Below are 133,542 nucleotides of genomic sequence, written 5' to 3'. Positions count from 1 at the left end.
CTTTAGTTCTTCACTTTCTGCCATGAGGGTGGTGTCATCTGCATATCTGAGGTTATTGATATTTCTCCCGGCAATGTTTATTCCAGCTTGTGCTTCTTCCAGCTCAGCATTTCTCATGATGTACTCTGCATGTAAGTTAAATAAGCAGGGTGACAATATACAGCCTTGATGTACTCCTTTTCATATTTGGAACCAGTCTGTTGTTCCACAATCACAGACAACTAGCCAGACTGATCACATGGACCACAGCCTTGTCTAACTCAGTGAAATGAAGCCATGCCATGTGGGGCCACCCAAGATGGATGGGTCACAGTGGAGAGGTCTGACAGAATGTGGTCCACTGGAGAAGGGAATGACAAACCACTTCAGTATTCTTGCCTTGAGAACCCCATGAACAGTATGAAAAGGCAAAAAGATAGGACACTGAAAGAACTCCCCAGGTTGGTAGGTGCCCAATATGCTACTGGAGATCAGTGGAGAAATAACTCCAGAAAGAATGAAGGGATGGAGCCAAAGCAAAAACAACACCCAGTTGTGGATGTGACTGGTGATAGAAGCAAGGTCCGATGCTGTAAAGAGCAATATCTCATAGGAACCTGGAATGTTAGGTCCACGAATCAAGGCAAGTTGGAAGTGGTCAAACAGGAGATGCCAAGAGTGAACGTCAACCTTCTAGGAATCAGCAAACTAAGATGGACTGGAATGGGTGAATTTAACTCAGATGACCATTATATCTACCACTGTGGGCAGGAATCCCTTAGAAGAAATGGAGTAGCCATCATAGTCAACAAAAGAGTCCGAAATGCAGTACTTGGATGCAATCTCAAAAATGACAGAATGATCTCTGTTCATTTCCAAGGCAAACCATTCAATATCATGGCAATCCAAGTCCATGCCCCGACCAGTAATGCTGAAGAAGCTGAAGTTGAACGGTTCTATGAAGACCTACAAGACTTTTTAGAGTAAGGGGTGAGTTAGGGATAAAACTTAATATTTTGTCAAACAGCTAGCCAATTGAACTAACAACCTTTATTACTTAATTCCTTCCTTTCAATTGTAATGAAATGCATGCATCCCAGGGTCTAATTTTGGACTCTGTTATATCTAACCTTATGCTGGTTTTAGAGTGATTTTTTTCCCCCCCACAGTGCATGGCATGCAGGGTCTTAGTTCCCTGATCAGGGATTGAACCTGTGGCCACTGCAGTGGAAGCGTGGAGTTGTAACCACTGGACCGGACATCCCAAGTTTTTATATTTAGAATATACTTGGAGATACAGATCCAAAAGTCTGAGCTGGAGATGTCAACTTGTTGACTTGGTAACTGAAGGTTAAGGAAGGGATGTACTCATTGAGGGCAGAGCATCAGCTGCGAGAGAAAGTGATCTTGGATTGAACTTCAAAGAATTTCTCCTCTTCACAGCCAGGGAGAGGGAGAGGACCAAGAAGAGCAGAAGGGAAGGTAGTGGCCATGAGACAGGGCAGTCAGGAGAAAGGGGGCGGTGTCCTTTGCAGGTTGTCTAGTTGTTATCCAGTTTTCCACTACACTGTCTTGTTTCTTATTAAATTTTATTTTATTGAAATGTAGTTGATTTAAAATGTTGTGTTACCTACTACGCTATCTTGATTTAAAATTTAGAATCTTACAATAACCCTGAGAGTTAGACAAAGCAAGTCCTACTCTTATTTTTCAGGTGAAGAAACTAAAGGATTGGATGACAGATGACATGCAAAAGCGGTTAATGAACCAGTGGCTGAGCTGAGTGCAGACTTGTCTTCTGATTCCCAAGTCTCGGACGTCTCTCCTTGGAAGATGACCCCTGAGCTGCCACAGGGGACATGTTGACAAACAGGTTTATTTTTTAAAGTAAATAATACTATTTTATGATAATGTATGGTATGAGTTGTTATTTTAAAAGTTGGATGATTTGGGAAAGCACATTCCAGGTAGAAAGCACAACTTCCTGGAATAACTTCATGCATCTCTGGATGAAGTACCTGGAATAACTTCATTCCTGCTGTCTACATGTAGATATGGTGTGCTTGCTCAGTCGTTCAGTCATGTCTGACTCTTTGTGACTCCATGGACTGTAGCCCACCAAGCTCCTCTGTCCATGGGATTTTCCAGGCAAGAATACTGGAGTGGGTTGCCATTTCCTCCTCCAGGGGATCTTCCTGACCCAGGGATGGAACCCATGTCTCCTGCAGTGGCACACATATCCTAAAGCTGTTCTTTTTGACATAGTCTCCTAGTGTACAATCCATTTTATATAACCTTTATGAAACTTAATATATTGTGATCCTTCCTCATGCCTTTAAATAATGAGTAACTGGTTTTGAGTGAGTTAGAAAAGCAAATAGAACAGTTTGGCAGAAGCAAACAAGCCTCGTTGGGTGGATGACCTTCAGTCCTACCCAGCTCCTATGATTTTTTATATACTTTCTATAGAACATACACATTCACTTTTTGGAATGAACAGCGGTTCTGGAACTAAAGTCTCCATGGCTCACATCAGTAATCCCCACCACTCTCATGCAATCCTGGAGGGCATATGTTCTGTGCCTGGGCCTGACCTGATGTTCCTGGCCCTGTGGGTCCACATGGGTTTCTAGTTTATGGGAACAGAATAAACACACTCTTTCCCTGGTCCCTAAGAGGAAGCCACACTGTATTTCAAGGACGAAACTTCAGAAATCCCTACGCTTAGTTGAAGGGAACAAAACAAATAGGTTCACATGGGTCATATGTGTCAGGATGGGTCCCAGGGAGGATCCAGTTTCAAACCTGACACCGATCCAGAAGGCATGCACAGGAAGCCAGAGCAGGAGGGGAACACATACCCTCAGGGTCAGTAGAAGCCCTGTTTGCCTGTTCGGGTCGGGGCTGCAGATCTAAGGCACGTTTTGCTTTGATCAGACACCACTTAGCGACTAAACAATGAACAACAACCTAGATCCTGAGACTGTCTCCTGCCTGACTTAGGAAGCGTCCCTGGTGCACGTTTTCTTAGGATGTGGTCTGTCCAGCTTTGAGATGCAGGGGCTGAGATGTCATGCTGGGGAGAGAGCCCAGAAGTCTGAACAGACCCAGGGTGTGTGGTCAGAAGTCAGGGCAGTTCCTCCTCGACCTCTGTCTGAATTTCTTCAGCCTGAACTTTCCCACCTTTGCCTTTGCTCCCATTTTACATTCACCTATGCTTTTTATCACCTTTGCTCTCCTTCAACTCTCATATTTACTGTCCCCATCTTAGCGTTGTCAGGGAGGAAGACATTTGGAAGCATCACTACGAACAAAGCTAGTGGAGGTGATGGAATTCAGTTGAGCTATTTCAAATCCTGAAAGATGATGCTGTGAAAGTGCTACACTTAATATGCCAGCAAATTTGGAAAACTCAGCAGTGGCCACAGGACTGGAAAAGGTTTGTTTTCATTCCAATCCCAAAGAAAGGCAATGCCAAAGAATGCTCAAACTACCACACAATTGCACTCATCTCATATGATAGCAAAATAATGCTCAAAATTCTCCAAGCCAGGCTTCAACAGTATGTGAACTGTGAACTTCCAATTGTTCAAGCTGGATTTAGAAAAGGCAGAGGAACCAGAGATCCAATTGCCAACATCCACTGGATCATCGAAAAAGCAAGAGAGTTCCAGAAAAACATCTACTTCTGCTTTATTGACTATGCCAAAACCTTTGACTGTGTGGATCAGAACAAACTGTGGAAAATTCTTCAAGAAATGGGAATACCAGACCACCTGACTTGCCTCCTGAGAAATCTGTATGTAGGTCAAAAAGCAACAGTTAGAACTGGACATAGAACAACAGACTGGTTCCAAATTGGGAAAGGAGTACATCAAGGTTGTATATTGTCACCCTGCTTATTTAACTTATATCCTGAGTACATCATGAGAAATGCTGGGCTGGATGAAGCACAAGCTGGAATCAAGATTGTCAGGAGAAATATCAATAACCTCGTATATGCAGACGATACCACCCTTATGGCAGAAAGCAAAGAACCAAAGAGCCTCTTGATAAAAGTGAAAGAGGAGAGTGAAAAAGTTGGCTTAAAACTCAACGTTCAGAAAACTAAGATCATGGCATCCGGTCCCATCACTTCCTGGCAAATAGATGGGAAAACAATGGAAACAGTGAGAGACTATTTTTTTGGGCTCCAAAATCACTGCAGATGGTGACTGCAGCCATGAAATTAAAAGATGCTTGCTCCTTGGAAGAAAAACTATGACCAACATAGACAGCATATTAAAAAGCAGAGACATTACTTTGCCAGCAAAGGTCTATCTAGTCAAATCAATGGTTTTTCCAGTAGTCACGTATGGATGTGAGAGTTGGACTATAAAGAAGTCTGAGTGCCAAAGAATTGATGCTTTTGAACTGTGGTGTTGGAGAAGACTCTTAAAAGTCCCTTGGACTGCAAGGAGATCCAACCAGTCCATCCTAAAGGAAATCAGCCCAGAGTATTCATTGGAAGGACTGATGCTGAAGCTGAAACTCCAATATCTTGGCCACCTGATGCAAAGAACTGACTCATTTGAAAAGACCCTGATGCTTGGAAAGATTGAGGGCAGGAGGAGAAGGGACAACAGAGGATGAGATTGGATGGCATCACCGACTCAATGGACATGAGTTTGAGTAAACTCCGGGAGTTGGTGGTGGACAGTGAAGCCTGGCATGCTGCAATCCATGGGATCGAAAAGAGTCAGACATGACTGAGTGACTGAACTGAACTGATCTGAGTTCTTCTGGCTGGTCTGAGAGTTAAATGAGACAGATTAACAGGAGGAGATCAAGTAAAAGTTTAATAACAACACGTGTACTTGGGAGACACCCAGGAAAACTGAGCAACTTTCCAAAATGGTCGAAACCCTCATTCTAAATACCATCTTCAACTCTGGTGGTTTAGACGGTAAAGATTCTGCCTGCAATGCAGGAGACCTGGGTTCAATCCCTGGATCAGGAAGACTCTCTGGAGAAGGGCTTGGCAACCCACTCCAGTATTCTTGCCTGGAAAATCCCAGGTCAGAGGAGCCTGGTGGGCTATAGCCCATGCAGTTGCAAAGAGTCAGACACATGAGCAACCAACACGTTTAAGTTAAAGACAAAAAGAGGATGTTGTGGGTAGTGGTTTGGGATTTCAGAGGGGAGGAGGTCAGTTTACAAAAAGATAGAAAAGCGAATGTTTGGTAAACAATTGTTTGCTGGGCCAGTGGAGTCAATGGGATGCTGAGTGGAATTCTAACAAACAGACTCGGCTGGATTCCTCCCTGTCTCCACACCTAGTTCTCACTGTAGTTATCTCTGGTGACAGCTCCCTTCCTGGAACAGGCCCTCGCTCTGCATTCTTTCAGACTGTTCAGGTGAGGTAAACAGATAGACTTCTTTTTTTAAAAAATTTTCTAAATTTTATTTTTGGCTGCTCTGGGTCTTTGCTGCTCTGCGAGAGCTTTCTCTAGTTGCGGCGAACAGGGGCCACTCTTTCTTGCGGTGTGAGCGCTTCTCTTGTTGCAGAGCATGCGCCCTAGGGCGTGTGGGTTTTAGTAGTAGCAGCTCACAGTTCAGTAGTTGTGGCTTGCGGGCCCTCGGGCGCGAGGGCTTCAGTAGTTGTGGCGTAGGGGCTTAGTTGCTCTGCGGTGTATCTGTGTCCCCTGCATTGGCAGGTGGGCTCCCATCCACTCTATACAAGGGAAGTCCCAGTAAGACTTCTTGGCCTGAAATACCTTTATGAAAGTGAACAGGGCTCCTTGGAATGTGTGGTGTCCCAGCCTGTTCTGACTGGGGGCTGTGCAGCTGTCCTGGGTCCAGGAAACTGGCCAAAGCTGCAGCTGTCCTGGGACCTCTGGGGTGAGCCACACTTGGAACCCATCTTCCATCCCTACGTGGGAGAGAGCATTTGTTTATATTTTAAAAGATTTGCTCATTTGGTCAGAATAGGTTGTTTGGCCATTTTATGCCTAAGCTGTAAAGGGGACTAGCGTTTAGTTTGTTTAGTTACTTTGGGTTTTCTCACATGGTTCTTAGAGTTGTTATATAGGTTGGACAGGGCACAGTTTAAGGAATGTGGTAGCCACCTGCCACATAAAACATCATGCTCTTGGGTCTGGAATGTATGAGGAATGATTGGAGCATGTGGCCTGGATCTTGGGCTCCCTGTTTCCAGGGCATTGAAAGCTCCCATGGGAGTTATTGGCAGGTCCAGCAGCTAATTATGGCGGTGGCTTGAGGACTGCCGATCAAGCGGTGCACCGTGACCACACCTCGTGGGCAAACAAGAGTGACCTGGAAACAGCCCAGGGCCAGACCTTCTGTGGATGAGGCAGGAAGTGACCCATGTGCTTCCTTAAGTTGGAGGAGGTCTGTCACTCAAGGCACAGTGGAAGCTGATTTCAGCCAGTTTTCTCTGTCCATCAGTGTGGGTTTTGTAGGCTCTGTGGTAGGTGCTCATGGGCAAAGCAGAGCACCCGGTCAGGTTCGCAGTCTTGTTTCTTGAACCAACATGTGTGTCCCCGGTCTTTGTGAAGAGCAAGCATGTGCAGCACCCCGGGACTGCCCCTCCTTCCCAAGTGGACCAGTCACTACCCCTCAAAGGGACCAGGGGCTTGGGGGTGAGGCCGGGGAGGGGCTGGGGTAGTCACAGCCCATCCGGCTCTGAGACTTAGAGCAAAGACCCTTTGAGTCTGTTCTCTTCTGCAGTTGGTTCTCTTAGTTTGCAAATTACCAGAATGATCTAAGAGGCTGTCTTTTCATCTTGAGAGAAAGGCAGGGCTGGGGACCAGTTTGCTGATGGTGACCATAGGCTGGAAAGTCCACTGTACCCACATCCCCAGGTGGCAGGAGAAGTCTGGGCTGGTGTCTGGAGGAGTGACGGTGCAGCTTCCACCTCTGTGGTTCTCAGACCCTGGGATTTCACCAGAAAAGCTGCAAAGTGAATTTGGAGGACTGGTGTAACTCTTCCAGATACCTCTACCCCACTGTTATCACCATGGTTTCATTAAAGATAAGACTGCCAGTTCCAGAAAAGGGGAAAGGACACAGCCTCAATTAAGTATTATCCCTAGAGATGGGTCAAACTCAGATGTATGATTATTATATTATTCTTATTTATCTCAGTCTGATGCCTGCTTTTTCTTAATTTCTTTTTAAAAATATTTATTTATTTAGCTGTGCCAGGTCTTAGTTGTGGTACACAGGATTTTCCATCTTTGCTGCAGTGGAATCTTTAGTTGGAACAGGTGAACTCTTAGTTGTGGCATGTGGGATCTAGTTCCTTGACCAGGGATTGAACCTGGACCCCTTGCATTGGGAATGTGGAGCTTTAGTCACTGGGCCACCAGGGAAGTCCCCTTTCTAATTTTTGACAGACAAGTATTAGCTAGGTTTATAAATCACAGCTCAGCAGACACAGATGAAAAATATTCAGTGAGTTTTTTTTTTTAAAGATGTATTTATTTACTTATTTTATTTTTGGCTGCACTGGGTCTTTGTTGCTGATTGCAGGCTTTCCCTAGTTGTAGTGATGGGGGCTACTCTCTAGTTTCGGTGTACGGGCATCTCACTGTGGTGGTTTCTCTTGTTGCAGAGCACAGGCTCTTGGGCACATGGGCTTCAGTAGTTGTGGTGCATGGGCTTAGTCTCCCTGAAGCATTTGGGATCTCCCCAGACCAGGGATTGAACCCCCGTCCTCTGTATTGGCAGGCAGGTTCTTAACCCCTGGACCACCTGGGAAGTCCTCAGTGAGAGTTTTGAAGCTATTTCCTTAGGAAAAAGGCTGAGAGGCTTCCTTATCCTGAAACTGCCAGACAAGAGTCTTCGGGTGGAGAAAGTTCCTCTTGAGCTCTTCCCTCAGGGGGGTGACCTTAAACCCATAACTGGGAAGGGGTGTGTTGGTGCCGCTGTTCATGTGGCCCTGAGGGAGAGTGTCAGGTTGTGGGGTTATTCATCACAGAGTCACCCATGAAAGATTAACCATTACCTACCTGCCGACTCATTTCCTACCACTGGAGCTCAATTTCTGGGCAGGAAACCTCCCTCAGTTCTGGAAAGGAAAACCAAGCTACAGCTTGGCCCTGAGGCCCCCAGTGGCAGATGTGATTCAGGGAAGAAGGAAATTATGTTTGTTCTGTGAAGAAGAAGATTAGTATCATGCGAGGCTGAACAATCAGAGGCTTGCCTGGAGGACAGGACAGGGTGGAGTTGTGGGGTTCCAGTTCAGTTCAGTTCAGTCGCTCAGTTCTGTCCAACTCTTTGAAACCCCATGAACCGCAAAACGCCAGGCCTCACTGTCCATCACCAACTCTCGGAGTTCACCCAAACCCATGTCCATTGAGTCGGTGATGCCATCCAACCGTCTCAAACTCTGTCGTCCCCTTCTCCTCCTGCTCTCAATCTTTCCCAGCATCAAGGTCTTTTCAAATGAGTCAGCTCTTCACATCAGGTGGCCAAAGTATTGGAGTTTCAGCTTCAGCATCAGTCCTTCCAATGAATACCCGGGACTGATCTCCTTTAGGATGGACTGGTTGGATCTCCTTACAGTCCAAGGGACTCTCAAGAGTTCTCCAATACCACAGTTCAAAAACATCAATTCTTCGGCGCTCAGCTTTCTTTATAGTCCCAACTCTCACATCCATACATGACCACTGGAAAAACCATAGCCTTGACTAGACGGACCTTTGTTGACAAAGTGATGTCTCTGCTTTTTAATATGCTGTATAGGTTGGTCATAACTTTCCTTCCAAGGAGTAAGCATCTTTTAATTTCATGGTTGCAGTCACCATCTGCAGTGATTTTGGAGCCCAGAAAAATATGTGGGGTTCCATCTGACATCAAAGGAGCAGGTGTGATGAGAGGGCTGGAGGGTGGTCTGGACGTTGTGATGGGGGACTTCCACCTCAGCCTGAGATATGGCAGGGGTCTGGGGAAGGGGTGGGGGGCAGCAGGAGAAACAGCACTTTTGGGAAAAGCCGAGCTTGGTAAAGAAACCGCCTACCAGTGTGGGAGACATGAGAGATGCAGGTTCGATCCCTGGGTCTGGAAGATCCCCTAGAGGTCGGCACGGCAATCCACTTCAGTATTGTTGCTTGGAGAATCCCATGGGCAGAGGAGTATGGAGGGCTACAGTCCATAGGGTCACAGAAAGTTGGTCACAGAAGAGGCTTAGCACGCATGAGCTTCAGTTAAAGCAGGGAAGTAGGAAACTGTGACTGAGAATATTGGGGCACCCGGAGCACAGGGGAGAGTGGGGGTGACTGTGGCACGCTGGGTCAGTAGGGAATTTAGGCTTAGGGGACACATGGGGCATTAGCCCCAATCTTGAGGTGCTGGAGCATTGCACCAGGGGGCCTGGGCCATGATGAGATGCCCTACAGCCCTGGGAGGTCAGGTTGGAGCTCAGGTAGCAGTGTTGTCTGGAAGAAGCTGCATCAGGCCTGGCAGTGGAAGGGACTTAGAAGTTGAGGTGGATTCCGTGGTCCTTAGAGAGTCAGGGGCCTCCAGATGGTCAGCGCTCTCCAGGCCCGAGCCCAGGCCAGACGTCCCGACTAGACCACAGTGCCCTTTCCCACAAGCTCGGGCAGATCTCAGGTACAGCATCACAGTTGCCCCAGGAGCCAAACCGGGAATGTGTTTACCGGCCTTGGCTTTGCCAGCCTGCCCACTTCATAGATGAGGAGACTGAGGCTGAGAGAGGACAAATGATTTTCCCAGGTCAGGCTGGCACAGGAATGTCAGGTTTCCTGTTCTCCATGCTGCTGTGGAGTGTCTGCTGGCTCAGGACTCCAATGGGCACCAAGCCCGCGGCTGCCCTCTGGGGTCAGCAGGAGAGAAGGGGCAGGCAGGGTGACCATTCGTGAAGGAGAGGCTGGCTCAGTGCCCTCTGATTGGTGCCCGAGGTTGTGGAACAGGTCAGGCCAGGCAGTTACCTCCCCTCCTCCTCCCCAGAAAGATCAGAGGCTCCTGGCATGTGAGTAGACCAGTTCAGTTTCCAGAACCAGGTCATCTAGAGAAAGAGAAAGGAAAGCAACCCTATTTGTTAAAATCCCAGGAATGGTCTGGACCAGGAGAAGTCATCTCCTTTCCCTCCCATCTGGAGATTTAAAGCCATGAAGTGGGGCTTCTGTGCTGGTCCAGTGGTGAGGAATCCACCTGCCAATGCAGGGGACTTGGATTCAATCCCTGATCCAGGAAGATCCCACATGCCACGTGGAGACTAAGTCCGTGTGTCACAACTACCGAACCTGTGCTCTGGAGCCCAGGAACCGCAACTACTGAAGCCCAAGTACCCTAGAACCTCTGCAACAAGAGAAGCCACTGCAATGAGAAGTCCGAGCATCGCAACTAGAGAGTAACCCCCACTCGCTGCAAGTAGAGAAATACCTGTGCAGCAGCGAAGACCCAGCACAGCCAAAAATAAATAAATAAGTAGAATGATGAGGGGAAAAAACATGGAATGAAATGCAGGGAAACCTCTTCTGGGGTGTCTTCAGCAGTCGAGAGGAGAGTCAGGTCGGGGAAACTTAAGAACCTTCATGTTGCTGAAAAGGACTGTGTCTAGGCCATCTTGAGATGCATGCTCTGTGCACGTAGACAAAAAACAGGGCTGTGCCTGACATAGATTTTTACTGCCTCCCTGCCCTCCTACACTAGGCAGGACTTCTTGGTTTATTTGCTTTTATCTGGATCCTGTAGAACTCACATGGGTGGAGAGCCATGGTGGGGGGAGCGGTGCCATGACCTGGACCCACCCCAACGCTAATCTCAGGGGCAAGCCAGATCATCCCCACCCCATTCTGTCTCTGTTCTATTAGTTTTCCAAATCTCTGGAGTGTATCTGGAGAAATCCTCGGGCAGGGGGAGGAGGGGGCTGTAGAACGGATACAGATGGGGGCCAGGTGCCTTGGAATATCCTGGTTCCATGATGCCCACCTGGCAGATGCTCCGTGTGCTGTCTATCCCCATCTTTCTCCTAAGGAGCTAAATGCTTACGTCTTATCCTCTGGCATCTATTACGTGGTGAATTGTGTCCCCTCCATTCATATGTTGTAGTCCTAACCTTCAGAATGTGACTTAATTTGGAGACTGGGCTTTTTCAAGAGGGAATTAAGGTCGGAGAGAGGTCATGAGGGTGCCCCTCATCCAAATCTGACTGCTGTCCTTCTAAACGGAGGCGATCTGGACACAGGTATGTACAGAGGGGAAGTCATGTGAGAACACGGGAAAAGAGGGCCATCTGCATGCCAAGGAGAGAGCCTCAGGAGAGACCGACTCTGCTCAGACTTTGATCTTGAACTTCTGGTCTCTAGGATTGGGAGAAGATAAGTTTCTGTTGCTTAAATCAGTCAATCTGTGTAGCTGGAGGAAAACCATCACCGCATCTTATTGTTTAGTCGCTCAGTCCTAGCCAACTCTGCGACCCCATGGACTGTAACCCACCAGGCTCCTCTGTCCATGGGATTCTCCAGGCAAGAATACTGAAGTGGGTAGCCATCTCCTTCTCCAGGGGATCTTCTCAAGGATCGAACCCATGTCTCCTGCATTAGCAGGTAGATTCTTTACCACTTAGACACATGGGAAGCCCTCACCATATCTAGGAAAACCTTAATAAGTGAGTAAAGAGACCAGCCATCTCTAGGAGCCCCTGGGCAGGTTGTGCAGCCTGAGAGGGCTGTCTTCTTACTTTTATGTGGAAAGAGACAAGTTCTTCCTGACCCTCCTGATCGCCACTAGACCCCCCTCCGAAGCTCTTCTCCTGGAATGGAGAAGGTCATATGCAAAAGGTCAGCGACATAGATCTTGTTCCCAACTGTGTCTCTCCTATTCTAAGAGGTGGGAAGGGATGAAGGGCTGCCCTATTGCTTAAGTCCTTACATTTTGGGTCCCTTTAAAAATTGAAAAGAGGGGACTACCCTGATGGCTTCCCAGGTGGCTCAGATGGTAAAGTGTCTGCCTGCAATTTGGGAGACCTGAGTTCGATCCCTGGGTTGGGAAAATCCCCTGGAGAAGGAAATGGCAACCCACTCCAGTATTCTTGTCTGGGAAATCCCGTGGACAGAGGAGCCTGGTGGGATATAGTCCATGGGGTTGCAAAGAGTCAGACACAACTTAGCGACTGAACACAAGCTGTGGCGTGGCCCCAGGAAAGAAAAAATTGAAGACAAAAACGTTGAACCTGTTGAGTTATATAAAGCAACATTGGCTGTGACTGCAGATCTCAGGAATTTCTGGTTCTTTCCAGACTGACCCGTCTTGGCTGAGATTATGGGGTGGGGGTGGGGGTGCGAATGATTCACAGAAGAATAGCTGTTTCGGTTCTGGGCTAGAGGAGAGGCCGGAGCCTGGGTCATTGAGCCCGAGGACCTGGGCTTCCTGGTGGCCATCACAGTTGGCTGTCCTCCCAGATCAGTGGAGTAATGAGCAACCGAGCTGCCTCTGGGGGAGGAAACAGTTAAAGTCCTACCGCAGCTGCAGTCCTCTGGGCGTGGTTCTACTGTCTGACTCGGGCTCCGGATCCTGGGCCCAGAGGCAGAGGAAGCCCAGCTCGGCAGCGGCAGACCGTCTACATGGCTGAATTGGATCTGATGGCTCCAGGCCTGCTGCACGGGGTCCCCGCTCACCCTCCGGCCACTCTCAGCCCAGACTCTGGCTCGGCCAGTCCTGCAGAGGAAGAGGACCCGGGCTCCCCGGGGAGCCCCCCAGGGGAAACTGGGGGACAGGGCTCTGAGTGGCAGGGGGCTCCCGAGGCAGAGGGCCTGGAGGAGGAGGAGGAGGTCCTGTGTGACTTCTGTCTCGGGGCCAGCAGGGTGAAGGCCGTCAAGTCCTGCCTGACCTGCATGGTGAACTACTGCCCGGAGCACCTGCGGCCGCACCAGGAGAACAGCAGGCTGCACGGCCACCAGCTGACCGAGCCCGCCAGGGACCGGGACCTGCGGCTGTGCCCCGCGCACCGCAGCCCACTGACCGCCTTCTGCGACCCCGATGGGCAGTGCATCTGCGAGGAGTGCAGCCAGGCCGAGCACAGGGGCCACGCCTTGGTCTCCCTGGACGCCGCCCGCAGGGACAAGGAGGCAAGTGCTGGGGTCTGGGGGAGAGGGAGGTGGGGAGGCCGTGTGCCCGGGAGGCTCCTGGGGCTGCGTTCTCTCAGCCTTGCTACCTGGTGGTACACCCAGCCTGAGTGTCTTTTGCACTTGGCTTTGGGACTCTGTCGTAGCTCACTCTGTCCCCGCTGGCCCCACTGTCCCTGAAACGCTCTCTGTCTGTCTGTCGCTCCTCTTGCTGGTTTCCTGCTGTTTCTCACTTAGCTTTCAATGCTGATCTGTGTCTGGGGGTGGGATATACAAGGTGTACGACTGAGGACAGGGTGTTCCCCTCTGGTCAGGTCTGAGTGGCAATGAATGAAATGTAAACCTTGGCAGAAATTCTGGAGAAAAGAGCCAAAATTTCCCCCTAATTTCTCTTCTTCCCTTTACCCCAAACGAGATATCGGGAGACAGAGCCCCTCAGGAGGTGCCAGCTGTGAAATTCAAGACCTTGAGATGGGCTGAGATAACTTAGAACTGGGAACGTCTTTCCTGGACAATGTCAAGGACCACTATCCTTAGGGAAAATAAACCTCCTCATCAGATAGAGGCATCAGGAGAGACAGAAACACTGTGTTCATAGCCTGTAATTTTATTCCCATCAGATAGGGAAACTGTTTCTGGAACAACTGGCTTTTCTCTGCCCTAAAGCTGAGAGCCTGGAGAACTCTTGGGAATGGACTTAAATGCTTTGTTTTCCTTACTTGGACTTCCAAGAGCACTTTTGTTATGAAGGTGGGGCGGGCGGGGAATGTGCAGTTGAACTTTGTCCCACATTTCTTTCTTTCTTTCTTTTTTTAAAATGTTTATTTATTTAGCTGTGTCGGACCTTTGTTGAAGCATGCCGGCTTAGTTGCATCTTAGTTCCTTGACCAGGGATCAAACCCTTGTCTCCTGTATTGAAAGGTGGATTCTTAGCCAGTGGACCACCAGGGAAGTTCTGTGCCACATTTCTTGTGTCCAGATGCTGGGCAGCTCCCTTGTTGGCACTGAGCACAGTGCCTTGGCCCAGGGCTCCAAGACAGCTGAGAAGGAGCTTCCTGGGAGGGGCAGGTTCCTAGCAGGGTCCACTTCCTCCCTTAAGTGTTTATCTGGTGTTAGTGGGAATAGTTCTGGAAAGTTCTGTATCCCAGATGTCAGTGAGTCACCAGCTCTAGAATCCACTTGTCAACTGTTCCCAGCATCTCTAGTGCCAGGAAATGTCTGGTCAGGAGAGCTGGTCATTTCCACCCACTCCTCACGTTCACGGCCACGAGGAGGCTCTTTATCAACGGACAGGTCAGAGGACAGAGCTCCAGGTAATTGAGGAAACTGGTCTTGGAGGGTTGCCATGTGCAACATGCTTCCCTGGGATTTCTCCATTCGGTCCTAGGATAACTCTACGAGGTGGCAGCTCTTCATCCCTACCATATTTGTCCAAGCTCATACAGAAGGCTAAGTCATGGAGTGAGGGATGGGACCTTCTGGAAGGCCACCCACTGGAGGACACAAGGAAGGACCCCAAGGTCACAATATTATAACCTTACTTTTTAAAAAAAATGCACCAAAAACCTGCCATACATGTAGTAAAGAGTTGAAGGCAGAGTGCATTTCCTTTGTTCAGGGTATAATATCTGAATTCTGTCATGTTTAACTGGAAAAGGAATGCATGTACATACACACAGAGGAACAATCACCAAATACTGCAATAGATTTTACCAGAAAAGGTCTCCCTCCCATCCTGGATCCACCCATCTCCTTCTTCAGAAGTATATATGCTCAGTCACTAAGTCGTGTCCATCTCTTTGCAACCCCATGGACTATAGCCCTGCCAGGCTCCTCTGTCTATGGGATTTTTTCAGGCAAGAGTACTGGAGTGGGTTGCCATTTTCTTCTCCACAGGAGCTTCCCGACCCAGGGGAGTAACTCTCCATAGGAATAACATTGATCCCCAGGGATCGAACTTGCACCTTTGCATTGCAGGCAAATTCTTTACCTTTGAGCCACCTGGAAAACCTCTCTTCAGAGGTAAACACCATCATATGCTCTTCCTTCTCGTTCTTTTCAGAAATTCTGTGCCTGTAGCAGCATAGATACAACATGAATTTTAAATGTAGTGTAAGCTGGTGCATTACAGAGACATTGAGTAGTTGTTATTCTGAGCAGGGAGAGTTGTTTAGTGCAGGGACCCCCAACCTCTGGGATCTAACCTGACAATCTGAGGTGGAGCTGACGTAATAATAGAAGTGTTAGTCGCTCAGTTGTGTGCAACTCTGCGACCCCGTGGACTACAGCCCTCCAGGCCCCTCTGTCCATGGGATTCTCCAGGCCAGAATACTGGAGTAGGTGGCCATTCCCTTCTCCAGGGGATCTTCCCAACCCAGGGATTGAACCTGGGTTTCCCTCATTGCAGGCAGATTCTTTACCATTAATAGAAATAAAGTACACAATAAATAATAGAAATAAGTAATGTGCTTGAATCATCCAGAAAACCACCCCCCATCCATGGAGGACTTTTCTTCCACGAAACCAGTTCCTGGTGCTAATAAAGTTGGGGACCGCTTGTGTAGTACATGTGCAGAACCCCAAATTCGGACACCCCAGGAGGGAGCTGTGTCAGTAACACAAAGACACCCAGGACAGTTTTTGGTGCTGAAAGCAGTAGCATTTATAGGAGCAGTGCAGTAGCCCCGGGCTCTGGCCTGTTCACCGCCTCTTACGGGTCTGCTTGTCTGAGTTTTCTGCTTTTCTGCTCTGCGTCCTTGCTTTCAATTCAGAGCAAGCGTGCCCAGTAAGTGCTCTCTCTCTCGGTAGTCCTTGCGGCTCAGGAACTGAAAGATTTCTTGCCAGGAGACCGGCTCAGAAGACACAGTTCCTCGAGGAGGCTGCAACCTCCACCAGGATTATTTGGACAGTCTTAGCAGACCTCAGTAAGGCTCCAGAAGTTTCATCTTTCCTTCAGCCAACCTGAAGTGGCTGGAGCTGAAGGTCACTGTGCTGAAGGTCACTTCACTTTGCTAAAGCTCACCTTGGATGGTGTTTAGGGCTGCTTGCTCAGGCAAGCCTGTCATGCAGAGGAAACTGAAAACGGCAGGGTCAGCCCCAGGGACAAAGGGCAGCCAGGACCCTGCACAGGGTCTGCAGAGCAACTGGTTTCTCAGTTCTCCGTCTGAGCCTCTTCTGCGGCTCCTACGCTCTCCAGCTATGCCTTTGGGCAGAAACTCTGAATTTGGGAAATCCAGGTGTTCTCTGATTATTTCTTCTGTGCTGCTGGGCTCCTGGGGCCCAGCCCTTTCCTGTGGGGACTCACCTCTTCCCCTTCCTGGGGCCAACTTCCCAGGGCCCCATAACTTAAATTTTCTTGTTTTTAGTTGAAGTATAGCTTGACTTACAATGCTGTGCCAATCTCCACTGTGCAGCAGAGTGACTCAGTTTTAACATATATACTTTCTTTTTTAAATATTCTTTTCCATTAGGGTTTATCTCAGGATACTGAATATGGTTTCCTGTGCTATACAGTAGGATTTTGTTGTTTATCCATCCTATATATAATTGACATAAATTCGAGCAAACCCTGGAAGATAGTGAGGGACAGGGAAGCCTGGTGAGCTGCAGTGCGTGGGGTGGCAAAGAGTTGGACACGACTGAGCGACTGAGCTGAACTGAATCCCAATCTCCCAGTCTGTCCCTCTCCCTTAGCTTTCAAGAGCAGCTGGTCTTAACTCCGCTCACCTTCTCAGAACTCAGGCTCCCTGCCAGGAAGTGAGGCTGCATGCTTGCCTGCCTGTGTGCGTATGTGCATGTTGTGAAATCTGTACCACTTCTGTGACTGCTTTTCTGTTCTTTTCTGTTCCTCGCTATGTTTATCAAACATTATTGAGAACTTTTTGTGGGCTCAGTGTGCTGCACCCTCCCAGGGAGTGTGGGCTGTAATCAGGAAGCCAAGGCAGGCCTGTGGCTCCCTGGACGTCCAAGGGCTGGGGCAGCACAAAAGCTCAGCCATGTGTTCCGAGGAGGCAGCCCCTGGCAGTGAGGGGCGGTGATCTTGGGAGGAGGGAAGGCCTGGGCTGGACCCCATCTTAGACCTTTAGGTCCATTCGTGGCAGGTCACTGCATCCAACCTCAGCACAGGTTCCAGAAAGCTAAGGACAGGGTAGGGACGTGGACACAGTCTCAAGGTGAAGCAAGAGCCAGGTTCTGAGAGCCACAAGTGTCCCCAGTTCTCTGGGGAGCAGTTAATCAGCGTTGTTCATGGCCGTCTGCTGCCAGAAGGCGGATGGCTTGAGGCTGTTCAGAAGAATTTCTTCTAGAACTTCTGAAGAGTGTGTTGGACTCAGTATTATCTAACTTGCTTTTTCTTAAACATTCTACTGCCTTTGAGAGCAGGGAGGCTGCCTTATGTAACTGGACTGACATGTAGTGGGCTCTGACCAGCTGCCCGAGGAGTGAAGTCAGGGCCCAGGTGGGACTCTTTGGTTCCCAGAGGGACACACAGCATGCCTGACACCATGTAGAATTTCTTTCATTCTCTCTCCTCACTCCCTCTGCTGTTCCAGCTTGCATCTCTAACCTGACCCTGGCCACCCAGCCGGGTGCGGCCTGTGCCCTGGAGGAAGAAGCAAGAAACAGTCTGTTAACATCTTCTTGAGGCGCCAGAGGAGATGCTAGAGGGTCTGACGGGGGCTGTGGAGCCCACCAGTGGCAGGTGTTGGATCACAGACACGGTGCCCTTTGCACAGCATCTGTCCTCTCCCCACCAAGGCAGGTGGGGCTCTCCGTGCCCCTGGATGTGGGGCATTTACGTTCACTGGCACTCCTGTCCTACTTTGGTGCAGAGCCTGCCCTGGCTTGCGATGTGTGTGCGGCTGACGTCTTGGGAAATCCTGGAGCCGGGGTCTGAGGTGCCCCGTCATTTTCTGGGAACAGGAATAGCTGGAGGTGCTGGTTGCCTGAGTGGTCCCACCTGTCATGGGTAAGCGGGAGTGCCCGCTGGTGGGGTGACTCAGAGGGCCCCATGAGGCACTATGGAGTCCTTTTCTCCTTTAATGGCAGTCTGCAGACAGCGGGGAGAAACCCCTCCCGATATACTCTGGGGGTCTCCTGGGTCCCTGGGTCATGCTGGGGCTGACCCCTTTAACATGTTCTCACGTCTGTGCTGTTGCCATTGTGTGTTCCGTTGTGTCTCCCACCACCTTTTAAATAAGTGCCTCATGTCCTTCCCGCTACCCAACCTGGAGCAGGTCGCTGGGTAAGCCTTTCTGATAGACCAGGATCCCACAGTCTCCCCCAAATAGGTCAGGTCCCTTCTTTCTCCCCCACTTCCCCCACTCCTGGACATCAGGTCTCAGGCGTGGGAAGTCAGTGGACTCCCATCGGCTCTGAGTCAGGACCCTGGAACCTGATCAGATGTTCCCGGCTTTTGGCAGATCGAGGCGGGTCCCCTGCCCGCCTGGGCTTCTGTCCCTGGGGCCTGGGATTACCGTGGGCTTTGGTGGGAGGAAGGGGAGACGCATCAGGTGCTCCCTGCCAGTCCAAGACCTGTTAGGGCAAGTGACTCAGAGCTCAGTGCTGACACACGCTGCTGTGAAAAGCAGCGAAAGCTGTCCTTTCTGCTGCTGCTGTCTCACACCCTTGTGGAGGCAGAAAGCGACGGGGGCCTTTGACGTTCACAAAGCCTCTGGTTTCCTGTCTTGTCAGGTTCTGGCAGAGAGTGCTTAGGGAAGCGGAGTGGGGCTGGGCGGGGGGTGGGGGTCAAAGCAGGCAAACCCAGAGTTCTCATGTGGGCACTCACCTCGGCGGGGAGGGGTTGCCCTGCCTGCGTCCGGGAGAGAAGATTCCATGATGGAAAGCAGCCAAAGAGGCACGGATAAAATGATGAAGGCAATGACGCCGCTGCCACCGATGGAGCACCCGCAAGGTGCCGGCTGCTGTGCAGACTTCCCGCTGCCTCCGTCCTTACGGGAGCCCTGTGAATTGGACACTAGCTCTCCCCACCTCACAGTGAAGAAATGCAAGTGTGGAAGCGTTAAGTCAACTTTGTCCCAAAGTCTTGGCTGCTAAGTAGAAACCCTGGGGTACCGTCCACCGCCAGCTCCAAGCCCCCGGTGATCCCTGTCAGCCTGTTCCAGGGCCAGATGGTCCTGTCAATTCCACTGCCAGCTGCGTGACCCTCGTGTCTCTGTTTTCTCACCTGTGTGATGGAGACGGCGTGTTTACCTGCTGTGGGCATGGTCACAATGACAGGAGGAGATTCAGCTGGTAATGCTGGTGCACGGTGGACCCTCTCTGCCTCCACAGAAGGTGCCCAGCCTGCTCCTGGGAGCAGCTTCCGAGGCAAACTCTCCTTTCTATGGAAGAAGGGCAGGTGGCGCTGTTGCTCCCGGGGACCTTCTGGGTGCCCTGGGCACCTTCCTCCCTAACACTGTTGACCTTTCCTCTTCTTAGGCTGAGCTTCGGAGCACCCAGTTAGACCTGGAGCAGAAACTCAAGTTGAATGAAAATGCCATCTCCAGGCTCCAGGCTAACCATAAATCTGTCCTGGTAAGTCTGGCTGGAGTCACCTGCCGGGCTTTGGCACACCTGGCTGGCTGCTGCTGCTGGTTCAGTCAGGCCCACCCGGAACTGTGGGACTTGGCTGCAGGCCCGGCCTCCACGTCCACAGGCCCCTTAGGTCTTATCATCTGGTAGAAACTGTGGGTACAGATCAGGTTGGCTACACCGTAGGGTGGTGTCACCTTGTCGCTGGGATTTGCCGTGAAATTAGTTCAAGGTTGAAACCTGGCAAGTGATTCACTTTTAACAGTGGAGAGTAGGAGCTCACTAGTCCTGTGATGTGTGTGCTAAGTCGCTTCAGTCCTGTCTGACTCTGCGGCCTTGTGAACTGTAGCCCGCCAGGCTCCTCTGTCCATGGGGTTCTCCAGGCAAGAATACTGGAGTGGGTTGCCATGCCCTCCTCCAGTCCTGTGATAGCTCTGGCTCATTTGTATATTTGCATATGCTTTTTTGACCAGGAGCAAATGGTATATGTGGGAATCGAGGGGGGTGGTTAGCTAGAGCTCCAGAAATTATGCATAATCTTGGCTTCTTCCACCATGAGAGGGTGTTCTGCAGGCGATTCTCACTTGTCCTAAATCCTGGCAGACAGAAAAGAGAGGTGAGAGCGGCTGGATTAGTGGATGGTACTGCGGGTTTGAATCCTTGGTCAGGAAGATCCCCTGGAGAAGGAAATGGCAACCCACTCCAGGATTCATGCCTGGGAAAGTCCATGGACATAGGAGCCTGGCGTGCCACAGTCCATGGGGTCGCAAAGAGTCGGACATGACTTAGTGACTAAACAACAACAACAGCCACTTGATAAGGCCAATGGTCTGTGTGCTCAGTCTGACTCTTTGCGACCCCGTGGACTTTAGCCCACCAGGTTCCTCTGTCAGTGGCACTTCCCAGGCAAGAATCCTGGAGTGGCTCTCCATGCCCTCCTTCAGGGGATCTTCTGGACCCAGGGATTATACTCAAGTCTCTTGCGTCTCCTGCATTGGTAGGCGGGTTCTTTACCACTGGGCCATCTGGGAAGTCCCATAATGGTATGCCAGGCTACTTAGTTTTAGTCTCTCTGGTTTCTGACCACTTTCCATAATAAACTCTAAGTGGACCCAGACAGTTTCACAAAAGCTTCTCATTAGTGGCAAGCCAATAACCAGAACTCAGGGGAGAATGCAAAATGTGCACCCTTTGGCAGTTAGGAGCAGCAGCATCTTTGCCTATGAAGAATGATTCTACCTCTCCGTCCATTCATCTGCCCATCTATCCACCCCTCCCCCATCCATCCATCCATCCATCCATCCACCCACTCACTTGTCAGCACCAGTACCTAAGAACTACCAAAGATAAAAGGAAACTGTTGAAAACAACATGGATTGAAGTTGTTAAATATGACCTTGACTAAGGCATTTACTAAAGATATGGAAGGACAGACTCCCACATACACAGGTGCCATCAGGCAAATCCCTACTATTCATCACATGGAGTTAGTTGCATATATTTTTGAACATGGCATTCCATTCCACACAGGTAGGCTTGTCCTGCAATGCTCAGGTGCTGTGGTCGCCTTCACATGCCCTAAACGTTTTGTGCCTGGCCCGGACACCAGAGGATGTGCTTTCAGCTCAGATGGATCCAGTTGGCAGTTTGTTGCTGTTTGGTCACTAAGTTGTATTTGACTCTTTGCAACCCCACGGATTGCAGCACACCAGGCTTCCCTGTCCTTCACGATCTCCTGAAGTTTGCTCCAACTCATGTCCATTAAGTCGGTGATGCCATCCAGCTATCTCACCCTTTGTTGTCCCCTTCTCTTCCTGCCCTCAATCTTTCCCAGCCTCAGGGTCTTTTCCAATGATTTGGCTCTTCACATCAGGTAGCCAAAGTATTGGAGTTTCAACTTCAGTATCAGTCCTTACAATGAATATTCAGTGTTGATTTCCTTTAGGATTGACTGGTTTGATCTCCTTGCTGGACAGTTTGATTTCCTTGGTGGGTAGTTTAGCTAGACATAATGAAGTGCTGAGAAAGCAAATTCATGCTACTGACTTGTACAAAGAAGCCAAATTATTAATTTACTGCAAGAAATATGACTATCAAGTACACTGAACAGGTCCATTGTCCAGACAGGAAGACTGATGTCACAGACTTGAAGAGGAACCTGACTGTCAGAGCTGGGCTCAGCAGACAATGCACAGTCTCGTCTGATGGATGAAAGACAAAGTTAATGAAGAGTAAATAAGGACTCACACCCCAGGGAGTCCTTGTTTTATGGAACCTGGGATTCAAATGAGAATAAAGGCTTTCTTTTATAATAGGAAATTGTTCCCTAATTTGAGGGTTTCTTGGGTGTATATTGGAGTTCTCAGGTGGCGCTAGTGGTTAAAAATTAACCTGCTAATGCAGGAGACTCAGAAGACACAAGTTTGGTCCCTGGGTGGGGAAGATCCCCTAGAGGAGGAAATGGCAACTCACTCCAGTATTCTTGCCTGGGAAACTTCATGGACAGAGGAGCCTGGCGGACTGCCATCTGTGGGATCACAGAGTCGAACATGACTGAGCATGCACGCATGGGTTTACATTTCTGTGTGTTGAGCTTTGATAAGGTTGCTGCTTCACTAATCACTAATGGGTTCTTCACTGGTTCTCCCCCACCCCCTCGCCACTAGGTATCAGTGTCGGAGGTGAAGGCCAGGGTGGAGGAGCAGTTCGGGGAGCTCCGTGCTGCCATGACAAAGGCCCAGGCCGACGTGATGCTCTTCCTGGAGGAGAAGGAGCAAGCTGCCCTGGGCCAGGCCAATGGCATCAAGACCCACCTGGAGTACAGGAGTGCAGAGATGGAGAAGGCCAGGCAGGAGCTGGACAGGATCGCTGCCATTGGCAGTCCCGTGCTGTTCCTGGAGGTATGGGTCACTGTGATGCCAGAGCCAGAGAGACCCTCACTCGGCTAGGTCCACAGTGGACGTGGCAAGGCAACCACCCTGTTGATAAATGAGGCAGAGAGCAGCAGAGAACAGGAGTAGGAGAGAGGGCTGCCCAGGGCGGAGAGGCTGGACCAGGTCATGGATGATGCCTTCTATGTGGTCAGGTGCTGAGCTGGACCCATTACATTTTGTGAAGTACATGTCCCTATCAGCCCATGTCACAGATGCAGAAGGTGCTGTATTGAGTAGGGCAGCCCTGTTTAGGAAGCACAAAAGCCATGGCAAGTTCTGCTGTGTTTCTTTTCCTGCAGGAGTACTGCAAGTTCAAGAACACGGAGGACAGCGCCTTCCCCAGCGTCTACATAGGGCTCAAGGACAAGCTCTCGGGCATCCACAAGGTCATCACGGACTCCACTGCCCACCTGATCCAGCTGCTGCAGAGCTATAAGGAGAAGCTCCAGGAGTTCTCCAAGGATGGTTAGACGCCAGGGCTTGTGACATCTCTGGAGGGGTTGACGGGGGAGGTGGGAGTCTGGGAGGGAGAACAGAACAGGGGTGGAGAGAATGTCCCATTTTCAGAGCCATCCTCTGGTTGGACTGTGCGGCTGTTGGACACGTACGTTGATGATGTTAACTTACAACTGAGATCAAAGAACATGGTCTCCGTATGCCCTGGGCCCACATCTCCACTCAAGTGCAGACTAACTTCTGAGGTCACTGATGCCTGTGCTTTCAAGTGAAACCGAGGTCAGGCTGGGATCTTTCCTCAGCAGGTTTTACTTCGATGTGGTCCATTGAGCAGGATTCTTTGAAGCATGATTAGTGTCTGGGCCCTACTTTCCCCAGGAGGCCCAGGGAAGAGCAATTAAAGTGGGGGATTCCTGTTCCTTAGGTTCTCTTGCCCACTGGGACAGGTGAGCATTCACAACTCTTGATTTTCTAGAGGAGTACGACATCAGAACCCAGGTGTGTGCTGTCATTGAGCACAGACATCGGACCTCAAAACCCGAGCCCTGCACCAGGCCGCAGTTCCTCCAGTGTAAGTCGTGAGCTGCCCTACTTTCCCTGGGTGTGGATGTGCATGTGATGCTTCAGAAGCAAGGACACCATCTTTCAGCAGGTTTCAGGTTCTTGCAACCGCAGGTCTATCCCCAAATGGCACATTTAAATTTTAAATAAGTTGAATTTAAAAAAAAATTAGAACTTTTAATTTTGAAACCATTTCAGAATTAAAAAAAAAAAAAACATTGCACAAAAGAGGACCAAGAATTCTGATACATTTTTCACCTAGCTTTTCCAAACGTGAGCACTTTACGTAACTATGGTCCATTGATCCAAATCAGGAAGTGAGCATTGCTGGCTGGAATTTATTCAGATTTCACCAGGGTTGCTCCCAGTGTCCTTTTTCTGGTCGGAAGTCCAGTCCAGAGTCACAGATGTTTTCTGACTCCTTAGCTTCCTCCAGTCTGTGTCCAGTCCTTTAGTCCTTCTGTGTTCTTCACAACCTTGGCCCCTTTGAAGATCCTGGCTGGTTACCAGGTGGCTCCCTTTTAAGTCTGACTTGACTGGAATTACTTAGCCCATTGTCCTGTCCTGACATGGAAGTGTCCTGGTCTGTTGGCATTTTTAGAAACACTTATTTTTAATCAATACTTGCTCATGGTTAACAAGACAGGGAGGTCTCGTCTCCCAGGAGAGGAAGGACGTGTCTGGGTAATCAAGGCTCATTTTTCCGACTTTAATCTCTTTGGAAGTCACTGTTCAACCCTGCTTCTGCTTGCTTTCTGGGGGTGAGCTCTGGCTGGCCGACTCCTGAACCCTGTTTGCTCTGGTCTTGACGTGGAGCCTCGGGTTTGATGACCCTGTTCTTGCCACAGCTCCTTGTCTCCCCCAAGACCTCTTGGTTTCCAGTTTCCTTTATTTATTCTTTCGTGCTTCCTGACAGCAGCATATGTATGTTTTACAAACAGATAATACAGTTAATATAGGGGCTTCCCAGCTGGCGAGATGGAAAAGAATCCTGCCATTGCAGGAGACATCAGTTCAGTTCAGTCGCTCAGTCATGTCCAACTCTTTGCGACCCCATGAATCGCAGCATGCCAGGCCTTCCTGTCCATCACCAACTCCCGGAGTTTACTCAAACTCATGTCCATCAAGTTGGTGATGCCATCCAGCCATCTCATCCTCTGTTGTCCCCTTTTCCTCCTGCCCCCAATCCCTCCCAGCATCAGGGTCTTTTCCAATGAGTCAACTCTTTGCATGAGGTGGCCAAAGTATTGGAGTTTCAGCTTCAGCATCAGTCCTTCCAATGAACACCCAGGATTGATCTCCTTTAGGATGGACTGGTTGGATCTCCTTGCAGTCCAAGGGACTCTCAAGACTCTAATACCACAGTTCAAAAGCATCAAATTTTCGGTGCTCAGCTTTCTTCACAGTCTAACTCTCACATCCATACATGACCACTGGAAAAACTATAGCCTTGACCAGATGGACCTTTGTTGGCAATGTAATGTCTCTGCTTTTTAATATACTATCTAGGTTGGTCATAACTTTCCTTCTAAGGAGTAAGCGTCTTTTAATTTCATGGCTGCAATCACCATCTGCAGTGATTTTGGAGCCCCCCCCCAAAAATAAAGTCTAACACTGTTTCGACTGTTTCCCCGTCTATTTGCAATGAAGTGATGGGACCCGATGCCATGATTTTAGTTTTCTGAATGTTGAGCTTTAAGCCGACTTTTTCACGCTCCTCTTTCACTTTCATCAAGCGGCTCTTTGGTTCTTCTTCACTTTCTGTGTGTCATCTGCATATCTGAGGTTACTGATATTTCTCCTGGCCATCTTGATTCCAGCTTGTGCTTCATTCACCCCAGCGTTTCTCATGATGTACTCTGCATATAAGTTAAACAAGCAGGGTGACAATATACAGCCTTGATGTACTCCTTTTCCTGTTTGGAACCAGTCTGTTATTCCATGTCCAGTTCTAACTGTTCCTTCCTGACCTGCATACAGGTTTCTCAAGAGGCAGGTCAGGTGGTCTGATATTCCCATCTCTTTCAGAATTTCCCACAGTTTATTGTGATCCACACAGTCAAAGGCTTTGGCATAGTCAATAAAACAGAAATAAATGTTTTTCTGGAACTCTCTTGCTTTTTCGATGAGCCAGCAGATGTTGGCAATTTGATCTCTGGTTCCTCTGCCTTTTCTAAAACCAGCTTGAACATCTGGAAGTTCACGGTTCACATATTGCTGAAGCCTGGCTTGGAGAATTTTGAGCATTACTTTGCTAGCGTGTGAGATGAGGGCAATTGTGCGGTAGTTTGAGCATTCTTTGGCATTGCCTTTCTTTGGGATTGGAATGAAAACTGACCTTTTCCAGTCCTGTGGCCACTGCTGAGTTTTCCAAATTTGCTGGCATATTGAGTACAGCACTTTCACAGCATCATCTTTCAGGATTTGAAATAGCTCAACTGGAATTCCATCCCCTCCACTAGCTTTGTTCATAGTGATGCTTTCTAAGGCCCACTTGACTTCACGTTCCAAGATGTCTGGCTCTAGGTGAGTGATCACACCATCGTGATTATCTGGGTCATGAAGATCTTTTTTGTTCAGTTCTTCTGTATATTCTTGCCACCTCTTCTTAATATCTTCTGCTTCCGTTAGGTCCATACCATTTCTGTCCTTTATCGAACCCATCTTTGCATGAAATGTTCCCTTGGTATCTCTAATTTTCTTGAAGAGATCTCTAATCTTTCCCATTCTATTGTTTTCCTCTATTTCTTTGCATTGATCGCTGAGGAAGAAGGCTTTCTTATCTCTCCTTGCTATTCTTTGGAACTCTGCATTCAAATGGGAATATCTTTCCTTTTCTCAGGAGACATAAGAGATGCAAATTTGATCTCTGAGTCAGGAAGATCCCCTGGAGAAGGGGATGGCAACCCACTCCAGTATTCTTGCCTGGAGAATGCCATGGACAGAGGAGTCTGGTGGGCTACAGTCCACGGGGGTTGCAAAGAGTAGGACATGACTGAAGTGACTTAGCATACACACACATAGTTGATACAAGAAGCCAACTGATGTGGAGCTGCTGCACGTGTTGGGGGAGATTCATGGGTGACTTAGATGGGGGTGAATGGGGCCTCTAGGTGGGACTTGGGGCTTCCAGTGTGAGTTGAGGGGCAAAATGACGGAGGATGGGGCCAAGAGAAATGTCAAAATAACCTGGAGTGTGACTTGAGCATTTGGGTGTGTGGTGGTGTCCTCTGGGGTCAGGAAGAGAATATCTGTGTACATGCGGGGGGACTGCTTGAGAATTCTCCTGCTAAATAGTGGCCAAATATTTTAACAAATGAGTGAATCAGATGTGAGTGTATGACCCTTACCAACACTGCATAGAAAAGCACCTGAATTTCAGGATGTGTTTGTCGAATGAATGAAAACATGGGCCCATCAGTAAATTTTATTTCTTGATTCAGTTCAACAAATAATACAGTAAATGGCAAGCAGTTTGAGCTTCAAGAAGGAAGGAAGGAAGTGGGGGTGACTTGTTAAAAGGTGTCTGGGACCACTTACCACCTGTGTGGGAGAGAGGCCCCCTCCCCCTGCCCCCCGCCTAGCAATTCCCCCAGACATGGCTGGGCGTCCCAGTATTTAACTCTGTCCTGATACTCTCTGCCTGGAGATGCTATCAGAGCCCACCAGACGGCCTTCACTTCAGATGCCAGTCACAATTATGGGACCCTCAGAGGACCCACAACTTCTGTCCGACTTGGCTACAATCTAAGGCTCCCAGGACCCTCCTTGGATTCGAGCATTTGCTAGAACAGCTCACAGAATTCAGGAAGACGCTTACGTTCACCAGTTCATGAAAGGATGTGACGAAGGACACAGATGAGCAGCCAGAGGAAGGGAGAGATGCTCAGAGCGAGGGCTCTGAGGGTCCCCATGGGGGTGGGATCAATTGCCTGATGTGGATGTTTGTCAGCCTGGAAGTGCTCAGAACCCCATACTACTGGGATTTTATGGGGCTTTTATCCCACAGGCGTGATGAACCACTTCCAGCCCATCTCTCTTCCCAAGAGAAGAGGAGTTAGGGCTGCGAGATCCAAGCAGAACTTGGTCATGACTTGGTCTTTTTGGTGACCAGCCAGCCCCACCCCACCATCCCCACACACAGAGTCACCTCATTAGAACAAAAGACACTCGGACTTCCCTGATGATCCAGTGGCTAAGACTCCGAGCTCCTAAGGCACCGGGCCCGGGCTCAATCCCTGGTCAGGGAACTAGATCCCACATGCCAAAACTGAGATCTAGTGTAGCCAAATAAATAAATAAATGAACACAAAACGAGACCCCCCAAACTCTACCTCTTAAGAAAAAAAAAAAGACACTTGTTTAACCCGGGAAATTACAAGGGTTTCAGGAGCTCTGTGTCAGGAACTGGTCTCAGCATGGGATTTTCCAGGCAAGAATACTGAAGTGGGTTGCCATTTCCTCTTCCAAGGGGATCTTCCTGACCCAGAGATTGAGCCTGTGTCTCCTGTGTCTCCTGCATTGCAGGCGGATTCTTTCTAGGCAAGAATATTGGAGTAGGTTGCCATTTCCTGCTCCAGGGGATCTTCCTGACCCAGGGATCAAAACTGAGTCTCTTGCATCTCCTGCATTGGCAGGCAGGTTCTTTACCTCTGAACTGATTGGGAAGCCTGTCAAAGACCAAACATTAGAACAAAAGATGGTGCTAGTGCTGTTACCACTCAGGAAATTACAGGGAACTCTGTGCCAGGAGCCAGGGGCAAAGACCAAGTCTACAATTACTACAAGTCACAGAGTCCCGCTTGTGTTCTGTTTCCTGGTTTTCACCCACCTCTTCTCTGGGAGGGGACGGGACCTGGGTAGACAGGGAACAGAGGGATGGATGTCTTCTCATCCCTTGGAGGCTGGCTAGGTATGAGTCAGTGGTCAGCCCCTGACCTTCTATGTCCCCCTCAGATGCCTGTGATGTTGTCTTCGACCCCGACACGGCACACAGGTACCTCCGGCTGCAAGATGACAACCGCAAGGTCACCAACACGGCGCCCTGGGAGCACCCGTATCCCGACCTGCCCAGCAGGTTCTCACACTGGCGGCAGGTTCTGGCCCAGCAGAGCCTGTACCTGCACAGGTACTACTTCGAGGTGGAGCTCTCGGGAGCGGGCGTCTATGTGGGCCTGACGTGCCAGGGCATCGACCGCAAGGGCGAGGAGCGCAACAGCTGCATCTCCGGGAACGACTTCTCCTGGAGCCTCCACTGGGATGGGAAGGGATTCAGGGCATGGCACAGCGATGCGGAGACCCTGCTCAGCGCCAACGCTTGCCGGAGGCTGGGGGTCTATGTGGACTTCCCCGGCGGGGGCCTCTCCTTCTACGGCGTCGAGCCTGAGACCCTGACGCTGCTGCATAGGTTCCAGTGTAAGTTTTCGGAGCCCGTCTACCCAGCCTTCTGGCTTTCCAAGAAGGACAGTGCCATCCGGATTGCGGATCTTGGAGAGGAACCTGAGAAGCCAGGGCCGGCCCTGGTGGAGTCTGCTGCCTAGATGCTGATCCAGGTCTCAGACCTGTGCTGACACACGGACAGGTGGCAGTTTTCATTGGAAGACTGACTGGGGGTCTCTGCCAGCACCTGCTGGCTTTAGAAATTGTGTGGGGATGAGGGGAAGGGTCTCTGGTCGCCGCCTGGGCGCCTCACTGCACTGGTCCCCGTGTTTGCAGTAATCCTCAAACCCTAGGTCCCCCTCACCATCTTCTTATGATCTTGTCCTGTCTGCTTGGGTGGACCGCACGCTGTGCCCAGAGTTGGTCACCAGGCAACCTTAGAGCGATCAGAAAGACTGCAGAGGAATCATAACCAATGGCTAACCTTGTCTTACTCCTGCGTCCCCTGTTCTGAGCGCCTCCTGGGCCTCAGCCCTTGTGACCCTCTCGGCAGCCCCATGGAGAGGTGCTCAACCACCCCCACTTGGCAGATGGACAGGCTGTGGTCCAGGGGGTTAGTGAACTCACTCAGGGTCACTGTGGTCACGTGGAGAGTGAGTGGCCAAGCTGGGATTCAAACCTGACATCGAACTTCTAACCACCACCCCGCACTGCCCTCGTCCTTAGATCACAGGTGTTGTGTGTAAGGGAATAAACTACAAGGTGAACTGCATTTGTGAGCATGGAGAGTCTGACAGCCTCAGTGGCTTTTTGTGCCCATGTCTGATGGGCCTTGCAGCTGTGCTGTGACGGAGAGCTCACTACCTCACAGGCAGCTCTCCTGGCTTGGGCACAGTGAGAACTCAGGACTGTCTTCATAGGGTCCACATCCTAGTCCCTGTGACCTCGGCAGATGGCCCTAGCACCTCTCTTCTGGAGCCACCTAGATGGTGAGGACGTGTCTAATTCCTTATCCAGCGGTCAGTTGTCTACACACTTAGGGGTAGCTCTCATGGGTCCCCCAGGAATATGTGTGTTTTCACATCTTATTTGCCAGTTGCTTTGTGGTTTCCAGATCTTTTACCCCTCTGGTCACTTTTTCTTCCTTTCGACAGATTGTTCCCTAAAATTAAAGGTTCCTTAGTCCTTATTCTTGCTCAATAGTGTCTGACTCTGCGACCCCATGGACTGTAGCCTGCCAGGCTCCTCTGTCTATGGGATTTCCCAGTCAAGAATACCAGAGTGGGTTGCCATTTTCTTCTCCAGGGGATCTCCCTGACTTGGGGATTGAATCTGCGTCTCATGTGTCTCCTGCACTGGCAGATGATTCTTTACCGACATCAAACCTTTAGGCAAATGACAAACTGTATCTCAATGGGTTTCTGAGGACATAACCTGAAGTCCCTTCTGGGACTCACTGGAAATATAACTTCTGGGTCTTTTCCATGACCTGTGTCAAGGCAAGCCTCTTCCTCCTTGCCCTGTCTGGTCATCCTGTCTCAAGAGCACATTATCTCAGCATCACTTGACTTGTTTCCGGAGACCCTGTCAGACATTTGAATCATAGGATTTACACAGTGTAGGGTTTTAATTTTCAAACTGAATTTAAAGTTTTTGAATTTTATTGACTTTTAAAAAATTTGAATTGTAAAACTCATCACATCACTGCTGCTTGTGGAGATAGATTTGTTTCATGATCCTATCAGGTTATAACAGCTCTCCTTCCTATCCTGCAGAAATTGGTGACCTTTTCTTAAATCTTACTCTTGTTGATACATAAATTTGTTAGAGTCTTGCAGTCGTCAGTCAATACCTTTTGGTTTTAGTTATTCAATAAGCCATGCATCAGTGTGGGACTTCCCTGGCAGTCCAGTGGTTAAGACTTCACCTTCCAATGCAGCGGGTGCAAGTTCAGTCACTGGTTGGAGAGCTAAGATCCCACATGCCTCGTGGCCAAAAATCCAAGACATAAAACAGAAGCAATATTGTAACATTCAATAAAAACTTAAAAAATGGTCCAAGTAAAAAAAAATCTTTTAAAAAAGTTATGCATGCGTAGAACTCTTTGATAATGTAGTCCACCTCTGCACCTTTATGCACTGGACACCATGAAGGACTTTTTCAACAGCAAAGGTCAAGATAAGCTATATCAGCACTTCCTTCTAACAGTGCTCTGAGCGGAGAAAAAGATCAGCTTGGCCACTGTGTTTTTTTTAAACCCCCGTAGGTTGTTGATGCTTCTTCCCTAAATGCTCACAAACTATTTGATAAAGCATTTTAGAATTCAGGTACAAATTCACATCTAGTCTGCTGTCTCTAGAATCTACCTCATTTTTTTTTTTAAAATCTAGACAATTTTGCCTGTCTCCATCCTCCAGCATTCTCCCTAGTTTCTCAAAATTTACTGCCTGGGTTTCAGTCACGTTGGTAAAATGTGTCAGTGTCATGAGATGTCATTTGTTTAGGCCATACTCAGACTCATAAAAGGAACCCTCTGGGTGTCTCCTCACCTGTCTTTAATACCAGCTTCTCTTTTTGTTCACTCGTTAAGGGCTTCCCTAGTGGTTCAGGGGTGAAGAATCTGCCTGCAATGCAGGAGACACAGGAGACGCAGGTTTGATCCTAGGGTCATGAAGATCCCCTGGAGGAGGAAATAACAACCGACTCCAGTATTCTTGCCTCCAGGCAATCTCATGGGCAGAGAAGCCTTGTGGGCTATATAGTCCATGGGGTTGCAAAGAGTTGGACACAACTGAGCGACTATCACTTTCTTTATCTTTCTTTTGGCTTGAAGACCTTTTTTCTTGATGTAGAAAAGTAGAAGTTGCTCAGTTGTGTGCAATTCTTTGCGACCCCATAGACTATACAATGGAATTCTCTAGGCCAGAATATTGGAGTGGGTAGCCTTTCCTTTCTCCAGGGGATCGTCCCAACCCAGGGATCAAATCAGGTCTCCCACATTGCAGACGGATTCTTTACCAGCTGAGCCACAAGGGAATCCCAAGAATATTAGAGTGGGTAGCCTATCCCTTCTCCAGGGGATCTTTCTGACCCAAGAATTGAACTGGGGTCTCCTGCATTGCAGGCAGATTCTTTACCAACTGAGCTATCAGGGAAGCCCTTTCTTAAATGTTAGTAACAGTTTTGCTGTGATCAAAATTGATTGATCATCACAGCAAAACTGGGTGTTGGGAACATTTAGTTTCTTTCTATCGTTGCCTCAAATGACAGTCATATCTTCTTTTCCTTGGTCCAAAACTGAAAATTACCTAAAACAAACAGATAAAGAATAGAAAGATAACAAAGGCCAGTGTTATGTTCTCTGTCATTTTCTCTAAGCTCGTCAGCATGTGCCATTCTTCTGTATGTCATATAGGAGCCTCCACTGTCTCTGGCAGCTCCTTAAGCACAGAACGGAATGTAGGCCTCACACTAGGACACCCCACCAGGCAGCGGTAGGCACGCGTCTTCTACGATGAGATTGGGGCCTGGAGGGGCTGTAGGGCTTGCCCACGGCCACAGCTCCAGTAAGAAAACTGGGGGATTCCAGCCCATCTCTAATTCCCAAGGTTGAGCCCTCAAGCATGAAGTCAAGGCCAAATTGGATTGTAAAACTGCTTCTTCGGTGTATGTCAGCCCCACAGATTAAAACCCTAATTTATTTAGGTCTTTAGGAACAAGCTGCTTCCAGTCTGTAGCATTTCTGGGGGATAACATGCCCCCTAAACAGGTGCTTTGGGCCTCTCTGCCCTGTCTGGGTTTCCTGGTGGACCAGAAGCTAATCCACTTTTACCTCTTCTCCAGGCTTGAGCTGTTAGCACTGATCTCCTTCCGGGCCTGATTCCTGTCTTCACCATAATCTTTTATAAGACCAGCCTGGCCATGACTTCCACCGCCTTTCTCTGGCGGTAGCTAGTCTCCAAATGTGGGTGTTAGAACTGCTCATGCCATTGCCTGCCTTTTGATGGTGTTATAGTTGCTAAGTCATGTCTGACTCTTCATGACACCATGGACTGGAGCCCGCCAGGCTCCTTTGTCCATGGGGTTCTCCAGGCAAGGATACTGGAGTGGGTTGCCATTCCCTTCTCCAGAGGATCTTCCTTCATTGGCAAGGGGATCCATTCCCCCCTCAGCCAGTGGGGAAGCCCTGCTTTGCATGTAATACCTCATTTAATCCTTACACTGACATCGAAATGACACTGACACAGAATGATCTCTGTTCATATCCAAGGCAAACCATTCAATATTACGGTAATCCAAGTCTATGCCCCGACCAGTAACGCTGAAGAAGCTGAAGTTGAATGGTTCTATGAAGACCTACAAGACCTTCTAGAACTAACACCCCCAAAAGATATCCTTTTCATTATAGAGAACTGGAATGCAAAAGTAGGAAGGCAAGAGATACTTAGAGTAACAGGCAAATTTTATCCTTGGGATACAGAATGAAGCAGGGCAAAGGCTAATAGAGTTCTGCCAAGAGAACGCATTGGTCATAGCAAACATCCCCAGATGGTCAACACCAAAATCAGATTGATTATATTCTTTGCAGCCAAAGATGGAGAAGCTGTATACAGTCAGCAAAAACAAGACCGGGAGCTGACTGTGGCTCAGATCATGAACTCCTTATTGCCAAATTCAGACTTAAATTGAAGAAAGTGGGGAAAACCACTAGACCATTCAGGTATGACCTAAATCAAATCCCTTAAGACTATACACTAGAAGTGAGAAATAGTTTTAAGGGACTAGATCTGATAGACAGAGTGCCTGAGGAACTACGGACACTGTACAGGAGACAGGAATCAAGACCATCCCCAAGAAAAAGAAATGCAAAAAAGCAAAATGGCTGTCTGAGGAGGCCTTACAAATAGCTGTGAAAAGAAGAGACATGAAAAGAAAAGGAGAAAAGGAAAGATATATCCATTTGAATGCAGAGTTCCAAAGAATAGCAAGGAGAGATAAGAAAGCCTTCCTCAGCGATCAATGCAAAGAAATAGAGGAAAACAGGCGGCGGGCGGTTTACGCCGCTTCTGGCAGCAGCTCCGCTGCCTGAAAGACTCCCGCGGCCGCTGTCGACGCCGACGCCGCCCCTTCCTCCTCCGTCCCCCCCGCCGCCGCCGCTTTCACCTTTTCGGGCCCCTCCGCCACCTCTCCACGACCTAGGCCCTCTGTTCCTGAGAGGAAGCCTTACTCGGGCCCCTTCGCGGGCCCGGCGCGCAGCCATGGCTGACGGCGGGGGCGGCGGGGGCACCGGCGCGGTGGGTGGTGGCCGCTCGGGACCGGCCTCGGCGGGGGCGGCGGCTGGCACCTGGGGTGCCGGCGGGAGCGGCGGCCCGATCAACCCGGCCTCACTGCCCCTGGGCGACCCGCAGCTCATCGCGCTCATCGTGGAGCAACTCAAGAGCCGGGGTCTCTTTGACAGCTTCCGCCGGGACTGCCTGGCCGACGTGGACACCAAGCCAGCTTATCAAAACCTGAGGCAAAAAGTGGATAATTTTGTGTCAACACATATGGACAAGCAGGAATGGAATCCCACGATGAACAAAAACCAATTGCGAAATGGTCTGAGGCAGAGTGTGGTTCGGTCAGGGATGTTGGAAGCTGGAGTGGACAGAATTATTTCCCAGGTGGTGGATCCCAAACTGAACCACATCTTCAGACCACAGATAGAACGAGCAATTCATGAGTTCCTGGCAGCCCAGAAAAAAGAAGCCGTGCCAGCACCACCTCCAGAGCCTGAAAGCCAGGACCCTGCTGCTCCATCCCAGGACACTTCCTAAAAATATGCCTGACATGTTTTGGAAGCTCCATTGAATTAACGATGAAGACCTGGATTCAGTTATGCAAGAGCACAACTTCCGAATGAAGACAGGCCGAAGTCCTCACTGACTTCAGAATTCAATGTCGACTGTGGGGCGGTGTCCAGAGGGAATAAGGAGCAAGTGGGGCTACAGAAAAGTTGGCCATGTGGGCCCCCACATTGTGCTGCCGTCCAGCTAGCCTGTCCGAGGGTGACACCCCATAGACACTACAGACATACTAAGAAACACTATATCACTTTGGGGTTTGTCCTGAAGCGAACCTTTGTACTTGAACCTAGAGACTGTGTATGGATTTTGGAGTTTGTGCTTGAGGATAATCAGAAGCTACAGTGAAGGAACATAACCAGTCCTAAAGATGCAGTTTCAAAGAATTGACAGTAAAAGTTAGCCAGGGGTGGTAGGGTTTTAACAATGCTTATTTGATACTATCAGTTTCTGAGAGTTGCAAATCAGAGTTTACAAGCCAATACCATCAAACAGCTGTAAGGTCACTGTGACCCCCTTGTAGGTGAGTCTTTAGCTTCCACTTCCTTTCCCCTGCAAGAGGTGTCAAGAGCAGGACCCTGGAATGTCTGAGGAGATGCAGACTTAAGTGCAAGGAGAAACATTGGCAGGCTCTCCATCTAGGGCTGCTTCCTGTCGTGCAAGGGCTAGTGAGTTGGGTGTGTTTATTTTATTCTCATGTTTGTGTTTAGAAAGTGAATAAAGGGACTTGAGTTTTGTAATTAAATCATTTGATACTCTGAAAAAAAAAAAAAAAAGAAATAGAGGAAAACAACAGAATGGGAAAGACTAGAGATCTCTTCAAGAAACTTAGAGATACCAAGGGAACATTTCATGCAAAGATGGGTTCAATAAAGGACAGAAATGGTATGGACCTAACAGAAGCAGAAGATATTAAGAAGAGGTGGCAAGAATATACAGAAGAACTGTACAAAAAAGATCTTCATGACCCAGATAACCACGATGGTGTGATCACTCACCTAGAGCCAGACATCCTGGAATGTGAAGTCAAGTGGGCCTTAGAAAGCATCACTACGAACAAAGCTAGTGGAGGGGATGGAATTCCAGTTGAGCTATTTCAAATCCTGAAAGATGATGCTGTGAAAGTGCTGCACTCAATATGCCAGCAAATTTGGAAAACTCAGCAGTGGCCACAGGACTGGAAAAGGTCAGTTCTCATTCCAATCCCAAAGAAAGGCAATGCCAAAGAATGCTCAAACTACCACACAATTGCCCTCATCTCACACGCTAGCAAAGTAATGCTCAAAATTCTCCAAGCCAGGCTTCAGCAATATGTGAACCGTGAACTTCCAGATGTTCAAGCTGGTTTTAGAAAAGGCAGAGGAACCAGAGATCAAATTGCCAACATCTGCTGGCTCATTGAAAAAGCAAGAGAGTTCCAGAAAAACATTTATTTCTGTTTTATTGACTATGCCAAAGCCTTTGACCGTGTGGATCACAATAAACTGTGGAAAGTTCTGAAAGAGATGGGAATATCAGACCACTTGACCTGCCTCTTGAGAAACCTGTACACAGGTCAGGAAGGAATAGTTAGAACTGGACGTGGAACAACAGACTGGTTCCAACTAGGAAAAGGAGTACATCAAGGCTGTATATTGTTACCCTGCTTATTTAACTTATATGCAGAGTACATCATGAGAAACGCTGGGGTGAATGAAGCACAAGCTGGAATCAAGATGGCCAGGAGAAATATCAGTCACCTCAGATATGCAGATGATACCACCCTTATGGCAGAAAGTGAAGAAGAACCAAAGAGCCTCTTGATGAAAGTGAAAGAGGAGAGTGAAAAAGTTGGCTTAAAGCTCAACATTCAGAAAACTAACATCATGGCATCTGGTCCCATCACTTCATTGCAAATAGATGGGGAAACAGTGGAAACAGAGGCTGACTTTATTTTTCTGGGCTCCAAAATCACTGCAGATGGTGATTGCAGCCATGAAATTAAAAGACGCTTACTCCTTGGAAGGAAAGTTATGACCAACCTAGACAGCATATTAAAAAGCAGAGACATTACTTTGTCAAGAAAAGTCTGTCTAGTCAAGGCTATGGTTTTTCCAGTGGTCATGTATGGATGTAAGAGTTGGACTATAAAGAAAGCTGAGCACTGAAGAATTGATGCTTTTGAACTGTGGTGTTGGAGAAGACTCTTGAGAGTCCCTTGGACTACAAGGAGATCCAACCAGTCCATCCTAAAGGAAATCAGTCCTGGGTGTTCATTGGAAGGACTGATGTTGAAGCTAAAACTCCAATACTTTGGCCACCTGATGTGAAGAACTGACTCATTGGAAAAGACCCTGATGCTGGGAAAGATTGAGGGCAGAAGAGGATAACAGAAGATGAGATGGTTGGATGGCCTCATGGACTCAATGGACTGGGTTTGGGTAGATCCCGGGAGTTGGTGATGGACAGGGAGGCCTGGCATGCTGTGGTTCATGGGGTTGCAGGGAGTCGGACACAACTGAGTGACTGAACTGAACAGTTGTCTCCCTTTTACAGATGAGGAGACTGAAGCATAAAGGGTTAAGTAATGCACCTGTGTTCACAGACCTTGTGACTAGCTGGGCTGGGGTCCAAACCCAGGAGTCTGACCCCAGACTCCCCAGTCTTCTCTGCTCAGCTGTGGTATCTCTAGACTCCAGGGGTTGGCATGTGATTGAGGCTTGAAGAGATCCCAAATATATGCTCAGGCCCAATGACATTTTTTTCACTAAGGAGTTTTACCTGCAGAGATTTCCAGTTAGAATTCTTTATTTTTTTAAAAAATTATTATTTATTTACTGTATTATTTGTATTTCCTTGGCTGTGGTTGGGTCTTTGTTGTTATTTATTTACTTTATTATTTGTATTTACTCGGCTGTGGTTGGGTCTTGGTTGCAGGCCTTAGGATCTTCCTTGTGTTATCAGGGATCTGTCGTTCCAGTTCACGGACTCTGTAGTTGTGGCACATGGGCTTAGTTGTTCCTCGACATGTGGGATTGTAGTTCCCGGACCAGGGATTGAACCCACACCCTCTGTATTGGACGGGCAGCATCTTAACCACTAGACAGCCAGGGAAGTCCCCTGGTTAGCATTCTGAAACACTTAAGTTACTTGAAAAGTGAAGTGAAACTGAAGTGAAAGTGTTAGTCACTTGGTCATGTCCGACTGTAGCCTACCAGGCAAACATATATTAAGCATTTGTGTTTTCACTTTGATGTTAAGAAGATAGCTATAAACACATACAAGATCGTTCTAACTAAACAACTATCCACAGAAGCCTCCATCTAATTTCATATTCATAAATATTTAAAATTCATTCACAACAACAATGGAAGCCTCAACACCAGGCTCCACCATATATTTTTCTCTTTAAAAGGGGTCCATCCACTATCTAGATTTGACCACCTCTCTTCCTGTTGTTCTAGAAATGAGATGACCAGCTCTTTCAGAATATACAGCAACTGCCTCCCTCTGAGCAGCGCCAGGCTTAGGAGATTTACGGTAAAGGCATGTTTCCTAGGAGGTCAGTACTGAAAGCCAGACTCAACGGGCAGTTTCTAGGAGAGAGAAGCTGTCCACCCTGTTGCAGCAGTGTACCTTTTCTTTGGGAGATGTTCGTATTGGAAAAGGCTCAACTGGGATACTCATCAGCATCTCCGGTCCTTCTGGGGTTTGGCGGCAGACAAGAATAAAATGAGCTGGTCCTCTCGGGGCCATGGAAAACCTGGAGTCCAGGCTCAAGAATGCCCCGTACTTTCGCTGTGAGAAGGGGAATGATTCTGTCCCTGTGTGCCAGAAGTGTGAGACGTGCGTCCTGGCCTGGAAGATCTTCTCCACGAGAGAGTGGTTCTGGAGGGTGGGTGCTGGGTTCCAGAGGAGGTTCCTGGTGAGTGTCCTGCAGCAACTGGACAGCTTGCACTTGTTACACTACTTCCTAACCCTCCTGCAGACCACGCAGGGCAAGGACCTGGTCTATCACAGGGCCCGGGTCGACCTGAGCAGGAAGGAGCGCAAGAGGATCCGGTCCTCCTGGAATCAGACGCTGGGCGAGACGGTGGAGCAGAAGATGCGGGAGGCTCTGCACTGGCTCCAGAACAGCAGCCAGCGGACGAAGGCCAACTACACGCTCCTGCTGCTGCAGATGTGTGACCCCGGCTTGCTGCTCACCGCCACTGACGTCGTCAGAGCCCTGTTTCTGAGAGAGTGGGGTGACGCCTCAGGTAAGCGAGGCCACAGGTAGAGAGATGCGGGGTCCCTGGAGACCAGGAGCCTGTGAAGGGATGGGGGGTGTGGATGAGCTCAGGTTGACGGGGCATTTCCAGATGGCAGGGGGTGGTGGGCTAGTTGCTCAGTCATGTCTGACTCTTGGCGACCTCATGGACTGTAGCCTGCCAGGATCCTCTGTCCATGGGACTCTCCAGGCAAGGATTCTGAAGTGGGTTGCCATTTCCTTCTCCACGGGAACTTCCCAGGATCGAACTCGGCTCTCGCCTGCATTGCAGGCAGATTCTTTACCGACTGAGCCACCATCCTGGTGCCTGGTCCTGTTGACCGAAGGAGAAGCTCCTGAAATGTGACTTCCTTCTAGAAAATGATGAAATGACACATGCAGAAGGAACTTTCAGCTGTCAAGCATGGCACAGGGACTTCTTCATCCCTGAAGGCCAGAAATGGCTGGTCCTGCTGTCTCTGCTCATTAGTGCCGGGCCGATTCCCGCCTTAATGCATTCAGGATTGAAGTGGGTTTGGGAGGGGTTAAGGTTACTGCTGACTTGTTTTGCCCTTCATTTTGCACTGCACGGAAACCAGGCCAAGAGGTCCAAACCTAGGACTTTTCTCCATTCAGTCAAAGGCAAAGTGTTAGTCACTCAGTCGTGTCCTACTCTTTGCGACCCCATGGACTGTAGCCCACCAGGCTCCTCTGTCCATGGGATGCTCCAGGCAAGAATACTGAAGTGGGTTGTCATTCCCTTATCCAGGGGATCTTCTTGACCGAGGGATTGAACCTGGGTCTCCTGCATTGCAGGCAGATTCTTTACCGCCTGAGTCACCAGGGAAGCCTTATCTCCATTCATTCCACCGTATTCCTTGCTTGGACATGAAATCTAACCTGGATGTGGAGTTTATCCAAAGCTGGATCAGATGTTGTTGTTTAGTCTCTAAGTTGTATTTGACTCTTTGCGACCCCGTGGACTGCAGCATGCCAGGCTCCTCTGTCCTCCATTGTCTCCCAGAGTTGGCTCAAATTAATGTCCCTTGAGCTGATGGTGCTATCTAACCATCTCATCCTCTGCCACTCCCTCCCGCCCTTGCCTTCAGTTTTTCCCAGGATCAGGGTCTTTTCTAGTGGGTCTGATCTTCACATCAGGTGGCCAAAATATTGGAGCTTCAGCTTCAAGGAGCATCAGTCCTTCCAATGAATATTCAGGGTTGACTTCCTCTAGGATTGATGGTTTGATCCCCTTGCTGTCCAAGGAACTTCTCAAGAGTCTTCTGGAGGCATGAAAGGACTGAATAAGGCTGGGATAGGAGTTCTCCATTATTGTTGTATCAGAATCACTGGGAAGGCTTATTAACACCCAGGTGACTGTGGTCCTCCCCCAGAGCTCCTGACCCAGCAGATGTAATGTGGGTTATGAGTCTGCATTGCTAACATGTTGCTAGGAGATGCTGATATTGGTCTGTATGTCTCATTTTGGGAGCCAGTGGTCCATTCTGTTGGTGAGAAGGTCTTGGCCAGTTGGACTAGGGCAGCAAAAGCAGCCAGAAAGGAGGCAAGGGACTGGGGTTGCAGGGGGGTGTCTAGAAAGGGAAGCAGAGGTTTAGCGGCATGGGAGAAGCTTGGAAGGGGGCATCAGATGGAGAGATTCAGAGGTCGAGCTCTTTTGAGAGTGGGGGATTCCTGCTGTCCACGAGACTTGGAGTGTGGTCCTGTTTGTAGACTCATAAGATTTCAAGAAACTTTACAGCTCCCTAGGGCACTATTAGGGGCTTCCCAGGTGGCTCAGTAAAAATTCCTGGGTTGGGAATTTAACAACCTATTCCAGTATTCTTGCCTGGAGAATCCCATGAACAGATGCGGGCTATAGTCCCTGGGGTCACAAAGAGTCGGATGTGGCTGAAGAGGCTGAGCACGCACGCAGAGGGCTATTAGAAACCTGATAAAGGCACTTGCTTTCTTTGGTGTGTCCAGGAAGTAAAAGAATAATCAGATGGAATGAAGAAGTGGTGGAGAAAGTCAAAGAATCCCGTCAGTTAGGTTAGAGATTGACCAGTCCAGCGCCTTTATTTTGTAGGTAATGATGTTGAAGTTCAGCGAATCTGAGTGACTTGGTTGTGGTCATCCAGTCGGGGGATGAAAACCAGGCCTCCCATCCTATGCATCTCCCATGGGCAAGGCTGCCGGGGTCCAGCCTCGGCAGGATCCAGGGGGTACCCTCAGGATGAACGGCGTCGGCGAGAGAGAGAGAAGACACGTGAGACTAGCCTTGATAGGGCCAAGTCTGTGTTTTACTTTTTGACAACCGGTTTTATACCCTTTCACAGAACGTTTTCAAGGTACAAGATGCTTACTCATGATTACACAGGATTAGCATTACATCATTTTGTTTTTTAGGAAAAGCAGGATTTTTTTTGCTTTCTAATTCTATAGTAATTCTTAGCATATGATCTTCTGGCCTTGGGGCTATTAACATTTTATGCAGGTCAGGTGAATGTCAACCTATTTTCCGTTTTTATGGTGATCTTAACTGAAAGGTAACAGTCTCATAGGTAAATAGTACAGAGTAGAATTATATTCTTGTTAATACAAAAATTAATCTTTCTGCAAAAGTTGTCAGTTGCATTTATCTAAGAAGTTTACCCCATACTGACTCTGTGACTTTGGTGAGGCAGCTTCTGCCTAGCACTCCTGACTGACAATTAACAACCATCTCATTGTTACCACACTAGGGCTAAGTTCTTATTTCTCTAGATCTTTAACTATATTAACAATGGTTTCTATAACACAGCCTTAGCACATTAAAAGCAAAAACACAGCAAGCAAAACACAGCAAGCAAAAACACAGCAAGCAAATCACAGCAAGCAAATCTCAACCCAATAGCCACCTATAGAAAAATTTTTCTTATGTTTTCTAATAGGACTCCTTTACCCCTTAAAAAGGCTCTATATCCGTTAGGGCTTTTATATAATCAGGTTCTTTATGCTATTTTATGATTAGGATATTATAAGCAATCATGCATATTAGTACCAAGGGCATAAATGCATTTGGCTAACAAACTACCAGCAAAGGAGTTTAAATTAAAACACTCCTTTCACCCTGAATAATCTCATAAAATACCACCACCTGGGAAACTTATTGATTAAAGTTCTAAATTGATTCTTATTTGGGAAGAGATCAGGGAAGGCCTTTCTGCCTATGTCACAGAAATTAGGGAGTAGTCCATTGAGGCAGGCATCAGAAAGACAGATATCATCTTTAAGGTGAGCGCCGGGGGCAGCTTTTCGAAATCCCTGAAAACCTGATCTGCCTTGCCTGTCAGGCTTTCTCCTCGTGACCTTGTCATGGGTGGGATCTCTTGAGCTGGCCTTTTCAAAACCCCTGAAAACCTGATCCGCCTTGCCCGTCAGGTTTTCTCCCTTATGGCTTTGTCATGGGTAGGGTCTCGTGTGTTGGCTCCCGGCACAAGGCTGCCCTCCAGACAGGGAAGCAGGCTCTGTCCACACATGTGCCCTGTTCTGCGGCCCTCCCACACCGTAGGAATCAGCTCCTTATATTTACAGGCCTCCCTTTGCTAGGGGAGCTTCTCTCTTAAAAATGAAATTTTCTAATTTGACTCAAGGGCATTTATTCATATCACTGAAGAAAATTAAGTAAGTGCTTCAAAAAAGCAATCCCTCTTTCAACTCCTGCCTCTTTCTCTCTCTCTTTCCCTCCTTCCCTCTCTCTCAGTCTCTACCCTCGCGTATATAGAGAACTGATGAGGTTTGCAGTGCAGGCAGGGTGGCAAAGGCTAACAGAGGCTTTCTGTGACTTTTGTGTAGAAACTCAGTTCAGTTCAGTCGCTCAGTCATGTCCGACTCTTTGTGACCCCATGAATCGCAGCACGCCAGGCCTCCCTGTCTATCACCAACTCCCAGAGTTTACTCAAACTCAAGTTCAATGAGTCAGTGATGCTATCCAGCCATCTCATCCTCTGTCATCCCTTTCTCCTCCTGCCCCCAATTCCTCCCAGCATCAGGATCTTTTCCAATGAGTCAACTCTTAGCATGAGGTGGTCAAAGTATTGGAGTTTCAGCTTCAGCATCAGTCCTTCCAATGAACACCCAGGACTGATCTCCTTTAGGATGGACTGGTTGGATCTCCTTGTAGTCCAAGGGACTCTCAAGAGTCTTCTCTAATACCACAGTTCAAAAGCATCAATTTTTCGGCACTCAGCTTTCTTCACAGTCCAACTCTCACATCCATACATGACCACTGGAAAAACCATAGCCTTGACCAGACGGACCTTTGTTGGCAAAGTAATGTCTCTGCTTTTTAATATGCTATCTAGGTTGGTCATAACTTTCCTTCCAAGGAGTAAGCGTCTTTTAATTTCATGGCTGCAATCACCATCTGCAGTGATTTTGGAGCCCCCCAAAAAAGTCAGCCACTGTTTCCACTGTTTCCCCATCTATTTCCCATGAAGTGATGGGACCAGATGCCATGATCGTAGTTTTCTGAATGTTGCGCTTTAGGCCAACTTTTTCACTCTCCTCTTTCACTTTCATCAAGAGGCTTTTTAGTTTCTCTTCACTGTCTGCCATAAGGGTGGTGTCATCTGCATATCCGAGGTTATTGATATTTCTCCCACTCGGAGGCCCCTAAATAAAAACAAACATGACTGGCCTGGTCTGTTTTGTGTAGATTTAAAAGAAACCAGTAGACCTAAAGCCACTTTTCTTCAGCACTTCCTCTCCATGAACCTGCTTCAAGGGTCACTTGTCTTGGTCTTTTGTTTTTCAGGGATTGACCCAGACTTTACCAACATGTTTTTCATCCCTAAAGAAGGCCACACACACTCGTGTGACACCTCACAAGCCTGCTGGGCAGCCGGAACCAGGCACACAGCCTTCCCGTTGTCCAAAGCTACAGGAAAAGCAAGCTTGCGTGCCTTTGTGCGGGGAGGAACAGCCACTGCTGGTAAGCCCGCTGGTGGCAGCAAAGCTCAAGGGGAGGGGTCCCCGTGGACCTGGAGGGGCTGGCGGGTGGTGGCATCTGAGGAGGACAAATGTGGGCAACTCACACTCATTTGTTGTCTACGAAGTGGGCTGGGCACTCTGGTGTTCATTCCCTCATTCCCCCATGTCTGGTAAGTGGGCTTCTCCAATGGCTCAGCTGGTAAAGAATCCAGCTGCAATGCAGGAGACACAGGTGATGCAGGTTTGATCCCTGAGTCAGGAAGACCCCCCGGAGGAGGAAAATGGCAACCCACTCCAGTCTTCTTGCCAGGAGAATCCCATGGACAGAGGAGCCTGGTGGGCTAATCCATGGGGTCACAGAGAATTGGACACAAGTGAGTGACTGAATGTGCATATGCTCACTGGTAAGGTGAGAAACAAGGATGAAAATCAGTCAGTGTGACCCTAAGTTTCCCTCTGCCCCAGGTTGTATCCCTTGGTCTAGCCCCCCGACCTCTGGTACAGGGAGGGGGAGGGGCATCTCCAGAATCCAACCCACCAGGAGCTATTTTTGCAGCACTGGAGTCAGTCTTTTTATTTATTTGTTTGGCTCTGCGAGGTCTTAGTTGTGGCATGTGGGATCTTTAGTTGTGGCATGAGGGACCTAGTTCCCTAACCAGAGATTGAACCCAGGTTCCTGGACTGGGAGTGTAATCTTTACCACTGGGACACCAGGGCTGTCCCTGGATTCAGTCTTGAGGTGAAAACAAGAGCAGTGGGGAATTGGGCTCTGACCTTAAGGCTGTCCTCAGTTGGTTTTTGAATCAAGACACATACATGGAATAAATACAGGAAACACAAAGCATAGGTTCTAAAACGCTTTTTATACAGAAAATTTGAAGTTTCAAAAAATAGGTTTGTTTTTGTTGTTGTTCAGTTACTAAGTCATGTCTGACTCTTTGTGTCCTCATGGACTGCAGCACGCCAGGCTCCCCTCTCCTCCCCTGTCACCTGGAACTTGCTCAAACTCATGTCCATCGAGTTGATGATGCCATCCAACCATCTCATCCTCTGTTGCCCCCTTCTCCTCCTGCCTTCCATCTTTCCTGGCATCAGGGTCTGTTCTAAGGAGGTAGGACAGTGTTATCGTCACCCGTGTAACTGTCTTCCAGGCTCAATAATCATCACCATCTTGTCCATCTCATTTCATCCACCCCTCTCCTTTCAAATTGTCTGAGACCTTTTCTTGTTGGGATCCTTTAAAGGGAACTCTGGACACCATGCCTTTTCACCAGCAGGGCAGTTTTCATGCTGCAGATGTCACCTTGAGCTGGGAATGCTGAAAACTGCTTGTGTGCTTGGTTAGGGGAAATTGTATTTTCACTTTGGCGGAAGAAATGACCAAAGCTCAGTGGCCTCAGGGTAGACTCTGACAAGCTCTGTTTTGGTGGGGGAGCTTTTGGCAAGGACTTGCTCTAGGCCTGGTGGTGGTGGTAGTTTAGTTGCCAAGTCGTGTCTGACTGTTTTGCAACCCCACATAGACTTGGACACTATTGAGTGACTAAGCACACACACACATGAATTGTAGCCCACCAGACTCCTCTGTCTGGATTTGGATTTCCCAGGCAAGAATACTGGAGTGGGTTGACATTTTCTTCTCCAGGGGATCTTCCTGGCCAAGGGACTGAACATGGATCTCCTGCATTGCAGGAAGATTCTTTACTGGCTGAGCCACCAGGGAAGCCCAAAAGTGCTTGGAGAAAGCACTTGTCCGTGGGTGGGCTTGGACTCATCCCAAAGATGCCTTAGCTGTGCCCCCTTTCCCGGTTTCCCTCTAGAAGTACAGTGGAAGAGTTCACTCCAGTGTATTTCCGAGATGAACAGGCTATTTTCTGAAAAAACCAGTGTGTCCAAATCAGGCTGGGCCCTGGCCACTGATGTGCTGCTGGATCTGGACACCATCAGAGAACTGTCCTCTGGGGTCAGCAGGTACCGCGACTTCATCCGCCAGCTGCCCATCCACCTCTCCAAGTATATTCTAAGTATGCGGGGCTTGTTGGGGGGGTTTCTCAAGCACCCTCTCTCCCTCACTGTGGCCCAGGTTGGAGGTTCCCAGGCCCACCTCTTGTTTTTCCAGGTTTCCTGGATAGGAGCACCTTGAACAGGTGTAGCTTTGTGAGCCAGCACTGGGCGGCGCTGGCACAGCAGGTCAAGACCGACCTGTCCATGCACTCCTTCATCCAGCACCAGATCGCCTTCCTGCAGGTACGGCCTGTCTGGGAGGGACAGGTCAGACCAGCCTCCTTTCTGCCAAGCCTTCCCGTCTGTGGTGGCTCCCGAGCTGGCCTCCAGCTCCACGTGGGCTGCTTCCTCATTGCCTTCATGTCCAGACTCTCGGTCACCACTGACTCTCTAGTGGGAAGCACCCTGTCTAGAAGCCCCGCAGGCAGAGAGAGGCAGAGCCTTCCCCATGCCCCATGGAGCTGGGAGCTTTCCCCAGGAAGCCTTACCAGAGCTTGTGCCATAAGAGAGCCTCACGTACACAGATGTTTACAAGGCCACAAAGTGTATTTTTAGGTAATGCTGCACTATTCCCTGGATAGTAACCACCTCTGGCATTTACAGTTCTGTCTCTTGCCTGAAGCCTGACCCTAAATCAGGGGTTCCTGGTAGTTTGGTTTTTTCCCCAGCAGAGGGAGGGGACAGGAGACAGACGAGGAGGCCTTGAGGCAGGCCACATGCTGGAGGCTGGAGACCACCCACCGTTCTTTTTTTTAAAATTAATCAATTTATTTTATTGGGAGGCTAATTACTTTACAATATTGTAGCGGTTTTCCCCATACATTGACATGAGTCAGCCATGCCACCCACCATTCTTGCTGGTCCTCCCTGGACGTTTGATGTCATTATCCTCATCGAACCAGTCTGCTCACACCAGTGGCCCAACTCTCCAGGCCCATGCCTTCCCAGGCCAGAGCTTATCCGTCTTTCAGATCCTGCCAAGCACTAGATTTTAGTTTTTTCTTGGAGTGTAAGAACAAAGAATAACTGTTTTCTGTTATTTCCCCCAGGGGTCCTACACCAGGGGAATAGACCCTAATTATGCCAACAAGGTTATTATCCCAGTTCCGAAAATGACGGATGACGGAAAGCGCCTACGTGTGAAAAATCAGAAGTGGAAACTGAGAACAAAGGTGGGTTCTGATGGCATCTGGGGTAAGTGACTGTAGGGCGTCCTTTCTTACTGGCCACTGAAGGCCGAAGTCCAGGCTTGGACCTCACGTAAGGATGTCAGACATCAGAGGGTACAGGATAGAGCATATTATGGATGTGGGGCATGGAGGATATGGGATAGAGCATATGGATGTGGGGTATGGGAGGTGACGTACCCTAAGAGAGAGGCCAGAGTCCTGTGCTATGTGTCTGTAGGCAAGTGATTTCCTCTCCTTAAGCCTTGTATTCCTCATCTGTTAAGTGAGGGCTCATTTGGGTGTCTTCTTGAAGTTCTTCCTGACTGCGGCTCCCACGCCAGGTCCTATGTCCATGAAGCAAGCATCTAGTGGGCAGCTCAGAGCCAGGAGCAAAGTCAGGATCACTGGGTGTCCCCACCGGCCTGTCCCTGCGTTTCATGGCTGCAGAGGTCTGTGGCTGGGGATGGGGAAGGACGTGGGGTCAGGGCCTCTCTGAGGCTACCCTCTCTGAGGCTCAGCTGTCTCATCTGTGAAATGATGAGAATACTTGCGGGGGGGGGGGGGCGGCAGGTGGCATGCTGTGTGACGCAGCTGTGAGGAGGTGAGGGTTGCTGATGTGTGAAGACCTCGACATACCAGGCACAGAGCGTGCAGCAGTGACTTCACTTGTGCCTCGAGTTCCCACAAGTATGCTCTGTACTTTCACATGTACACAACATAAACATGAATCCCCCGGGTTCCATGAAATGGTCAGTCAAGGGGCACCAGTGACTTTATTTTGCATGCATCGTGGTCCTGAGCTCAGTTTAAAAAAGTTGTGTTATCAGCAGCACCGGATGTTCACAGAATCAGAGGTGGAAGAGGAATCAGGACCCTCAACTCAGTATTTTTGCACTCAGGGGTTCCTTTTCTCACTGGTCGGCCCCCTCCCCATCACCACGTAGTGGTTGCCATGGCCTGAAGAGGAGGAGGCCATGGACCCCTGCACCCTTTCCAGGGGGGAATCCCAGGGTGCGTGTCTGGGGCCCTGGGTCAGGTTGCCCCTGTCCTTTGACTGCGGGTGTTCCCTTGTTAGAATGACTACAACCTGTGGACTGCGTACCAGAACCAGGAGACTCAGCAGGTGCAGATGGAGGAGAGGAATGTCTTCTGTGGCTCTTACAACATCCGCATCCTCTCTGACATGTAGGTACTAGGCTCAGAATCTAGGGCCCAGGGCCCCTGGACTACCCACGCAAGCATCTGAGGATTCCCATGACCCTCGCTCACTGGAAAAGCAATCCTTCTTTACCTGAAACTCCAGCCCCAAACCCATCTGGAGACTTGGTGCTTGATTTTTGCACCATTCTCAGTAGAGGGTGGGCTTTCCTGGTGGCTAAATGGTAAAAGAATCTGCCTGTCAATGCAGGGGACTGGTTTCGGTTCCTGGGTGGAAAAGACCCCCTGGGGGAGAAACTGGCAACCCACTCCAGCATCCATGCCTGGGAAATCCCATGGACAGAGGAGCCTGGCAGGCTACAGTCCATGGGGTTGCAAAAGAGTTGGACATGACTTAGTAACTAAACAACAACAAACAGTAGCGGGTGGAGGACACTCTGCCCTTACAAATTTTGGGTACACTGACCAGCAACCTTTTGCACAATTCACATGCATGAAATATTTTAAAACTATCTTTACTGTTTAATTCTTATTTTAGAAGTAATATATCCTCATTGGAAAAAATTTCCACTAAATGCCAGAAAATGTATAGAGAAAAAGCAATCCCTTCTATAATCTCGTCATGTAGAGATAACTACCATTAATTTTGATGTCTATCATAGAATTTTTTCTTGGCATGTATAAATACGTATTTTAAATAGAAATGGGGCTATTCTATACATATTTTGATAACCCACTCTAGCAAAGTACTGTGTCTTTTCATGTTAAATATTAAAATGGTATTTAAGGTAACTATGTAGTGTGACATCATTTGAATATGCCAGAAGAAGATCCTTTCATAATGTCAACTTCCTGACATATTTTAGATCTAGAACTTCACTTTTTATTAAAAAAGTTTTGTGAAGGACATCTTTTATTCTGCTTTTGGTTGTGAACCTTACTAACAAACTGCATCTTGACCAGTCAAATAGGGGGAGGACAGAACAGATGGGAAAATGCAAAGATGAGTGTTTATGAATAGTATGGTGATATGTGCTCTTTAGCAGAGAAAATGACAGGTTGAACTCTAGATATCACAAATGGAATGAGGGCAAAATTGTCAGGAATTGCTCCTCTATTTAGAGTGACTATCCATCCCTGTTTATCCAAACAACCCTGCTTTATTGTGTGGTCCTCGAGTAATTAATAATAGTGTCCCCTTTCATGATAAAAAAATATCAGTTTGGACAATAAATTTTTTGGTCATCCTGCTCATATTTTATCTATTTGCTAATAATCTTGTGATTGGAAAATTAATTCAACTCACCCTATTTTGTTGGATTTCATACTGATTGAGGACAGGGTCCATCGATATCTTACTCATCTTTGTGTTTCCCATGAGCACCTATTAGCACAAGACTTTGCCCCTAATGTAGTATGCTCATGGGATATTGGTTAAGGAAAACAACAATGACAGTAGTGGGATATGCAGTCAGTATAGGGCTTCTCAACTGTGTTCCTCTGACGTTTTCTGTGAAAAAAGGTTTCCATGGTCAAATAAAGCAGAAAATGCTGCATACTCTGTTCTCTGTCCTGGGGATTTATTATACATTAGCAGAAATTGTTAAAATAATTGTGCCTTTTGTGTTTAGGTTTTAAATCTGCTTGAAATGCATTTTTATTACAGTGTGAGGTAGGGATCCATCAGGGCTTATTAACATTAGGCCTTGCCTTCTGCTACATCCCTTGCTGGATGGATTTTCCATGATGGCATTGCTATAGGCAAAAGGCACTGTACTAAGTAGTTCCATGGTTCTCTTCTCTCATGGTGCATCTTTTTCCTGGCAACTCAGGTGGGACCGAAATAGAATCATCCACTATTCTGGAGGTGATTTGTTAGCCGTGTCATCCAATAGAAAGATCCAGCTTCTGGACATCATACGTATAAAGGAGATACCCATCAGGTTTCGAGGCCATGCTGGGAGTGTCCGGGCCCTCTTCTTGTGTGAAGAAGAGAACTTTCTCCTGAGTGGGAGTTATGACCTGAGTATCAGGTAAGTGGTCCAAGAAAGTTGTGGTCCTCAACTTGCCCAGGCCTAAACACAGCTTGTGGAAAAAGCACGTGTGCTTTTACGTTTTTCTGTATTTATGCAAAAGTTATCCTAAATGATGCTGACTTCTAGAATAACCCACATTTTTTTTGGCAAGATAAAAACCAAAAATTTGTATATTGTTTAAACTTTGAGTGAGATAGATTTATAGCAATTATTAGATCTATTTTCTAGCTGAAGTTTGCGAATCAGAAAGTATTTTCTTTAGTATTCTTAGATGAAAGCATAATTTATATTTCTTTTTACGGATTCCTTCAGGGGAAAGTAGTTTTTCTGTGGGTGTTAAACCTGGTATGGAAGCCAAATAGTGATAAAAGTATATATATACACAAATATTTTTAAACAATATAATAAATACTCATGTGCTCGTTACTCAGGTTAAGAAGTAGGGCATTGCCATTCCCCAAATCTTATTATGTGCCTTTCTCTTATTTTTTCTTTCTTCCTCCCAATCAGTATAAATTTTATACTTAAATTTTTTTTATAGTTTTGCTACCTATTTAGGTATCTCCAGATATATTCACTACCTTTGTCCTTTCTTGAACTTAACATAAATGTAGTTGTGTTTTAAAAATTCATGTGTACTTGATTCAAGCACTAATTTTTTTTTTTTGATTCAAGCACTAATTTTGAGATTCATCTTTATGATATAGATAGCAGTGATGAACTTATTTTCACTGAGATATAGTATTTTATTGGATGAATACATCATCATAACTCATTTGTTTACTCTTCGGTTGGTGGATATTTGCATTGTTGTTAGCTCTTTATTCTTTCAAAGATTACTGCTGTAGACATTCCTGTATGTATTTTCTGGTACCCGTGTGTATGAGTTAAAAAAAATTTTTTTTTAAAATTTTTTATTGAGGTATATTGACATACCTATTGACATACATATATTTTATTTTGGTATAGTGAGGTATATATTGACATACAATATATTAGGTGTACAGTATAATGACTTGATATATGCATATATTGCAAAATGATGACCCCAGTGAATTTAGTTATATCCATCACTGCATATAGTGACATTTTTTTTTCTTGTGATGAGAACTTTCAAGATCTACTTTCAGCAACTTTCAAAAATACAACACAGTGTTGTTGGCTTGCTTTTCTATTCTTGCATCAAAACTACCTTTTTAAAAAAGACAATTTTTATAGAGCAGTTTCAGAATCACAGCAAAATTGACAGGAAGACACAAAGTTTTCCAATATACCCTCTGCACCCGCACATGAATATATTCACTTGTCCTCAAGATTCCCCATCAGAGTGGTACATGTGTCACAACTGATGACCCTGCTTTGACACATCATAATCTGTGCTTTCCTGATGGCTCAGTGGGTAAAGAATCCTCCTGCAGTGCAGGAGATACAGGAGATGCGAGTTTGGTCCCTGGCTTGGAAAGATCCCCTGGAGGAGGAAATGACAACCCACTCCAGTATTCTTGCCTGGAGAATCCCTTGGTCAGAGGAGCCTGGTGGGCTACAGTCCATGGGGTCACAAAGAGTTAGGACACAACTGAGTGACTGAGTATGCATGCAATTACCTAAAGTCTACAGTTTACCTTAGGGTTCACACTTGGTGGTGTACTTTGTATGCATTTGGACAAATATATAATGACATGTATCTATCATTATAGTATCATACAAAGTATTTTCACTGCCCTAAAATCCTCTGTCCTCTGCTTATTCATGCTTCTCCCAATCCCAAACAGCCATTAATCTTTTTACTGGCTCTGTAGTTTTGCCTTTTCCAGAATGTTATATAGTTGAAATCATACAGTGTGTAGCTTTTTCAGATCTTCTTTCACTTAGTCATATTCATTTAAGGCTCCTCCATGTCTTTTCATGTCTGGATAGCTCATTTTTTTCTTACACTGAATAATATTCCACTCTCCGGATGGACCACAATTTATTTATTCCTTCATCTACTGAAGGACATCTTGGTTGCTTCTACATTTTGTCTGTTATGAGTAAGTGGCTATAAGCATCCATTTACAAGTTTTAAAAAATATTTGTTTATTTATTTGGCTATAATGGGTCTTAGTTGCAGCATGTGGGATCTAGTTCCCTGACTAGGGATTGAACCCAATCACCCTGTATTGGGAGCATGGAGTCTTAGCCACTGGACCACTAGGGAAGTCCCCATTCCTATTTTTCTAAAAGCGTTTATCAAATACCTTTCCTGCATAAATTATGAAAACAACCTGGGCATATGGTCAACCATGCTGCTAGGAGGTAGAAATTCAAAACATGCTTTTTTTTCAGACCACTGGGACCTTGTTAAACTCAACTATGTATGCATAGCAGGCTCTGATGAACAGATAAAGGCCATGGGACCTTTAGGAACATTAGAAGGAAAAATCTGACAACGCCTCCCTGCCCAAATCAAAAGAAACATTTACTTATTGTTTATTATGTGCCAAGTCTCTTAATATATGGGATAAGTACCATTATTATCCCCAATTTACAAATGAGGAAACTGAGATAGCAGGTGATTCAGTAACTTATTTGAGATCACACAGCCAGTGAGTGATGGATATGGGAGTGGACCTCAGGCAGCCTGGCTCCAGAGCCCAGTCTCTTGACATTATACTTTGTCCTGTCACAAAGTCAGTATGAATGATGGTTGAGAGACCTCAGGCAGGTTTGTATATTAAAAAACAGTGTGACTCATACATGTTTCCCATATATCTCTTAGATATGCTTTGTGTGTGTGTGTGTGTTTAGTTGCTAGGTCATGTCTGACTCTTTGTGACCCCATGGACTGTAGCCCACCAGGTTCCTCTGTCCTTGGGATTCTCCAGGCAAGAATACTGGAGTGGGTTGCCATCCTCCTCCAGGGGATCTTCTCAACCCAGGGATGGAACCCAGGTCTCCTGCATGGCAAGTGGATTCTTTACCACAGAGTCACCTGGGAAGCCCTAGATATGCTTTAGAAATGCACATGAAATAGTCTGAATCCAAGTGGCACATGTCAATTGTTCTGTTGTTCTTGTTTGAAGATCAGCTCTACCACTGAATCAGTGTCGTGGATTCTGAGCCTGGTGATTGTTCTAGGGACCCTTCCATCTGATGAAACGTGTTAGTCACTCAGTTGTGTCTGACTCTTTTCAATCCCATGGACTGCAGCCTGCCAGGCTCCTCTGTCCATGGAATTAAGCCATTCCCTTCTCCAGGGGATCTTCCTGACCCAGGGATCAAACCTGGGTCTCCCACATTGCAGGCAGATTCTTTACTATTTGAGCCACCAGGGAAGCCCAACTTGTGACAACCAAACATGTCTTCAGACATTGTCACATGTCCCCTGGGAGTGGATGTCACCCCTAGTTGACAATTTCTGCATTACTGTATTTAATATTTCATAAACCTGTGAGATAATTATTATGATCATTTCCATTGTATCAAGGAGGAAATGAAGTTTTCACCAAAGTTCAGTAGCTTTCTTAAAGTTACACATAATAGGTGCTGCAACTGGGATTCAAATCCAGGCCTTGGACTTGAGCTTAATCATGAAACTCTGATGCCTTCCAACTACCTATCAACCTAAAGGAACTCTATACTGTTGAACCCTTGGGCCCTCAGAAAGTCTCAAAAACATCTCTTTTTTGTGGTCTGATTCCTGCAGATACTGGGATCTGAAGAGTGGGGCTTGTATACGTATCTTCAATGGCCACCAGGGGACCATCACCTGCATGGATGTGTATAAGAACAAGCTCGCCTCTGGAGCAAAAGATTGCCAGGTAAAAGGTGAGAAAGAAATGCCTCAGACTCTCTAAGATGTTTCCTTAAGCCCATGGGTTGCCAGAAGACTTGTTTGCTCATTTCTAAAGGCAGTTGCTTATCCCTTCATCCATCTGTTTATGGATCCATCGATTCATTCAGTCAATGACTATTGGTTGAATGCTAGGAGCTGTGATAAGTGTAAGGAAAGCAGCATATGCCATGGCCCTTTCCACATGGCTTTCTATTTCCTCAAGAGCCTCGTGGTCTCCTAATGGAGACAGATATATAAATATATCACGGAGGGAAGAGTAAATATGTGAATGACAACAGTCGCTGTTGAGTACTGACTTTGGGACTGCGATGGGTGCTTTACATTATCTTATTTCAGTCTCATAAATGTTCTATGGGGTGGATGCAGATAAGGGATCCAAGACTCAGAGAGAAAAACAATTAGCCCTGAGTCAAAACTGCTAAGTGGTTGGGTGGGGATTTGAACCTAGGGCTGTCTGGTTCTAAAACATGTACTCCAGCGAGTTTGTGGAAGTCTAAGTCACCATAGAAATAAGAGTAAAAGGGAAAGCACTGCAGGCAGGGTACTGTTTGAGTGTGGTCCTGAGGATGAGTAGTTCTACATGCAGAGGGAGCATGTAGGGCATTTCAAGCAGAAGGAACAGCTCAGGCAAATCACAGAACATGAAAGAAAATGAAGAATTGAGGGACTTTCCCTCTGCTCAGTTGGCTGAGCTGTTGTGTGTGGTGTTGGTGATCAGGCAGGTATGTTTGTTTGGGGCCAGATTATAAAGGGCCTTCTGTGTTGAAAATTGAACTTTATTCTGTAAGATGTATGAGGCTGTAAATGCATTCTAAGCTGAGAAGAGATATGATGAAATGTGTATTTGAGAAAGACTGCTCTAGTGATATTGTGGAAGAAAGATTTGGAGAGATGGCAACTCTGTGGGGACAGGGGACAAGTTAAAATACTACTCAGTCTAGAGAACCTCTGGATGTCTTCAGAATATCTGAGAATAGGCAAGTGTGAAGTTATCGGATGGATCTGAGTTTACAGGAGATGGTACATACAGAGGGTGGGGTGGGTGGGATTTCCAGAATGAGAGCAGGCAGGACTTCAGCACCAACAGGAGATGAAAAGCAAGAAAGAAGGGTGAAGGGTGAGGTCAGACTTTATAACTCAGGCCATTGGGTACACAGAAGGACCACTGATGGAAATGGGACCTTGGACGAAGAGCAGGGTAGGGGAGGGATGGAGGAGAAGATGATGGCTTGTATTTTGGACACATTGAGTGTGGCAGGCAGAAGAACAGCCAGACAAAGATGGTCCCATCCTAATCCCGGAAACCAGTGACTGTGTCACCTTGCATGGCAAGAATGACTTTGAAGATGTACTGAAGTCAGGGATCTTAAAATGGGGGTTGGGTTATTGGTGTGGGCCCATGGGTCATCCCTTGGATCCATAAAAACAGACATTTTCTTATGTGTGACCAAAAGGAGACGTGACTGTGGATGAATGGTCAGAGAGATGGAACATTGCTGGCCTTGAAGATGGAGAAAGGGGGTCATGAGCCAAGGTGTGTGTGTGGGACCCTAGAAGGTGGAGAAAGCAAGGACATGGATTCCTTCCCCCACCCGCCTGAGACTCCCTAAAGGAGCAGAGCCCTGCTGACACCTTGATTTTAGCCTTGTGAGGTTGTGCAGTGAGATAATCCGTTTGTCATTTTCAGGCTCTAAACTGATAGTAATCTGTTACAACAGCAATGGGAAGCTAATGCATTGAGTGCGGAGTTCCCGCAGACGCCCAGGTGAGGGCAAAAAATCAATGTAGAAAAGCTTACTCACATAGTTTTGGTTAATGGTTAGAAACATGGTCTCTGGACCCAGACTCCCTGGGTTCAAATCCCAGTTCAATCTGCTCACCACCCCTGTGATCTTGAGCAGGTTACTGAACCTCTCTGGGTCTCAGTTTCCCCATCTGTACAGGAAGGAGTAATAATAGCTTTGTCTTGTAAAGATGAGTTAATGCATGGCAAGCATTTTGATTGGTGCCTGGCTCATGGCTAGCGTGGGGTGGGTGTGCAATGTGGTTAGTATTTGGTCCTGTGATACTCATTCCATTGCCTAAGGAAGAAAGTTCTTTGGGGGGGCTTTAATGTTCTCATCACTGAATTTGTGATGCCCACTGAATTTGTGATTCTCAGTCTCTTCCTTCAAGCTAAGTTCTCCCACCACCCGTGGACTCTCATATCCACCCAACATTTACGATAAGAGAGGTGGGGGCTCCAGCACCATCTGTGTAGAAGCAGCAGTAGATCCACCCTCAGCTGTGACAATCTCTTAGAAGTAAAATCCAAAGATCAGATTCAGAAATACTTTAAAATGTAAATGGAGATAGACAGCTTTCTCTTCTTTGGGGGTGGGTAGGAGGTGAGGGTCAGGAGACAGCATCTGGGAGGAATCATGCCCTGAATACCTGCCATGATTTTCCTGAAATCTACTCTAGCGTCTTTCAGGCTTGAGGAGGAGGCTTACTGGAGATGAGTTGTCCACCTCTTAGACGAGGAGGCTAAGTTCCAGGGTCAGAGCCAAGGTCTATGCATTGCTGGATCTCCCAAGGGCTATGAGAGGGGAGCCTGGGTTGCAGGTACATGGACTATGGGTGAGAGCGTGGGGGTGCTGGACCAGGTGAAGCCTTCTGGAGTCTGACATGATGGGCTCGGCTGGTCTCAGCTTCTGCGATGGGGTATGGAGCCTCTTTGGCACCTTCTCCATGCACCCTCTTTTCTCTCTCCCCTTCCCTTTCAGAGTGGGATATAGAGACAGGGAAGTGCCTAAAGACCTTCAAACACAAAGACCCCATCCTGGCCACCAGGATCAATGACACGTACATCGTGAGCAGCTGTGAGAAAGGCATGGTCAAAGTCTGGCACATGGCCATGGCCCAGCTGGTAAAGGCGAGGAGTGGGGACGTGGGGGAGGGGACTAGGGGGAAGGGCTAGGGGTGGGGACTGGGGAGCAGAGTGCTGTGGGTAAGAGACCGGAGGACACTGACAGTCCACCTCCAGGTAGCTCCCCAGACCACCCTAGGGTGGTTGAGAGGCAGTCACCAAAAGAGGGTGGTCCCAAGAAGGGGAAGGGGAAGACCCACTAAGAAGGGGCCATTCTGAGTTGGTTGAAGGTCAAGGCCCACGTGAGCCATGTAGTCATGGGTGGAGGTGGTGGAGGCTGCGTTCTGACTCCGCAAGACACATGGACTCAGCGGGGTCTTTTCACAACAGCACAGGTAAAGTACCTTTTTTTCTTCTGGAACATTTGACTCTGATTCTGACACGGGGTCTGCGAATGAGCAAACCACAGTGATCTCCTCTTGCCTCTCTTCTGAGAAGAGAATGTTGGCTGTCTAGAAAGTGATCGAATGTTTACACGCAAGAAGTGTTCTTGCCGGATGGGCGGCCCCCATCCCCGGTGGGTGGTGCTGAGATATCTTTTGTGCCAAGAACACAGGATCACAGTGAGAAGCGGCTGCCTGGCTGGTGGGCTTTTTCACCAGTGATGTTACCGTGGTCTAAGCAGCAGTTACTGGATATCAAGCTGCCTCTGGTCCTGGCGGGAGCTGACACATGAGCCTTGCCCTTCTGGCAGTGGAGGAAGGAAGACTGTGTCCCTCTCAGGCACTCCAGGAAGGCGGGGCCTGCCTGGTCACAGACCCACTGGGTACCAGGCCTCCCCCGATCTCCTTCCTCCTTAACTGGGGAGGGAGCTCTGGAGAGCAGGTTGCCTGAACCTCACCAACCTTCTTAGAGCAGACATGGAGTGGGCTCAGGCAGACTCCCAGTGTGGTAGTCACAGATTGGTGGAGTGTGGCTTTGGGATCCATCTCAAGAAGCCTCCAGCTCTGCTCCTTGAGGAGTCACTATTTGGGCTGAAGATGGGCTGAGAACAGAGGCATCTTTTCTTGCAGACGCTCAATGGCCACGAGGGGGCCGTGAAGTGTCTATACTTCGACCAGTGGCATCTCCTGTCGGGAAGCACTGATGGCCTGGTCATGGCCTGGAGCATGGTGGGAAAGTACGAACGGTGCCTCATGGCCTTCAAGCATCCAAAGTAGGTGCTCAGGACACCCTGGCTAGGTCCCTGTCCCCAACCCCAATTTTCCCATCAGAACCTAGACTTCACTCTTTAGATCAGTCCCCACTGCTCTCTGCTGACCCTCTTGCCTCTGCTCCTCACCCATTTCCACTTTCCTTTTCTTCCATCTGTTGCCCAATATAGTCACCCCCTCTCCTGCCCTCCCTTATTTCTCTTAAGAAACAACAATACACAGTATGTTTTCACTGCAGATTTTGAGAAGTTATTGAAAATTTACACTTACGGCACATGTGACAAATTTTATCTGTTACCTACCAAACTTAGGAATATTGGCGGAACTGTCCCTCAGTGATGCCAGGTCCAGTAAACTTAAATTCTTGGAATTTTGTGGTTGTGAAAGCTTAAAATGACCCAGGTGCCCAAGGTTTAAAAATAACTAATGGCTTAAAGAAGGAGCTCCCTTAAAGCCTGTGGGCTCAATTCTATTCCGGGACAGCAAATGGATTTCATTTTGCCTTTCCAATCCCAGTTTAGTGATGGTGCCTGCTTGGATCCAATTAAGAAGTACTCCGAGGTTATCTAAGCTTATTTGGAAAGGGCATTGTGGTCAATGGTTAATGGTTAATGGTTAATTGTTCTGCCATAATCGTGGGTTTACAGACTGCTCTATGCCACTCTTGTACTGCACGCATATTGCTTCTTCCCCTGAGCGCATTATAAGAGACGCCAGGAAGCTAAGTGCTATCCTAATTCACTGAGAGAGTGAATGGGTCTTCCAGAAGGATCTGTCAGTTATTTAATGAAATATGGTCCTAGATTTCCTTGTACCCTCACAGAAACCTCTTTTTTAAAATTAATTTTTAAATTTTTAAAAAAGGTTTTATATTGGAGTATAGTTGATTAACAATGTGATAGTTTCAGGTGCATAGCAAAGGGACTCAGCCATACATATATATGTACCCATTCTCTCCAAACTCCCTTCCCATCCAGGTTACCACATAACATTGAGCAGAGTTCCTTGTGCTATACAATAGGCCCTATTTGGTTATCCACAGGAACTTCTTGAGCAGGCAGACTGGCTCTGTGGGCAGTAGAGGGGGATATGGGCCTATATGTGTATGTTCTATATCTGGGGTGTATAACTGCATTGTTGACAGGTGGGTAGTATCAGGAAGGGCCAGTGTTCAGTGATTTAGTCAACCCTTGGGTGATTATCGATAAACCTCTCAGCATTTATCATCTGGCTTGTCCAAACTTGACCTCAAGGAGGGACTCAAACTTTGTGATGTCACATTAAAATGGTAACGCTAGGTTTTTAAAACCTTCCAAGCATGATTCAGTAGGATTTAATTTAGTTATTGGAAGATAATTGTTTCTAGCAAACTCAGCAGTGTGTTCACCATTTCATCAAGCCCATTCTACTAATACCTCAGTTATGAGACCTTCTTAAACCATTCCCACTTCCACTGAATGACAGCCCAACATACCATCCACATTGGCGCTTGATGCCTTGCACACATACAGCAAATCCATAGACAGTTATAGTACATTTGGAAGACATGGGCAGTGTTCTCATTTGTAGGGCCCTTTCTCCCACTCATCTGTAGCAGTACTGTGTATATATTGTTATATATATACAGTTGTTAATGTCTCACTCTTTGTGATCCCATGGACTGTAGCAAGTCCTGTCTTCACCTGTCCTTCACCATCTCCCAGAGTTTGTTCAAACTCATGTCCATTAAGTCGGTGATGCCATCCAATCATCTCATCTTCTGTTGTCCCCTTCACCTCCTGCCCTCAACCTTTCCCAGCCTCAGGGTCTTTTCCAGTGACTCAATTCTTTGCATCAGGTGGCCAAAGGATTGGAGCTTCAGTTTCAGCATCAGTCCTTCCAATGGATATTCAGGGTTGATTTCTTTTAGGATTGACTGGTTTGATCTTGCTGGGCAGTTTGATCTCCTTGGTGGGTAGTTTAACTGGACATAATGAAGTGCTGAGAAAGCAAATTCATGCTATTGATTTGTACAAAGAAGCCAAATTATTAATTTACTGCAAGAAATATGATTATCAAGTACACTGAACACCTGCATTCCATTAAATGTATACATTGTAAATTTATATATATTATATAATATATTTAATACATTAAATATATATATTTATATATTATATATAACATTTTAATATATATTAAGTAAATTGAATATATTTATGACTTAAAAATTAAGATAATTCACATGACATAAAATTCACCATTTCATGGTGTACAATTGAATGTTTTTTAGTATATCCATAATATTATGTGGCCATTCCCACTATCTAATTACACAATATTTCCATCAGTCAGTAGTAATGTCCTCTGTTTCATTTCTGATTTTAGTAATTTGAATTTTATCTCTTATTTTTTGGGAGCAGTCTAAGCAAAGATTTTATAATTGTTATATCTCCTTGGTAAATTCACACTTTTATCATTATTATGTAATGTTCTTTTTTTGTCTCCATTAACAATTTTGTCTAAAAGTCTATTTTGTGTGATATTTGTATAGACACTGTGGTGCTCCTTTGGCAAGGAGTATCTTTTTTTTCCCACTGTTTCACTTTCAACATATTTGTGTCTTTGAATCTACAGTGAGCCTCCTGTAGGCAGCATTTAGTTGGATCGTGTTTTTAACCATTTCTCCCAATGTCTGCCTTTTAATGGAAGAATTTAATCTATTTACATTAAGTGCAAAACAAACTTAACTCTACCATTTGGCTCTTTGTTTTTCTTTTCTTTGTTGTTGTTGTTGTTGTTCGTTTGTTTCATTTCTCAACTCTTCTACTGTGGTCTTTTTGGGTGTTGAATGGATATTTAGATATTAACAGTGTACCATTTTAATTCTGTCATCACATTTTTACTATATATTTTTGAATTACTTTATTAGTGGTTTCCCTTGGATTGCTGCAAGCCTTTGGTTATTTTCCAGAGTTCCAAATAGTTGATTCTGACAGTTTTTGCCGATTTTTTCATTGCTTTTATGAAAGGATGGAATTTTGGAGGTCCTTTGAACTCCACCATTTTCACTGACATCACCTTCTGCAGTGGGTTTTTTTTTTTTTTTTTTTTTGATCAAGGAGGGACAAAGAAAGAGACAAGTGACATTTCTAGGGCAGAGAGAAAATATGAAAGGAGACTGGATTATGCCATAACCATGAAAACCACTGTTGTGTGAGGTATGGGCTTAGTTTTTAAAATACCTTGATTGATTTAATCCCGACAGGAATCCTCTGAAGCAGTTCCCCTTCTCATGGAAGAGAAAACTGAAGACTGAGAGGTTATTTTCTCAAGTTTATACAGTCAGTAAGAGGTCCGATCAGGTTTTGATCCCAGATTTTCTGATCCCAAAGTCTGTGCTTTAAATCACCAGGCTATAATGGTATATAGGCTGACCCACCAAATGTCACAGGAACCCGCGAGAAGTGTAGGCTCAGCTCAGCAAGATCCAAAGAGACACACAAGGAGGCAAACCCTTCAATCACAAGGCATCTCTCCCAGTGCTGGATTCGCCATAGGTGGACTGAGGTGCACTTAGGGCACCAATAAAGTTATTGCATTTTCATCTTGGGAAAAAATGAGAACTTTGTTGAACTTTCTTACATGTATTTTATACCTTAGATTTATTATCTGTCTATCCATCTGTTCATGTATTCATCACTTGATACCTCAAGCCACATTGGGTTCTTTCCTGTTCTTTGAATGTCTTCTGTGTTTCAAAGTCTTTGTTATTTTTGTTTTGCTAGTTGTTGGAGCCTTGAAAAGTCTCAGTATGACTCTGGTACCTTGGTCACCTTGGAATCTGACCAAGTCCAGATGATATGTGGTGAATGTCATTCTTTTATTTATTTTTTAACTTTTTATTTTATATTGAAGCATAAGGGTCAGACATGACTTAGCAACTAAACAACAACAAAAACATAGCTGATTAGCAATGTTGAGATGGTTTCAGGTGCACAACAGAGCAACTCAGTTGTATATAGAGAACGTGTATACATGTGTTCTCCCCCCAAACTCCCCTCCCACCCAGGCTGCCACATAACATTAAGCAAAGCTCCCTGTGCTATACAGTAGGTCCTTGTTGGTTATCCATTTAAAATAGAGCAGTGTGTACTTGCCCATCCCAACTCCCTATGTTGGATATCATAGTTTTAACATACCTTAGCAATGATCATACACTGAAACATGAGCCAACATTCACTTTTGTCATATTTATTGAGGACCCACTATGGGACTGGGCCATATGCTGGGTGCTGGGCGTGCAAAGGTGAATAAGACAAGTGTTGTACCCAAGAGGATCTGACAATATACTGGAAGTCTATGTATATGAGTGGGGTGAGAGGACCAGTGGAGATGAGAGATGGCTTTATGGAGAAAGTAACATATGAATGTGGCCATGGATGGACTTGGATGGGTGGAGGTGGCAGAGATTGATGGACCTGCTTTGCACACGAGGTCTAAGAAATTGGTGACATCAAGTTCCATTTTTCAGTAGCATTAATAGCAGTGGGGTAATGGCACTTCTCAGATCTGAATACTCCACTTATCTGGAGCCCAGCTAGGACCCAACTGTTGTCAGGGGGATTTCGTTAGAGGCATTTATCTAAATCTTCTCCCGATCCCCTCCTCTTCTCCTGCTGGTAATCACAAAAGAGAGCTCAAAAATCTCAGCTGCTGGGTACAGTTTTCCTATGGGATGTTTCACTGAAAGAATGAAAGCCACCAATTTAAGGACCAAGAGAACCTGCTCAAATACCAGGTTTTTGCTTATTATAAAGATAACCATTTTCCCGTCTGTTTTTTCTTTATTTATATAATAATGCTACTTTTTAAAAGATTCAAAACGTCAAATAATTCTGAGCATGACATTTGTAGACATCTGATAGCTAGAAATCAAATTGTAAGAGAGAAGCACAGTCATCTATATATCTGACCAAAAAAAAAAAAAAATCTTGACATAAGCCCTTTTGTTTTTCTGCTTTGTGGTGCTGTGACCAAGTTGTAGGAACAGTAACTGCAGAGTGAGGGGACAGAGTACAGTTGTGTCTTGAGGGTTAATGGTTTACATCCAGAATCACAAAATGATGGCAAACATCACTTCAAGGACAGTCATGAGCACCCCCCTTCCAACCACACACCAAACTCCCTAACTGCAGACACATCCGAGTGGTTCGCTGGAAGGTGGGTACTGCCCATCACTCTGTTCCCTTCCAGGGAGGTTCTCCACGTGGCCCTTCTCTTCCTCCGGGTCATCAGTGCTTGTGCCGATGGCAAGATCCGCATTTACAATTTCCTAAACGGGAACTGTCTGAAGGTGATGAAAGCCAATGGCAGAGGTGATCCTGTGCTGTCCTTCTTTATTCAGGGCAACAGGTGGGTGGTCGGTGTGGCGGTCAGGGTCCTGAGTGAGTCTGTTTAGATGGTTTCTTTTTCCCTCCTCTGGGACACTGGCCCTGGATTTGCTGGCAGCAGGAGAGCACAGGTTGTGCTCACTTGTAGTTTGGGTCGCGGTGGATGATGGGCTCAGGGGCTCATTTGTTCCCAGGGTCAGATCTGATCATGTGATGGGCATGATACAGCTCTGCCGCAGGGACCTGGTTCTGCCAACAGGCAGCCTCCACCTGCCCCCTGATCCCGTGTCCAGCCTGAGTGCTCCTCAGCTCCCTGTGTCTCGTTTCTGATGCAAAGAGACTTGCAGGAGGGTTGGGGTGGCATTGGCAGGTGGCCCATGTCCAGTGGGGCAGAACTGAGCAGAGGTGTGTGTAGGTGTGCTCGAGGTGTGTGCTCAAGAGGTGTGTGCTCAGTCGCTTAGTCATGTCTTATTCTTTGTGACCCCATGAACTGTAGCCTGCCAGGCTCCTCTGTCCATGGGATTTTCCAGGCAAGAATACTAGAGTAGGTAGCTCTTCCCTTCTCCAGGGAGCAGAGGAGTTTACAGAAACAGAACCATGGTAGCACTAATTGAATATAGCACTGTGTTGTTATATGCTAGGTTCACATGATATTATGTAAAAATACCCAACTAGACTTTTAAATTCTAGCACAGGCTCACTTGAGACATCACCTACTTGCTCCGGACTATTTTGCCTTCCTTCTGCGTAATAAGGCTCAATAAATGAATACTCTTCCAGTCATGAAGTCAGAAAACCATAAAGAGAGGTCACCTCTGACCTTCTTCTCATTTGTGACATCCAAAGAGAGACGTCAGCTTGAGTAAAAATGAGTCTGAAAGATTTCTAACTGGGATGGTTCCCTGATTCCATTCCAGCGTATCCTACCATAACCAGTCACTTGTATGGAGAGTTTATGCTGACTGTGACAGTCTTAAAATTACAGCCTTTCAGAGCAGAAAGGAGCCTGCACACAGCATTTCCCTCTCTTGTTTACAGTTATAGGCGACCTAGGAGCCAGGGTTGGGGAGTAGCGCCCTGTGAGTGCTGCGAACCCCAGGAACAGTGGGTGGGAGGTAATGTTGGGGGTCCTGGGTTCAGGGGGGATTAGGGAATATGGAAACCCTCCTGCTTTCCAAATACAAATGTCCTGTCTGGACATAGAGTGTGCAGAGAGATCCTGGAGTGATGGAGTGAAGGTCGGGGTGGAAGGTCAGCGAGGGCTTGAAGACCTCCCCCATTAGAGAGCTTTCTCATCCCATCATGACAATAGACATGCGGCATTTGGATGCTGTGCTTAAAAAAGGAGTGAACTTCCAGACATCTGTGTGCAGAGTAGCTAAGCTTTCTGCCTCGGGTACCTAGGTCCTTAGCACTTACTCCAGGAAGAGAAATTCACTTAAAAATGTTTTAACTTGAGAAGCGAAGTAATCAGGACATGTGTGCTTTGCTCACAACTCATTTTTAAAGAAAACAGCTACAGAGCTAATGAGTTCTGCTGCACGGCCTGCTGCCTTTCTCCGCTCTAGACCCTGCAACAACCTACACCACCTTGTTTGTGTGGTCATTTCCCCAGCACTGATCTCTTGGTGCAGGATCCAATGGGACAGTAGTCCTAATGCATGTTTGGGAGCTGGGGCAATGGCAGCCTCCACGTTCCTTTTAAGGGTGTGTGGGATCTTAGCTCCCTGACCAGTGATTGGACCCGCTCCCCATCACTGGGGGGTGGAGTCTTAACCACTGGACTACCAGGGAAATCCCCTTTTGTGGGCAGTCATGTTGCTTTGGTTCCAGGATGGTGATCAACACGGAGAGCAACATCCTCCTCTTCCAGTTTGAGAATATCAAGTGGCAGTACTCAGTGGAGCGAACCAAACAAAAGAAGAAGGACAGAGAGGAGGACAGGGAAGAAAACAGCTTTGCAGAAGTCCTCTCCAAGTCTAGCACCCAGGTCTACAGTCCAAGGGATTCTGTGTCCAGCAAGCAGACAGCCCAGGAGTCCCTATTAAGCAAACCTCCCAGGTCCCGCATCTTCCTGAGGGCATCCAGATTACCTACAGGTGAGACAGCTGAATCCAGGCAGCCTCTGTGGTATCCTTTGGAGCAGGCAAGGGGCTGCCAGGACCAGCTTCTTTGTGGGATATTTTGGCCAGTGGTTTCTTAATGATGTACATCCCAGTTCTTTAGGGCAGGTGGGAACTGTTCTCTTTGATATGACAATCTAATAGGCAGCTCAAGGGAAGCTGCTTATTTTCAAGGCCTAATTTCCAAATGTATTAGACTCTCTCTACAGGAGGTGACACTAGCCCTTCATACTTGCCATTAAAATAAGAAACAAGCTACCAACACCCTCCTCCATGCCCTTGATCCAAACACACGTTGCTGTTATGTTAGTTGCTCTGTCGTGTCCCACCCCATGGACTGTAGACTGCCAGGCTCCTCTGTCCTTGGGATTCCCTAGGCAAGAATACTGGAGTGGGTTGGCATTCCCTTCTCCAGGGGATCTTCCCAACCCAGGGATTAACCCTGCATCTCTAGTGTGTCCTGCTTGGCAGGTGGATTCTTTACCACTGAGCCATCTGGGAAGCCACTTTCCAAACATATAGTTCATGATTCACTTTCCAAATATATAGTACATGATTATTTCCGTAGGACAGAGACGAGGTATATTGCGCTCTTCTCTCTAGACCTCTGGTCGATAACATGCGTACTTGGAAAATACTAGATCAATAGATCACCTCCAAGCATATTATACCACAAATGATCAGCTAGGACAGAGCACTAGAAATTTCGGATAACACTTAAAGCTTGATAATCAGTAGGAAATCAGGTTGGCGGGGGCAGTCAGCAGGTGACCTAGATGGACCTTTGGTTCCAGGTGACTGCCTAGCTTCAAGGAACAAGAAACATCAAACAATAAAGTGATAATTTGTGTGAAGATCAGTTGAATTATCAGCTATGCCCCCAGTAGTCATCCTTGATTGAATCACAGAATTACTACAGTTTCCTCCTCAATCTTAATTTAGGCGTGTTAATGGAGACACCTCCAAGTCCAGGAAAGCCAAAGTCACCCTGGAAAGATGGCAGGAAGAGACCCGGTTCTCAGGAAGCAAACAGCATGGGTGCCGAGCAGGAGAATTTGGAAGCAAAACCCGTTGTCGCCGGAGATCAGAAGACGGGTGATCCTTTATTCTGAATCAGTGTGACAGGATTCAATCCCTCTTTCTCTCTCTGTTCAGTCCAGTTTTTCACCAGGCCAATAACTTTGCTTATCTTTGATTCAGACAGATAAAATGCCCAGCTTCTCCTAAGAGTGACTGGTATTGGTTTAGTGACTGTCTTCCCCTAATCGTCCCCTACTAACTTGAGGCCACACAGAAAAGTGTGAAAGTGTTTAGTCACTCAGTCGTGTCAGATTCTCTGCCACTCCATGGCCGTAGCCTGCCAGGCTCCTCTGTCCATGTGATTTCCTGGCAAGAATACTGGAGTGTGTTGCCATTTCATTCTTCAAGGGATCTTCCCCACCCAGGGATCAAACCTGCTTCTCCTGCATTGGCAGGCAGATTCTTTACCACTGAGCCACCAGTGTGCTAGAATGAATCTCTTGTCCTTATCAGTGGCTTTTGGACCTGTTATCATTCAAAACATTTTGGGATCTCCTGTTCAGGAGTTGCTTTTTGGCCACGTGATAGTTTCCATTTTGCAGTGGAGACATATTTTTTGAAGGCAGTTTTGATTCTAAGAAACATCCAAAGACCTTTTGGAATCAAATTTGATTATAATAAAGTGGAGATCAAGCTTTGCTATACAACTTTTATTTAAAAATCTATGTATGTTACTAAAAATTTATGGGCTTCCCAGGTGGTGCTAGTGGTAAAGAACCTGCCTGCCAGTGCAGGAGATGTAAGAGACGAGAGTTCGTTCCCTGGGTCGGGAAGATCCCCTGGAGGAGGGCATGGCAACCCATTCCAGTATTCTTGCCTGGAAAATCGCATGGACAGAGGGGCCTGGTGGGCTACTGTTCATAGGGTTGCAAAGAGTTGGGCATGACTGAGCAACTAACACTTCACTAAAAAATTTATAAGGCCCATAAATGGGGTATGAAGTTCATTCCCACAGGGGAATTTCAAGAATGTGTGGAACATAACAGATGTTCCTTCTAAAATATGTATATCTAGATGTTAATGCACACTTGGACACAAATACTAGCATATCTGTTAAAAGCTCATGTTAAATATGTTGTGATTGCTCCTCTCATAAGAGGATTTTTGCTCACATGATGGTGGCGTGTCGCTGGCTGGGCAACAGTGAAATTAGTCTGCATAATAGAATGGATTTAATTTTCATGCATGAGTATTTAATGGTTCTCATGGAACACTGATTTGCTTTTCTTTTCTGTTTTTGGAAAAAGCAGATGATGTGGAGAAATTACCAAAACAAAGGTATCTGGGAATTTCGGGAGACTTGATCAGTCGCTCAAAGAAGTCCTGGAGCATTCCCATGTCGCCTGACCAGTTCCTCCTGACCGTGACCGCCCTGCAGAAAGCCCATAATTCTGGGGAGTTTGCCTATCCCCGGAGGCCCCAGGCCCAGATCATCGATGTCTGGGGACCTTCCATTCCATACCAAAGGAAGGTCCTGAGTTTGAAGGGCCAAGAGGTCCAACAAGCAGTTGACCAACTGAGATTCAGCACTCCTCCCATAGAAGTGAAGCAGACCAGTATTCCCCTCAAAATCCAGAAGCTTCGGCCCAACCTGAAGAAGTCTGTACACGGCCCCCGAGTGCAGTCCACCATCCCCCAGCCGGTGCTTATCCGCCCCAGGTTCCGTGGTGGCTTGAAGGGCGAAGACCTGGCGACCAGTTCAACTGACGGAGTGCGCAGCTTCAGCCCCTTAACCAGCATGCAGGTCATCAAGCCAAACCGCATGCTGGCTCCGCCCACGGCCCCGGCAGCCCAGGCTGCCAAGAAAGAACGGCCCCGCCTCTACTCTGCCCTCGACCCCTTACGAGTGAACACAGAGTTCATGCTGCTGACTGTGAAGGAGCAGAAAGAATATGGGGAGGCCAGGATGAAAGAGTTTCAGGCCATAAAGCCAGTTGGAGTGGTCGATCCAGAAAAGGCCAGCAGAGCTTCATGGATCAGGAAGATCAAAGGCCTGCCCATCGACAACTTCACGAAGGAGGGGAAAACCGCGGCCCCTGAACTTGGTCAAAATGTGTTTATTTGAACCAGTCTTGGGAAATTACAGGGTCTTATAATAAACAGGAAACCAAGTAGATGTTGATATTTGGCCTCTTTTGTTTTGTTTGTTTTCAACTGTTCCCTGGCAATTATCATGGGGACTCTTTATTATCTTCCTATAAGTCAAAGAACTGATACTTATCAAAGTAAGAAAACAAGAGACTAAGAGAGATTGGTTTCTGTATTCCCACTGAAAACCATTCACTGAGATGCATGGAAACCCTGTTTCATTGATGGGGGATGAAGAAGTGGTTTTTGGAAATTTAATACCACTCATTGCTACCAATTTCCTGTGTCATTTCTTCTAGCAAATGGAACAAAGGGATTATATCAGAATCGTGCACTGGAGTCCCCTGGTGTTTTCATACAGAAGCCTGATGAAGCACAGTAAGTTCAATTAAGGATCAAAAAGGAGCCCTCAAATTGTGTTTCCTCAGGGCTGACTCCTAGGGAGAAGAATTAATATGCCAGCAAATTTGGAAAACTCAACAGTGGCCACAGGACTGGAAAAGGTCAGTTTTCATTCCAATCCCAAAGAGAGGAAATGCCAAAGAATGCTCAAACTACTGCACAACTGCACTCATCTCACACACTAGCAAAGTAATGCTCAAAATTCTCCAAGCCAGGCTTCAACAGTATGTAAACCATGAACTTCCAGATGTTCAAGCTGGTTTTAGAAAAGGCAGAGGAACCAGAGATCCAACTGCCAACATCTGTTGGCTTATCGAAAAAGCAAGAGAGTTCCAGAAAAACATCTACTGCTTTATTGACTACACCAAAGCCTTTGACTGTGTGGATCTCAACAAACTGTGGAAAATTCTTAAAGAGATAACAGACCACCTGACCTGCCTCCTGAGAAATCTGTATGCAGGTCAAGAAGCAACAGTTAGAACTAGACATGGAATAACAGACTGGTTCCAAATCTGGAAAGGAGAATGTCAAGGCTGTATATTGTGACCTTGCTTATTTAACTTATATGCAGATCTCAGTTCAGTCGCTCAGTCATGTCTGACTCTTTGCGACACCATGAACCGCAGCACACCAGGCCTCCCTGTCCATCACCAACTCCTGGAGTCCACCCAAACCCATGTCCATTGAGTTGGTGATGCCATCCAACCATCTCATCCTCTGTCTTCCCCTTCACCTCCTGCCCTCAATCTTTCCCAGCATCAGGGTCTTTTCCAATGAGTCAGCTCTTTGCATCAGGTGGCCAAAGTATTGGAGTTTCAGCTTCAACATCAGTCTTTCCAACGAACATTCAGGACTGATCTCCTTTAGGATGGACTGGTTGGATCTCCTTGCAGTCCAAGGGACTCTCAAGAGTCTTCTCCAACACCACAGTTCAAAAGCATCAATTCTTCAGTGCTCAGCTTTCTTTATAGCCCAACTCTCACATCCATACATGACCACTGGAAAAACCATAGCCTTGACTAGATGGACTTTGTTGACAAAGTAATGTCATCACCGACTCAATGGACATGAGTTTGAGTAAACTCTGGGAGTTGGTGATGGACAGGAAGGCCTGGCGAGCTGCAGTCCATGGGGTCGCCAAGAGTCCAGAACAATTGAGTGACTGAACTGAACCGAACTGACCCTTTCTACACTGATCAGCGTGTGTCGATGTTGCTATTTAAGCCTGCTGAGGGGCCAGGTAGGTAATTTAGAAGCATGCAGCCCAGCAAAGGGCCTGTGGCCCATTAGAGAGCTCAAGCCCCATCCAAAAGGGTTACCCTCCACTAGCCCAGCATGGCCGTGGGATGGAAACCATTCAAACAGTAGCAGAACAAAACAACAAAACACCAACCCCACAACCCACACACTGGGTGGGCCACCAAAATCCTGGCATGGCAGACTAGATGCACGGGACACCTGCTCCCAGCCTCCGCTTTCACCTCCAAGTGCATGAATACTAATGTTTGGCAGCCTTTCTCTCCTTGGAGAATTTTTTTTCTCCATTATTAAGATACCAGGTGTAAAGTAGCATTGGCCAATAGCCATACAAAATTGTGATTTGTATGGAAAGAATGCCCTCAATTAAGGAAACGTGCTTCTACACATTATTCCACGAGTCTTCCAAGAGCAGTTTCACACAGGCCTAGCAGATAGAACATTGTTACAATCCCGGTTTCAGAGAAGACACAAAGTCCCTGAACTCAGCTCCTTCAAGGGGCAAGACCACATCCTTAGCGGCTAAACTTAAAACAGTAATAATATCTCCTATTGAGTAGGTACCCACCTTGTAGGGACACCCTTTCATCACCTTCCCGAGGAAGGGAAGGAACACAGGGGTCAGTTAGATAATTGGTAAGTGCACATTTGTTTTTTCAATTGTTTCCACCATTTAAAGTACAAAAGCAATGCTGTATACATCATCGTAGAACACTCAAACGAAAACTATGGAATAATCACACCCCACCCCCATACCGGCCCTGAGGCCATCCACACTGATGGGAAGGACACCCTGTAAGTACAAGCAACATCTCCATGTGATAAACCATGAAGCTTTCCCGGTTAGGCTGCACGGTTAATTTCAGCTCCTGCTTGGACCAGTCGGCGAGTCCCCGCCCACTCGCTAGCCCCGCCCCACCCCGAGTCGCTCCGTCCCCACGCTCGCCCCACCCCACTCACTCCTCCCGCGAGAGCCCGGATGCGGAAGTGGGACCGGGTTTCCGCTGTTAACTTCGGCTCTTCCTGGCTGGTGGAGTGCTTTCTGCGTCGGGTCGGTCCCTCCCCGCGGCTGCGGCGCTGACGTGGCTCCCGGAAGTGGGGTTGGCGGGGAGCCGTCATGTTGCAGCAGGTAAGGGGCTGTGGGCGCTGGGAGAGGGCGGCGGCGGCTGGGCCTGCCGGGTGAGGGCCTGGGGGGGCGGCCCGGCCTGCCGGGTTTGAAGGGGGCGGTAGCGACGACGCCGAGTGTGGACGGCGAGGGGAGGGGGCCGCCGCCCTGGACGTGGAATTAGAGGAGTTGCCCCCCTCCGCCCCCCTCCCCCCGGCCTAGCAGTGAAGTTTATGTCGTCGAAGCAGCGTTGGAGGTGATGGACGCTTGGTCCACTCCCGTGACCACATCTGCCCTCAGGCCTAATTACAGCCCTTACGTTTATATCTTCCTGTTTTCGGAAAGATTACACTTTTACTCAGGTTACCGTAGGTGGTGTTTTCGTACTGAGGGGTTACTGTGGTCCAGGTACCGTCCTAGGCCCTGGGAAAGAGCTGCGAACAACGGGGAATGCTTCCTGCCTTGAATGGGAGGGTGAAAAGGACTGTGCGGGGGTGGGGGCTGGACCAGGGCCGGGGCGCGGAGACAGGATAAGTTACAAGACTAAAGGTGTTTTCACATAGTGATAACAAAGCCAGGGTGATGTGATAGCAGAGACCTGGGCTGTGAGTTCCAGGTGGCTGTGACCGTGTCTTTCCATTGTCTTCCGTGTTGACTACCTTGCTGCCTTGCATGGAGTGGGCATGGAGGACGGAATTTCGTTTTGCTTCATGAGTGTTTACTTTTCCTATCAGGACAGCAATGACGACACTGAAGATGTTTCACTGTTTGACGCGGAAGAGGAGACAACTAACCGATCGAAAAAATCCAGAATCAGGTATGAGGATAAGTTGAAGGGATGGGTTAGCCTCTGGTGCTGTTTTTCTGTTGACTGGTGCCAGCACTGGGTTTCCGGGCAGAGTGGTTGTGAGAGTGCTGGTGAAGAATGTGTACTGCCAGTTTGCTTTTCAGTCTGAGATGAGATGACATCTCAGGTTTTCTCTGGGAATAATTGACATGGAATTTTACTCAGTACTGTTTCCAAATCTGCAAAGCCAATTATTTGAACACTGGTGTTTTTCATTCTGACTTTTGTACCAAGGACACACAGGTTTTTTTAGATAGTTTCTAAAGATACATTACATTTTGGGTTTATTGTGAAAATTTCAGTACTGTATCTTTTGTATCGATTAATATGAAAACATATTAATGTCAAACAAATGTCAACTCCAAACTTAGTGCTCTCTAAAGAAATTCACTTAATGAAATCAACCTCTACCTGAACCAAAAACATTACGCCAAGTGAGAGATGCCAGTGCAGAAGACCACATTTTATATGATTTCATTTATGTGGAATGTCCAGAACAGGCGAACCCACAGGGACAGAAAGTACCTTAGTGGTTACCGAGGGCTGGAGAAGGGGTGAGATTGGGGTAAATGGGGGCGTGACTGCCCACAGGTATAGGATTTCTTTTTGAGGGGGTGCATCATGAAAAAGTTCTAAAATTGTGTGATAGTTGCACAATTCTGTGAATATACCAGAAATCACTGAATTATACCCTTTAAACAGGTGAATTGTATGGCATGTGGTTATATCTCAATGATGCTGTTAATAAAACACCAACTCTGCCTGATGGGTATTTTGTCTTAATGCCTGATTTCTGAGGGCCTGGGAATTCTGAGGGCGTGGTTTTTAGACAAATGAAAATAGGAGTCAGTCCTAAGAGTATAGTGTCCCTTATTTCTCCAACCTTGGTAAGGTTTCTTGTTATGTATCTTGTGAAAGTTTATAGTCAGTGAGGTGTAAAGTCATGTTTATATAGTGTATTTTCTGTGACAGCAGGGCCTAGTCAAATAATGGGACTTAGGAAAAAAGAGAGGTACTCGGTTTGCTTCTTCCTCAAGTCACCTTTTATTTTGACAAGACTCTGCATGGTTCTGTGGCTGAAACATTTTCATCTACATCTGCAGTATCTGTCGTAAAATGTAATTGCATTTCTTTTGTTATGTTTTGGTTTTCAGACACCCAGTGGCATCATTTTTCCATTTATTCTTTCGAGTCAGTGCAATTATAGTCTATCTTCTCTGTGAATTGTTCAGCAGCAGCTTTATTGCCTGTATGGTGACAATTATCTTGTTGTTGTCATGTGACTTTTGGGCAGTCAAGGTAGGTTTGATTGTTTTTATTTTAAAACCGTTTAATATGATGAGATTGAATGACGTATAAACAGTAAAAAAAAAAAAAAAAAAGACACTTAGCATTTTCGATTGGGGTTAATTTATCTTTTTGTTACCTTAGGCCTCATCTCTGTAAAAGTGCCCGTTATGTCACAGTAGGTTACTACTCTACTGACTTGTCTGTATGTTATGTTAACCTGCATCAGCTCTAAAGTGAAACAAACAAAAATGCGACCAGCAGCTACAGACCACACGTACTGCTTCTGGTCCACACCATTGGTTTTGCTTCAGGGGTCACCTCTGGCTGTGCCCTGTGTGATTTCTAGATACGACCCCAGGATAGCTTGACCCCAGATAACTGAAGGAGTCCCCACCATTGTGAAGGCTCCCATGGGAGCTCCAGGACAGTGTTTCTTAGCCAGGGCCAATCCCCCCCACCCCAGTGGGCGTTTGTTGTGTGTCACCGTCCGAGGACATTTTTGGTTGTCACAGCTCGGGGTGGGGAAGTGTGCTGTTGGCATCATGGTGGAGGCCAGGGATGCTGCTGGAGTGCATAGCCGGGACAGCCCCCCATGTCAGAGAATTATCTGGTCCTGAGTGTAGATAGTGCCTGTGCTGAGGAGCCATGGCCGTATCGTAGGGAATACTGAGAAGGTAAGAAATGGCTCAGACCCAGAGGCTGTGGTGGGTGGAGCGGTAGTTGTATAGATAGAGGGGCATGTGAGGAAGTCACTGTGGTCAAATATGAAATGTAGACTCCAGGATTAGGCATATGAGTATTCACTGTAAAACTTTTTTGTGTATTTGGAAATTTTCAAATTTTGAATACAGGGGGGAAAAAAATGCAAAAACTAGTTTTGGAATTTCAGAGATGTGTTTACTGATTCAAAAACCAATAAGATGTTACAAGTCTACTCATGCCCACCAACCCAGCCATTTTAGATGTTTTGATTCTTACAGATAATCAGAAGTGGTTGGCTTGGTGGTGGCCAGTTTCTGTAGGCCACAAAATGTGGAGAATAAAGATTACAAAGATCTGTTTCATGTAGGTACTTCTTTTGTGCAGTCTTCTTTGGCTTGAATTTCTTTGAATTTCTTTTGTTGCTTTATGTCCTAAAGTGTTTACTGTATCCAGGTCATAGTTTTGTTTTGATGAATGTTTCTTTTTGTTGTTCATGTTATTTCTGCCTAGCCAGATAGAACACTACCTTTTGACTTGTAGTCAGTTCTTCCTGGTAGTTTCCAAAAATTAAATAATTAGAACCCTGTGGGTTTAGAGTTTTAGGAAATATGGCCAGATAATACATTTTCTGATGAACTCTTTAAAAAAAAAAATAAAAACCTAAGGCTAAAAGAAAGTCACTCTTTTTGTGTGGCAGGATTACTTACAGATACACAAATAATTGAGATATGAAATTAAGTCAGGAATGGGGAAACTGTTAAATGGACTGCTTACACAATACTGGGTGGCTCGCAAACAACAGGGATTTTTTTTCCACATTCTGGAGGCTGGAAATCCAGGTACAGGGTGCCAGCATGGTCAGCTTCTAGGGCCCTCCTCCAGGTTCTAGACTGCTCACCTCTCACACAGCTGAGAGCAGAGAGAGGGTAGAAACTCTCCTGCCTCTAAGGGGGACACTAATCCCATCTGCACAGGCTCCCCGCTCCCGACTTCATCTCACCCTTGTCACCTCTCTGAGGCTTTCTCCTGACACCATTACTGGGCGATGCTGTGGGCTAGACTTTCAGTACATGAATTTGGGGGAACGCAGTATTCAGTCCCAAAGTAGGTCCCAGTGGCTGAAGAGTTGGGTTTAGAGACAGGGAACCAGAGAAAGGACGAGAGCTCACGAGGGGAAAGAAGGGTGATGTTTGTGGATGTGCCGACCCTGTTACCTCTGTCCTGCTGGGCCTGCCGTGGCCAATGTAGTTACTCTTTTGTCCAGGCCTCGTATATACTGGTATTAACTGGGTGTTACGGATGGAAAGATGATGATTTGTTGTTTGTGAAATGTTACACTAAGATAAGATGTTAAGGTAGATCTGTCAGTGCTATTTTTAAAATGTGTGTATATGTATTAATCTTCACCAGAATGTCACAGGTAGACTAATGGTTGGCCTGCGCTGGTGGAATCATATTGATGAAGATGGAAAAAGCCATTGGGTGTTTGAGTCCCGGAAGGTAAACAAACAGCCTTTGGTGTTTTGGTTTTCTTGCATGTCATTTAATACATTTTGTGTAGATAATATTTGAATATTTAAGGATAAATTACATATGCAGATGTAATCAACTCATAAAGAACTACCCCAGATCACTTGGCGGGGCAGTACTAAACTAGATGACCTTCTGAACTCCCTGTTTTCTCTGGCCGGCTCAGGCTGAAAATGGTGTGTCCAGGAAAGAATCATGAGAGAGGGCTTGGGCTCGGAGTGTATGCCATGTGCCCGGCTGGCCCCTTGGGGCTGCTGCTGCAGGATCTCTTCTGAGTCCCTTGGCTCTGCGGGCTGTGCCAGGGGTAACTGCCTCCAATGGCTCCCTCTTGCCCCCATGGTTCTCCTCCATTCGTGGGCAGGGAAGAAAGGATTGCAACTGCATAGAAAATCTGAGTTGATGGAAGCAGTTTGCTCTTCAGGCTTTGCCTTCAGAAGCCCTGGGGGACGCTGGTCTGTTTGGGGTTTTAACCTGCTTCTCTGTAGTGGAATCAGCTTGGGTGGCAGAGGACAACATTCTTGGAGACAGCACTGGTTAAATCTCTCACCTTCTGCTTGGAAGGGCCCTGACTGGTGCTTCTCCGAAAGCAGTGTTGTGCTCGGTGAGCCCTAGACCTTTATGTTATAAAACCCGCCTGGGGAACAGCGCACCACCTTTTACATTCCTGGGTATTGCTAAGATGTCGTGGTCATTGTTAGGGTCCTGACTCCTGGACCCTGACTTGACCTTTGAGTCTCCAGGAAATCATAGCCCTGATTTCTTGAATCCTTACTATGAAGGTGTCTTTCAAGGGTTGCTTGTGAATAACCAGTGTAAGTGCAAGAGGCCTGACTAGAAGCCCAACACTCTTACTGTGTTGGGTGATGACAGACTGTCCACTTTGCCTTGAAAATGAAACATTCTCGATTTAAAACAAAGCATGTTAAGACCAGTTATAAAAATCACATCTACTGTTTGAACAGGGCAGGGAGTAGGGGTTCAAAGTTGGGACTTGGGTTGTCTGTATTAATTTATTTAAATTTGAGGGTAAGGAGTTTTTCATTAAAAATGTTTTAACTTTTTGCCAATAAATATACAGAACCTTGGTTATTAAATCTGTGTTGTTTTGTAGGCCTCCCCTCAAGAGGGTAAGACCGTCTCCGAGGCTGAATCAAGGATCTTCTGGTTGGGCCTCGTTGCCTGTCCTGTGCTGTGGGTGGTCTTTGCCTTCAGTGCCCTCTTCTCTTTCAGAGTAAAGTGGTTGGTGAGTGTCGGTGACCCACCCAGGTGGCCGGTGGGTAATGGGAATAGGCGACCACCCGTCTTTATCAATAACATCAGGGTCCTGTCTCGAATAGGCAGCTTCATCCTGTATTTCCCGAGTGTGGGTTCTCAACTCTGCTTTCCTTTGAGCACTAGAAAACAGAGTCCTGTGAAAGACCCCGTCTCACCAGTTCTCCAGGTGCCCTGCAGTGTGTTGACTTAGCCCACCTAAGTGATCACCGCATTGGTAATCACAGTGCAGTGATTACCACATTGATCCCATGACCTTGTCAGGTGTGGGTGGTCTGCATACTTCAGACGTGCTTAGCTTAGTTGGGGACTAACGGTGGTCCTTCCTGAAAATGCTGGTGGTGACCTGTCCTCGTCATCTGCTGCAACAGTCACTGTATGACCTCTCTCAGTTTCTCTGGTTCGGGAGGTTGGAAGGGGCTTGTCTGGGAAGTTCTGGCTTGGGATCTTTTGTTTTTTTGATCAGACAGTGGCTGGGGGCTGGTATGGCTCCTCTCTGTGAGGTCCCATGGCCTCCCACATGGATTTTGCACACGGCTAGTTGGGGCTTCCTCTCAACCTGGTGGCCTCGTGGCAATAAGTCTGCCTACTTGAGGGTCGCAGCTCCAGGTGAGAGGGCTGGAGCTCACATGCTGAGGTACCTGGTGCAGCTGTACCTCTTTGCTCTGGCTGCCCTGACAAAGGACCACAGACTGGGGGCTGACACAGCAGAACTGTGTTTCCTCCCAGTTCTGAAGGTCTCTGTCTCTCTGGCTTATTGACCGTCTTCTCCCTGTGTCTTTACATGGTCTTCCCTCTGTACATGTCAGTGTCCTAATCTCCTCTGCTTATAAGGACATCAGTCATGTGGGATTAGGGCCATGTTGGTCTTTCTCTTGACCATTCTTTTGGAATTCTTAAGGAAATAATTGACACTTGCACTCCTTCTGGGTCTCAATTACTTTTATATCTCTACTCACAGAACCGTGGAAAATAGTAGAGAGGGACTGGTCCGCCACTGCACCCCCGGGTCTGACACAGAGCACGCTTGTTGATGGCTGCTTGTTGGACAGTGCAGAGCTCGTGGTGGATGAGTCTGTTCTGGAAGGGAGACAGGAGTCGTCTCTGCCACCCTTCACAAAGCTTCTTCCTCCTCCTCTTTCCCGAACTGGGCTCCGTGTCTCATTGATGGCAGAGAGAACGGTCAGTCACCGTCAGGCCCGTAACCGTTGATTGTTGCCCTCCCCCAGGCGGTGGTTATCATGGGCGTGGTGCTGCAAGGGGCCAACCTGTATGGCTACATCAGGTGCAAAGTGGGAAGCAGGAAGAACCTAACCAGCATGGCCACCTCGTACCTTGGGAGGCAGTTTTTAAGACAAGTAAGTGTTCTCTGGAGGTGAGGATCATTTTGATGTGGTCAGTGACTAATGCAGTGATGATTTCTAACTCTTGTAGAGTTTAATTTCTATGAAATACTTGAAGTTTTTAAAGGGATATATTTAAGTATGAAATGATGATAGTCAAGTTATTTTATTTTGTCTTTGGAAGCTTTTAGGACATTCCAAAAATGTCAGTGTCCAGAAGTTATTTTAAAACCAGAGGGCTAAAATGTTCATTGACAGTAATTTTTTTTTTTTTTTAAGAAAAATTAGCTGAAGTTCAGTTGCTTTCCATTACTTCTGGTGGCAGTCTTGAAGAATGTATCTTATACGGTTTTAGGGTTTATAGTAAGAGCAAGTTAGAAACATAAGACCGTATCATTAAAGATTATTTTTAAAGTATTCAGATTTTTTTAAGAACGTGTAAGACAGAGGATCAGATGGCTGGATGGCATCACCAACTCGATGGACATAAGTTTGAGTTAACTCTGGGAGTTGGATGGACAGGGAGGCCTGGTGTACTGTGATTCATGGGGCTGCAGAGTCGGACACAACTGAGCGACTGAACTGAATTGAACTGAAGTTTTATTACTGTAGTTTCTGGATGTGAAGGTTTCGGTTAGAGTTTTCAGTGGGATCAGTAGTATTCTTAGGTAAAAATAGTTGCTGGTAAAATCTTTAGGAAATTGATTAGGTCTTTGTGTGAGTGACGCCTCACGTTTGTGTTTGTGCAGTAAGTTGGGCAGGTAATGATGCACGGGACAGTTAGAAGGTTTTCAACCTTGGCCCTGCATCAGGCTTGCCTGGAGGGCTAGAACACAGATCTTGGGGTTCCACCCCCAAAGTTTCTTACTTACTTGATGACCTGGGGCCAGGTCTCACCAGTTACATGTTTACAGGTTCCCAGGTGGTGCCGATGTTGCTGGTCCAGAGATTACATTTGTGACTAAGGCCCTGAGAGGTCAAGTGGCATGTCAGAAATATACAGCAGCTAAGTGGTTCAAAGTGAGGGCTTAACTCAGCTCTCCTCTCTTGAAATTTGTTGCTCTTTCCTGTATGGTTTCTCTTGTAGGAAAGTTAAGAAGTGGGGAAAGCAAGGATTCTTGCAGGGCCATGATTCCTCTTGAGGGCTTTGGCAGAGTCCCAGTATACTTTGGCTGGGTGAAGTCCACCTTATGGTAATTTGCAAGTGTGTGCTCAATAGGTTTTTCCCCTCAGATTTTGATCTTTGAGCCTGATGTACATGGACAGGGTCAGCAGACTTACATGGCAGCCAGTGATGCTCTGCTCCAGTGAGACTGCTTGCTGGACATCCGGGTGGACTCACTGCTTTGCTTCTTCAGCGTGACAGTCATTTTTAACATAATTGGGCCATGTAGTAACTGCATCTGCTGACAAATACGAAATGTTTTCCTAGTGCTTTGAATCTGGTGTTTTATGTAAAATAGCTTTTCTTTGTTTTGTAAATCGATTTTGGCATTAAGGAATTGTTTCTCTTTTGCAGACAACTGGCGACACTCAGACCACCTCAGGAGAGTGAAAGCCTGCGTGCTTTTTTCATGGGGAACCGCCCAAGGCGGGTCTCGACTGAACCTTCAGAACTCAGAAGCTATTGCAAAGAGGAGTGTGGGGTTTGTTTTTCCATTTAAAAATTTACTTTAAGAAAAAGGAAAAGTAGTTTTCATATTGTCTTCTTTTTAGCACCTGGGCCTTGAAGTTGTGGTATGGCTAGAAACACTGTCAGCATTTGGTTTATGGTATACATAGGTGTCTGTCCATAGTCTTGTGAGATCGCTGTGTCTTAAGTTAAAGTGTTTGTGTTCACGTCCATGTAAATGGAGACCTTTGCGTCTTGGTTCATAGAACACAGAAGGATGTTCTTAGTCGATCTCAAAACTCTCTGTGTTTACCTACTGTTTCTGTAGATTATTTTAGAAGTTTTTGCTTCCATGGTAAGAGTGAGCACTTTGGCTAATGTGTACGTTAGAAATAATGGTTAATTTTACATTTAATATATACTTCATGGTGAAACTTCTTATCCTAGGCATTCACAGGCAGGTAAAAACCACACTTGGGCTGTTGGTGTTAACTAGTTTCTAAAATTTGGCTTATTGATGAGTCTTGTACTGCAAGACCCAGTTAACATAACAGGAACATTAATAGTGTATTTTCATGGGATTCCTAGGGATTGCTGCTGTTCTATTTATTTTTGGGGGAGAATAGCCAGATTTTACTTTGAAACTCCCAGAAGCTCTTCAGTGGTCCTTGGCCTAATGAAGTCTTTTTCCACTTAAAGAGTATTATTCTTATGTCATAGTGAGAATAATTATTTCGATACTTGGCATTGTAAATGCCTAAAAGACGTTTTATTTTATGAATCTATTTTTTTGTCTTGCTGTGATAGGGATATTGTAAATCATGCATTTGTATTAACGGTATTTCTTAAAACAACATATGTAACAATCTGCAAAATACTGTAGGCATCTGTGAATTCTGTCCTAGGTACTGTAAACTTTGTTTTAATCAATGGATTATTTTGTGACTGTATTTATACATTGTTAAAAATTTTTTGAAGATGTTTTGTTTAATTGAGTGTCTTTATTGGAGTGAGAACTTTGAAGGTGCATAACTTTATATTTGTATAAAACTCTACTGTTTACAAAGCACTGTGACGTTTGTGATCTCCTTTGATCCTCATGGCAAACCTGTTCTGTGTGACACCAGTGTATTGGTGACAGAGCGGGACCTCAGGTCACTGAGTGACTTGTCCAAGGAGCCACTGATTATAGGAAGACCCATCAGGACACATGTCTGATTTTTGAGGAAATCCTTGTCTCTAAATGTCCTTTCCTTTCTTATGAATCATTAACTTACTAAGTCGTTAATTTGGTAAGTGCTTGTTTCCCATTTTATTTATACTCATCTGGTGAGGAAAGTGAATGCTGTGTAAAGACATGTTTTTATTGAGCCTGAAAGATCTGACGTCAGTCTGTTGAGTTGGGAGTCTAGCAGGAGACCCAGTGGTGTCGTTCTCAAGGCAGCTGTTGTTATTTGAGGCTGTGATCCTAAACCAAAGTGAATTTCGGATCGTGTACGTGGCAGCACCTGCTGTTTACTGCTGTTTATCCCCCACTGTTAGTTTTTCCCTTCTACTCATTTCCCACTTATTAGCCAGAACATGGCAACAAAGACAGTATTTTCCAGATTTTTTTGCCCTTTCGTGGCTTCACTTCCAGGAAGTGTCCTTAGAAGGATGGCATGCCTGTCTCTTCTCCTTTCCACCTCTGTTAGCTGAAATGTACATGGAACAGATGGTGCTTGAATAGTTCCTGTGGTTAGTGAGGTGGAAGCCTCCTCTTGTGAACAGCAGAGAAGTAGAGGTTGAGTTCCCTCTGGTGGGGACAGTAGCCCTGAAGTGCCTGTCTGAATTTTTAAGTGAGAAACAGACTTCTGTCTTTTTTGAGTTTTACTACTGTTTTCCTGTTGCTCCAGCCTAACTGAATTCTTATCAGTCTGTATTTTTAGCGTCCCCCACAGTTGTTTCTGTTAGTGTGGAATTTGAGATGTAGGAGTTCAGCAGACACACGTTTGCTCTTTCCACTGTGAGGTATTTAAGCTAACAAGTCCAGCCCTTCCAGATGCTGTTGTTGCATAAAAATTGACTCCAAAACCAAGCCTTGCAGAGCAGTCATTTCATGACACTTACACAAGCCGGGGATCAGGGGTCTGGGTGAAGCCCATCAGAGACAGCTTTTCTCTGCTACACAGTCTAGCCTCAGCTGAGAGGTTTGAAGGCTGAGGTTTGCATGCTGTCCAGGAGGCAGGAGGCATCTAGGGGTGTCTTCTTGGGTCTGGAAGCTGATGCTGGCTGTCAGCTGGACTGCAGCCAGGTTGCTGGTTAGAACACCTACATTTGCAACCTCTGGGTTGTCTCTCTGTGGAGGCTCATCTGGGGTCGTCTCCACAGCCTGGCAGCTGGGCTCTCGGACAGGCTTCCCTAGGGAGCCAGAGAAGTGGGTGACATTCTATGGTTAGCCTCGGGATTCACGTAGTGTCGCTTCTGCCACACTCTGGTTGAAGAAGCCACAAAGTCCCCCTGCGTTCACAGAGAGGGGACATAACAACCATCTTTGGAAGGTAAAAATCTGCCCCCCATACACTTTAATCGTTTCAAGACTGAAAGCTAGTTGGAAGAGACTATGGGGTGCAAATATTGCTTTCCCTTTTGTCTTGCTTGGTCAGCCTTGAGCACAAGTGAATTGGCTGACTGGGGCAGTTAATGTGGAAAGCAGTGTTGCATTCCCCAGTCCCCGTGTACCTGTTCCCTGACCCACCTTTGAAAGCTGTATGTTGTGCAGAGCTTATGGCACAGTAAGTCCACCGAGGTGTCGATACTGTCATCTGTCAAATTAGTAAAACTCTTTAGAGCTCATTCAGAGTTCTTTGATGTCTATTAACCTCATTTGATTCTCCCTCTGTAACTGCCAGTGCCAGAGGGAGGTGAGACCGTGAAAACCTCGTGTTACTGACAGTTGCATGTAGTAGAGACACGTGATGTTCCCTTGTTATTCCTTTTGTTCTTCTCTGCTTCCCAGCAGCCCCCTACCTAACAGAAGCCATGAGGTCAGTTGTGGCCCATGTGATGCAAGTGAAGTGTGATCTGTGTCACTTCTGGGTGAGGAAGGTACAGCGGATGTGGGATTCTCCGATCTTCTTCCCTTCCGAGGCAGCCAGGGGTGCTTGAAATCGTACCTCAGCCAGCCAGGTCCCTGGGGGGCTTGTCCAGCAGAATTTCCCACCTGCTGCTATCAGACGAACGGTGTGAGTGAGGAGTAAACTCCTGGTGGAGCCACTTGATCTGGTGAATTGTTTCCATAACAACACAACACAATAGCCTGTTCTGATGAATACAGGTGCACAACTGACAAGTAATACTCAGAAAACTTTTAAGTCCCAGTTTGCTGTTGGATTCTGGTCCCTTGGTGCAGGGTTGCCAGTTCTGGTCATACCAGACAGGTGAAGTCAGCCAGGTGAAAACTCAAGTAGGAGGGTCGACCTGCATCTGAATGAACCGGAAGCCCCTCATTTCCAGCCATTGCTTGGTCTCTTAGGCATGTGGTCCCTGTGTGGCTAGGGTTTTCAGTTTTTCAAGAGAAACGGAAAATTTGGATGCTTGTATGAAATCTAGTCTTTTAATGCTTGTAAATTAAATGTTAAAAGGGAAAAAGAGAACACATAAAGCCAAACAGTTTGTTTGCAGGTCAAGTTGGGCTGTGCTAACTTTTGCTGTTGTGTGATCGTGTTCACACTAGTGGGACTCTCTCTTCTGAGTCTTGAGTCAAAGCTGAGTGTCTGTAATGAGCACAGCTGTTTGGCCATCACCCACTCGGCCCTCACCACCAATTTCCGAGGAGCCCCCAAGCCACTGTTTGCAAGCCACTGCTAGGAACGTGAAGCCAGAGTCCGCGTGGTTTTGAGGAACACGTTCTCAAATCATGTGTCAGATACATTTTCAATTAAAAATAAAGTCAAAATAGTAAGTTCTTGTGAGAAGCAGAAAGCATTCTTTCTGTCCTTTTTATTGTTATTCTAGAAGGAAAAGAGCAAGCCTGTTGTTTCCTGAAGAAGTTAAACTGTGCCAAAGAAAAGGGTAATCTAACCTTTACCCACTTTTAATTCATGAAGAAATAATAATTAAAGTACAATGGTCAGAAAATCAAATAGTACCAAAGGGCTACAAAGAAATGCAAGTCTTGCCCACTCTCAGTTCTGCTGTCAAGTAGTAGACATCTTTAACTGCTGCAGTTTCTGTATTTGGGGGTATTTACCTCCATACTGAATAAAATACTTATTGTTTTTACAGTGTTTCTTGACTTACCAACTGTCTCTATCAGCTTTTGGCTTCCTACTATGAAAAATGAAGATGCCCATCAGCAGACGAATGGATAAGAAAGCTGTGGTACATATACACAATGGAATATTACTCAGCCATTAAAAAGAGTACATTTGAATCAGTTCTAATGAGGGATGAAACTGGAGCCCATTATACAGAGTGAAGTAAGCCAGAAAGAAAAACACCAATACAGTATACTAGCACATATATATGGAATTTAGAAAGGTGGTAATTATAACTCTATATGCAGAACAGAAAAAGAGACACAGATGTATAGAACAGACTTGGGCTCTGTGGGAGAAGGTGAGGGTGGGATGATCTGAGATAATAGCATTGAAACATGTATATTATCAAGTGTGAAACAGATCGCCAGTCCAGGTTTGATGCATGAGACAAGTGCTCAGGGCTGGTGCACTAGGATGACCCAGAGGGATGGGATGGGGAGGGAGGAGGGAGGGGGGTTCAGGATGGGGAACACATGTAAATCCATGGTTGATTCATATCAATGTATGGCAAAAACCACTACAATATTGTAAAATAATTATCCTCCAGCTAATATAAATAAATGGGAAAAAAAAGAAAAATGAAGATTTAACTCAAACCCCTCAGGTGGTGCTAGTGGTAAAGAACCTGCCTGCCATGGTCCCTGGAGGAGGTCATGGCAACCCACTCCAGCATTCTTGCCTGGAGAGTCCCATGTACAGAGGAGCCGGGGGGCGGGGGGGGCACAGTCCATAGGGTCACACAGAGTCAGACACTACTGAAGTGACTTAGCACACAGTACGCACCTCCCTCCCATATAATTTGAGCACTTTTTTTTCCCCAGTTGTTTGTAAAATTACAGGCTTAATGTAAACCTCCATTTGTTAACTCCTTCAGTTGTCCAAAGGTAAATTTAGTTTTCTCTCTTAGTAATTTGTTCAACTGCAAATAACAGAAATACTAGTGGCTTATTATATTATAAATATTTATAATTAGATATTATAAATAATAGTGGCTTAACAGAAAAAAAGCGTTTGTGTGGTTTTCTACAAAGGAGGTCTAAAAGTGGGCACTTGGTGGTGTTGATGCACTTACTAAACAATTCTCAGAAAGCTGGTTTTTGTCCCCATGCTCATTGTCTCAGGGTCACAAGATGACTGTCACAGCTGAAGATGACTCATTTGTTTATATGCAAGGAAGGAGAAGGGAGGTTCTGGTCCTGTCTGTCCTCTTCTATCAGAAAATCAAAAGCTTTCTCAGCAGTCACAGTAGGGTTTTGCTTCTGCTTACATCTCATTGGCCAGAGTGGTGTCATTCAGGTGTGTAAAGTCTGGAAAAGCAGGTAGGTAGGTGGACATTGCTGCCTTGAGTAAAAGTGAGGGCTTCCCTGTTGGCTCAGACAGTAAAGAATCTGCAGGAGATTCAGGTTCAATCCCTGGGTCGGGAAGATTCCCCTGGAGAAGGAAATGGAAACCCACTCCAGTAGTCTTGCCTGAAGAAGTCCATGGACAGAGGAACCTGGTGGGCTACAGTCCAGGGGGTCGCAAAGAATTGGACACGATTGAGCAACTAACACTTTCAAAGGAGAAAGGGACGTAGGGTAGGGCCTTGGCAGTGCCCACCACACACTTTTCAAGGGGGCTTTATGTAGGGGACACACTGCTGCTGTCAGCATTGCTTCTACAATATATAGGTAGGTGGGCACGTTGCTGCATTGGATCTGGACAGCTTTTTAAATGCCAACTTTTGCTGCAAAGCTATTGAAGCACAACTTGGTGAGGTCTGTGAGGGCGTAGGCTGCTGTGCTGTTACGTATTCTCACTTCAGTGTGATTTGGGGGTTGGATTTAGAATATTCAGAGCCTACCTCACTCAAGAGTTCTCTCGAGGTGGTGCCACCCCTGGGCGGGAGGGTGTTTTTGTAAATACATTAACCATTGGTCTGCACAATGATTGGTTATTTCATGGGTGGAGAACAGTTATGTACAACCCCAAGTTGTCTGGCATCTCTATAGCTTCCATATGTCCCAGGAAAATTATGTACATGCAAATCCTCCTTTAAAGAAAAGGGAAAAGCCGCCCCTGACAGCTGTCAGCTGGAGGCTGACCTGGCCCTGACTGCTAGGCTGTGGGGTTCTCCTTGAACATAGGTAGTCCTCTATGACGCTGACATCTGACAGGGTCATTCTGTGGCCCTGAGGGAGCAAGACAAAAATGAGGACCTTGTGTAATCATGTTGGAGCATAGAAACCACCTTTTGAATCGCAAGTTAAAGTCACTGCAGCAGCACTAGTCTGCTTTGTTGTGGACACATTCACAGGAATTATATGTGTATTTGCAGGCACCTGACTGTGCCACATGCATGTACAGGATTTGCATGTCCAGGAAAGACCTGAAAAGGCGCTAATCTCTCGCCTCTAGACTTGTCTTGAGGTTCTACACAAACAGGAAATAAAAGCTTAGGTAGAGTTGTAAATTACTAGTGTTATGTGCCCCAGTACACATGAGCCCTTCAGCAAAAGGCTTATTTCAGATGCTTAAGGAAATCTGATTATTAGCCGAAGATGAACCTAGCTGAGTAGAGATTTCAGTGACTACACATGACAAAGAATACTGCCGATGTGCAGAGTTCTGAAAAGTCACTGAAAGAACCTGCAACCTCCACCACAACAAGCATTAAAGGAAAGGGGCAACAAATCTGATTTCCAGAGTTGTCTCCTTATATTACTGAAATTGTCCAGTTTTCAACAACAAAAAATGGTAAGACACGCAAAGAAACAAAAGCCAGTATGGCTCATACACAGGAAAGAAATTCAACAGAAACCTTGCCCAGACTTTAAATCAGCTGTCATGAATGTTCAAAGAACTAAAAGAGACTGTGGGCAGAGAACTGAAAGAAAGCATGAAAATGATCTACGAACAAAATGCGAGTATCAGTAAAGATAAAAATTATAAAAAGGAACCAAATAGAAACTTTGGAACTGAAAGTATAGTAACTGACATGAGAAATTCAGTGGAGAAGTTTAAACAGATGAAAGAACAATTGAAAATAGGACAATCGAAATATTGCAGTTAGAGGAGCAGAAAGAAGAGTGAAGAACAGTGAACACAGCCTGTGGACCTCAAACATACACCCTAGGGGAGTTCCAGGAGAAAGGCAGAATATTTGAGGAATTAATGGCTGGAAACTTCTCAAATTTCATAAAAGATTTTGGAAAACAAACAACCCACATTAATCTGCACTTCCAAGAAGTGCAATGAATTCTAAGTAGGATAAATTTAAAGAGGCCCACATCTAAATACATCATAGTTGAATTGTCAAAAGACAATGCCAGAGAACATTAAAAGCAGCAAGGGAAAACAATCCACCACAAGCAGAGGATGCTCAGGGAACTTAAAAGCTTACTTCTTATCAAAACCATGAGGTCAGATGACACTTTCAAAACAGACTTTAAGACAAAATGAATTGTTACAAGAGACAAGGACATTACATATTGATAAAAGGGTCAATCCCATCAGGAAGGCGTGACAATTATGAACATATATGCAGTTGGTATCAGAGCTCCAAAAGAGGATTGAAGGGAGGAATAGAAAACTCAATAATCATTATTACTGATGATTCACTATTAATAATTTAATGATCAAGTGAGAAGATCCATGTGAAATATTCAGGATAGTCCCAAACACTCAGTAAGCACTCCGTAATGGAAACTCAGAAAGGAAAACAGTTGCTTAGCTAGTTGAAAGTAGAGCAGTCAGGAGGCCTAACCCCTAGTTGAGTGACTTCTATATGGTTTGGATTCCCATTCAGGATGTGGCATGGAGAATTGAAATGGAGAAAAGCCATCAGTTGCAGGAAAGATTCTTTTTTTTTTTCTGTATTCTGTAATTTATTATACTATTGATACATGATTCCATATTATAACATAGGGAAGATATTGTAATAGAATTGTCCTGTATACATCCAAAAATTTTTAAAAAAATTTTTAATTGGAGGCTAATTATAGTATTGTGGTGGTTTTTGCCATACATTTACATGAATCAGCCATGGGTGTACATGTGTTCCCCATCCTGACTCTCCCACCCACCTCCCTCCCCATCCCATCCTTCTGGGTCATCCCAGTACACCAGCCCTGAGCACCCTGCCTCATGCATTGAACCTGGGCTGGCGATCTATTTCACATATGATAATATACATGTTTCAATGCTATTCCCTCAAATCACCCCACCCTCGCCTTCTCCCAGAGTCCAACGGTTTGTTCTTTACATCTGTGCTGTCTCACATATAGGGTCATCGTTACCATCTTTCTAAATTTCATATATGTGCGTTAATATACTGTATTGGTGTTTTTCTTTCTGACTTACTTCACTCTGTATAATAGGCTCCAGTTTCATCCACCTCATTAGAATGGACTCAAATGCATTCTTTTTAATAGCTGAGTAATATTCCATTGTGTATATGTACCACAGCTTTCTTGTCCATTCATCTGCCAATGGACATCTAGGTTGCTTCCATGTCCTAGATATTGTAAACAGTGCTGCGATGAACATTGAGGTACATGTGTCTCTTTCAATTCTGATTTCCTCGGTGTGTATGCCCAGGAGTGGGATTGCTGGGTCATATGGCAGTTCTATTTCCAGTTTTTTTAAGGAATCTCCACACTGTTCTCCATAGTGGCTGTACTAGTTTGCATTCCCACCAACAGTGTAAGAGGGTTCCTTTTTCTCCGCACCCTCTCTAGCATTTGTTGTTTGTAGACTTTTTGATGGCAGCCATTCTGACCGGCATGAGGTGGTACCTCGTTGTGGTTTTGATTTGCATTTCTCTGATAATGAGTGATGTTGAGCATCTTTTCATGTGTTTGTTAGCCATTTGTATGTCTTTTTTTGGAGAAATGTCTGTTTAGTTCTTTGGCCCATTTTTTTGATGGGGTCGCTTATTTTTCTGGAATTGAGCTGCAGGAGTTGCTTGTATATTTTTGAGATTAATTTTGTCAGTTGCTTCGTTTGCTATTATTTTCTCCCATTCTGAAGGCTGTCTTTATACCTTGCTTATAGTTTCCTTCATTGCGCAAAAGCTTTTAAGTTTCATTAGGTCCCATTTGTTTATTTTTGCTTTTATTTCCATTACTCTGGGAGGTGGGTCATAGAGAATCCTGCCGTGATTTGTGTCAGAGAGTGTTTTGCCTATGTTTTCCTCTAGGAGTTTTATAGTTTCTGATCTTATATTTAGATCTTTAATCCATTTTGACTATATTTTTGTGTATGGTGTTAGAGTGTTTTGGATGTGTTTTAGATCTGGTTTTGACGTCTGTCACCCTATTGATTGCCAGGGTTGATTCAGCTGATCTGGTTAGCTAGGCAGGTGTCCCCTTCCTCCCTCACCACTCCATGTGCGTCCCTCCTGAAGCTGCGCGCTCGGTTGAAGAGGATGACCATCCGTGATAGAGGAGGACCGGTCTTCGGTCAAGGGTATGTGAGTAGCTGCGCTCCCCTACTAGAACCTCCAAACAAGCTCTCAAGGAAAGATTCTTTTGCAGGCTGATTCATCTATTTTTCATTTTGCTTAGACCAAGTTAGAGATTGTAAGATAAGCTGGTAACTTACTATAGTGTTTATTTACAGCTTATATTTAGAACACATCTTATTATTTCTGTTTTTCAGATAGTCACTGAAATCCAGCAATGCTATGGGCCAGTGTTCACGGTGAACATTTCTTTTAGGGTATTGCCTTTCTCTGCACACCCTTTTCGGAGAAGGCAATGACACCCCACTCCAGTATTCTTGCCTGGGAAATCCCATGGATGGAGGAGCCTGGTAGGATGCAGTCCATGGGGTCGCTAAGAGTCGGACAGGACTGAACGACTTCACTTTCACTTTTCACTTTTATGCATTGGAGAAGGAAATGGCAACCCACTCCAGTGTTCTTGCCTGGAGAATCCCAGGGACGGGGGAGCCTGGTGGGCTGCCGTCTATGGGGTCACACAGAGGTGGACACGACTGAAGCGACTTAGCAGCAGCATGCCCTTTTCCTCTATTGCTTGTAACTTTTGCAGGGTCCACTAGATGGCAATACAGCAACATAAAATGCAAAGAAAAGAGCCAGACTGGAACATCTTGTTTACTTGGTTTGGTGGGAAATAATAGTTTTCCTGGAAAACTAGCCTGCAAGTAGTGAGTAGGACTAAATCCATGTTTCCTGATGTGAAATTAATTAAAACCAGTGCCTATGAATGAGTAGATGTGGAATGAATAAGTACAATTATTTAGTACTTACAGTGTATCAGACACCGAGTTAGGTACTACATACATGATATATGTCTGCTTTCCTCACATCACCAACCCCCTCTCCCCCAGTTGAACAATGAAACTCTGAGGATTAAAAGGTCAGTAGCTTTCCCTGGGTCATACAACTAGAGACAGGTGAAGCCAGGACTGGTCAGTGTCAGGGGAAGGTGATGAGTTTGAATCTAAGATATGTTGGTTTGAAGCCAGTGTTTACATCCAGGTACCAGAATGCAATGGAACGATGGATTTACATTAAGACTGGGCAAAAGCTATGAATTTGTGAGGCCTCTCTGCAGAGCAGAGTTGAAGCCATAACAACAGCCCTGTTGAAGGACAAACAGCTCTGAGACTTCTGGCCATCGGTGGCTAAGAATCTGCCTTCCAATGCAGGGGATGCAGGCTTGATCCCTGGTCAGGGAACTGAGATTCCACATGTGGGGAAAATAAGCCCAGAGCTTCAGGTACTGAGCCCACGCACTCTGGAGCCTTGGAGACACAACTAGAGAGAAGCCTGCACATTGCAGTGAAGATCCCGTGTGTCGCAACTAAGACCTGACACAGCCAGATAAATAAATATGAAAAAAAAAGAACAGCTGAAGTGTAATTCCCAAGGAGAAGGTGATTCAGCAGAGAGCTAAGGGAACACGCACTGGAGGCAGACAGTCCTGAGTGTAAAACCTGGCTTTGTCCTTCCTGGTGGTGTGTTCTCAAGCAAGATAAGAACCTCTTTGACCCCTTGCAATAACCTCGAGAGGGAGATACTCTCACCATTTTACAGATAGGGAAACTGAGGCCTGCAGAACGTAGGAATTCACCCAAGTTCATGGTGCATCTGGTACATGATGGCACCAAGACTCAGATCTGGAGAGTCTGACTGAGGCTTAACTTACACTGCCAGGTAGTATGATGCTTCCCCAATCATAGTGCATAGGACACTGCCTAGTAATTCATTGTGTATGTGCACATCTCCTTGTATCAGTCAGAGAAACAGACCAGCAGGAGATATAAATGTGAGCTTCCCAGGTGGCACTAGGGGTAAAGAACCTGCCAATGCAGAAGAGATAAGAGATGCGGTTTCCATCCCTGGGTCGGGAAGATCCCTTGGAGGAGAAAATGGCAACCCATTCCTGTATTCTTGCCTGGAGAATCCCATGGACAGAGGAACCTGGTGGTCTACTGTCTTTGGGGTCACAAAGAGTCAGAAATGACTGAGTGACTAAGCTCATACACACATTCTATGCTGAAGACCTAACCACTGTGACTGTTTGGAGGCAGAGCTTTTAGGAGGTAACTAAGGTTAAATGAGGCAGGATGGGTCCTTATAGGTGGCCTTATAGTAACAGAAAGAGAGATCGCTCCCTGTGCCCACACCGAGGAAAGGCCATGTGAGGACACAGAGAAAGTGGCCGTCTGCAGGTCCAGAAGAGAGCTGCCATCAGAAGCTGAATCCGTTGGCACTCTGATCTTGGACTTCTTTCTTCCCAGAACTGTAAGAGGTGAACTTCCGTTAGCTTAAGCCACCTTGTCTATGCTGTTTTGTTATGGCAGCCCAAGCTGACTGCTACAGTCCTAACTGGAATGAACTGTAGTATTTTAAAACTTGTCTCATAGAGGATGTGAAATGAGCCAGAGAAGCATAAAGGAAGGAAACACTAATTTTCATGAAGGCTTTTCCAGCTCCAGGAACAAAATAGAAGCTCTTTCTGCATCTAATTGGGTCCCGCCCTCTCAGTGTCCAAATTCCTGTCTTGTGGGTGTGGGGCTTCATCACTTTTTGTTGTTGAAACTCACTTTATTTTTAAAAAGTCATCAACAATAAATTATAATTATTTCCCCTTTTCATATCTCCATCACTTTTAACCTTACTAATCCCTTCAAGGGCTTCCCAGGTGGCTTAGTGGTAAAGAATCCACCTGCCAATGCAGGAGATGTGGGCTTGATTCCTGGGTCGGGAAGATCCCCTGGAGAAGGAAATGGCAACACACTCCAGTATTTTTGCCTGAGAAATCCCATTGTCAGAGGAGCCTGGCAGGCTATACAGTCTCTGGGTTTGCAAAGAGTCGGACACAACTTCATGACTAAACAACGACAATCCCCTCAAGCCTGGTTTCCTCGTCTGAAAAACGCAGATAATAAAACCCACCTCACAGAATTGTGGGAATTAAATGATAACTTATGTGCCAGCACCGGGTCATACATAGGATTGATTTAGGCATGCTCCTGGAACAGGCATTCTCACACATCACTGGTGGGACTCTCAGCTGGATGAATCTCTAGAAATGCTCAGAAATAACTATTGTTGTTTTATAGCTCAGTTGCTAAGTTGTGTCTGACTACACATGACCCCATGGACTGCAGCACATCAGGCTTCCCTGTCCTTCACTATCTCCCAGAGCTTGCTCAAACTCATGTCCATTGAGTTGGTGATGCCATCCAACCATCTCACCCTCTGTCACCCCCTTCTCCTGCCCTCAATCTTTCCCAGCATCAGGGTCTTTTCCAGTTAGTCGGTTCTTTGCATCAGGTGGCCAAAGTACTGGAGCTTCAGCTTCAGCATCAGTCCTTTCAATTAACATTCAGGGTTGGTTGGTTTCCTTTAGGATTGATTGTGCTGATCTAAACACAGACTAAACTACAAATACATGTGGGAGACTTCCATGATGTGGTAGCAAGGACTGGACTGAACCTCCCATTGTAAACAATCGGAAAGCTGAGCAAGATACATAAAATAACTTCCTCCACTACCTTGGCATTGTACCACCAGTGGTGCACAATGGTGGTGCCTGAGAAAAGGGATAAAAATTAAGTGAGCCTTGTAGTTGCCTTGGATTTCCACCTGCAGGCAGTTTCTGATGCTGAGATGGGGAGGAGGAACCCAGAGAGAGGCAGGCAGTCTCTCCCAGACTTCTCTGGTAGTCCAGTGGTTAAGAATCCACCTTGTAATGCAGGGGACAGTTTCCACCCCTGGTAGGGGAACTAAGATCCCACATGCCTCAGGGCAGCTAAGCCTGCGTGCTCTGGAACCTGAGCTCTGTACCCCACAGGCTGCAGCTAAGACCTGATGCAACCAAAACAAAATACAAAAAGCGCGTATTGAGAAAACTAGAAAAAAGTCCCTGAAAAACCCACCCCGTAGAAAATTCAAGTACAAAGGGTTTTAAAACAGAGCATTTTCCCCTACACGTCATTGGCATTTATATTTTTATTTGATTTCTCACCTCCGTGCATTCCTTGTTGAAGGCAGAGACCACTGTCATGCATTTCCCCCCACCCCCCATGACAAACCCCGTGGGTACCATGTGCTTCCTCAACACCTGACTGTCCTCATGCATAGACCCTTGGCCTGAAGAAGGGCTGGCAAAGGTGCACCTATGTGCTGCCCACCTTCCTGGGCCCTGACAGACATCACTAGTCAAGCCTGGAGCACTTCCCCACTGAGCTTGGTTGTAGCCAAGGTTCTATTAATAGATGGTTGCTTCTAATTCACTAGCATTAGTGCTGACCATGTTTAACTGTTTGGCGTCCTGGGCCTGAAGGAATGCTTAGGATTCAGAAAGGCACAGTAACATCCTGTCCCGGACATGGTCTAAGTTTTCTGCCAGCTGTCGTCTGCTTTCCAGTACGTGGGCACGGTTGGCATGCTGGCAGTCTGGCTTAGAGCCGGCGGGGGGGGGAGGACATTCTGGGGGCACTGAAGGCTTGGGATGCCTTGGGGCTGATGGAATGAAGAGGCTTTTGAGCTTGGCTGGGATGCTGACAGAGCGTCCAGGGTTGCAACCACGGCAGGTGGAAGTTGGGACTTGATCACAGCTCTGAACCCCTTGTTTTGGGGGTGGGGCCTGATGTGATGTTGGTCCCCGCTTTGGACTCTTAGTGCCTGAGGGGTCCTCTGTGAGCACCTGCAGTTGTTCTCCTCTGCTGAGGATTATCTCGGCCTAATTTGCAGACGGAATAGAAAGAGACTGGGTGTGAGACCCGGCTCTGAGCTCACGTTCTGTCTCTGCCGCTTACCAGCCAAGCAGTCCGGCTTCCACCTCTGTTTTTTAAAAATTTATTTATTTTTTAATTGAAGGATAATTGCTTTGCAGAATTTTGTTGTTTTCTGTCAAACCATAACATGAATTTTTAAGGAGGGGTTGGCGACATCAACTCAGGAAGTTGTTTGGAGATTTAATGAGACAAAGTAGGTAATATATAAAGCACACCGTGGATATTAAAGATAATCAGCACTGGGACTTGCCTGGTGGTCCACTGGTTAAGAATCTGCCTTGCAATACAGGGGATGCAGGTTCCATCCCTAGTTAGGGAACTAAGATCCCACATGCCTTGGGGAAGCTTACCTTTGGATCTCTAGTGCCGTGTGGAAGACCCGCTGCAGCAGAATGAATGAATAAATGAGCTGCACTGACATACTCTTTACTGTGTGCTGCACTGGGAGGTAGCTTCCTCATAACTCAGTCGGTAAAGCATCTGCTTGCAGTGCAGGAGACCTGGGTTCGATTCCTGGGTTGGGAAGATCCCCTGAAGAAGGAAATGGCAACCCACTCCAGTATTCTTGCCTGGGGAATCCCATGGACAGAGGAGCCTGGCAGGGTACCGTCCATGGGGTTGCGAGAGTCGGACACAACTCAGCGACTAAACTACTACTACTATACTAGACTAATTCAGTTAACATTCATGACATTGCTCATGCCGTGAGGATCTACAAGTATCATCTTAACTTGATAAGGTGAGGGGGGCTCAGAGCGGTTGGTTCTGCCCAGGGTCATGCAGCTGGTCCCTGCTAGAGACCCGAGCATTCTGACATCCAGCCTGCGCTCTCAGCTGCTGTTTTCCCCGTGGAGGCCAGTCCCCTTCGCCACAGCATGGCCAACAACTTGTATTCATTGGCCACCAGCTTTGTGCCAGCACCTGTGTTAGGTGCTGGGGAAATACAAATATTGATAAGTTATATTTGGGAATGAATGAATGGGGACATGAAGTTGAGTGGGATATGGTTTTGGAGTCATGGAAAGCTTATAATTGGTGTGGGGTGATGGGATGGGGAAGAGAAACCCAAACAACAGGAAAGAAGGGTCCTACGGAAATGACCGGCAAACTCAGTGTCCTTTCAGAAATCTCCGTGGGTAGATTATTAGATGTACTCAGTTGCTCATTGGTGTCTGACTCTTTGTGACTCCATGGACTGTAGCCTGCCAGGCTCCTCTGTCCATGGGATTCTCCAGGCAAGGATACTGGAGTGGGTTGCCACTCCCTTCTCCATCTCTCTTCTTGCTGTTGCCTCTGCACTGATGACCTGCTGTGGGTGTCCTTAGTCTCCCTGTGCCTAGAGACCCCAGAGCAAGGGAGAGGCTGATGAAAGATGGATTTTAGGATATTTGCGGTCTCAAGCCCTTGGAGTGGTGTTCAGAGGCTCATGTCTTTATGACCTGGCCTTTCTGGATTCTGCTTTTCCACAAACAAAAACGAATATGAACAAAAAAATCCCATTCTTTCTTTCCTCTGAATCCAAGTGACCCTGGTAACATTTCATCATGAAAGTCACATCCAGGGAGGGAAATTCAAGGGGGAGGGGACACGTGTACATATGTTAATGTATGGCAGAGACCAACACAATATTATAGGGGAAATGTGAAGTGAAGTCGCTTAGTCGTGTCCAACTCTTTGCAACCCCATGGACTGTAGCCTGCTCGGCTCCTCCAACCATGGGATTTTCCAGGCAAGAATACTGGAGTGGGTCGCCATTTCCTTCTCCAGGGGATCTTCCTGACCCAGGGATCGAACCCTGGTCCCCCGCACTGCAGGTAGACTCTTTATCATCTGAGCCACCAGGGAAGCCCTGTAGAGCAATTATCTTCCAATTAAAAATAAATAAGTCACATTCCACATAGCTGGCGTCTCACTGCTCAGGCCCCAAGGAGGCCTCCTGGGTGGAAAGATGCTGCAGGGCTGGGTGGCAAGTCCTCCATGGAGCCTGGCTCCAGGCCCCCTTCACCCAGCTGGTTGTCCTGGGTCAGGTCGCCCAGGAGGGACACTGAGATGACAGTTCTGCAAGCCATGTTTTCCTGGTTCCCGGAGAGGCATGAGAGGAGCTGGGTGGGAGAGGGTGTGACTTCAGAGTAAGTCCCGAGGAAGTGACTTTAGCCCGTTTCTGCAGGTGGCCCTGAGTGTAAACAAGGGGTGTATAAGTGCTCAGGAGCAAAGGGTTGGGGGCTGGGTTCTCTCGGCTTCTTCCCGTCAGTCACTGGCCATGTCCCCTCACCAGTGAGGAAGGGAGATGCCCCACTGTTTCTGACTGCTTCCAGTAGCCCAAGGGCAGCTGTTCAAAAAAGACTTGGCATTTGCGAGCTGTTGGAAGGAAAAAGCCCCCTGAAGTTGGGTAAAGGGTGCCCCCATACAATGATGGGGTCCCTGGGTGGGGCAAAGCTCCTACAGCTGGGAGCTCCCCAAGGCCAGGACCTGTGAGTCATCAAGCCGTTAGTCAGAAGGGAGAGAAGCCTTTCACCCTTTTTAACTTTGAAAATGTAAGAATGAGAGATTGAAGATTATACGTCAAGGTCCTCTGGGTAGAATCTTGGCTGTTTGGATAGACTCTTAGGACTGGACGACCTTTTGGGCCTTGATGTTTGGTCCCCCATTGGAGGCTCGAACACCCTTTCTATTTCTTATTATTTCCAGTAGTGAAAAATCTAAATAAAGAAAATGCATAACTGTTTTAAAGAAGAAATGCCTGATTGTTTTCACATAGAACGTTTCTTAAAGCCCAATTTAAAATTCAGTCCACTCCTGGGATATTTTTAGCATCTTGAGAATGTTCCAGATCGCTGACTCAGTAAGCCCAGGCTCTTAAAAATGCGTGTTTTTAAACCCCACAATGTAACATTGTCTGAGCTCCTTACCATTTCAGTCTGCCCGTACAGCCTGAAGTCGGCCTTGGTTTCCTAGGGGATGTATCTGAGCATCTAACACCCCCAACTCAAATCTGATGACAGAGCAAGTTCCGGGCATAGCACAGAGTAAAGGGGGCCTATGGTGGCATGAGAAGGAACAGAAGTCTACTGTGTTCACGGCAGCCAGAGCCGCCAGGGCTCCTGAGCTACTGCAGGTCAGCACCCGCACTTTGCAGAGGAAGAAACGAGAGCCCGGGGATGGCCAGGCGCTTGTCCAGACTGCCTGCTGCCTGCTTACTTCCTTCCCCTCGGCCACCCGAGAGGGAAGTGGGTGTGCCGGCTCCCCCTTGATTCAGTGGAGCTCCTTCCTTTGGTGCAGTTAGGTTTGGTCATGGTGGTAACGGTGGTTTGCTTGACACACATGGATGCTTTAGGAGGTGGTACGACAGAGTGTGACACTCTTTCCAAATCTGAACTATGTTGCATTAATAAAAATATCTCAGGCTTCCCTGATGGCTCAGTGGTAAAGAATCTGCCTGCCAGTGCAGGGGACACAGGCTCAATCCCTGGTCAGGAAGGATCCCATATGCCATGGAGAACTAAGCCAGTGAGCCACAACCACTGAGCCTGAGCTCTAGAGTCCAGGTACTGCAAGTACTGAGCCCATGTGCCACGGCTACTGAAGACCGTGTGCCCTAGAGCCCGAGCTCCGCCAACAAGAGAAGCCACTGCAACAAAGAGTGCGGTACGATCTACCTGTCTATCCATCTATTCACCCGTCTATCCATCTATCCATCTATCTATCCATCTATTCACCTGTCTATCCATCTATCCACCTGTCTATCCATCTATCTATCCATCTATTCACCTGTCTATCCATCTATCCATCTATCTATCCATCTATTCACCTGTCTATCCATCTATCTATCTATTCACCTATCTATCTATCTATCCATCTATTCACCTATCTATCCATCTGTCCATCTGTTCATCTATCTATCTGTTCATCTATCCATCCATTCATCTATCTATCTGTCTGTTCATCCATCTGTCGATCTAGCTATCTGTCTATCTAGGGCTTGTCTTGTGCTTGTGCTCAGCTGTGTCTGACTCTTTGTGACCCCATGGACTTTAGCCTCCGGTGGCTCAGACAGTAAAGAGTCCATCTGCAATGTGGACTGCACTAGAACCTGGATTTGATCCCTGGGTTGGGAAGATCCCCTGGAGAAGGAAATGGCAGTATTCTTGCCTGGAGAATCCCATGGATAGAGGAACCTGGCATGCATGGGACTGCAGAGTCAGACACGACTGAGTGATAAGCACAGCACAGTGCAGGACTATAGCCTACTAGGCTCCTCTCTCCAAGGAATTTTCCAGGCAAGAATACTGGAGTGGGTTGCCATTTGCTACTCCAGGGGATCTTCTTGACCCAGGTATCGAACCTGTGACTTGCGTCTCCTGCATTGGCAGGCAGATTCTTTACTACTAGTGCCACCTGGGAAGCCCCATGTCTATCTATCATCTATAATGTTTATCTAATAAGCAATATGCAGCAGAGAGGGAATGCTCCCAGCAGTTTCAGATTGTAGCGACATAGATCACTTCCCTCTCAGGGGCTGGGTACTGACAGTTGGGACAACATATTCTAGTTTTTTTTTAATGAGCCCCTGAGCATTGCAGGGGTTGTGTAGTCTGTCATGGTTACCAATGCTGGAGAATTCCCCCTGGAGCCTTGGCTTCTCTGAGCCACATCAGGGAAAGTCCCTTCCAGGTAGACAGACAGAACATGGTCTGTAAAGAAAAACCTTAGACCTCATGCTGTCTAGCCCACTGATGGAGAAAGCCAGGGCACACCTACAACTTCACTTAGAGACACCGGGGCAAAGGTAGGTCTGGGATCCTACCCCAGTTCTCTGAGGATGGGCCCGAGGAGGTCTGTGTTCAACAAGTGGTTCAGGGGTCCCAGTGCTCACTGTGGTTTGAGAATCACTGCTCTAAAGGACCACGGATGAGGTCACACTCTCCAACTCTTCGAGTCTTCCTTGCCCTTCTGTGAGTTAAGTCTGATACAAAGCTTAAATAACTATATCAGACTTCTGAACTTTTACATATTAGCTATTATAAGTTATTTCTCCAAAGTCACACGTATTGTTGAAAAGGGGAAATGAACAAGATTACGGTGGGTCCTGAGCTATCAGGTGAATAAAGGAAGCCCACTTGTAAACTCAGAGCTATTCTGATCTGGAGAAAGATGGGGGACTAAAGTGATTTTTTGATTAGAACAAAGAGAAAAGGGAAAATGGGACTAATTAAAAGCTCCTCTGTCTTTGTAGGGCCAGGATCTTTATTGTTTCTGTATATTTCTTAATGGTTCTAATTCATCAGGATCTAAGATCAGTTCCTCTGGGTTCCTGGAGTCTGTAGAAACATTTAGGATGATTTTTACTAAGGACTTAAGATTGGAATACTCTGTAGATGGAAGGCTTCACTGGGGCAGATATATGTCTTGAGATCAGGGACTGTCTCTCTCGTGGTGATGCAGGGAGTGAAACAGGACCCTTGTTCTCAAGGGCAGTTAGCACTTCCCAGTCTGTAATGTCATTGTTTGCCCAGAATAACCCCTCACATTTGTCTAGCTCTGTGGTTTTCAAAGCTCTTCGACATCCAGTCTTGTATTTTGTCTTTCCTAATGGAGATGAAGTACCTGTGATTAACTCTTGCCATCCCATTTCTTTAGGGGATTCCCTGGTGGCTCAGCTGGTGAAGAATCCACCTGCAATGTGGGAGACCTGGGTTCGATCCCTGGGTTGGGAAGATCCCCTGGAGAAGGGAATGGCTACCCACTCCAGTATTCTGACCTGGAGAATTCCATGGACTGTATGGTCTATAGGGTCGCGAAGAGTCGGGCGCGACTGAGCAACTTTCACGTCACTTTCATCCCATTTCCTTAGCTGTGAAGCACAGGAGGTGGCTTGTTCAAGGTCAGGTGATCGGTGGGCTGCCCCGCCCATTTTTTGTTGTCGTTTTGTCACTCAGTCATGCCTGCCTCGGACTCTTTGAAACCCCACAGATTGTAGCCTACCAGGTTCCTCTGTCCAAGAAATTCTCCAGGCAAGAATACTGGAGTGGGTTGTCATTTCCTCCTTCAGAGGATCTTCCCTTCTTAAAATGAAAAGGGCCAGTGACCCTCGCTTCCATTTTTAAGGAAACCATGTTAATATCTGTAAAAGCACTGGTGTAGTTAACACTTGGTAAAGGCTGTGTGTGCCAAGTCGCTTCAGCTGTGTCCGACTCTGTGCGACCCCATGGACTGTAGCCCGCCAGGCTCCTCTGTCCCTGCGATTCTCCAGGCAAGAATACTGGAGTGGGTTGCCATGCCCTTCTCAAGAGGATCTTCCCGACCCAGGGATCCAACCTGCATTGGCAGGTAGGCTCTTTACCATTACTGCCACCTGGGAAGCCCTGGTAAAGGTTAGTGGTTACTAACTTGTCATCGTTCAACACGGGGCATGACAGAGGAATGAAGTGACTTTCCAGGAACACCCATGCCATCACAGAGCTGCAGCTCTGGTTGGGGTGACTGGGCCCTCAGCCCTGAGCTCTCTCCCTGAGCTACCGGGAGCAGACGCGTCTCATGCTGGGGAGGGCTCCTCAGATTTCCCCTCATTCGGCTTCCTCCGTTTCTGTCTTTAACCCACGCTCTGCTCCACCACGCCCTTCTCCGCAATTTGATGCCAGAATCTCTGACGGAGCACAAAGTTACTTACTGAACACCTACTGCATGCAAAACACTGTCCTAGACAGGGGGTAAGACAGGTACAAACTGATCTCATTAACTCTATAGTGTGCAGTACTTGGTGGCTCAGTCGAGTCCCACTCTTTCGCAACCCCATGGACTGTAGCCCCCCAGGCTCCGATGTCCATGGACTTTTCCAGGCAAGAATACTGGGTGGGTTGCCCTTTCCTCCTTCAGGAGATCTTCCTGACCCGGGGGTTGAACCTCTGAGCCACCAGGGAAGCCAAATAGAACTAAGGGGGATGCAAAATGAGGCAAAGATAGCTGTCCGGGCACCCCCACCCCCGCCCCCCGCCGGACCCCACATTTTCAGTGCTCTTCACTGTTCATTTCTAAGGACTGAGGCATTTTATTAATAATTTCTGTGATCTTCTGCCTCGAGGACCTATTCTCAGATAAGCAGGCTTCTTCACCCAGGACGCATGAACTGAGCCGGTTCCTGGAACCCCCCGGCCCCACCCTAAGGTCCCCCTCGTCTCCGCGAGCTTCAGGCTGCGGCCGTTAGGTGGCGCCGGCGGCCCGGCGTGGGGCCGGGGGAGGCCAGAAGACCCGGCTGCGGAGGCTGCGCCCGGGACTCTTCCAGCAATCTGGACCGCATTGCCGACGCCCCAGCTCTGCCTCTCATCTCCTCGGGAGAGAGAGAGAGACACGGCCAGAGACGCTGGGGAGGGGAAGACGGCCGAGAAGATGCGGACCAGTCGGGCGTAGTGGAGGGAAGGGCGTGTCCCTGCCCTCGCTGGGCCGTCCAGCGGCGCCCCCCCACCCCCCGCACGTCCGCTCGGGATGGACAGGGGGCACGCACGGGTGCACGGCTGGAGGAAGGAAGCGGTGAGCCAGAGGGTTCCAAACAAAGGATGACAAGACAGGGTCCCAGAGCGCTGGGCCTGCCAGCCCCCCTCTTCCCGGCACGGCTGACCCTCCCAGGCCGGGACCCAGAGGGAAGGGTGGAGGCCAGCCACCTTCCTCCCCTGCCGGACGTACCCTCGTGTCTAAGGGTGACTAATGGGTACGGCTGAGGGGTCCAGTTCCAGAAACGATCCCTGTCCCTCAGTCACTCCTCCTCCCAGTTGCTTTCCCCCTTTATTGTTTTCTGAGCCCTGATGGTGATAAGTGGTTACTGCTCAGCAGCTAACAGGCTGTGTGATCCACTGGTCAGTGGTGATGGGTTGGGAGTGGGGGTCCCAGGAGGATGGACGTGGTGGCAGTGAGGTCTGGTTCTCTCTCCCACTCTTGGGGATCAGAGACGCCTTCCTGGCTAAGGTGGACAGGAGCTCCATCTAAAACCCTGCCTGCTGAGGGGTTGCACTTGCTCTCAGGAGGCTGCGACCCCCTGAATCAGGTCATTGCATCCTTTCTCACCTAAACCACCTGGTTTCCAGTTTAAGCCCCCTGCAGCTGACTGCTCACTTAAGTGGATGGCCTCAAGGTTCCCTCCCTGCACCTGAAGGCTGTGTTTTGGCGAAAGCATGTGAAAGGGTGTTCAGAACTCTGAGCAGAGCCCCAGGCTGGGCCAACCTGGCTTCTTGTGAGACTCTTCTCTGCCCCCCTTCCCCAGAAGCTCCCCGACGAAGTGGCGCGAGGCTTCGGATCAGGGGCCTATTGCACACAAATGTGATGTCCCCAGGTGACACGCTGAATGAAATAGGAACTACTGTTAATAGATCACCAAAGTCAGCCCAAGACTGGGGAGGAAGGCTTTATGTCTGTGGAATTAAATAATCTCCAAGTGGTCAGAATGAACTCCAAGCAGAATAGAGGACAGAAGAAAAGGATCCAGTGATCACAGTGAGTGCCAAGTTAAAATGAGTCATTGGGGATGGATCAGTGATGACCAGGGAGGGACACTGAGAAAACCCCCACAGAAATGCTCGAGCAGCCTCTGGCACCATCCTTCTGTTACTAGAAGATGCTCAAGTCCTGGTCATTGGAAAAGACCTTGATGCTGGGAAAGACGGGGAAGGAGGAGAAGGGGATGACAGAGGGTGAGATGGTTGGATGGCATCACAGACTCAATGGACGTGAGTTTGGGCAAACTCAGGGAGACAGTGAAGGATGGGAAAGCCTGGTGTGCTGCAGTCCATGGGGTCGCAGACTGGGACACGAGTTAGTGACAGGACAGCAAAAACTCCTTTCAAAACCTCAGGAAAGTGCTTCCTCCCCGAGTGCCTTCATTCTGCAGGATGCACAAGGAGGACCTTGTACTTGGGCTCATTTTCTCACAAGACGTGCTGGAAAGGTGAGCTCTCAGTGGCCACAAGGTGACCATACTCATGATTGTATGTCCATTACTGAGTCACAGTGGGAGGACGCTGGCCGGCTCACCCAGCAGAGGCTGCCCCTGCAGCGGAGCCTTGTGGCTCAGGACAGAATCGTCTTAGCAACAACACCACTCTGTCTGGAGGATAGATTTGCAAGAAAAGACAGAACCAAGAGTCTTTGAGCTTTTCCTGTACCCCCCCTTTCCCCTCCCCCCACCCCCTCCCTCTTCCCACCCATCATCTCCTGTCTCCTCCGCTCTCTCCATCTGCCCACATAGCTGACCCTCCTCTCTGCATATTAGGGGTTTAGACTACAGCTTCTCAATTATCTGCACTACTGACATTGGGGCAGATAGTTCTTCGTCATGGGGACCATCTTTGCATCCTAGGATTTTAGCAGCATCCCTGGTTTCTACATGTAGATGACAGTAGCACTCCTTCTCCCCTCTCCAGCGATAACAACTCAAAATATTTCCAGATATTGCCAAATATTCCCCTGGGGAGGGGGAGGTGTGCAAAACTGACCCCCCAGTTGAGAACCACCAGTTTAGACAAATCCCAGATGGAAGTATCTGCTGTCACACTCAGCAGTAGTTGCTCTTACACATAATCACTGACATTTTTGTGTCCAGTAGGATCATCCGATAAAGGAATTTATTGATAAAAGCATGCTTTTATTCCAAGCCCAACATCTGTCATTATCTTCTAGTCATCCCTGTCCCCTTCCCTCAGCATCTTTGAAGTAGTGCCAAGACTGTTTTTTGCTACTCTAGTATCACTCAGAATGATGTCTGTGTGTTTTGGGTCTCTACCATGAGTGAAATAAGTTTGTGTTTTTTTTTGGGAAACATGATTTCACATTTTTTTCTACAAAAAATTAATTGATTTACCTGGAAGTGATTTAATAGAGTGTTTTTGACTGCCAGTCTGCTGGAGATTGGCTGAATCATTGTCCCAATGCATTCAATTATGAGATTAATTCCTATTCATGCATTTTTCTTTTTTTTTTTTTGGCAGTCTGTTGGGAATTAGTGAATTTGCAGATTTACTGGTCACAGTGCTTATAGACTCTCCATCTGTATTCTCACTGAGGTCCTGCTTATGATGCATGAGTATGATGTTATACTGAGATGTGGTCCATGTTCCTATTATTCTGAGTATACTCTGTGCTCTGCTTTCAGTCCTGCCTTTATCCCACCATGAATTGCTTTTGGACCCTTGATCCATTTTGTACTTTGGGACTATTGCACAAGACAATTGTAAACCGCAATAGAAAGGAAACCTAAGCATTATGAGAAATAACCTGCAAATAATGAGAAAATGTTGGTTGAGGTACACCACACCTTGCCAGGTGAGAGTTAGCCAGGACAGGTGACCTGGTGCTGTGATGTGACTTGTCCTCAGACTTCCCTGCAGTGATTTTGGTTGTAACATCAACTAGGAGCACACCTTTATGTTAGAGTCACCTGTCAAACGTGTGACATGCAGTGAAGGAGGTTTGCATCAGAGTTTTCCCAGAAGAGCAGCATCGGCATTCCCACCTTCAGGTTCCTGCCAGGTGCTTCCGGGCACAGGTGGATTTCAGCCCTATTTAGGGAAGACTGAGCGTGAATCAGCAGCATTCTTTCAGAGGCTGGTAGAGGGAGAAAGACTCCAGATGCCCAGGGGTCCTTCTCTGGGCAGGACAGCAGGACCTGTGGGCATGAGCACCGCCCCCTGACTCCACCCCACCCCAGATAACACAAAACTCTTGGCAGAAAAGGGTGAGGCTGTTGTTTCCGCTCTGGATGTGTGGTGACAGGGGATCGGTTTCAGCAGAGGGTGAAGCCCAGGGCTGAAATGCAGTTGGACAGCTCCACAATGCCAGGCCCTGGGGGTTTTCCCGGCACAAATCCCTGCTTTTGACAAAGACCAGCACTCTGGGCTACAGGACAGCTCAGCAGCAGTGGCTGGCCCCAGCAGTGGCTCCACTGCCACCCAGGGTGGGCTCTGGACCCAGTGCCCTGCTCCTGGGGCCCTGGAGGCACCAGGCTGTCTTCCCCACAAGCAGTACCCCCTGCTTTTGTGCCAGGACCAGACTTGGGTGGGGGATGTGAAAAAATGAAGTTAGGTTCATTTAAGAACAATTATTTATTTGTTTGGCTGTTCTGAGTCTTAGCACATGGGATCTAGGTCCCTGACCAGGAATAGAACCTGGTTCCCCTGCATTGGGAGTGAGGAGTCTTAGACACTGCTGCTGCTGCTGCTAAGTCGCTTCAGTCGTGTCCGCCTCTGTGTGACCCCATAGACGGCAGCCCACCAGGCTCCCCTGTCCCTAGGATTCTCCAGGCAAGAACACTAGAGTGGGTTGCCATTTCCTTCTCCAGTGTGTGAAAGTGAAAAGTGAAAGTGAAGTTGCTCAGTCGTGTCCGACTCTTAGCGACCCCATGGACTGCAGCCTATCAGGCTCTTCCATCCGTGGGATTTTCCAGGCAAGAGTACTGAAGTGGGGTGCCATTGCCTTCTCCGCTGACCACCAGTAAAGTCCCAAGAACAATTTCATACTCAGTTCAGTTCAGTTGCCCAGTCGTGTCCGACTCTTTGCGACCCTATGGACTGCAGCACGCCAGGCTTCCCTGTCCATCACCAACTCCCAGAAACAAACTCATGTCCATTGAGTCAGTGATGCCATCGAACCATCTCATCCTCTGTCCTCCCTTCTCCTCCTGCCTTCCATCTTTCCCAGCATCAGGGTCTTTTCCAATGAGTCAGTTCTTCGCATCACGTGGCCAAAGTGTTGGAGTTTTAGCTTCAGTTTCATATTACCTCCATTAAAAGAAAACTTCCTGAAGGATCAGAAGGGCAGGTAGGAGGATGCTTCTGGAGGGAGAACTTGTCAGGAGAGCTGGGTGATGTTATTACTATTGCTATTGTGGCTGTTATCCTGCCAGAGTTTATTGCCTGCTGATACTGGCCAGATGTGGCATGTCGTGTCTTATTTACCCCCACAATCCTGCTGTCACCCTCACTGGACAACTGTGGAAACGGCCACCTGGCAGGTTGAATGTTGGCCCAGAGTCCTGAGCTGCTGAGCTGAGGTTCTGGGTACTATTCCTGGCTTTGGGAACTTTCCTAAGACTGATGTCATGGTCTCCTACTTGGAAAATTCAGGGTGGGTTAGTTGACCTTCGGTGACTTTTTTTTTGCTCTCACACACATTCCCTTATGTCCTAATTTCTGAAAGTCCGTTTCCTTGGGCCATATCCTAAGAAATGCATGAAGCAGACTCTTCTTTCTGAGCTTCCTTCCTTCCCCAGTGTTCCCCAGGGCTTCCTCCATCCACGGAGGGGCAAGGAACCAGTGCTTTTGTGGAATTTAGTTACTCCTGCTTCCATCAGAGATCATGAAGGAGGGACTCCCCTGGTGGTCCAGTGGTAAAGCGTCTGTCTGCCTTGCAATGCAGGGGACTTGGATTCAATCCCTGGTTGGAGAGCTAAGATCCCACATGCCTTGGGGCAACTAGGCCTGCGCGCCACAGCTACTGAGCCTGTGAGCACTACAACTAAGACCCCAGCCAAGTAAATAAAATAAAAAGAACCCATGAAGGAAAATAGCTTCAAGTATTTCTTTTCCATTCAGTGGTGGAACGGCAGCTACCAGCCAGCAGGTAGCAAATCGTTTGCCGGAGGCGTAAGGGTCTTAGTATCACCCCACTGCTAAAAGTCCCCAGATTGTCCCATCCTGCCCCTCACTCCCAATTAGGTAAATGAGGAAATAAGGTTTTGCAGATTCAGTTCTCTGCTTCCTCATTGGGAAATCCCATACAGAGATGAATACCCTGAAACCGCTCCACACTTTTGGAATGTTCAGATTCCTGACAAGGAGCACTCCAGGGGACCTGGAACATTCCAGAGGAAACAAACGCAAGATGAGCAGAGGGAAAAAGACCTCCGAGCACCAGGTTCACAGTGCCAGGGTGAGGGTGGCTGGAAACTTCTCAGGGGTGGTGGCTGCCCAGGTCAAGGGATACCAACAGGAAATGCTGCCTTCCAGGGCCCCCAGGCTGGGAGGAAGCCCAGGCTACACAAGCTTGGCGGTGCCCCTGCTTCCAGAGACACTCTGCCCAAGGTGACTCAGGCTTCCTGAGAAGCCGCTTATCGCTGCCAGCAAGGACATCTGTGCCTTCCTCGCCCACGACATCACCAAGTGGCGTCACCTCCTCCCCCAGCCAGGTCAACATCAGGGAAAGGAGGCAAAGCCGGGCTATGCCAGGAGCGCCCCCATGATGAGGCTTGGTGACTGTCTCCCCAGGATTTCTGTTTCTGCTTCCCTGTCCTCCTCCCTCTGCTCGGAGGCTGCTGGAAGTCCGGGAAGAGCTGACTCACTTGCCCATGAGCTCCTGGCTGCAGGAGGGACAGAGCCATTGCTATAGCGACCATTAGCTTCCAGACTCAATCAGGACAGGAAGCCTGGATGGAGAAATGGTGCTGAAGGGATGAGAGGACCACACATGTTGAAAATTAGTCTCCTGGATGCGGTTTGCCAGAGGAAGGCAGTATAGGGTGCAAGTCATAGCCCAGCTCTCAGAGCCGACCACTTGTGTCCCACCAGGTAGAGGATGACTGCACCCCTCCTCAAAGCCCATCCTGGAAGGGGCTAGAGAGAGCGGGGAGAAAATCCCATCTGAGTTTTCTTACTGATGGTAGTGGAGACCATGGAGCATGAGACAGTTCTGTACCGTCATCAGGGTTCCCACAGCATCCTCCTGAGAGACCACGAGATGCTTCTGGATGGCAGGAGCCCTGCTTGCCTCGCCTGGGGTGGTGCCTCTAAGGCTTGTTCCGTGGAACTCATCCTTGGAGGCCAGCTACCACCTCCCCTCCCCCCACCGAAGGGGCACGTGGTGGCAAGTTCCACCACACACGGAAGTGAATGGAAGCCTCTTGGCAAAACAAATGAAAGGAGACACGACCTATTTAACTGCTTACAAGCAAAGGATCCTCCCTTTATTGTTTCAGAAAACATTTACTTTTTTAAAAAAGAATTCCTGGTTGTTTTATTTTATTCAAACTTTGTATCACTGTGGTCTTTGTTCAGTCACTAGGTTGTGTTTGACTCTTTGCGACCCCATGGATTGCAGCACTCCAGGCTTCCCTGTCCTTCACTATCTCCTGGAGTTTGCTCAAACACATGTCCATTGAGTCAATGATGCCATCTAACCATCTCATCCTCTGTCACTCCTCCTGCCTTCAATCTTTCCCAGCATCAGGGTCTTTTCCAATGAGTCGGTTCTTCACATCAGGTGGCCAAAGTTTTGGAGCTTCAGCAACAGGTTGATTTCCTTTAGGACTGACTGGTTTGATCTCCTTGCAGTCCAAGGGACTCTCAAGAGTCTTCTCCAGCACCACTGTTCAAAGGCATCAATTCTTCCATGTTCAGACTTCTTAGTTTCTTTTTTTTTTTTAAAATTTTTTAGCTGGATTGAATCTTATTTGCAGCACTTGGGATCTTCGTTATGTCACGCGGGATCTTGCATTGAGGCTCACAGACTCTCTGGTTTTGGTGCACAGGCTTAGTTGCTCCAAGGCATGTGGGATCTTAGTTCCCCGACTAGAATTAAACCCACATCCCCTGTATTGCAAAGTGGATTCTTAACCACTGGACCACCAGGGAAGTCCCAGAAAACATCTACTTTTATCTCGGGGAACCAGAGCCATGCAGGCACATCCCAGCCTCAAGTGGGGGAGGGGAGGGGGAGCTGGCCTTTTAGAAAAACCAGGATCTCCTGAGGAGCTGGAGGTTTCATCCTATGAACTGTGGAAGGCAGTGGCAGGATTATTTCCCCCCTCATATAACATTTCTCCTGACTGCATACGTAATGCATATTCATTGTAAAAAACTTCGAGAGCCTCTTCAAGTTCTGCCTGCTTCCATCTTGACCCCCTGCAGTCTTTCCCTTTTTGCATCCATCACTGCGTCAAAACACAGATCTGAGCATGAGTCCCTCTTTGACGCCCTCCTGTCGCTCTTAGGAGGGAGACAAAGCTTCTTCATGTGTCTTCTCTCCAACGTCTGCTCTTCCCTGCTTTTCCAGTTCATTTACCCTCACACCCTCATGTGTATCTCAGGCAGACTGAGGGCCCCTCGTTTTCACTACTCACTTTGGACATTTTGTTCCTTTTCCTGGAATGACTGCTTCTTCTTTCTCGTCATCATGGATCTTCCACTCCATCCTTTGCTTTTCAGCTGAGTTATCACTTCTTCAGAGCCATCTTCTCCGACACCTTTGATTGGGTCACATCTCCACATTTATGCCCCATGCAACTTGAGATTGTATGTTTCCTTGTGATGGGTTGGTGTGAGTCTATAGGCTGTACAAACTGTAAGTCAGGGTAGGTTGTAAGCTCTGTGGGAGTTGACTGGCTCTGTTTTTGCTCATCATGCTGGAACACAGTGCTCAGAAAAAGCTGTTGATGAGCAAATACATAAATGAGTAAAATGCCACAGACGGTTTGAAAGGTGGTGGATTCCACTAAAGCTGTCGCCAGTGGTACCATTTGCCCTTGGCTTAAAGCAAACAAAGAGACTGTGTCCTTCTCTCGGGGAGCAGGACCTGCTTCAGTGGTTCAGCGTTTCAGCAGGAGCTGCGTCTGGTGGGGCCGTTATTTTAGAGTTCTGCTTTTTCTGAAAGCTCACTGACCCAGCTGCCTGTTCTCACTCCCTCCGTGATCTCATTAGGGAGGGAGTGTTTGGATTTAAACACGTTTGGCTGTTGAAGAACCCTGATTGCAAAACAGGGTGACTTCATGCTCTTCTTTTTTCCCCTTAGAAGCACAGTTCTCTTCACACTGGGGAAGCCTGGCAAGGGTTCCCCGAAAGAACAGAAAAATAGTGTTTCAGAGGCATCCTGTTTTCACTCCGTAAAAGGACCATTGTAACACGGCTTTTCATTGTGTGTGTGTGTGTTCATGTTCATCATGTTTCCATGTATCTGTCACAGAATGTCACAGCACCAGGTATTGGGTTCTCCAGTTTGGGTGAAGTTAAGCATTTTCATCCCTGACCTATCTGTGGACAGAAGTCCCCTCCCACTTAGCATGTGGGAACCCTATAACCCCGTCTCCGTGGGCCTTCAGACATAGCCAGCATTCACTTGGCAGAGTCACTTGTCCTCATTTCCCTTCATTTATTCATTCAGCAAACACTCAGAGCCCACAGGATGGATGACTGGGTCCGAATTTGCCACAGTGATTTCCTTGGCCTTTGATGACTTAGTCTCCCTCTTACGAGAGTGTAAGCTCCAGGAGGGCCAGGATCTTTGTCCACTTTGCTCACTGACATACCTTAAGGACCTAGAATAACGCCTTGCACTCAAGAAAGACTTGTTGACTGAATGGATGCATGTTACTATGTGCTCCAGGGACCTCTCTGGTGTCCAGTGGTTAAGAATCCACCTTGTGATTCAGGGGCCCTGGGTTTGATCCCATGTTGTGGAACTAAGATCCCACATGCTGCAGGGCAACTAAGCCCACACGCCAGAGCTAGAGAGAAGCCAGCACACCGCAATGAAGAGCCCAAGTGCTGCAACTAAGACCTGATGTAGCCAAAAATAAATTTAAAAAAATATGCTCTAGACACCTTCCTATTTTTTACCTGTCTAGCACTCAGCATCTATGCCCCCCACCCACTGTCACTTGGGATGAGAACCCTAGTTTTCCATGAGGAAAAATCCTCTCACTTTCAGACTCTAGGGTGTGGAAAGAGACTAATCTTTTTGTTGTTGTTGTTGGCTGAACCACCTGTCATGTGGGATCTTAGTTCCCTAACCAGGGATTGAACCTATGCCTCTTGTGGGTTCTTAAGCTCAGGTACTTAATAACTGGGCCACTAGAAAAGTCCCAAGGGAGAAGGCTAATCTTACGCCTAAGACTCAAGCTGCTAAGACTGGATCTCAGGTCTACTGTTCGATTTCCTGGGAGGAGAAGGTCTCCCCCAAGAGGACATGAAATGGGAAGGCTGTCACTGTTGGGGCCACCATATAGTGACTGCTTGCCTGGGAGTGGAGCCCAGACTGAGGATGGCAGAGCTTAGAGAAACTGAGAATCACTGAGTTCTGATGACATTGCTTTTTCTGCTTCCGCTAGTGTCCATCTGTATTAGTTTTCTAGAGTTGTCACAACAAAGTGCCTCAAACTGGTTGGCTTAGAAATCCAAATCCAGGCATTTTGGATTTGGGCCCACCCTAATGACCTAATTCTAGCTTGATTACCTCTGTAAAGACTGTATTTGCAAATGATGTCACATACACTGGTACTAGGGCTTAGAACTTCAACATTTTCTGGGGGGAGGTGGGGAGGGACACGATTCAGCCCTTAGCTCATCTCTTGCAGCTGAGAGCTTTGTACACTTAATGTTTCATGAAGCAAATCAAGTTCCATGAGGCAAGTCAGTAATATCAAGTTTGTCTTCACCTTCTGGCGTTGGTCCATCTCACTGAAGTTTGCAATAAAGTAGCCAGTGATCAGCATTTATTTCCTGAATATCTTCTGCATGGACTTTGATGTGGGCACAAGGTCCATTGGAGGTCAGAAGAGCCACAGACCACTTCCACGTTCCTGGACTTATAAAAAGCAGAAATGAGAAAGCAAGTTTCTAGATTCTTTGTGAGAGTTTTCATGTTTATGTGGAAAAAGTAAAGATTTTATGCTCTGCGTGGTATGTCATCAGGGGAATTGCGAATTAAAACACACACTTATTAGAATGGCCGAAATCCAGAACACAGACAACAGCAGGGGCTGGAGAAGATGTGGAGCCAAGGGAACTCTCCTTGGTTGCTGGTGGGGATGCAAAGTGGTGCAGCCTCTTTGGAAGACATTTGGTAGTTTCTTACAGAATGGAACACTTTTGCTGTGTCGTTGTTGTTCAGTTGCTAAATTGTATCTGATTCTTTGCGACCCCATGGACTACAGCACACCAGGCTTCCCTGTCCATCACCAACTCCCAGAGTTTGCTCAGACTCATGTCCATTGAGTCAGTGACACCATCCAACCATCTTATCCTCCAGCAATTGTGCTCCTTGGTATTTATCCCAATGAACTTAGATCTTCATTCACATAAAAAGCTGCACACAGTCATTTACAGCACCTTTATTCGTAATTGCCAAAACCTGAAAGCAACTAAGATGTCCTTCAGTAGATGGACGGGAACACTGTGGTCCATCCAGACAATGGAATACTATTCAGTGCTAACAAGAAATGATCTATCAAGTCGTGAAAGGATACAGAGGAATGTTAAGTGCCTATAACTAAGTGAAAGAAGCCAACATGTAAAGGCTTTATACTGTATGATTGCAACTGTAGGACACTCTGGAAAAGGCAAAATTATGGATACAATGAAAAGATCAGAGGTTTCCAAGGGCTTGGGGAGTGAGGTGAATATATAGAGGATTTTTAGGGCAGTGAAAATATTCTGTATGATACTATAATGATGGACATAGGTCCTCTATACATTTGTCCAAACCGATGGAATGTGCAGTTTCAAGAATGAACCTTAAGGTCAACTATGGACTTTGGGGATTCTGATGTCTCAGTGTAGATTCATCCTGGGTGAAGCATGTCTCACTCTGGAGGGTGATGCTGATTATAGGGAAGCTATGCATATGTGGGGGCTGGGGGTGTATGGGAAATTTGTATCGCCAGTGTGTTTAAACAGGAAATCATCCTAGAAAATAAAGTCCTTATACAGAGTGCCTCCCAGGTGGTGCTAGTGATAAGGAACCTGCCAGTGCAGGAGACTTAAGAGATGCGGGTTTGATCCCTGGGTGGGGAAGATCCCCTGGGGGAGGGCATGGCAACTCACTCCAGTATTCTTGCCTGGAGAATTCCATGGACAGAAGAGCCTGGTGGGCTACAGTCCACAGGGTCGCAAAGAGGTGAATATGATTGAAGTGACAAACACAAACATGCACATACATACAGGGTGAAGTCGGTCAGAAAGAGAAAAACAAATATTGTACATTAATGCATATATGTGGAATCTAGAAAAATGGTATAGATGATCATATTTGCAAAACAGAAATAAAGACACATAGGAACCAACATATGAATACCAAGGGGGAAAGAGGGGGTGGGATAAATTGGGAGATTGGGATTGATGCATATACACTACTGTGTATAAAATAGTGAGAACCTACTATATAGCACAGGAACTCTACCCAGTGCTCTCTGGTGACCTAAACTGAATGAAATCCAAAAAAAAGGGGATATATGTAAATGTATATGTATAGCTGATTCACTTTGCTTTATAGCTTTAAGCAATAAAAAGCAATGTTTTTTAGTTTTAAGCAACTCCAATGAAATAAAAATGAAAAAATGTATTTAAAAAAGACCCACCTCCCAGAGTAATGGAAATAAAAGCAAAAATAAACAAATAGGACCTAGTTAAACTTAAAACCTTTTGCACAATGAAGAAAACTATAAGCAAGGTGAAGAGACAGGCTTCAGAATGGGAGAAAATAATAGCAAACAAAGCAACTGACAAAGAATTAATCTCAAAAATATACAAGCAGCTCATGCAGCTCATGGAGCAGGAAATGGCAACCCACTCTAGTGTTCTTGCCTAGAGAATCCCAGGGACAGAAGAGCCCGGTGGGCTGCCATCTATGGGGTCTCACAGAGTCAGACATGACTGAAGTGACTTAGCAGTAGCATGCAGCTCAATACCAGAAAAATAAACAACCCAAGCAAAAAATGGGCCAAAGAACTGAACAGACATTTCTTCAAAGAAGACATACAGATAGCTAACAAACACAAGAAAAGATGCTCAACATCACTCATTATCAGAGAGATGCAAATCAAAACCACAATGAGGTACCATCTCATGCTGGTCAGAATGGCTGTCTTCAAAAAATCTGCAAACAATAAATGCTGGAGAGAGTGTGAATAAAAGGGAACCCTCTTATGCTGTTGGTGGGAATGCAAACTAGTATAGCCACTATGGAGAACAGTGTGGAGACGCCTTAAAAAACTGGAAATAGAACTGCCCTACGACCCAGCAATCCCACTGCTGGGCATATATACTGAGGAAACCAGATTTGAAAGAGACACGTGTACCCCAATGTTCATCGCAGCACTGTTTACAATATCTAGGACATGGAAACAACCTAGATGTCCATTGGAAGACAAATGGATAAGAAAGCTGTGGTACATATACACAGTGGAATATTACTCAGCTGTTAAAAAGAATGCATTTGAGTCAGTTCTAATGAGGTAGATGAAACTGGAGCCTATTATACAGAGTAAAGTAAGTCAGAAAGAAAAACACCAGTACAGTATATTAATGCATATATATGGAATTTAGAAAGATGGTAACAATGAACCTATATGCAAGACAGCAAAAGAGACAAGGTTGTAAAGAACAGACTTTTGGACTCTGTGGGAGAAGGCGAGGGTGGGATGATTTAAGAGAACAGCATTGAAACATGTATATTACCATATGTGAAATAGATGACCAGTCCAAATTTGATGCATGAAACAGGGCACTCAAAGCCAGTGCACTGGGACAACACAGAGGAATGGGATGCGGTGGGGTGAGAGGGGGTTCAGGATGGGGGAACACATGTACAGCCCTGGCTGATTCATGTCAATGTATGGCAAAAGCCACCACAATATTGTAAAGTCATTCAGTTCAGTTCAGTTCTGTCGCTCAGTCGTGTCTGACTCTTTGCGACACCATGATGACTCTTTGGGACACCATGAACTGCAGCACACCAGGCCTCCCTGTCCATCACCAACTGCCAGAGTCCACCCAAACCCATGTCCATTGAGTCGGTAATGCCATCCAACCATCTCATCCTCTGTCGTCCCCTTCTCCTCCTGCCCTCAATCTTTCCCAGCATCAGGGTCTTTTCCAATGAGTCTTCTCTTCTCATCAGGTGGCCAAAGTATTGGAGTTTTAGCTTCAACATCAGTCCTTCCAATGAACACCCAGGACTGATCTCCTTTAGGATGGACTGGTTGGATCTCTTTGCAGTCCAAGGGACTCTCAAGAGTCTTCTCCAACACCACAGTTCAAAAGCATCAATTCTTTGGTGCTCAACTTTCTTTATAGTCCAACTCTCACATCCATACATGACCACTGGAAAAGTAATTAGCCTCCAATTAAAATAAATACATTAATTTTAAAAAAAGGTAATGCTTTTCAATATACTTAAAGCCCAGTGCAATACAATTGCAGTATGTTAAATTAATTATAGGATTTCCAAAAAATGAGCTCAGTCACTTAGTCATGTCTGACTCTTTGTGACCCTGTGAATGTAGCCTGCCAGGCTTCTCTGTCCATGGGATTTCCAGGAAAGAATACTGGAGTGGGTTGTCATTTCCTTCTTCAGGGTTCTAAGAAATAGTAGTTCAATAATGGACAGCAGGAGGTGCGCCAGGTACATTGCCAGTCCTTTATGGCACAGATGCAGCCGTAACTAAAACACAGCTGCTGCCCTCAAGAAGCCATTGACCATTTCTACCTTATAGCAAAGTGAGTCAGCCATATGTACACATATGCCCCTTCTTTTTTGGATTTCTTTCTCATTTAGGTCACCACAGACCATTGAGAAGAGTTTCCTGTGCAACATTATGAAGCAACTATACTCCAATAAAAGTTAATTAAAAAGATAAAGGCAAAATTAACATCTCTGATAAATATTATTGTGTAGTACACACTTTGATGATATTTACAATATTGCTTTCATGCCTTTATATTTTTTTGTTTATGTGTAATTTATTTTTATTTACACACTTCTGTAACTATTAGGAGGGAATTGCTCAGATCTAATATACCAATGAATATGTGTGTGTGTTAGTCGCTCAATTGTGTCTGACTCTTTGCGACCCCATGGATTGTAGCTCTCCAGGCTCCTCTGTCCATGGAATTCTCCAGGCAAGAATACCGGAATGGGTTGCTATTTCCTTCTTTAAGACCAATGAATACATAATGGCCAAAAAAAAAAAAAAAGAGGAAGAAGCCATTGACCCACTGGGGGTAAACATGCATGTGAAGAAGTGATGCTGTTACCGTGAGACATGTATGGACGGCACATTGGGAACCTCCAAGGGGGAGTTAGGGGCTCTGCCTGGTGGGATGAGAGGCCTCATAGAGGTGAAGTGAGCCTCAAAGAATGAGCGGTTTTGCATGTAGAGAAGAGGGCTTTTTGGGTGGAGGGCCCAGCATGAACACACCTGATGGAGCTGGGAATGGGGAGCATTCTGGAGCCTCACTGACTCAGCTCAAAGGGAAGCAACCCCCCCAAATTTCCACTTGGTTTCTACAGGGCAAGATTTTGCTTTCATGCCCGCAACCCATCATGAGGCTTTTGAGTCTCTCCTCCTGCTCGACTGTGGGGGGCTGTTGGATGGTGGGTGTCTGTAGTTGATGGGTCACTCAGGGTCAACAGCTGAGATCAGCTTGGCCACAGTCCCTTGCTCTCAGGGCTGTAGGACTCTTACTGTGGACTCGGCTCCCTCCACATCTCTCCTCCCGTCCCCTCCACCTGCACCCTCTATAGCTTCAGTTTCAACTGGGAGCAGCGGGAGCTTCTATTAATAGTCACCAAAAGACTCTGCCCACAAAGCGGGAGACCGGGGTTTGATCCCTGAGTTGGGAAGATCACCTGGTGAAGGGAATGGCTACCCCCTCCAATATTCTTGCCTGGAGAATTTCATGAACAGAAGCTACAGTTCCTGGGGTGGCAAAGAGGCGGATACGATTGAGTGACTACATACAATAAGAGGTGGAATTAGGTATGTGGATCTCTTGTGAAATAAATTATGTAACACTACAAAGAGTGTAGTTTCTTTTCAAAGAGAAAAGAAATTCCTGTGGGCTTGCCTGGGTCTGGAGCACTGCACGCAGCACTTTGTCTTGAGTTGAGAGTGAGGGCTGACCGGGTAAAATCCGTTATCTCTGACCTGATAACACGATTCTGAGCTGGGGGCTCTGAGGCACAGAGTGGCAGTCTACCCGGACCATGTGGGGTGCCGGGACTGGCCTGAAAGCGCTGTGTGTATGTGGCTTGGTGTCTAATGCACTCTCTGCTGTTTGCTATCTTCTTAATAACTTAGTGACTCTCATGATTTGTTGATGGGCCTTCCATTTTCTTACACTGATCTCGAAAGGTAGGATATGAGGAAGAACGTAACCAGGAAACATTTCTATCATCTACCTATCTAGGTGTCTGTCTAGGTAGCTTGCTAGCTAATCTATCATTGCCTGTTTTTTTTATTAACTGTAACTTTCATCTATTCTTCTTATCTAATCTTTGGCATATACTTGGAAAGATAACTCAGAAGGTGGTTTTCTTCTTTTTTTTAAAATAGCTTTATTGAGATACAATTCATATGCTATAGAATTCATCAATCTAAATTGTACAATTCAATGGTTTTTTTTTTTTCCGGTATAATTAGCAGAGTTGTGAAACCATCTCCACAGTCAATTTTTGGGGGGCATTTTCATCTCCCTAACAAGAAACCCCATAGGTTTTAGCTGTCATGTCCCCAACTTCTCCATCCTGCCCAGCCCCTGCCCAGGGCAACCCCACTTTACTTTCTGTCTTTATGGATTTATCTATTCTGGATGTTTCATATAAATGGAATCACCACATGCTATCTTTTATGACTATCATGTAGCCTTTATCCATGTATGTTCTGGAGTTGATTCTTCTTATAGACTGTGTGTCCATGGACAACTCACTTACCATCTCTGTGCCTCACTGTGTTCACTTGTAAAATGGGGATTGAAGTAGTGAAACCTGCCTGTTAGCACGTGGAGAAGATTTTGAATGGTGGATCGGGGAGGGCCTGGTGAGTTGAGGACAGTCCCTGGCATGGGGGTCATGTAGCCGGAGCCAGCGCTTGATCCCTGGTCGTCCTAACTCATTGTGCACCCAGTGAAGGGAGGGTGGGGCTGAGCACGTGCTGCAGGGCGATCATGGGGGAGCCAGGGATAAGGCTGCCCACCCCCATGGGGGACGCTGGAAGTCTTGGGGCACCGGGAGTGCAAGTTCCCTCAGGGGTCCCTCTTGAGGTGACGGCAGTGGGTGGGTGAGTGCAGAGGCACAGCGTGCTGACTCTCGGGGAATTTTCTACCCACAGAGGAGGGAAAAATGCACCTCTCTGGAGGGGGCAATCAGAGGCCAGGCAGGCCCAGTGGGAGGAAGAGAACTGGGCTGTAGGTTTTCCCCGTGGGGCTTGCAGCCTCGCTATGAACAGCACAGACATGGTGTGACTAACATCATGGCCCACTGTGTGCTGGCAGGTAGTGGGGCTGAGGTCACTCCCAAAAGGCTTCTTAGCTGATTGGTCCAAGGACCTGGTCCCTGTCATCTGCAGTGCTAGGCCTGTGAGGGGCTCCAAGAGCCACCTTAAGCTGCAGAAGGCCACAGGCTGGTTTTTTGGAGGTTCTTGTGAATCTGTGCTCACCTGCCCACCTTCCACCCTGTAAACCAGCCGCCACCCCAGGCCTATGCACACAAGTGTCCACAGTCTCCCTAGACTCCCCAGGAGAAGGCAGAATGTTCTCAGAGCCCCCAAATGTCACACAAGTGTTCACAGTCCCGTCTCTCTACACCCGCCAGGAGAGAGGGCGGATTCTCAGAGCCCCCAAATGTCCGGAAATATGGACAGGTGAATTCCAGATCTAATAAATCAGAAACTCTGGGGTGGGGTCTGGCAATCTGGGTCTCAATAGACCTTCCAGGTGACCACTGAATAGGGGTTTGTATTTGCCTCTCTGGGGCAGAGAATCCCCCTGCTATCTGGGCTAAGGCCCAGTACCCAGTGGGCATTTATGGCTGGGCCAGGGGTCGGGGGATCCCACACTGGGGTTTGAGGACAGCACCCTGCAGCAGGCTGAGCTCCAGGGGGATGAAGGGAAGAGGGCAGGAGCCTCTTCTGCCCAGGGTGGGGACCATACCACCTGCTGACATCACAATGCCCATTTACTCTGGCTGCAGGCTCCTGGACCACCTGGAACAGTGGAGAGAGGATGGCTGGCGGCCACGAATAGAGGACCAACGGAGAAGTAAGGTCAAGGACACTGGGACGTTTGGGGGTGAAAATAAGCCCCAGGAGGGAGAATCACCAGGCTCCTGAAGGTAGCATGGAGAACCACAGAAACCTCTCAGGTAACTCGGGGTTAGGGTCCTGTCTTGCCTTGGAGCACCAGGTATTCCAGAGAGAACAGTCAGGGATGAATGTGGAGCAAGGCCAGCCTGTCACAGCAGCAGGAGCCCTTTTGCTGGATGTTGGAGCCTCGGTCTTCCTCCTTCGCTGCCGTCTGCCCCTGGACTCTAACTCTACTGAGGTCTGGATTAACTTTGCAGGGACTTAGGCCTGTCTTTTAAAATGGTCAGGTGACTCCACAAGGCAGCCAGGGCAACAAGTCTTTGGCAAAGAAACCAAAACAAACATGAAATACACTCGTTTCCTCCCTAGGAGTGGGGGACGGGGCTCCTATCGCGTTCCCTCCCCACCCCGCAGGAGCTCAGCACCCAGGACATGCTACCCCGGGACTGGGGGCGGCCTTGACGGTTAAGGAACTATAGGAACCCGGAGGGGAGAAGGTTGTGACAGCCACACAGACAGCAGGTTTTAGAAAAAGTGATGAATATTCCAGTTGCTTATTTAAGAATAATAAAGAACAGGAGGAGAAAGGGTGAGTACTTAAACATAGCAGTCCGTAAGTGTTCTGATCAGCATGGACACAGTGTGGAAGGGTGAGGGGAAGAGAGAGGGGGGGCTGGGCTCAAACCCAGACCCCCAGAGGCCACCGTCTGTGCCAGCAGCTGTGGTTTTGCATGTGCTTGACGTGTGAGGAGCTGCTGTGGGAGAAGCAGGAAGGGAGGGGCAAGGATGGGGGGCCAGAGTCCTGGGTTCAGTTCAGACTGCCCCGTGTCCGGGAGAGGGTCATTGGCCAGCCTGGGGTCAGGGAGCTGGTCCTGTCCGCTTCACCCGCTGCATCCCAAGGTCGCAGTCTTCCTTCAGGCCTCCGACCAGCACTTCCCTCCTTCCTTTTTGGTTGAGTTAGTTCAGGGGTGTCTTCTGAGTGCTCCCAGCTGGGACCTGTGCAGGGTACAGGGATGCTTCCTCCCCAGTAATGGATGGTCAGGCCCACATGGCCCAGGTTGGAATGCAGGGCAGCCATTCCGGCGTCTTCTCTTTGCCCTCCTGGTGCTGCCATGAGGGATCTGGAGCCCTGGGATCCCGCCTCCTCCCCTAGTCAGAGCGGGGGCCCTTGGTTGCTGTATTGGAATGGGTTAGTGTGTGTGTCTTTGTGTCTGTGTGGGCATGTGTGTATATGTGCTTGTGTGTGTGTTGGGGGCTTCCCAGGTGGCTCAATGGTAAAGAATCCACCTGCCAATATGGGAGACTCAGGAGACGTGAGTTTGATCTCTGGGTTGGGAAAATTGATCTCTGGAAGAGGAAATGGCAACCTGCTCCAGTATTCTTGCCTGGAGAATTCCATGGACAGAGGAGCCTGGTGGACTATATAGCCCATGGAGTCACAAGATTCGGTCGTGACTGAGCAGGCATATGTGCATGTGTATATGTATTTGTGTCTGTGTGTGCATTTCTGTTGCCTCTATGTACTTGTGTGTGTCTGTGTATGTCTGTGTGTGCATGTCTGTATTTCTGTGTGTGTGCCTGTGTGTACATGTTCATGTGCATTTGTGTATATCTGTGTTCCTATGTGTGTTTGTGTCTGTGCTTGTGTTTCTGTGTGCATCTGTGTATATGTGTGTGTGTGCACACAAGGGCCCAACCCCCGCACTTTCGAGCCCCTCCGTGGCCGTGCCCCCGGTCCTTCCCTGTCAGGCTGTCAGTGGGGCCGTGGGGCTTGGTGGATGGGCGCCAGGCAGCTGGGCCTGGGGGAGTGATGAAGGAGTAGCAGCTGGTACAGGCCACTCCCTGGGGAGTTTTGGCAGAAAAAGGAGGAAAATAGAAGTCAGGGAAGCCTGGGTTCAAGGGAAGAATTTTCTAGAGGAGGGGAGACTTGGGAATGTTTGAAGCAGAGAGGGAGGGACATTTGGAAAATGCTGGTGATGGGGGCTCGGAGTGAGGCCAATGGGCGGGGCGGGCGGAGGGGGCCGAGCGTGGACAGTGGACGTCAGCACTGCTGCGGTCTGTCCCGGGCCAGTCGCCATGCGCCCAGATTGCTCACACCCCCAGCATCCATGCTGTCAATGTCCCCAGAGAGTGCTGACCAGCAAAGGACGCAGAGAGAAGATGCCAAACACCGTGCCCAGGCTGGGAGCTGGTCTCTGCCTTTAACAGGCTCAGCATCTCCCGGGACAAAGACGTATCAGCCTCCCGCGCCTGAGGGCTTGCCTGGCCCCTGGGTCTTCACTCTTCTACCACCCTTACCCTCACCCCCGCCCCACCCGCACCCCCATCCTCTCTTCACTAGAGGAAAATGAGGCCAAGCGAGGTTGGTAATTTGCCCAGAGTCACACAGCTGGCAAACAACAGAACTTGGACAGGAACCCAGCGCCCTCTGACCCCAGTGTTCGCGCTCTGGGCGAGTGTAGAGCACTGGGTTCCCAGCCCCTCTGGGAGCTCTGACTCCGTTGCCTGCTTGACCTCCTGTTGCTTTGCCCGCTCCTGACGTGGCCCTTCACTATCCAGACCTCAGCCAGTCCATGTGCCAGTTCTGACTTTCCCACCAGCTACTGGCTCCTGCTTCTTCTCCAGGACCTCAGGACCTTCTTCTCCCAGTCCCCGTTTTCCTCAGGCCACCAGGTCTCTGGTGACGGGACAGACAGATGTGCGGGAAGTCAGGCTCTGAGGAGGGGGCTGATGACAGGGCATTTCCAGTCAGATGGGTCAGTGTCAGGTCTGATGGCAGCTGGTAAACCTCATGGTGGGCAGTCCACTGCAGAGAGAAGATGGGAAGTTGCTTCCACAGCTCACGGAGGCTGTTGCTACAGGGAAAATGTCCAGAAATCAACAAAAAGGAAGGAAAGGTTTGCCAGGTTGCTGTGAGGGATGTTCTCGAGAAGACTTTTGAGAGTCCCTTGGACTGCAAGGAGATCAAACAAATCCATCCTAAAGGAAATCAACCCTGAATAATCTTTAGAAGGACTGATGCTAAGGCTGAAGCTCCAATACTTTGGCCACCTGATGTGAAAAGCCAACTCATTGGAAAAGACCCTGATGCTGGGAAAGGTTGACGGCAAGAGGAGTAGGGAGCAACAGGGGATGAGATGGTTGGGTGGCATCACTGACTCAATGATGAATTTGAGCAAGCTCTGGGAGATTCTGAAGGACAGGGAGGCCTGAAGTGCTGCAGTCATGGGGTCGCAGAGTCAGACTCGACTGAGCGACTGGACAACAGCTACAAGTGAGTGTCTGGTCTAGGTTAGGCGTCAGGAATGTGCAGCAGGTCAGGCCAGCAGCCTGGGAAATACTTGGCCCACTTCGGTTTTCACTTTTCATTGTTTATTTCTAACAAATGTTTATTTCACCTTTGTAATTCTTAAAGTTTTTAGGAACATGCCAGAGAATGACTTTGTTCTAGTTTTTAGACTCTTGACTTTCGGTCGCAGAGACAGAAGCCAATTAGTTAATCACAGCCATGGGCTGTCAGCCAGGGCTTCTCAGAGGGGCCACCTGCAGGATGTCTTCAGCCTGTATTGTCCTTCAGCCACCCTGGAACCATCATTTCACTCTTGCTCATTGAGACCCTGACCCTCTCTGACTCTCTAGCCCACTGGTTTTTCCACCACATCTGACCCTTTTTTTCTTCTTTCCAATTTCTTCAAACCAAGTCTCCTCTCTGATGCTAAAGAGAATCCCCTCTCCATATCTATATGCACCTCCAACCAGTGGCCCTACAGCTGTGCTGACAGTGGGGGATGTAATGTTCCCCCCAACTTGTCTCCACAGTCTCCCATCTCTCTTTTCACTTTCAAGTTTTGGTCTATTTCTGCCCACACTCTCTGCTCCCTTTTCTGGCCCCTGCCATCCTTACATCCTTAAAACATTTTGCATTAATATGTGCTCTGCTGAGTTGCTTCAGTCGTGGACTCCTTGAGACGCCATGGACTGTAACCTGCCAGGCTCCTCTGTCCATGGGATTCTCCAGACTTGCCATGCCCTCCTCCACGGGATCTTTCCAACAGAGAGATTGAACCTATGTCTCTTGAGGCTCCTGCATTTACAGGTGGGTTCTTTACTACTAGTGCCACCTGGGAAGCCCCTTCACATTAATACATTTTACAATCAGCTTGTGAGTTTCTATAGACACTTTCATCTTAGTTGAGGTGACATCGAATCTACAGCCCAATGTAGGAGAACTGATATTTTTACAGTGAACATGGCATTTCTCTCCATTTATTCAGACTTCTAAACTAACACCCCAAAAAGATATCCTTTTCATTATAGGGGACTGGAATGCAAAAGTAGGAAGTCAAGAAACACCTGGAGTAACAAGCAAATTTGGCCTTGGAGTACAGAATGAAGCGGGGCAAAAGTTAACAGTTTTGCCAAGAGAATGCACTGGTCATAGCAAACACCCTCTTCCAACAACACAAGAGAAGACTCTACACATGGACATCACCAGATGACCAACACCGAAATCAGATTGATTATATTCTTTGCAGCCAAAGATGGAGAAGCTCTATATAGTCAGCAAAAACAAGACCGGGAGCTGTCTGTGGCTCAGATCATGAACTCCTTATTGCCAAATTCAGACTTAAATTGAAGAAAGTATGGAAAACCACTAGACCATTCAGGTATAACCTAAATCAAATCCCTTATGATTATACAGTGGAAGTGAGAAAGAGATTTAGGGATTAGATCTGATAGAGTGCCTGATGAACTATGGACGGAGGTTCGTGACATTGTACAGGAGACAGGAATCAAGACCATCCCCAAGAAAAAGAAATGCAAAAAAGCAAAATGACTGTCTGAGGAGGCCTTACAAATAGCTGTGAAAAGAAGAGATGTGAAAAGAAAAGGAGAAAAGGAAAGATATATCCATTTGAATGCAGAGTTCCAAAGAATAGCAAGGAGAGATAAGAAAGCTTTCCTCAGTGATCAATGCAAAGAAATAGAGAAAAACAATAGAATGGGAAAGACTCTTCAAGTCTTGAGATCTCTTCAAGAAAATTAGAGATACCAAGGGAACATTTCATGCAAAGATGGGCTCAATAAAGGACAGAAATGGTATGGAGCTAACGGAAGCAGAAGATATTAAGAAGAGGTAGCAAGAATACACAGAACTGTGCAAAAAAGATCTTCATGACTCAGATAATCATGATGGTGTGATCAGTCAACTCACTTAGAGCCACACATCCTGGAATGTGAAGTCAAGTGGGCCTTAGGAAGCATCGCTACAAATAAAGCTAGTGGAAGTGATGGAATTCCAGTTGGGGTATTTCAAATCTTAAAAGATGATGCTGTGAAAGTGATGCACTCAATATGCCAGCAAATTTGGAAAACTCAGCAGTGGCCACAGGACTGGAAAAGGTCAGTTTTGAGTCTTATCCCAAAGAAAGGCAATGCCACAGGATACTCAAACTACTGCACAATTGCACTCATCTCACACGCTAGCAAAGTAATGCTCAAAATTCTCCAAGCCAAGCTTTAATAGTACGTGAACTGTGAACTTCCAAATATTCAAGCTGGATTTAGAAAAGGCAGAGGAACCAGATATCAAATTGCCAACATCTGCTGGATCATTGAAAAAGCAAGAGAGTTGCAGAAAAACATCTATTTCTGCCTTATTGACTATGCCAAAGCCTTTGACTGTGTGGATCACAATAGACTGTGGAAAATTCTTGAAGAGATGGGAATACCAGACCACCTGACCTGCCTCTTGAGAAACCTGTATGCAGGTCAGGAAGCAACAGTTAGAACTGGACATGGAACAACAGACTGGTTCCAAATAGGAAAAAGAGTACGTCAAGGCTGTATATTGTCACCCTGCTTATTTAACTTATATGCAGAGTACATCATGAGAAACGCTGGGTTGGATGAAGCAAAAGCTGGAATCAAGTTTGCCAGGAGAAATATCAATAACCTCGTATATGGAGATGACACCACTCTTATGGCAGAAAGTGAAGAAGAACTAAGGAGCCTCTTGATGAAAGTGAAAAGGAGAGTGAAAAAATTGGCTTAAAGCTCAACATTCAGAAAACTAAGATCATGGCATCCAGTCTCATCACTTCCTGGCAAATAGATGGGGAAACAGTGGAAACAGTGGCTGACTTTATTTTTTTGGGCTCCAAAATCACTGCAGATGGTGATTGCAGCCATGAAATTACTTGGAAGGAAAGTTATGACCAACCTAGACAGCATATTAAAAAGCAGAGACATTACTTTGTCAAGAAAGGTCTGTTTAGTCAAGGCTATGGTTTTTCCAGTAGTCGTGTAAAAGCTGAGTGCCGAAGAATTGATGCTTTTGAACTGTGGTGTTGGAGGAGACTCTTAAAAGTCCCTTAGACTGCAAGGAGATCCAACCAGTCCATCCTAAAGGAAATCAGGCCTGAATATTCATTGGAAGAACTGATGTTGAAACTGAAACTCCAATACTTTGGCCACCTGATGTGAAGAAATGACTCATTTGAAAAGACCCTGATGGTGGGAAAGATTGAAGGCAGGAGGAGAAGGGGACAGCAGAGGATGAGATGGTTGGATGGCATCACCAACTCTGTGGACATGAGTTTGGGTAAACTCTGGGAGTTGGTGATGGACAGGGAGGCCTGGTGTGCTGTGGTCCATGGTGTTGCAAAGAGTTGGACATGACTGAGCGACTGAACAGAACTGAACCGAAACATGTTTTTTTAATAATGTATAATTTTCTGCAGAGAGGACTTGCATATCTTTTGTTGGATTTATTTACTGACTTTGGCATTTTTGAAGTAATTGTAAACGGTAACATTTCAGACATTTTTTTCTGGCTGGTATTTAGAAGTAGTATGTTGTCTTTGCCTCCAACAAGCTTGCTCAACTCGATAATTCTAATAGTTTATTTGTAGATTCATTTGGCTATCAACAGGTATAGTCAGAGTCTTCCCTCTGTGTCCTTGGGGGATTGTTCCAGGACCCTTCGAGGGTATCAAAGTCCACGGATGGTCAAATCCCTTACAGTTGGCCCCATATATGTGGGTTCAGCACCCATAACTCCAGGGGGCAACTGTCCGCTAGTTACAAGCACTGGTTTTAGAATCAAATTGACTTGCTTTTGAATTCTAACGTCAGCATTTGCCAACTGCAGGGCTTTGAGACAGTTGCTTGGTGTTTCTGAGGCTCATGACTCCCTTTACAGAATGGGGACACCATGTCATAGGTGAACAGTGGTAAGGAATGAATGGCGTGAAGTGTGTCCCTCTGGTGGCAGTGCTGGCCCTCCCAGGTCTCCATTTATATTATTCCCATCCCTGTCCCCACATCTGCCTTCCCCATGAACTCTGTAGCTCTCCCAGTTCTGGCTTTTACCCCATCATTTTATGGAATCACCCCCATACATACTCCTAGTGTCAATGTCAATGGATTCATTTGGTCCTTGAGTTTCTTGATGCCTCTGTGGCCTTCACACGTCCATCTCCATGACATCTTTTTTCTGACACCAAATGTGTAAATTCTGACACCAGTTGATTCTCCCCTCCTCCACCACCAGCTGGGTGCCTACACATGAATTCAATTTAGATTTTGTCTACCTGGAGAGTGTCAGATAGAGAGCTCAGGTTCACAAGACTGCCCCCATTTCAATTCAAGTCCCGAGGGTCTCCTCTACTTCTCACTGGCTATAAATTTGGGGGTTCCCATCACCCCTTCCCCAGATTTTCTCATTTGCTAGAATAACTCACAGATCTCAGGAAATGCTTTACTGTTACTTTACAGGAAATGTTCACCGGGTTTTTGTAGAGGATGCAGTTCAGGAACAGCCAAATGGAACAGATGGAGTTTGGTGACATGCAGTTGTTCAGTTGCTCAGTTGTGTTTGGCTCTTTGCGACCCCATGAACTACAGCATGCCAGGCTTCCCTGTCCTTTACTATCTCCCAGAGTTTGCTCAAACTCATGTCCATTGAGTTGATGATGCCATCCAACCATCTCATCCTCTGTCACCCCTTTCCTCCTCCTGCCTCAGTCTTTCCCAGCATCAGGGTCTTTTCCAATGAGTGGGCTCTTTGCATCAGGTGGTCAAAGTATTGGAGCTTCAGCTTCAGCATCAGTCCTTGCAATGAATATTCAGCGTCATTTGCCAAAGGGACAAATGAGATTTTACTTCCTCGGTCAGTACTTTTCTTTACAAATCAGCTCAGTCAGAGAGTCTGGTTGTATCCTCTCCTCGTCGCCCTTTGAGCACTAGGTGAGGAGGGAGTCCTGGCAACAGCAGGGCCTCCAAGCAGAGCTGTGATGCGCCCAGGGCTGGCGGCTGCTGCAGGAGACAAGAAATCTCACCGTTTTCTTGCCTGCCTCTTGGCTTCAAAGTAAAGTTTTAGAAACCACCCATCAGGGGTGACCACACTGAGGTGGAAAAAGTGTTTCTGAAACTGGAGTAAAAAATTTCCACTGACACCAGAGTTTGGCACAGCAGTTCTTAGTCCAGGCGACATTCACACACCATTTCTGTGACTTCCTGGAAGCCAACACGAACCTCTCAGCCTTCCTCTGCTATCCAGTGGGGAGATGGCAGAGGACAGCTCTCCTGTGCAAGAGCATCACCTGGCAGGCTTGTTGAACTCAGGTCCCGGCCCCAGCCAGAGTTTCCGATGCAGCAGGCCAAGCATTGCCAACATCTGCCAGATGACGCTGAGGCTGGTCCCTGGACCACCTTGATGACCTCTGGTCAGGGTCATATGCTCCCTGAGAGCAGGGAAGTGCCGGTGGGAGTCATCAGTGTGTGCGTGCTCAGTTATGTCCAACCTTTGGCGACGCTATGGACTGTATGCCATGCTCCTGTCTGTGGGATTTCTCAGGAAAGAATGTATGCCATGCCCTCCTCCAAGGGATCTTCCTGACCCAGGGATCAAACCTGAGTCACTTACATCTCCTGAATTGGCAGGCGGTTTATTTACCACTAGTGCCAACTGGGAAGCCCAGTGGGAGGCATCAATAAATCCACTTAAATATGCCCTCTGTGCATCCTTTGGGGCTGAGGACGGGAAGAGAGCCATGGTGAGGGTCAGGGCCCACAGGGTGGCTGTGCAGCTCTGTTGCTGCCCCTATACTGCCTGGCAACCCTGCTGGAGGTCCTGGGGCAAAGCAGCCATCCTCAGGCTCTGTCTGCATTGTCTCCTTGAAGCCTTCCTGATTTACAGGGTTGCTCCTCAACTGTGACTGTCAGAAACTGTCAACAGTTCTGGTCAGCCCTATCTATTGGCAGGGGCACTTTAGGCAGAGGGATGCCGTGGCCCAAAGACACCTTCCTGGGACCCCCACGTAGCCCCAGGAAAAGCCAGCCCCTCATCTCCCTGCCCCAGGGCCAGAGGACATGGGGTGGGGCTGGGCCCATGGCTCCATCAAAGTCAGGTGGATGCTGGCGGTCACAGCATGCCGGGCACTCACGGCTCCTGATTGCAGGCGCTGCGTCCCTGCTGCATACACAGAGCCTCCTTTCTTCCTCCAGGAGAAGCCACTCTTTCATGGGCAGTGCAGCTGAAGGAAGTGGAAAGTCCCAGACAGAGCCTAGGAGCCCCTCTGGGTCCCTTTGCCTCTTCTGGCCCCTCCCAAGGACAGGGAGGAACAGTCTCAGCAGGTGGGCAGGGTCCGGCCCAGAAACAGGGTTTCTGGAGCCGAGACCGGGATCGAGGGAGGGAAGGGGGAAGACCGAGGCCCGGGCTCTGGGCTGGACTGCAGCACCGGCCGGCTCTCCGGCCACAGCCCAGGAAAGCCACGCAGAGAAGCTGCCGATCTCCACCCCGCCGGCTCCACATTCCTGGATGCTGAGGGAGGGATCCCAGTGTTTACTCCGAACAATGTTTTCCTCTGTCTGAACCGACTGGGCGTTAAATTCTTCCAGATTTCTGGCTCCACGTCGTAACTCCAACGGGAGAGAAATAGGTTTACGGCAGTTGGCAAGGGTGGGAATACAGGGTCCGTCCCTGTACCTCGTGAGTCTAGAATTTCCATGGGTGGATGGAAAGACTGCCGGCTGTTTGGTGGTGCTGGTGGAGGGATCGCCCTGGTTCTGCACCCTACCTTTCACATTTCCCACCCTAGAGGGCAAAGTGAGTTTTCTCTTCTGGAACCGGGCAGAAAGGGGGCCGAGTGCTGAAGGTCAGGGCTTGCTGTGCTTTCTTGGTTGTGATAAACTCAGAAGTTGGGCTCACATGGAACTCATTTGGTGGGGTGCTGGGAAGCTGGCGTGCATCCTGGGTCTTGGGCTGCTGCGCGGGGAGGAGGTCAGAGCTGGAGAGAGAGAGAGGAAAAAGAAAACAACATCCCTATTTTCACAGAGAAATCTAGTGATATGAGGGCTAGACTGTTGGGCCAGAAAGACCCCAACATAGCTGCTTGGGTCTCAGAACCATGCCGGTTGGTGCCTGTGAGGATCTGTGACTGTTACTGTCCTTTAACGGGATGTCCTTTAACAGGATGACCACACAACGGGGCCACGGAGACCCTCTTCTCTTTATTAACGGTATAGAGACCTTTGGGAAACCAGTAGGATCGATTCAAAGATAAAAGCTCCTTCCCTTTGAACACATTAACCTGGTTCCTGGTTTTTTCTCGGTGATGATGTGCTCTCTGTGGGGTCCTGGGTGACCCTCAACCGTGGGGGCAGCTGCCCTTCAGCCTTTTGAATAGGAACAGCCTAGATCCACATCAGGCAGGGGGCAGATGGTGGCCTTGAAACCCCCGGTTTCCTTATCCTGTGCTCTCAGACCCTGAAAACCTACTCCTGAACCCCTTTCATGGTGTGTGTGTGTTTGCGCGTGTGCACGAGTGCACACATGCACTCACGCACACACAGCAGGGGAGAAAGGTGGGTGGCCAGCCATCCAGATCCAGAGCCCAAACAGCATTTATGTAGTGGAGGGGGTGGGTGGGTAAAATAATTGTGTGATAGAACTTGACTTTATAATCTGGCTGCTTTCACAAAGCCATTTTGATGCCAAAGTCATTTTTACTTGGTCTTAAACCACTAAAGCTACAGCTTTCTGAACCTCTCAGGGAACATGTTGAGAAAGCACCCTGGCATCATCTCTGAGCCCCACCTCCACCCCTTCCCACCTTTCCCTGTCCCCTCTCTGCCTTGACCCCTCTAGCCACAGCAGTGTGTCCACAGCGTTGAGATGGCCTTGTTGAAACTGGCTTTGTTAGACAATGGCCTCATTTCTGTGGTGTTTGATAGCCATGAATTCTTTATGTGCACATATTCCCTTGTAGCAGGAGTTGCATTGTTCCCCAGAGATGGGAGCAGAGCGGAGGAGGAACCGTGTAGGGGAATTACCCCCATGGCTGGCAGAGTCCATGTCTCTGTTCAGGAGTAGGACCCTTCCTTGGGAAGTCTGATATGGGCCTTGTATCAGTTACCTCTTGCTGTGTAACAAATACCCCCAAATTTAGTTTCTTAAAACACATATGTACCTCCCAGTCTCCATGGGTTGAGAATCTGAGTGGGACTTAACTGTGCCTCTGTCTCCAGGCCTCTCTGTGGGGGACAGTTGTGGTTTTGGCTGGGGCTGTGGTCCCACCTGAGAGGCTAACTGGGGAGGGTCCCTGCCCAAGCTCACTCACGTGGTTATTGGCAAGATCAAGCTCCTCACAGGTTGTGAAACTAAGGGCCTCAATCCCTTGCTGGCTATAAATATCCCTGGCCATTGGCTTCCCCCTAGGGTGGCTTATAATAGGGTTTCCCTCTGATGTACAGAGACAGAGAGAGACAGACAAAGACAGAGACAGAGAGTGAGTTCAAGAAGGAAGCCAAGGTTTCTGTGTAACCTAATCGCAATGTAATGTCCCATCACTTTGTCACATTCTATCTGTTAGAAAGGAGATATTAGATGTGGGGGGTTGGATTTCAGAGTATGTGAGTTCTGGTGGGCAGAGGGTCTTTGGGAGCCTTCTAGGAGGCTGCCTGCCAAGGCTTCTGGGCCCAGTTCTGTTCAGTCTGTTCAGCCTGTGGGCCCTGGCACCCCAGTGGTTCTGATAAGCCCGTGGCTGTGAGGGGCAGAGATAAACGAGTTCTATGGTCACCAGAGAGTAAGACACAATGTTCTGAAGACCCGGGGGCTGGTGATTCTGAACTGGTTACACTTGCCCTCCACTCTCTCCTCTCATCTCACCTCCACCCTCTGCTCTCTCTGGAATTCATCTAGTTCTTGTCTTGGGTGACCATGTTACATCATCATCTTGCTACCCACAAGCGCCCCAGTCACACATCAGAGAGGTATGTTCATGCCATTAGTTCAGGCTTCCTGATCTACTCTACAAAAGCAGACAGTTAGAACTTACTGATCATGACGTCCTTCTCCCTGAATCAACTGGATTGGAGTAACATCCGTGGGACAGGGTGTTTCTCATGGAGAAACTGAAATTTGGAAGGACCAAGTAACCTGCTCAAGACTGGACTTAAGATGCAGAGCTGGAGCTCAGAACTCTCCTCCAGCCCACGTCCCCTTTAAGCTGCTCACATACCCAAGTCTCCAGATTGTTTCCAGCAGGAATCTGGCGAGACTTTTTGGCCCAGTTTGCTCATGAAGTCATCGCAGGCTGGAGCTGCGGGGTGGCCTGAGGAGAAGAGAAACGGGGTCAGCTGGGACCAGGGGTGTTGAAGCTGAGGGTCGCCCAGAGGCTTGCCTGGGGACATCGGGGAGTTGCACAGGGCATGTGTATGCATGTGTGCATGTGCACGTTTGTGTGTAGGTCATAGACCCATAGACGCCCCCCCCCCCCCTTTCATCTTGGGGATCAGGGCCATGTGCATATCTGTACATTTGGACTCGAGTGGCTGCAGGTCGACTGGAATGCCTCAGACTTGCTGGGCTCGGGTCACCTCCAGAGGGTGTCCTTTCTGCAAGCAGATGTTATAAGCAGGGCTGCTGGGACCTGAAGAGTGGCGTTGATGTGGGGGATGGGTGAGACTTGGGAACATAAGTATGCCCCCTTCTCGTAGCCCATCCTGTCATCTCCTCTGCTCCAGCCTCTTCCTGGATGTCACAGTCCTGCATGACAGTCACCCAAGGAGGGTGAGGGCAGTCCAACCTGGGCTCCCACCTGCTTCACATAACGCACCTCACGACAGAGCCGTCAAGGCCAGAGAAATCCTGTTACTGCCCCTAGTTTACAGACGAGGTCGTCGAGCCTCAGGAAGTTTAAGTATCCCACTGCAGGTCACACAGCTGGGCAGCAGCCGGCCTGTCCTGCCCTCACGCTGTTAATTATATGTGCTGTGCTGTGCTTAGTCGCTCAGTCGTGTCTGACTCTTTGTGACCCTGTGGACTGTAGTCTGACAGGCTCCTGTCTGTGGGGATCCTCCAGGAAAGAGTACTGGAGTGTGTTGCCATGCCCTCCTCCCAGGGGATCTTGCCAACTCAGGGATCGAAACCAGGTCTCCCACATTGCAGGCAGATTCTTTACCATCTGACCCACCAAGGAAGCCCACGGATACTGGAGTGGGTAGCCTATCCCTTCTCCAGGGAATCTTCCCGACCCAGGGGTCGAACCGGAGTCTCCTGCATTGCAGGCAGATTCTTTACCAACTGAGCTACTAGGGAATCCCCTTAATTGTATACTTTACTCCAAACAACTGCTTCATATGCATCTTTGTCCCATTAGGCACGTTCTTGTATATTGC

General features: G+C 47.3%; 5 protein-coding genes across 8 annotated transcripts in view; all 5 read left to right on the top strand.

Moving 5' to 3' along the window:
- The first annotated feature begins 12,331 nt into the window (after nt 1-12,331).
- On the top strand, nt 12,332-30,772 carry TRIM16 (tripartite motif containing 16). The gene is made up of 6 exons (XM_043903911.1): nt 12,332-13,073; nt 19,509-19,604; nt 22,268-22,501; nt 22,834-22,999; nt 23,466-23,561; nt 28,508-30,772. The coding sequence occupies exons 1-6, from the start codon at nt 12,570-12,572 to the stop codon at nt 29,089-29,091; spliced, it is 1,680 nt and encodes a 559-aa protein (XP_043759846.1). The 5' UTR covers nt 12,332-12,569; the 3' UTR covers nt 29,092-30,772.
- A 3,248-nt stretch (nt 30,773-34,020) lies between these two features.
- LOC122694767 (biorientation of chromosomes in cell division protein 1-like) lies at nt 34,021-35,518 on the top strand. The gene has a single exon (XM_043903913.1). The coding sequence runs from the start codon at nt 34,189-34,191 to the stop codon at nt 34,744-34,746; it is 558 nt and encodes a 185-aa protein (XP_043759848.1). The 5' UTR covers nt 34,021-34,188; the 3' UTR covers nt 34,747-35,518.
- Nucleotides 35,519-38,506: 2,988 nt separating this feature from the next.
- Nucleotides 38,507-69,351, top strand: CDRT1 (CMT1A duplicated region transcript 1). Its single transcript, XM_043900939.1, has 14 exons — nt 38,507-39,011; nt 43,797-43,973; nt 45,790-45,993; nt 46,089-46,216; nt 47,023-47,145; nt 48,218-48,327; nt 50,133-50,333; nt 54,022-54,143; nt 56,937-57,085; nt 58,093-58,235; nt 63,469-63,627; nt 65,439-65,704; nt 66,671-66,823; nt 68,059-69,351. Exons 1-14 carry the CDS (start codon nt 38,507-38,509, stop codon nt 68,871-68,873), a joined length of 3,255 nt encoding a protein of 1,084 aa, XP_043756874.1. The 3' UTR covers nt 68,874-69,351.
- Nucleotides 69,352-71,529: 2,178 nt separating this feature from the next.
- Nucleotides 71,530-81,325, top strand: LOC122694765 (Golgi apparatus membrane protein TVP23 homolog B). 2 transcript variants are annotated; one of them, XM_043903909.1, is made up of 7 exons: nt 71,530-71,684; nt 72,395-72,477; nt 73,662-73,806; nt 75,910-75,999; nt 77,141-77,272; nt 78,531-78,659; nt 80,164-81,325. In XM_043903909.1, the coding sequence occupies exons 1-7, from the start codon at nt 71,673-71,675 to the stop codon at nt 80,197-80,199; spliced, it is 627 nt and encodes a 208-aa protein (XP_043759844.1). In that variant the 5' UTR covers nt 71,530-71,672; the 3' UTR covers nt 80,200-81,325. The 2 variants fall into 2 exon arrangements, with proteins under 2 accessions (XP_043759844.1, XP_043759845.1); XM_043903910.1 differs by lacking the exon at nt 71,530-71,684 and adding an exon at nt 71,770-71,916.
- Nucleotides 81,326-119,753: 38,428 nt separating this feature from the next.
- CDRT4 (CMT1A duplicated region transcript 4) overlaps nt 119,754-133,542 on the top strand; it is a 24,506-nt gene continuing 10,717 nt past the window's right edge. The window contains exon 1 of one of the 3 annotated variants that reach the window (XM_043903906.1): nt 119,754-119,918. The gene's annotated coding sequence lies outside the window, so the exon portion shown is untranslated. Of the gene's footprint in view, nt 119,919-129,865; nt 129,975-133,542 lie in introns of those variants that run through there. The other 2 variants (XM_043903907.1, XM_043903908.1) reach the window with 2 other exon arrangements.

Source organism: Cervus elaphus, chromosome 5 (genome assembly GCF_910594005.1).
Source record: "Cervus elaphus chromosome 5, mCerEla1.1, whole genome shotgun sequence".
NCBI classification, from domain to species: domain Eukaryota; kingdom Metazoa; phylum Chordata; class Mammalia; order Artiodactyla; family Cervidae; genus Cervus; species Cervus elaphus.
The sequence above is the reverse complement of the archived record's forward strand: the minus strand, read 5'-3'. Positions and strand labels throughout refer to the sequence as shown.

Coding starts and splice junctions, on each gene's coding strand:
- TRIM16 (XM_043903911.1), top strand. CDS start 12,570: ATGGCTGAATTGGATCTGATGGCTCCAGGCCTGCTGCACGGGGTCCCC. Junction 13,074..19,508: donor CCGCCCGCAGGGACAAGGAG/GCAAGTGCTGGG, acceptor TCCTCTTCTTAG/GCTGAGCTTCGGAGCACCCA. Junction 22,502..22,833: donor GTCCCGTGCTGTTCCTGGAG/GTATGGGTCACT, acceptor CTTTTCCTGCAG/GAGTACTGCAAGTTCAAGAA.
- LOC122694767 (XM_043903913.1), top strand. CDS start 34,189: ATGGCTGACGGCGGGGGCGGCGGGGGCACCGGCGCGGTGGGTGGTGGC.
- LOC122694765 (XM_043903909.1), top strand. Junction 73,807..75,909: donor GTGACTTTTGGGCAGTCAAG/GTAGGTTTGATT, acceptor AATCTTCACCAG/AATGTCACAGGTAGACTAAT. Junction 77,273..78,530: donor CTTTCAGAGTAAAGTGGTTG/GTGAGTGTCGGT, acceptor GCCCTCCCCCAG/GCGGTGGTTATCATGGGCGT.
- CDRT1 (XM_043900939.1), top strand. CDS start 38,507: ATGGAAAACCTGGAGTCCAGGCTCAAGAATGCCCCGTACTTTCGCTGT. Junction 48,328..50,132: donor ATCCGCATCCTCTCTGACAT/GTAGGTACTAGG, acceptor CTGGCAACTCAG/GTGGGACCGAAATAGAATCA. Junction 50,334..54,021: donor AGTTATGACCTGAGTATCAG/GTAAGTGGTCCA, acceptor TGATTCCTGCAG/ATACTGGGATCTGAAGAGTG.